Below are 144,179 nucleotides of genomic sequence, written 5' to 3'. Positions count from 1 at the left end.
CCGGGAAAAGAAGTCTGTAACATACAATGGTAAAAATATTAGATTGGCAGCTGACTTATCCACAGAGACCTGGCAGGCCAGAAAGAGCTGGCATGATATTTTTAGAGTACTAAACGAGAAAAACATGCAGCCCAGAATACTATATCCAGCTAGGCTAACATTGAAAATAGAAGGAGAGATTAAAAGCTTCCAGGACAAACAACAACTGAAAGAATTTGCAAATACCAAACCAGCTCTACAAGAAATATTGAAAGGGGTCCTCTAAGCAAAGAGAGAGCATACAAGTGGTAGATAAGAAAGGAACAGAGACCATATACAATAACAGTCACCTTACAGGCAATACAATGGCCCTAAATTCATATCTCTCAATAGTTACCCTGAATGTGAATGGGCTAAATGCCCCTGTCAAAAGACACAGGATATCAGAATGGATAAAAAAACAAAACCCATCTATATGTTGCCTCCAAGAAACTCATTTTAAGCCCGAAGACACCTCCAGACTTAAAGTGAGGGGGTGGAAAAGAATTTACCATGCTAATGGACATCAGAAGAAAGCAGGAGTGGCAATCCTTATATCAGATCAATTAGATTTTAAGCCAAAGACTATAATAAGAGATGAGGAAGGACACTATATCATACTCAAAGGGTCTGTCCAACAAGAAGATTTAACAATTTTAAATATCTATGCCCCCAACGTGGGAGCAGCCAACTTTATAAACCAATTAATAACAAAATCAAAGAAACACATCAACAACAATACAATAATAGTAGGGGACTTTAACACTCCCCTCACTGAAATGGACAGGTCATCCAAGCAAAAGATCAGCAAGGAAATAAAGGCCTTAAACGACACACTGGACCAGATGGACATCACAGATATATTCAGAACATTTCATCCCAAAGCAACAGAATACACATTCTTCTCTAGTGCACATGGAACATTCTCCAGAATAGATCACATCCTCGGTCCTAAATCAGGACTCAACCTGTATCAAAAGATTGGGATCATTCCCTGCATATTTTCAGACCACAATGCTCTAAAGCTAGAACTCAACCACAAAAGGAAGTTTGGAAAGAACCCAAATACATGGAGACTAAACAGTATCCTTCTAAAGAATGAATGGGTCAACCGGGAAATTAAAGAAGAATTGAAAAAAATCATGGAAACAAATGATAATGAAAATACAATGGTTCAAAATCTGTGGGACACAATAAAGGCAGTCCTGAGAGGAAAATATATAGCGGTACAAGCCTTTCTCAAGAAACAAGAAAGGTCCCAGGTACACAACCTAACCCTACACCTAAAGGAGCTGGAGAAAGAACAAGAAAGAAACCCTAAGCCCAGCAGGAGAAGAGAAATCATAAAGATCAGAGCAGAAATTAATGAAATAGAAACCAAAAAAACAATAGAACAAATCAACGAAACTAGGAGCTGGTTCTTTGAAAGAATTAATAAAATTGATAAACCCCTGGCCCGACTTATCAAAAAGAAAAGAGAAAGGACCCAAATAAATAAAATCATGAATGAAAGAGGAGAGATCACAACTAACACCAAAGAAATACAAACTATTATAAGAACATACTATGAGCAACTCTACGGCAATAAATTTGACAATCTGGAAGAAATGGATGCATTCCTAGAAACATATAAACTACCACAACTGAACCAGGAAGAAATAGAAAGCCTGAACAGACCCATAACCAGTAAGGAGATTGAAACAGTCATTAAAAATCTCCAAACAAACAAAAGCCCAGGGCCAGACGGCTTCCCGGGGGAATTCTACCAAACATTTAAAGAAGAACTAATTCCTATTCTCCTGAAACTGTTCCAAAAAATAGAAATGGAAGGAAAACTTCCAAACTCATTTTATGAGGCCAGCATCACCTTGATCCCAAAACCAGACAAGGATCCCACCAAAAAAGAGAGCTATAGACCGATATCCTTGATGAACACAGATGCGAAAATACTCAACAAAATACTAGCCAATAGGATTCAACAGTACATTAAAAAGATTATTCACCACGACCAAGTGGGATTTATTCCAGGGCTGCAAGGTTGGTTCAACATCCGCAAATCAGTCAATGTGATACAACACATCAGTAAAAGAAAGAACAAGAACCATATGATACTTTCAATAGATGCTGAAAAAGCATTTGACAAAGTACAGCATCCCTTCCTGATCAAAACTCTTCAAAGTGTAGGGATAGAGGGCACATACCTCAATATCATCAAAGCCATCTATGAAAAACCCACCGCAAATATCATTCTCAATGGAGAAAAACTGAAAGCTTTTCCACTAAGGTCAGGAACACGGCAGGGATGTCCATTATCACCACTGCTATTCAACATAGTACTAGAGGTCCTAGCCTCAGCAATCAGACAACAAAAGGAAATTAAAGGCATCCAAATCGGCAAAGAAGAAGTCAAATTATCACTCTTCGCAGATGATATGATACTATATGAGGAAAACCCAAAAGACTCCACTCCAAAACTGCTAGAACTTATACAGGAATTCAGTAAAGTGTCAGGATATAAAATCAATGCACAGAAATCAGTTGCATTTCTCTACACCAACAGCAAGACAGAAGAAAGAGATATTAAGGAGTCAATCCCATTTACAATTGCATCCAAAACCATAAGATACCTAGGAATAAACCTAACCAAAGAGACACAGAATCTATACTCAGAAAACTATAAAGTACTCATGAAAGAAATTGAGGAAGACACAAAGAAATGGAAAAATGTTCCATGCTCCTGGATTGGAAGAATAAATATTGTGAAAATGTCTATGCTACCTAAAGCAATCTACACATTTAATGCAATTCCTATCAAAGTACCATCCATCTTTTTCAAAGAAATGGAACAAATAATGCTAAAATTTATATGGAACCAGAAAAGACCTCGAATAGCCAAAGGGATATTGAAAAAGAAAGCCAACGTTGGTGGCATCGCAATTCCGGACTTCAAGCTCTATTACAAAGCTGTCATCATCAAGACAGCATGGTACTGGCACAAAAACAGACACATAGATCAATGGAACAGAATAGAGAGCCCAGAAATAGACCCTCAAATCTATGGTCAACTCATCTTCGACAAAGCAGGAAAGAATGTCCAATGGAAAAAAGACAGCCTCTTCAATAAATGGTGCTGGGAAAATTGGACAGCCACATGCAGAAAAATGAAATTGGACCATTTCCTTACACCACACACAAAAATAGACTCAAAATGGATGAAGGACCTCAATGTGCGAAAGGAATCCATCAAAATCCTTGAGAACACAGGCAGCAACCTCTTCGACCTCTGCCGCAGCAACATCTTCCTAGGAACAACGCAAAAGGCAAGGGAAGCAAGGGAAAAAATGAACTACTGGGATTTCATCAAGATCAAAAGCTTTTGCACAGCAAAGGAAACAGTTAACAAAATCAAAAGACAACTGACAGAATGGGAGAAGATATTTGCAAACGACATATCAGATAAAGGACTAGTGTCCAGAATCTATAAAGAACTTAGCAAACTCAACACCCAAAGAACAAATAATCCAATCAAGAAATGGGCAGAGGACATGAACAGACATTTCTGCAAAGAAGACATCCAGATGGCCAACAGACACATGAAAAAGTGCTCCACATCACTCGGCATCAGGGAAATACAAATCAAAACCACAATGAGATATCACCTCACGCCAGTCAGAATGGCTAAAATCAACAAGTCAGGAAATGACAGATGCTGGTGAGGATGTGGAGAAAGGGGAACCCTCCTACACTGTTGGTGGGAATGCAAGCTGGTGCAGCCACTCTGGAAAACAGCGTGGAGGTTCCTCAGAATGTTGAAAATAGAACTGCCCTATGACCCAGCAATTGCACTATTGGGTATTTACCCTAAAGATACAAATGTAGTGATCCAAAGGGCCACATGCACCCGAATGTTTATAGCAGCAATGTCCACAATAGCCAAACTATGGAAAGAACCTAGATGTCCATCAACAGATGAATGGATCAAGAAGATGTGGTATATATACACAATGGAATACTATGCAGCCATCAAAAGAAATGAAATCTTGCCATTTGCAACAACATGGATGGAACTAGAGCGTATCATGCTTAGCGAAATAAGTCAAGCAGAGAAAGACAACTATCATATGATCTCCCTGATATGAGGAAGTGGTGATGCAACATGGAGGCTTAAGTGGGTAGGAGAAGAATAAATGAAACAAGATGGGATTGGGAGGGAGACTAACCATAAGTGACTCTTAATCTCACAAAACAAACTGAGGGTTGCTGGGGGGAGGGGGTTTGGGAGAAGGGGGTGGGATTATGGACATTGGGGAGGGTATGTGCTTTGGTGAGTGCTGTGAAGTGTGTAAACCTGGTGATTCACAGACCTGTACCCCTGGGGATAAAAATATATGTTTATAAAAAATAAAAAGTTTAAAAAAAAAAATAAAAAAAAAAGAAAACAGAGGAGATATTGGGAAATCTGAGATTGGTTCAAAGATTTGTAGACTTTCTGATCATTTGATAGAGTTCATGTTTTTAAGTGTGGTGATATATGGATACATTTTTTAAAAGAATGCTTTACATTCTAAATACATAAACTGATATAAGTATGTGATTTGCTTTCAATAATTGGGAGCAAGAAACAGGAGTAAAGATGGAGCTCTCTGGCCTTGAGTTAGTTATAATTAAGTTATATATGGGGCATATGAAAGTTTCTTATATGCTTTAATTTCTGCTTTTGTAGGAGTTTATCATTTTTCATTAAAAAACACAAAGAGGGGAAAAAAATAAATAAATAAAATATTTTTTAAAAAATGAAAAAACTTACAAATAAAATGCACACAATTTTAATGTATTTTCACATTTTATAATGTTCTATATATGGACTGGTAATATCTAGCTAGCTTATGACAATTGATAACTCACAACTCTAATTAAAGTGTCAAGACATTCAAAGATACAAATGAGAAAAGAAGTCATCCATGACTTTATTGCTGACTATAGCCTCCTTTCCTTAGATTGTGTCTACTTTATGATCATGTCAAAATTGAAAAAGCAAACAAGGAATTATAAACTTTTCATTAAACACAAGGAAGAAGAACCAGTGCTCTGTACATTCAATATTACATCCTGTGAAACCCTGTTCAGCACAGAGATAAACTGTGTCACATTAAATTTGCTGTGAGCTTGACCCTCCCAGTCTCTGACAATCCTCATTTTACCAACAAAGACAAATGAAGGAACACAAATTGTAACATAACTTTGATCGTTCTATCACTGTCAACTGCAAACAAAATCATTTACTCTGAATAGTTTTTTTTCAAAAAATATCATTTATTATACTTTTTATCTTACCTATTAATACCCAGCTACAATAATGTTTTCTGATATTAGAACTATGTATCAGGTGGAAAAGTACATTTGTATTTTAATTAGATTTTAAATATTCTTGAAGCCTTTTTCCTGCAGAATAAAATAAAATTAATCTTGTGAATATTATTAGTATCTACTTTTTATTTGACTTGTTACTTGTAGTTCTTGCTTTATCTAATGATATAAAAGGACCTTACCATGCTATAGTTGATAAGACATTTATAAAAGTAGTTATGGCTAAGAAACTAAAGGGGATAAAATTTCTACATAAAATGTCCTTGTAGCTAAACATTAACTTCATTTTCCAACTCTTATTTAAAATCAATACAATAAAAAGAAACTTCAGTCACTAAAATTTTACTGTAATGATTTTGAATAAAGTCATAAAAGATAGTTCTATAAACTTACTTAAGCATTTAAAAAGAAGGTTTTCTTTCATGTGTTAATATCAAAAAATCCTTCTGCTGTTTAAAAGGTTTTTAATTCATTTTTTGTACCATATACAAGCTAAAAAAATTGGGGGAATCAATCTAGATATATAAATAAAGCAGATAGAAATATATCTAATTTATCTTTTGAGAGCTGTGAACAAAACCTTTCATAATTGGATTTTCTAAAACTATAGAGATCCTTGTTTATGCCAGTGGAATTTTGATAAATGTGGACTCTCTATATTCAATATCTCTGTCCCTCGGTTCTCTTTTTATTTCTTTTTTAACAGATATTTAATAAAAAATTTATATCTATTGTGTATTTTTTTATGTGGTAAGAACTTTTAATTTCTTTTTTTCTTTTTATTTGACAGAGATCATAAGTAGGCTGTGGGTGAGAAGGAAGTAGGCTCCTGGCTGAGCAGACAGCCTGACGTGGGGCTCGATCCCAGGACCCTGAGCTGAGATCATGACCAGAGCCAAAGGCAGAGGCCTAACCCATTGAACCACCCAGGTACCCCTAGTGGTAATCGATTCTCAATAACTTTTTGAGTATACAACACATTATTATTAACTAGAGGCACAATGTTGAACATCTTGTATAACTGAAAATCTAAACTTAATATAAAGCACCTTACTGTGGCATATATAAACAAATATATTTAATATTATAAACACATGTTATATAGAGTTAACCTGTTTTGCGACATAGCCACTGTTGGATTATAGAGTAGTTCTATTTTCTGAAATTTTTTTTTTTACTTTTTTTTTTTAAGATTTTAATTATTTATTTGACAGAGAGAAATCACAAGTAGATGGAGAGGCAGGCAGAGAGAGAGGGAAGCAGGCTCCCAGCTGAGCAGAGAGCCCGATGCGGGACTCGATCCCAGGACCCTGAGATCATGACCTGAGCCGAAGGCAGCGGCTTAACCCACTAAGCCACCCAGGCGCCCCTGTTTTCTGAAATTTTTGAGGAACTTCCATACTCTTTTCCATAAATGCTATAGTAATTTAAATTGTCACCATGGAATACCGGGGTCCACTTTTCTCTACATCCTCACCAACACATGTTATATTTTTTTGTTTAATAATTACCATCCTAATGGGTGTGAGTTGATATTTCAATGTGGTTTTTCTTTTTTTTTTTTTCTTTCTTTCTTTTTTTTTTTTTTTTTTTTAGATAATATTTATTTTAGAGAGAGAATATGAGTGGGAGGGAGGGGCAGATGGAGAGGGAGAGAGAGAATCCTAAGCAGAATCTGAGTGCAGAGCCCAACATAGGGCTGGATCCCAGGATCCTGAGATCATGAACTGACCCAAAATCAAGAGCTACGTGTTCAACAGACTGGGCCACCTAAGTGCGTCTCATTGTGGTTCCGATTTGCATTTCTCTGATGATGAGTATGTTGAGCACCTTTTCATGTATCTTTTGACCACCAAATATCCTTTGGAAAAATGCTTATTTAGGTCCTTTTTCCATTTTTAAATTTTTTTCTTTTCTTTTCTTTCCTTCTTTTTTTTTTTTTTTTTGCTATTGAGTTGTAGACTATTTTGGCTATTAGTCCCTTATCAGATGTGTGGTTTGTTATTATTTTGACCCATTATATAGCTTGTTTTTTCATTTAATGATAATTTCTTTGCTTTTCAGAAGTCTTTTTTTTTTTTTTTTAATGTGCTTTGGGGTTAACCTCAAAAATCACTCTCTAGACCAATGTCAAGACCAATGTCTTCTACAAGTTTTATGGGTTTAGGTCATCTATTTCAGTTTAATCTACACTGAGTTAACTTTTGTGCATGGCATAAGATAGGAGTCCAATTTCAATATTTTGAATGTGACTATCCAGATTTTCCAGTACTACTTAATTTTGTCCTATTGTCTAGTTTTGGAGGCCTTGTCAAACGCCAGTGGACTGTATATGGATGAACTCATTTCTGGGCTCTTGATTCTGTTCTGTTGGTCTTTGTTTTTATTCTAGTACCATACTCTTTTGATTATAATAGCTTTGTAACATAGTTTAAAATTAGGAAATGTGATGCCTCCAGCTTTGTTTATTCTCAAGAATACATTGGCTATACGGGGTCTTTTGTGGTTCCATACAAATTTAGGTATCTTTTCTATTTCTGTAAAAATGTCATTGGAATTTTTATATGAATGGGATTTATTAACATATTTTGAGTATCTCAGATATTATTTTCATATTTAAAAGAAGTCTGTCAAAGAAGGCAGACCTGCACAGCCTGCTGACTGTCGCAGGTTGCCTAAGAGCTGGCCTGGGGTTGGAAAGTTTCCTTACATGAAGACAAGGAGCCCTCATATAGACTGTGTTGGACACAACGACTTGTTTGAGAGTATCTTTTCCTGTTCTAAGCTTTATGTACACTTTTGTTTTGCTAAAAGCAAGTGCATTACGTGGCATCTGACCAACAGTCCCACTGTTGTGTCTGTTCCCAGAGGGAAGGCAATGAAGTTTTATGCCTGCAGCATAAAAAGAATATATAGAGACTATCTCCCAACATCAGTTGTTGTGTAAGACCCACTGACCCCTGACGGCAGATACTCACTATTGAAACTGATATTTCTCTGTCTCTTCTTTATTGAATAATGTGTCATTCCATCCAGTGTCTGTGTGAGTTGTAATTTTCTTGGCGACCCTGACACCTGCAACCCATGCAGTGGGTTGATATCCTGGGATTGCTGCTCCTGGATGCAAGCACTATAATGCTCTTTGCTGCCCTCCATACAGTGGGATCCTCCTTCTGGAGATGGGAACACATGCATTTTGCTAGACAACACCTATACGATATATTATTAGAACTGTATTACAGATGAAGAAAGAATTTGTTACCCTTTTTAAAAGATTTTATTTATTTTTTTGACAGAGAGAGACAGTGAGAGAGGGAACAAAAACAGTGGGAGTGGAAGAGGGAGAAGCAGACTTTCTGCTCAGCAGGGAGCCCAGTGCGGGGCTCTGTCACAGGACCCTGGTATAATGACCTGAGCTGAAGGCAGATGCTTAATCACTGAGCCACTCAGGCACCCCAAATTGTTTGCTTTAAAAACTGTTTTAATAATTGTCCAATATCCTAAAGCTATCAAGAAGTGATTTTGGCTTCAGTTCCATTGGTTTTTAACTCCAAATTTTATTTGTATAGTCACAAAATTTTCCTTTTTACTTCTATAGTCACTGTAAACATTCTATTTATTTTATCTTTCTACAGTGTTTTGTGATGGGGGGCCTGGGTAGCTCAGTGGGTTAAAGCCTCTGCCTTCATCTCAGGTCATGACCCCAGAGTCCTCGGATCAAGCCCTGCATTGGGCTCTCTGCTCAGCAGAGATCCTGATTTCCCCCTCTCTCTGTCTGCCTCTCTACCAACTTGTGATCTCTGTCTGTCAAATAAATTAATAAAATCTTTAAAAAAGTATATAATGTTTTGTGACTACTGTATGTATAGAATCTATATCTTTTTAATGAAAAACATGTCAGTTTACAAGGTATCAGTAGGTAGAGATATCAAGGATAATAGATGCACATACTGCTAGGAGAAGCTAAAAAACAAAATTAATATTTCTATTTTTAAAGCAATTATTAAGCATTGGAATTTTGATACTTAGTAGATAGAAGAGTCACTGGGTCACACTTGAAATGAGATCACTTAAATTAGTTCAGACAGATTTCTAAGACAACTGCTTTTTTTTAACCTTGCAAAAATAAGATTGGATTGCCCATCAAATTGCTCCCATCTTATAAAAAGTTATTAATATCCAATCTAAAGGGAATGATTTATGTAAGTAAAGCAGTTTAAAAGAGAATAAAATATGAACAGGGAGACAAAATACAAGTCTAGAATTGTGCACAATTTTGCAGAAAGATAAAGGTCAAAAGGATCATACTTAGAAAGGACATGAAAATCACCACAGTAATGTTCTATAATCCATAAACTATAATTTCACAACAATGGCATAATAGAATATAATAGATCTGCCAATCAGAGAATTTTTGTAATTAATCATTTATAAATTCAGAAAGTTTATCAAATGGGATTTCAAGTGGACTATTATTTCTTTTTTTTTCAAATGGACTATTATTTCTAATTCATTTATCAGTACATTCAAAGGATGAGGTTAACCATTCTCTGATTAGAATTAGATTACTCAAATATACAAGTAATAATAATACAAATAACATCATTTCAAGGGTAAATGACACACATATCTGAGAAAGAACCTATAAGGTATTTGCATGCCATGTCATAAAACAGCTTCTTCATGATCAAGAAACAGTTATTTGTTATTGTCACAATTCATCTCAAATATATATTGGTGAATAATCAATATTTTGTTTTAAACAAAGTCTTGATTTCTAATAACTATTGAGCTAAACAAGTGCCATTGCAAACCTTTAGTTGATTCTTTTGTTTGTGTACTTCATTTATAATGTACTTACTTAACAGCAGAAAATAATTTTTTTTAGTATATACGAGTCGCCAAAGTGAAATTGAGTGAAAAGGTAACTAACACTCTATTCAGAGTTGAGCATCTACCTTGTGTCAGTTAGCATTTTACAACATCAATTTAATTCAGCAAAATATTGACACTGAAGAAAAATCAAAGACAATATATTATGAAGACAAAGACCAAGTCTTCACTGTCAGACAGGCGTGGATTTTGTAACTAACTACCTGTATGTACAATTTTTTTCAAGTTGAACTTCTCTAAGCTCCTATATCTTCATCCTTAAGATAGTAATAGTAATAATAATAACAGCAACAACAACAATATGTATTCAAGGGACTGAATAAAACCAGTAAATGGTGCATTGAATGTAAAGTTTAGCAGATTGTAATATTCATTAACTGTAAGTTGTTAATTTAGAACTCAGGGGCATTAAGTAAACACATCCTCAATTATTAACACTATCAAATCATCTATAAATAAGATGCTACAAGATACATACAAGAACTAAAGAATTCTGATGATCCTTCTTGGTGCATATTAAATAGGTATTATATTTGTTGAAGACCTTTATTCAAAAATCTCAGTACAAACCTCTGAGACTAGACTCAAATAATAAAATTCATGGTTTTCAAAAAATATCACTTAGGATTCTTTGGCTAGTCTGATTTTTATCCTGGGCTAACTTTTAAATAGAAAAATTACTAAGTGAAATATGTCATCAGAAAAAGACAAATACCATATGATTTCACTCGTATGAGGAATCTAAGAAACAAAACAGATGAAGCTAGGGGAAGGGTTAAAAAAGAGAGGGAAGCAAATCACAAGAAACTCTGAACAAGAACAAGGATGGTTGCTGGAGGGGAGGTGGGTAGGGGATATGCTAAATGGGTGATGAGTATTAAGGAGGGCACTTTTGATGAGCACTGGATGTTGTATGTAAGTGATGAATTACTAAATTCTAATCCTGAAGCTAATATTACACTATATGTTAACTAACTACAATTTAAATAAAAATTGAAAAAAAACTAAACCTTTCAGAGCAAATATAAAAATAAATAAATAAATAAATAGAATCCAAGTAGTTTGGGTGGAAATACTAGGTTGCAAATTGAAGGGGAAAATCTTATAGAATTATTTCAGCAAAGGACACACTGTTCCCCTATATCCCTGTGCATTAGAATGCAAACTTGGTTAATGCCAGGGATAGGTGAAGCAGATAATCACAGTTGGGTAACCTGAAGATAAAGCGAAAGCTATCTAAGACTTTTTACTGGGATCAGGCTGGGAATAAGTGTCAAAATTCCTAATTGTGAAATTTCACTGCCATTTTCCTCTTCATCTGTGTTTTTTTTTTAGATCACAAAGTCAAAAACAGAAAATTTATGTAATTGACTCTTCGCACATTAAAATTTGGTTGCGAAACAATTGGGTAGAAACTTATGTATGATTATGTGAAGAGCAGCATTTCTTAAAAAAACAAAAACAGAACTAAGAAACAAAACCCCTTAAAATCTTTTTGTGTTATGTATCAAAACAAAAAATCCCTTTGTATTATGGATCAAAAAATGTTATGTGAATTTAGAGAAAATTCACATCTTGAGTAGTGTAGAGTGTAGTTTATTCAGAATTTTATTCAGGATATTGGATAAAAAAGGTTAAATAACTTCTTGGCATTTATAACACATTTTGTGGTCATTTCTCTTTATTTTACATGTATAAAGCAAATAATAAAGTTTGGGAAAAGTATCCATATGCATATTGGCAACAATGAACCTTTAAACAAACTTGCCTTCATAGGGAAAAAATACATTTCAGGCTTTATGTTATCTATAGCCTTGTGCTATCCTAATTTAATTCACCCACCAATATATCGATTTCATACTTCAGTTTACTTACATAGTCATATTCTAAATTACAGAACTTTTTTTTTGCTCGATAATTAATTACCTGATTTTTTGCCTTTAATTTATTATACTATGGTTTATTTCAAATTGAAATGGATAACTATTGCCTTTTACCTAATGATCCAATAAATTAATGCTTTTTTGATGGGTGTGTACACTGCTTTTCCAAACTCAATAGGAAGTTGTGAGTGCTTTTATGGAGAGGCAATATTTCCTCTTGTTCTGAATTTCTCAAAGGATCAGCAGTTAATGTGGTATTTTCTGTAACAATTAAATTAAAGTGCTAGAGATTTGTTTCTCCATATGTTCAATTTTTTTGATTAAGTAATGCCTTAAAGGACAATTTTAATATGGTAAGTGCACTACCTGCATGAGCCAGACTTCATTTCTTAAATAATGAGTGGCTTCTTGCCATTACATTTTCATGCAAAATGATGGTTATATAAACCTTACGAAGTAGAGAAAATATATTCATCTGTGAAGGCCAATACTGAAAAACAAATACCAAAAGAATATTGCATATGGGAAAAATAAATAAATAAAAATTATAGACAACAAAGTGTGGTATCAACCTATAGAAAATAAAGTGGCATCATTTATGAAAGTAAAGATTAAGCAAAATGCATTTAATGCATCCTAAATAAAAGTTTACATAATGTGACATTCATTTGTCATTTCATATTTTATCTGAATTTGAGGAGATTCCTTAAACTGTAGTATGGGTAGTAGCCACTTCTTTACAAGATGTGAGACTAACTTTGAAATCAAGATAGACCTGCAAGGTTAAGCAAATACTTTCTGAACACTTAGATATTCTACTGAGAAAATTCTAAAAGAGGAGGTCAAATTCTTATGCATAGCAATATTTAAAAGTCTTCTACTTGTGGATGTGATGGAGTGACTGGCACCATATCTGTGTCCTATGAACAACTTAAAATCTGGAAAAATGCATTTTTAAAAATCCAATTTAGTTCAGTCTTCAAACGATAGGCAATACATAACTATAATTCCTCAGAAGAATGAATCCACTTAAGAGCCCTGATAAGCCCTACAATTTTCTTCTGCCAGGAAGTAGTTCCTAGGTAACCGTATAGGATAGCAGCCTCCTTACACTGGGGAGACAATCAAAGGTTGAGAAAGCAGATGCACCTGTAGTTTGCTAGTAGAGTGCCAGAGAGGAGGAAGGTATATGGAAAAACATAAACAAAACCAGAAACTAAAATAACCTCTAAAACTGGATACGGTTCCCCTTAAATCTGTTGTACAATAACAAGCCACAGATGAGTAGGATAAAGTCCTATTTCAATAGGCAAAGGAGGACTTTAGAGACAAAAGTTGATTAATTCTCAGAGCTCATTCTGGGTTGGGAGATATTCTAGTGCTGACTGGTCAAGGTGGAGAATCCTCATTAAAAACCTGGTGCATTAGTGGACACACAGTAAGAATCATGCCTTCATGTAAGCCTGAATTATTCCTAGAGACAAGTATGCTCTTAACTCGTACTAATGAGTCTCCAAAGGATCCAGATAATTGGCAAGTATTACAACTGCTTAAAAAACAAACAAAAAAAAACCACCAAAAAACTTGTTCTCTTTAAAGAACACAATTCTCAGAACTCAATAATGTACAATTTATAATGTTTTAGCTCTAGTCAATAGTTACCAGTCATGTACAGTTCTGCTTTAGCTTAGAATGTAGAAAGCTGCAAGACAAGGTTATTCTCATCTTAACAGTGAGAGAAAATCTGGACAATCTACAAAATCATATGTTGTAACCCCAAGAGAGACACTTGGGTTTCAAGACAACAGGCAGACTGAATTCTGAAGAGTGGTAAGCTACTCTGAGGACAGTGGGAAGATTTTAGCAGATCATAGATGGAGCTGGCAGTCATAAAAATTACATAAGAAAAAAACACCTGAAAATTCAGTGAGTTCTTAAAGGCCAAGTGTGGCCTGGCATGGGAGTTTAAACTGATGGAAGCCCTGTATACAATAGGGGTTTTCAATCAAGCCCTAGCCCTTTTCAGCCCATAAGAAATGTTCGGAGCAGGAGAGTCAGTCTAAGAGAGACCCTTTGCTGGTCCAGGCATTTGGGGCTAGAGTACTAAGACTGGAACAGAAGTATCAAGCAGAACTCATTTGTGCTCCTGACCCTAACACTATCACAGAGTAGTGAGCATCTGAGAATAGGTACAAAATGTGTCAGCCCCATGAACCTTCAGTGGGAGGGGAATTGCCTGTTGCTGCGGGCTGAGCACTACTGATCAGAGTCTCCTCTGACCTGAGGGAGAACAAGTGTGCTAGAGTGAGTTGTTCTGTGGAACAGTAGATTGGCTAGAACTGTTGAAGACAAAATGTGGAATAAGAATGCTGAGAAACACCACCCGGCACTTTAGGCCTCACGTTAAAAACCAGTTAATGGCTGGGAAGTGCTGCAGGGATTTGAAGCCTGTGGCACGTTGAAGGTAGATGCAACAATAAACTCAAACCAAAGTCAATCACCTTCCAGACTGAACCAACACCTCCTCCCAGAGACCTAAAAGAGGAGGCATGTGAGAAATAATACAGATTATTTAACTCAGTGTCTACAGTTCTTTTGCACATGTATCATCAAAAAACTATGAAACAGAATAAGCAATAATAATAAAAATATAATAAATTATAAAAAAAAACCCAATAATGTACTATCCATTATGAAGAGATAAAATAATCAACATCACCAGAAATGGATACGCCCGAATGCTGGAACTATCAAACATGGTCTTTGAAGTAACTCTCATAAATATGTTAAAGGAAATAGTGAAAAAACTGGATGATGTGGATGGACATATCTCATCAGAGTAACATAAACCATTAAAAATTCAAATTAAAGTGCTAAAAATTGAAAATATGATAGCAGAAATGAAGAATTCCTTTAGTAGAGTTTTCAGAAAACTGGAGGCACCAAAGCAAAGAAAGTAAACTTGAGGATAAGTCAGTAGAAATTATACAAACTGAACCACAATGAGAAAATCAGAGAGAAAACAAACAAACAAACAAACAAACATGGATTGGAGAAATTAAGAGTATAATATGAAGTATGTAATAGGTATGTAATTTTTGTATCAGAAGGATAATAAAGAGAAAATGAAGTAGAAGAGATTGATGAAAGATAATGGGTAAAATTCTTCCATTTATGAAATTCATAGAAATTCGTGGAAGTCATGAAAAACAAAAAGTCTCAGATCCAAAAAGCTCAGAGAAGCCCAAGGACGGTAATTATAAAGAGAAATGCATTGAGACACATCAGAGTTAGACTACTGAAAACCAAAATAAAGATTTTTTTTGGGGGGGGGTCAACAAGAGTCAGTACATACAGAAGAAAAATGAAAATAATAGTCTCCTATTGCTGGTGAAGACATAGAGATAGTGACCAGATTTACCCCATTATGTGAAACAACTATTAAAGAGAGATTAACTATATGGAACAAAGATAGTCAACACATGAGACTTGGAACAAAGAATGTTAATCCTTGGAAGACAGGTAAACCTTGCAAAAGCCTCAGTTTACTACCTGGAAAAATTCTTCAATACATATGCAAATAATACTTTTTTTGTAGTCAGCTTTGACAATCTTTGAAATGTAGGAAGTAAAATTGCTGAATCACGTTATATATATATTTTCATGACTTTTGAAATAATTTAATACTTTCCTCTTCACATCTGTCAGACCAAGGCGTATACACATCACGAGTATCTGAATGGATTTTTTTCAAATTTTTATAATTGCCTTGTTTTCGTTTGCTTCTACCATTTCTTGCCAGGGAGAAGTCCATCTTATTTTTATGTCAAAGCCTAGCTCAATCCCTAAAATATGCAGGAGCTGGAATTTAATAAGACTGTATATACTCAGTACATGTATGACAGGCATTATTTACAAGTACAAATTTATACCACATAACCTCTGAACAAAGCATCTCTGAGCTCAGAAGGAAGAGAGATGTATTCGTTATCAGCTAAGTAAAAAGTATCTAAAGAGATGGCATAAAATCCAGGTGCTTTAGGAGGGAGGACAAAATAGTAATCAATGGCTCATCAATTAATAAAGGAAGGTGTCTTTATTACAGTAAAGTTGTTAACACTTGAGCTTGCCCTTGAATGAACATGAAATTTCAGTGTGGGCAATGAAGCTTCCATAGCCTCCAAAGTATAATATTTCTTTGAGAATTATTAAATGGCTAGAATTTGGGGGAGTGACTGTGAAGCTAACTTAAAAGTAGATTAGCGAAAGAATTTATAGGTGTGAAGCCAAACCAAGGAGTTGGGACTAGTTTTTGTTTTGTTTTGTTTTGTTTTGTTTGTTGGTTGATGTTGATGGTGATGTCTTTGCTTAAGTAGTAAGGAGAATAAATTTGTTTTTGTTTATTTTATTGACTTTTGATTAATTTGTTAACACTATGAAGAATATATTGACTATGAATGGGATGAGAAAAGATGGATATTAGGAGGCTAGTAAAATGATGTAAATAAAATGTTATAGAAGCCTGCACTAAGCTGTACCATAACTTATAGCACAAACAGACTGGTAGAGAATTGAAAGTCAGGCATCCAAACAGATTCCTCTAGTTTTTCTTTTAACAATAATAATAGATGTTTCCTGATCTTAAAAAAAATTATTTATTTATCTATTTGAGAGAGAGAGAGAGAGAGAGAGCACACATGAGCGGGTGAAGGGGAAGAGGAAGAAGAAGCAGAATCTTTGGCTAAGCAGGAAAACTTAGGTGGGGCTCAATCCCAGGACATGGAAATTACGACCTGAGCTGAAGGCAGGAGCTTAACTGACTGAACCACCCAGGTGCTCTTTGGCTCTTCTAGTTCTTAAAGGTTGGTCTCAAATGTTTAAATTTCCTGAGCCATGGTAAATATCATTTATTATTTATGAGATTTGACTCAGCATATAGACTAAGAGTTTTCTTAGTGCTGTAGACTAAGAATTTTCTATAGCTGGTTTGAGTTGCCTGGCAAATAAGTAATGCTGTAGTAGGACAATGTCATCAACAGAAAAAGATCAGTGGTGCATGTAATTGAAGAAAAGAAATAAGAAAGCAATCTTGATTGTGTTTTTATAATCCAAGACAGTAAAGTTGATCATTGCTGCAATTATCTGGGTTCTTAGTCAAATAAGTAATTGAGCTATTAACAGGAAGATTATGAGGGAAATACACAGACCCTTAGCCACTGAGTCAGAAGTAATGGGAAAACAGTGCTCTTGATGCTTTACTCGTCGTAGAGAAATAATTTAGAGGATGTGGGGAATAGAGAGAAAATTAGTAAATCAAAATTATATTGAAATCATATGTGGCATGAAAGAAGGAAACATGTCTATTTTTTTCCCAGCTTATTTTTTTTTATTCTTTTAAGTTTTAATTTAAATTCCAGTTAGTTAACACACATTGTAATTTCAGTCTCAGGTGTATATTTTAGTGATAAAACACTCCATCCAATACCCAGTGCTCTCCTTCATATTGGTTACCAGAGGTTACCAATGGTTCACTCTCTATAGTTATGACTCTGTTTGAATCCCTCTTTTTCTCTTCCTTTACGTTTGTTTGTTTTGTTTCTTAAATTCCACACATGAGTGAAATCCTATGGTATTTGTCTCTCTCTGACTGACTTTAGTATGCAAATGGGAAGATTTGAATGAAACGTGTCTTTATATTAATAACAAAGTTTTATTTTTTCCCTTACGTATCCCTTTATTATACTTACTTGGAAGTATATCAATATTGTTCAATATTATTCAAAATTAGTAAAATACTATATTGGTAATAAATTAAGAAATATGTTTCATGGAAGAATTGGATAATTTACAATCTCTCATTGCACATTACCAAGCAAGGTACATATGAAAACAACATTTTTTTCATTCTAAACAAAGCACAGAAAAAAAGGTTTAGAAGTTTGGCTTCATAGGAATTAAAATCCTATTTTTGTTAAAGTAGCTAGCTAGCTTGCTTTTTATTGTGCCTGTGTGTGTATAATGCTTGACGAGTGATAGTCATTAATGTGAATCCTATGTTTAATTTAACCTCAGAAAAAAACTGAGAAGTGAGAAGATAATTAAGAAGTTATGGTTTCCAAATATAAAGAATTTTTTTTTAAGATTTTTATTTTTATTTATTTGACAGACAGAGATCACAAGTAAGGCAGAGAGAGGAGGAAGCAGGCTCCCTGCTGAGCAGAGAGCCTGATGTGGGCCTTGATCCCAGGACCCTGAGATCATGACCTGAGTTGAAGGCAGAGGCCTTAACCCACTGAGCCACCCAGGCACCCTCCAAATACAAAGAATTTAAGTACACTTTTCAAGGAGGCTATCAAGTTTACAATTCTGTGTCAAAGAGATTATCAAATTTAAAGATTTCAGTTTCTTTTGGATTTAAATTTTTACATAAAGAAATTTTAATGTAGTTTTAATTTAATTACAATAATTTTTATTCTTTTTTAAGGATTTTATTTTTTTTTAAGATTTTATTTATTTGACAGAGAGAGATCACAAGTAGACAGAGAGGAAGGCAGAGAGAGAGAGAGAGAGGGAAGCAGGCTCCTTGCTGAGCAGAGAGCCCCATGCGGGACTCAATCCCAGGACCCCAAGATCATGACCTGAGCCGAAGGCAGCAGCTTAACCCACTGAGCACCCAGATGCCCCTGGGATTTTATTTCTTTATTTTTGAGAGAGAGAGAGAGAGAGAGTGGGGGAGAGTACGAGGGGGTAAGCAGCAGAGGGAGAAGCGGACTCCCTGCTGAGCAGGGAGCCCGATGATGATGCCCGGTTTGATCCTGGGACTCCAGGATTATGACCTGAGCTGAAGGCAGAGGCTACCCATGCGCCCCAGTAAATTTTATTCTTACATGCTTAAGGTTCACAATATAACGTTAAGTGAGAACAATACATACAACTTTATGTACTATAATTCCCAAATTAAAAAATATTTATTTATCATTTATGTAACCAGACTATGAAAATTTCCATTCCTTTTCCTCCATTTTCCCTCTCCTCACCCTCATAACTATTATTTTCCTCCTCATAATTCCTCCTCATAATTATTATTTCTAGGAGGTAAAACCAAGCATTTATTCAATCATTTATTAATTCATTTATACATTTTTAACTTAACAGTGAATTGTGTAAAAGATACAAACACAACATTGAAAAATACACTTAACAATTAATTTCACTTTTCAGTCAAACATAGGAAATAAGCAAATTTTTAATTGCATCAACTTTAAAAATGTATCATAATAGCATTAGATAGTGGGGACAGCACTCACATATCCTGAAACCTTTACAAAACCAATTTTGATGTAAATATAACCTATAACTAGTACCTTAATAAAACTTCCCTGTGAAATAATAATTTGTACATAGATAGTATTAGGTCTTCATTAATAGCAGATTATCTTTTCTTCTACCTAAATCAAATTAAAAGGACATCCATTAGTAAAATTCTGGACTAGCCCAAGAATGTTAGAATGGTATAAAAAATAAAGTCCCTGAAGGGGAAGGACTCTAGAACCCTTCAAGTGTGAGTATTGTCTGAATTCTTCCAAATAATTTTCTCAGGATTGAAACAGTCCCTGGTCATTTGAGGGTGATATTTTTGCAGCATTATGACAAAGTGAAGTATGTATAAGACTCTTATATTGGCTTTGGTTTGGAAAACTCCAGGGAATTACCTTAGCAGGTCTGATTAGGGTAATGTATGCATTATCAATGAATCAATCACTTTGACCAGAAGAGTGAAGGTGGTGGTGACAGATCTCATATAAGGAGGCTGTCACTCTCTTTTAGAAAGAATCCATTCTCCAAATGAAAGTCTACTTCAGGAGGAGAGAGTGTGCGAGTTCAGAAATCAATGGCCACTTACAGGTTTGAACAAAATTTCACATGTATGCTAACTATGGTTGTGAACTATATTACTATTACTTTTTGATAAGTGAAGAATTGATTGAGAAGATTTCTTAAGAAGTCACATGGATTTTTATGTAACAATGAGATGAAACAAATACATACAAGTTCTAATGAAACAAAAATGTGCTTCAGATTAATAAAAAATGTCAAATATTTGACTTGAATTCTACAATCCAAGAACAAAAAGTATACCCTGGGATAAAACATTGAAAGTTTTGTTTGCATTTTTATATACATTTCAAATAAATGATATTTACAATATGTATATATTATGACTTAGCACGAGGGCAGTTATCCAACACTTATAAAATGCAGGGCTTCATCTTACTGTTTACAGACCATTTCATATGTGGAAGCAATAAAAATATTGAAACCATGTATTAATTTTGGAGACTTGTCTTATTTCCAAAATAAAATATTGAATTATGACTTTGTTTATATGACTTTGTTTCTATTCATGATTATGTTATTATTACATATTTCTAGGATTAACATTGCTTTGTTGTTCAGTGTGTTGCTTTTTGAAACGTTTGAAAGACTTCTGCAAATCACCCTCTAGATAATGTTAAAATCATTGATGTTTCTGCCAACGCATGAGTTGCCAAATGTGGCTGGAGTACATGAAACAGGAAAGGCTGGTCCTCTACAAATTCAAAACCATCAGCTTCAAATCACCCCTTGATCCCACATTCTCTGACATGCAGGGACTTCTGAGTTATCATGCGGGTTATCATGAGGGTCTGACTCATTCACTAGCCTCCCCCCATGCATATCTTCTCAAATCTCTAAATTTCCTTTTTCTCTAATTGTCCAACTGACAAACTTAGCTATTTCCAAAATAATGTCTATGTGTGGTGACTGCATTACTTGACAGCTTTAGCTGGCAATCATTTCAGGTTAGCTTTGGATTGTCTCATTTCATAGAAGCAGCTTTAGCAGAAGTCACTATTGATCTTGCTACTAAATCCAAGTCATTGCTCACATTTGAGCACTGCCAACCATGTCCCCTCCCCCCACCACCATTTTTTTTTAAACTTTTTCCTTAGCGTCCATTGTATCATGCTCTCCTGGTCTCCCTCTTGAATCTCTGGCCACCACACAGCCTCCTTTGTGCCTCTCTATAACGAAGTAATTAAATGGTGAGATTACTGAAAGCTCACTTCCGTGTGCATGTTACATATTTTATTTTATTACATATTTTACGTATATTTTATTCTTTCTCTTTAGTTGATCTCCTTCTCTCTTCATACTTCAGCTACTGTCTACAAACTGAAGATGTACACAGTATGTAATGTTGTAATCTCCTAGTGCCATAGGGTTCTTTTTCAGAATAGGTATTGGAGGCAGAACTGATTTTTTGGTATTGTTGTTATTATTGGTTTTCTCCCCTTTCACAATATTTTAAGTTTCCTGAAAGCAAGACCATATTTTTATTTATCTTTATTTTCCTCTATATTTTAGCATCATGCTTGGGACATATCAGGCAGTCAATAAATATATGATGAATAAATAAATGAATAGATCAATATTTCAATAACTTTCCATTGTACCTAGGAGAAAAATAAAATCTCTTAACATGGAATGTAGAGCTTAAATACCTTGCAATGCTATTAATTTTCGGGACTTCCTCCTCAATCTTTCCTCCTCCTGTCAACATTTCAGGCATGCAGCATGCTTTCAATTTCTTAAATGTGTTATGCTTCCTTCTGCATAGAAAATCTTTGTGCATAATGATTCCTCTGCCTTCAGAAATTACAATTCTTGTTATAGTCAGACTTAGATCACTATTTCATCCTTCATATCTAAGTAAGAGTATAAGCCGCAATGAGTGATCAGTAAATACATGCTGGTTGAAAGGAAAAAAAGTATAAACCAAATAAGAATAAGATACATGGTTGAATGTGAGCATGGTTTCCTGTGTCATCAAGCTTGGAAGAAATGGTGCTTGATAGAATAGGGGAAAACTGAAGGCTTCCAAATACTAAAATATAAGTAAAAAACCCAGTAAAATATAAAATATCCTAGGTACAATGATAATTTAATATACTAGGAAAAGTACTTTACAAATGATTAGGAAAGTAGGACTATAGTGGGGCTTTGCTACTGATTAACTTCATGTAATAGTGTCTTGGACTTTATAGTACTGTATGTAATACAATTCAGAAGACATTTAGGCTGTAGTTAAAATGTGCCACCAAAGGGTAACTGTCAGGTCTTTTTGGAGATACAATACCAAAAAATAGCACAACAAGGGAAGAGTAGGTATTTTTGGTATTGTATCTCCAAAAAGCTAGAAATAGCCTCTTCTACAGTTCAACAATGGTTTTAGATTTCTTCTATCCAGTTGTCTCCAGTGTTAATGGTTCTTTGTGTCCAAGGATAAGTTTGAGTTTGGGGGGAAAGCAGGAATAGGAAATCTCTCATAATTTCTGTAACTCACTTCTTCACTCAACCCAACTCTATTTCAGATTTCTCTGATGCTTTGGCTTATCTTCTATTCCTCTTTCAAATCACTGAGGACACAGTCTAGGTGGGATATATTCTGCCTCCACTTCCATTGTTTGTTCCTTCTCAACACTGTTCAGTCTTTGACTGAAATGAAAGATCATTATCACCATCATCTTCATCATCATCATCCTCATCCTCCTTATCATCATCTATTTATTGTTATTATTTATAGCTATGGATATTGGCAGATAAAGATAAAAGTAATGGTGGGAGGATATAAGGCAATGTCAAAGCCTCATCTCGAGCAGCAAATTCGGTTATGACATAATTTCACAAAACGCTGTGAAGATCAATCCCTATGATCTTATCCTCTATCTCTCATTCAAAGATATTACTCTGGCATGTCTCCAATTTCTTTCTTACATTATTAATTTCTCCTTTTACTGCATATTATTCAAATGCTTACAAGCATACCCCATTTTGCCATACCCGTATTATTTATACAGAGAAACTATCTTGACTTTAAATACCTCTATACCGATTGCCATCTTTTTTTTTTTTCTTTCTTCATAAGAAAGCTCTTCAGAACAGTTGTCAATACTCTATTTTCAATTCCACTTTTCTAATTGTTTCTTGAACTCATTACATCAACCCATTATTCCTACTACTCCACTAGAACAGCTCTAGTAAAGGCCAAAAAAATCTCCAGATCGTTAAATCCAACAATCAATCTTCAGGCTTCATAATATTGAATTATCAAAGCATTTGACACAGGTGATCACTCATATCTTTTTCACTTGGTTTTCAGGATGACATGTTCTTCTCTATGAATGCTCCTTCACAGTTGGTATTGCTAAATGTTCTGTATCCCTCAGTCTCCGAGTTGGGCACACCCCAGAAACAATTCTTGGTCCTCTTTTTTCATTGTCTACAGTTTCTTCGTTTCTAATGACTTCATTCAATCTCATGGTTATAAAAATTCTCTGATAATTGTCAGGCTATGTGATACTCCCCTTGGAGACCTCTTGTTTGAAATCCAGACTTGGATATCTAGCAGTTTTGATAAAACCTATAATAGCTTTCGTCCCTGTTTCTATCATTTTTCTCCTATAATTACTTCTCAAAACAGCTGCTAAAATTAGCCTTTTGAACATTAAGTTGAATTATTTCCTCTGCTTTAAAAAAAAAAAAAAAATCTCATCCAGGATTAAAAAAAAAAAAAAAAAAAACAGGGCAGTTTAGATGGCACTGGTATTGTTGACTTCATCTCCTATGTATCCCTCCTGGATCACGCAGCTGGTACTGCCCTCTGTGTAGTGTTATTCTCTGTAGATGCCATACAACTCTCCTCTAGGACATTGAATTCCCTCTGCTTGGAAGTATCACACATGGTTTGCTTCCTCACTTGTTATTGATAATTACTTATCACCTCTTCAGAAGAACTTACCTCATTTATTTTATTATTTTTTTTAAAGATTTTATTTACTTATTTGACAGACAGAGATCATAAGTAGGCAGAGAGGCAAGCAGAGAGAGAAGGGAAACAGGCTCCCCGCCGAGCAAAGAGCCCGATATGGGGCTCGATCCTAGGACTCTGGGATCATGACCTGAGCTGAAGGCAGAGGCTTTAACCCACTGAGCCACCCAGGTGCCCCAGAACTTACCTCATTTAAAGCAAAACTTGTGTTCCAGAAAAGTCCTATCACCATTTTCTGTTTATTTTTTCCTCCCATAGGACTTCCTACCTTCTCACATTCTATCTATTGATTGACCTTCTTTATTTTTGCTTATCTTTGTTCTCCCAACTAGATGGTATTATTTGGTTTTTTAACATTAATGGAGCTGGTAATTGCCTTTCTCTCTCCTTCTATCTAAAAAGAGGGTTAAACTAAACAATATTTATATTCATGTCTTCAATATTCCATGATTGAGATTTCCAGTAGGTATATTATTTTGGTAGCTTACTCTTTCCATTGATACTTTGTATTAATTTCATTACCAAAACACAGAAAATTTACTTTTTTAGAATTACAACACTTACTTATGTGAAAATGAACACAAGATATCAAAATGCCATCTACAAGAAATCACTCTAAAGTAATTTCACTAAATCATATCTAGATCATCACACAATGGGTTCTTATGAGTCTCATTACCATTATGTGAATTGCAACTTACTGCTCTATTTCAAAAATGCTAATTTTATAAACCTCACTTTGGGTATCGTTTTTTTTTCTTTTAAATTTTTTTTTATAAACATATATTTTTATCCTCAGGGGTACAGGTCTGTGAATCGCCAGGTTTGCACACTTCACAGCACTCACCAAAGCACATACCCTCCCCAATGTCCATAACCCACCCCCTTCTCCCAACCCCCCTCCCCCCAGCAGGGTATCATTTTTTGTATGTTTACCAAACCAAACTAAAATAAATTCTCTCTGAATTTCTGCGTTTTTTCAAGTCTCTGAGCTTGTTACTTTTGATTTAAAAAAAAATAGCTGCAAAATGGAAATAACATTCACCACTTAACCAACATATAAACATAATGCAAATGTATCTGTATATACAATGCTTCTGGACATTTGTGTTTAACAAGATAGAATTATGAAAATGAACATGGAGCTATTGGATTCTTGATAGTATGAATCAATTGTCCTTGTGAAAAATAGGTTGCAGGAAAATTATAAAATATTTACTCTGTAAAAATAACATCCTGGGTGCATCAAGTTCGGTAAAGAGCCGCATAACCTTACCTGTTAACATGCACACTTTATTAGATGCTAAATAATTTAATGCATATAAACAATTCAAAGAATGTTAAATCACTCTAGTGTTTCTCCACTCATTCCAATTTTGTTGATTCTGCTACTACTTAAGCAAAGCTTAGTTAAAGAATGATAAAGTGTTGTTTATTGCCCATATTGCTTAACATAGTTTTTTCATATAATCACAGATACACTGAATGAGAATATACAAGGAAGAAGAAAATACATATCATTCAGCCCATTCTTAATTTACTTTACAATTTTCAAAATAATTTAAGACCCCATGATATTCCAATCTGACTGAATCTGAAAAAAAAACCAGACCATTGTATTGTATGAATAAATATAGTTCACTCTTGTAGTGTACCTTCAAATTTTGTAAATTATCTCATTTATATTTTAAACATTGTCATTTTCTTTGTCACATGTCAGAATATTTTATTATATTTTTATTTTGGCCTTATTTTTCTGTGTTTTATCATCAGTAGAATTAATTCTTCTCCTTCATGTCTCTTGCTTTCTTTCCCTTAGGACCTCCATTAGCCTTTGTCAAATCCTTGTTACCTCACCTATAAAGAAAATATTCTTCAAATTATTTTCCTTTCCTTAGTTTCTATTTTCCATATCTTTTTGATTTTTAAAAAAGATTTATTTATTTATTTGAGAGAGAGAGAGAGACAGTAAGTGCTCATGTCAGGGGAGGGGGTAGCAAGGAGAGGGAAACAATCTGGCTTCCCATGGAGTGGGGTGCTGAAGACAGGACTTGATTCCAAGAACCCAAGAACATAACCTGAGCCAAAATTAAGAACTGGGTGCTCAACTAATTGAGCCACCAGGTGCCTCTCCATATTTTATTTTAATACTCCTTCATTAGTGCAATATCCCCATTCAAAACACATTATAGACACTTAAAAATCTGACCTGAGCCCCTTTGCTGTCTTTTAATAATCTCTTTAAGAAAAATCACTTGTTTTAATGATAATGATAAATAGTCATCTGTCTATTAAAAATAAATACTTAATAATAAAAAAGTAAATATCTGTTTTCTGCATTTTAAGAAAGGTTCCTCTAAACTTCAGTTTATGGCATATCTTCCTCTCTCTCTTCCTCATATGATTCTAATAGTTCAAGTCCATTCAGGATCTCTTCATAAGCCATAATAAAAAAAAATGGAAAGTATTCCTAGCAATAGGAAGCAAATAAAAATTAAATATTTAGAAGTGGAGAAGTGATTATATAAAACATTACAGTTACTTCCCTGACTTCATTTAGAATATAAATTTAGAAATTAAGTAGATCATACACTTGAAAACCTCACACAACTATTCTTATTTCCTCTTTTATTTCTTTTTTAAATGCCAAAAAGTGATTTTTATTCTTTACTGCAGAATTTAGTTTGACTTATCTGTGTTATTTGAAGAAAAATGTTCATAATAATATCTTATCATTTTCTAATAATATTCCCAGTTCATATATTCCTTTTTATAGTCTCAAAAAATTCTATCAAGCCCAATTTGTAATTTCATATTTCAACTTTTTTGCTAATTCAGTTTTCTCCTTCGGTAGCACATTTTTCTAATCTCAATCGGTAGATTAAGAGCAAGGTTACAGCCTGTGGATATCAGAGTTGAAATACAGTAAATCAGGTGTTTGTTGATTTTGTTAACTTACTGAAATAACCAACATGGGATTTAAAAAAAAAATTTTAATGGTTCAACTAGGGGATTCTGTCAATAATGAAGTTAGTAGTGTAGAAAGGGGCAGTATTATAAATTTTTTAGTAAATCAATTGGGATTGAAGGTTTGAGAGTTTTCTTCAACATGGAAGGCTAGAGAGTAGTTGCATGATGGAAAAATGCAAAGGTTTCTTTAGGTAGACAAAGGGAACAACAGTCTTGAAGTAATAAACTGAATGAATTACCACTGTGTTGTAAAGACGCATTGGAGAAAAGTGGTCTACACTCCAGGACTCCAGAGGAAATAAGTATTGTATTAGAACAGAATTTTGCTGGAGGACACATTATGAGGTTTGGAGAACACAGTGTAAGATGTAATGGGAGTCAAAGAGCGATGGAATTTTTAATACAATGGGAAGTATAAAAAACCCAAGAGATAAAATTCTGGGTGATGATGCATGACTGGAGAGGTTTAGATTTAAGATACTGACCTAAAGAAGTATGGAAAGCTGGTGGAACTATTTCTTATGATCTCTTAGCAGAAGGGGATCCCCCTGTTTGGGGGATCCATATTTTAAATCTTCTGAAGTTGGACCAATTGTGACCTGGGTGAGAGAAGTTCACATACACGAGAACTTAAGATCTGTGGGCATCCCTTATAATTAGCTGTAAAAGGTCTTTTCTTTTTTTAAGATTTTTTTAAAAATTTATTTATTTGACAGACAGAGATCACAAGTAGGCAGAGAAGCAGAGAGAGAGAGAAGGAAGCAGGCTCCCCGTGGAGCAGAGAGCCTGATGTGGGGCTCGATCCCAGGGTCCTGGGATCATGACCTGAGCTGAAGGCAGAGGTTTTAACCCACTGAGCCACCCAGGTGCCCCTAGCTGTAAAAGGTCTTAGCCAGGGAAGAAATTTTCTAACTACTAACATCTGGAGCTCTGAAAATCTAGCTTAAAATCAAGTATATATGGAATTTTTTAGACTCCTTTATGGACACTAGGACTAATGATGTTAAATGCTGATAATTTGTCAACTAAGTAAAAAAATATACTATTTCAAATGCTTCTGACAATGGTGAAAGAGAAGAATGGGAAGTCATTATATGTCTCTGTATAATTCTTTCATGGAGTTAATGTCAAGGAGAGACAATAAATAAATTAATCTATGTTGTACCCAGGCAAAACAAAAATTTTTAGGTTAGTACTTTCCCCTTTACATTAACTTAATTAAAAGGACCTATATAATTGATCCACTGTCTCTAAATGAAGACTTTAATAGGATTCTGTCTCACAAGTGTTCTTCTTTTTCTTTTTTTCTTTGCCTTAATAGTAGAATTTGACTTGTATTGATTATCTTTTCAGATGGGGTTTTTAGGAGAGTAGGTTTTTGGGGCTCATCTGCAGTCAGTTTGACCTTTTAAAGATGTTGAAACTATTATGCCATCTCTTTGATTAAAAATCTTCAATCTCTTCCCATTACTCCTGGGGAAGTGGGAGGGGGGCAAACAATATACCAAAGTCCTTATAATGTGTTATGTTGTGCTACATGGAGTGAGATTGGTCTATTTGTCCAGCCACATGCCTCCTATCTTCATTTGATGTGTTCTAACTACTTATTTTTGTTTTGTTGTTGTTGTTGTTGCTGTTTTCTGTTTCTCTATGGGGCCATTTTTCATCTAGGCTCTTGCATTTGCTCATGCTCTTCTCTCCAAAGGCACAGCGTTTTTCATCATTTCACATTTTCATTTCATCACCAAACTCCCATTCAACTTGAGGTCTGAAAATGCAGATGGTGTTTTTTCAAGCAGGTTCCCTAAGAAAGTTAAGCTGTTTTGACACATGATCGCATAGTGCTCTGAGTGCTTATCAGTCTGTGATTAAGCACTACTTACTTAATATCTGTCTACTTCACACACTGTAAATTCGATAAGTTGAAGTATTGTTTGTGTGCATGTAACTTAGTTACTTTTAATTCTTAGCACTTAGCAAAATATTTGACCAAAATATCAGATGATTATTGCATATGGGTGTGTCAGCTAATATCAACCAATAGCTTTCAACGGTGTACATATTCCAGCAATTCCACTTTATAAAGTCATTTTGAAGAAACTGCTAAAGATGTATCAAATATTCAGTGAAGGATGATTTTATAGCATTTTTACAAAAGGAAAAATTTCAAAAACAAGTTCAAGTTCAGCAATAGGGGATTGGATAAAAAAAATTGGTCTAGCTATACAGTAAAACTTCAGATAACTCAGAAATATGCTAAAGGTTAGTTATTTCAAAACATATCCATCTGTCCATCCATCCATCCATCCATCCACCCATCCAACCATTTTCTCCTGTGATAGATACAAACAGAATGTAAGCATGGAATTATCTTTGTACTTTTTATATTTTCTAATATTTCAATGATATTAAAATAAAAAAATATGTAATACATATTAAAATAGTAAGATATAGATCACACAAACCACTTTTTATTATATTTTTCAACTATTCCTTGTATTAATCTTCTATCCTTAAAGTTCGCATGTTTGGGTAAGTAAGAATTATGTTTTTTTTTTCTCTGAAATTTCAACTGTGATTATTATACATTTGACCTAAATAAATACTGCTTGAATATGTACATATCAACAAATTTGGGTATATATATTACTGGAAAGCAAGATTTTCCAAAAAAGTGTTAATATATATAGAATAAGGGAGTTTTATTTTATTGAATTTGGCAATAGAGATAAAATTTCAGTGTCTACTCTTTATTATAATTAATGTATTCTGAGTGACTATAATCTAAACATATGTGTAATGGATAGCTAAGACTTTCAATACTGAATCAACCCATGAAAAGAAATGCTCTAAACCTCATGGTTGAGAACTGGGATGATATTGGGTTTGCACTCTTCCCCTAAGAAAGCCCAATCCTATTACTTTTTGTACTTTGTATTTTGCATAAATACAGAGATAGATTATCTAATGCTTTTCTGGACGAAGTGTGAAGTTTAAATATCTGTTGATTAACCATCCGACTCTTGATTTTGGCGCGGGTCATGAACTTTGAGTCATAAGGTTGAGCCCCAGACTGATTTCTGTACTGGGCTTGGAGCTTGCTTAAAACTCTCTCTCTCTCCCTTTCCCCCTCCCCACATCATTCTTTCTCTAAAAAGAAAATAAAAAGCAGGGAAATAAGTTTTTAGTAATTCTGTTCTTAAATAGTCTAAAACCATAAATAAATAATAAATAAATATGAGTATGCTGCATTTATGGGACAGTACATACAGTTTTATGGTTTTTAACATAATATTATTTGATCCATTCCTAATCTTAGAGAAAAATATTGCAATTCAACCTCCTGATGAATATCCAAACTTAGTTACAGAATGGATTCAAGGTGATAAGCCCTTGAAAGCATTATAATGTGATTATTCTGCAAAGATAAAGTTAAACAAATATGATTATCTATAACAAGTTTAACAAATGATGAGTATGTGCTCACAAAGAATGTCCTACATAACTTCAAGCTAAAATGAAAGTAAATACAAATAAGTGATTTAAGATGGTAGTCATATCATAAATTCAGTTAGTAAAAAAGTTATACTTGTTTTATAAAATCTGCTTTATTTTTCATGTTTTAAAGTGGTAAACTTTTCTATCTTATTTAGTTAATTTTTAAAATAAAATTTAAAAGGGAATGACTATTAAACTATGACATTGAAGATACATAGATTATCTTACAAAGATTATTAGACATTATCTTACTTAGCTATAAATTAGTTCTCTATAAATATATGTGTGTCTAGGTAAGATAATATGTTTAAGATATAACATTTTTTTATAGATTTATAAATACAGCAATTTCTCTATCTAATCTTTGTTTCTGGCAGAGAGCTCCTAAAACCCTTGAATTCCTAAGGGATGAATGCTATAGAGGTGCTTTTTGTTATGTTAATGAGGTTACTTTCTGAAAAGCACCTAAGGATGGGGGATAGTTGCTCTTGAAATCAACATTGTGATTAGAGGGTTGGAACTCTTGGTCCAACCCCCAACTGCTATCTGGGGAGTGTAGAGGTGCTGAAGGTTGACACCAGCAATAATAGTCAATGAATTAATCAATCATGCCTATGTAATGAAGCCTCCATAAAAACCCAGAAGGGCTGGGGAACAGTCAAGGAAAGTGCTGTGCCTGAAAAGAACACCATTCTAGTAAATTAGTCCAACCTGAGGAGGGGTTCCTGGGAACTTCTAGTTTACAAATAGTCAGAAGTACAAAGTACAAAGTAAAAATCTGACCTTTCTACTTCATCCTTGCGCAGGGGCCATGCTAATCTTCTCTGTATCATTCCAATTTTAGTATATGTGCTGCCGAAGCGAGCACATGACCTTTCTACTTCAACCTGAAGTCCAAAGAGGTGGTCATGGAAACCTCCAACCTGGAGCCAGTTGTTTAGAAGCACAGGTGAGAACCTGGACTTGCGACTGGAATCTAAAGTGTGGGTGGGGAACAGCTTTACAGGATTGAACCCCTGACCTGTAGAATATGATGCTATCTCTGGGCAAATAGTGTCAGAATTGAGTTGAATTGTAGGACACCCAGCTGGTCCTGAGAATTGCCCATTGGTGTGATGAAGCCCGGCCCCACCTCTATTCACTGGAATTGAGTCCAGGGACCCCAAAAGACGTTAAGATTCTTGGGGCTTTGGGGATAATTACAGATAGATAGTTACAGATGGACATTACATTGACATTTTCCATTGGCACTGACAACAACTAAATGTGAGTCAGAAACACCAAATCTCAGGCTCCACCCTAGATTGAGGGAAGCAAATCACTGATTTTAACAAGTTATGCAGGTGATTGTTATAAATGTTAAAGTTTGGGATGCATAGGATATGCAATATTTTCTTTGATTTAATGGAGGGTCAAGTCCATTAGGGTAACATGCCTAACATATTCACTTTTTTTTTTAAATAATTTTTTATTTTTTATAAACATATTTTTATCCCCAGGGGTACAGGTCTGTGAATCATGCTTAGCGAAATAAGTCAAGCAGAGAAAGACAACTATTCACTTTTATATTTATATATTAATTAGCTAATTCACTCAACAAATCATCTGAAATTAGTACTAGACCTAAGAGTTGTAAAGGGATATTTGGCAGAGTATGAGAAAGGGAAATTAGGAGGCACGGGAGATTTCTTAACAATAAAAAATGCATTAAATATTGAGAGGATGAAATTTTGGATAATAACAAGTTGCCTTGGCTTAGAGTCGAAGGTGAGAAATTGATTCTTTTTGATGGCCACAAATTATTTCCTCAGTTAGATGACTTTATTTAATATTGGAGACTTGGGCCATTTTTTACATCAGGCATCTAGCTGTCTGGCAAAATTCCCATATTACAGAAAGTGCTAAGTATATATTTGCTGTATGAAGGAATAACAAGTTTTTATACTTTTAATCATTTGAGGTTCATTGTTGTATGAACTCACTATAATGTTAATGGTATATTATAAATTAAATTAATAACAAAGTTTGCACTGATTAGGATGACTAGTAATTGGGAATTTTTAATCCCATATAAACTCCCTTAGATAGGGATAAGTTTCACTGATTTTTTTTTTTGTTGTTGTTGTTGTTTGTTTTTGAGAGAGAGAGAGAAAACATGCACATGCATGAAAGTGAGCAGGATGGGAGGGACAGAGGGAGAGGAAGAGAGAAAATTTTAAACAGACTCCATGCCCAGCAAGAAGCCTAAGGCTGAGCTCAATCCCACAACCCTGCAATCATGACCTGAGCCAAAATCAAAAGTTGGAAGCTTAACCAGCTGAGCTACCCAGGCATCCAGATATTTTCATCTAGTAAGCTAAAAAATAAAGATATTTCTTCAGGATCTGTGTAGTTAACATCTGTAAGGTAAGATAAACATTTCTCATATATATTCATTTACTATTATTATTATGAAAACCATACTTCTTCTTAATGCTTACGGCATGGTGACTATTATTTTCTGAGCACTAACATCCATAATTAATATAATTGTTTAAAAAATCCTTTATTTATCCTATTTTAATTTTGATTGCCTTAAGAATTAGGTTATATGGGGTAATACACATCATGATTCTCATCTTGTAATTTTGCATCTTCTATCTTAATTATTTTGTAAGCAGAGTAAATATTTCTTTACATAAGACAATATACTTAGCCCCTGCAAGCAAAAACCTTATCGCAATTCCAGACACGTGACAAGTTGTTCAAGTTGTTCAAGTGTTTGCTAAATGAGTAAATAAATGCATTAAGTGTAAATTAGAAAATGTATAACCCATGAAAATAAGTTAATGCATTATAAGCAAAAGTTCTGTATATAAGTTCACAAGATTTCATATGAATCATTTATATGATGGTATATATCATAGTGATGATTTCTTACTGCCATTTATTTGCTATAGTTGTTAATAAGTGTGTTAGATACAATCACAAAATGTGTTCTGTCTACCAATTTACAAAGCTAAATTTTAAATAATTTCATTCTAAATTTTTGAGAAATTATCAGCATAGGGCTTTTTTGGTTTGTTTTTACTGAACTGTCCCTTACACAATATGCTGCAATTTTTTCAACTACCACTAAGATACTTGCATGGCTTGCAGACATCAAATTAATATATCAGTAAATTCTCTCCTAGACTTTATTCTGAGTATGTGGCAGGTAACACATAATCCATAATCAGAATACAGAAAAAACAATTGCAGTATGTCTTTCTCAAATATTCTTGCATTTTCTGAAATGCCCTAAAACCAAGTTATGATGTCTGCTGCAAACTCAGATAGACATTAAAAACTTAATATTTCATTGCATATATGTATTTCTTTGTTCATATATTATACATACAGAGATCATGAGAAAATTAACTTACTACTTGAGGAGACTTAAAGAAAAAAAAAAGACATATTCCAGTGAGGGGTGAAAAATGCATTTTATTGAGTGTTTTGTCCATAGAGGTTTCCATCTAGATCAATAAAGCCTCTTTCAAATTCATCTCCTGTTTCTGGCAAAATTATAAAGATTTATTTATTTATTTATTTATTTTTCTATAAGACAACCACCACTTATCCTTGATTGACTCAGTAAAATGCTACCACCTATTATCACTACAGTTTTCTTTGGATTCACTGTGTTCATGGTTTCAGTTATGCTATTTTTTCAATCATCTTGGGTTTTTCACTCCCAATGCACTTTATTTTACAGTCAGTATAGCAAATGGTCAAATTCACTGAGAATTAACTAGTACAAAACTAATCCCTAAGATAGCCAAGACTGAAAATAATATGTTCAATACACTAAACAAATGATGGCCACTTGAGCTGCCTGTGATATTGTGATATAATAAGAAATATATATTTGAACTTTATTATGTCTCTGGATCCTAGCTAAAGGCTCTTAAAATCTTTGTAATTTCCTGAGTGTTGGAATGAGGGGAGCATCTTTTGTCACTCATAATAAACCCCTTTCACCTTACCTGCGTTTATGCTAATGAAGTGACTCTTTATGGGCTTCTCAGTAGCCTTGGGATGGGAGATGTTTGCCACAAGAACCAACACAGGATTAGAACATTGTAACTTTCTTCCCCACTCCCTGATCTCCAAGGTAAAGGGAGGGCTGGAGCCTGAATTAATAACTGATCATTCCTACATAATAGAAGCTACATAGACAGCTAAACAGTAGAGTGCAAGCAGCTTCTAAGAAAGTATATATCACCAGGTCAGGAGCAAGGTAGACTCCACTGGGATAGAAGTTGCCGTCTCAGTATCCTCTGGACCTCTCCCTGTGTACCCCTTAATCTGGCAGTTTATTCTTATGCTTTATAATAACCTTTATAGCAAACCAGTAGTAGTAAGTAAACTGTTTTCCCTGAGTTCTGTGAGTCATTCTAGCAAATTATCAAACCTTGAGGGAACCGCTGAATTATATAGTCAGTGAGCCAGAAGAATGAGAGGCCTTGGACTTGGGATTTTTATCTGAAGTAGGGATGGTCTTGCAGAACTAAAGCCCTTAACATGGCTGTGTCTGCACTGGTCCTAGGTAGTCAGTGTAGGACTTGTAGGTCAACCAGTTGATGTATGGAGCGAACTGGAGAATTTCTTGGTGTGGAAAACCCACATATTTGGTGTCAAAACTGTTAAAGGTACAAACAGATCTTACTGCCCCAAAATATATTGACTCTAAATCATGATTACTTAAATGTCGTAAACAAGTTTAGGTCTGCAGCAGGACTAGCTGAGACTTATCATTCCAATAAGCAAAGCAGATGGAGTGTTGAGATAAGAATTATTGAGCATTACTAAATGCTCAGCACTCTAGTATGTGTTTACCATATATTATCTATTTCGTCCTTGAAACAACTATATGAGAGATATTTTATGCATGAAAAATCTTTAGTGAGTAACTCATGCAAGCCACTAGCAATTTGAAAATAGGGGAAGACAAAACCAATGATGAGGCCCTGCAGAAAAAGTTTTAAAGGATAGGAGTGTTGGGCTGAATGTAAATATCATTTATAAGAAATCTAAACTAGAATAAATCAAGAAATAAATAAACTGGACATATAGTTAGATAAGCATATTATTTTGCAAGCACCTGTGGAAAGCTTACATAGCGCCAGGAACTGTTGAAGCACTTAAAACTATTAACTCATTGAATCATTATAACAACCCAGACAGGTTAGGCATGTTTATTAACATCATGTTGTTTCATACGAGGAAATGTAGACACACAAAGAGAATGATTGCACAAATAACCCAAGGTCCAGTGCGTAGCAAGTGGTTCAAATTTTGTCAGTCTTGTTGCAGAATGTCAAGCCTCAAGGTCACAAGCAGCAGAGTTTTGAGTTCCATTGGAGATTTTAGGATAAATGGCAGGATAGAGTGGGCATATTTTTAAATCCCAGTGTTTGCACAGCTCAAGATTTAGGGGCAGGACATTCATTCTATGGGAGAATTAAGTACTGAAAGATTTGAGTGTAAATGGAAAGGGAAAAAGTCACAGGTTTTAGGGTAGGAAAAAAAAAAAAAAAAAAGCATGAACTTCATTATGAAAACCTGATATCCTGAGATGCCAAGATAAAAATTAGCAATAACTCTGGTTAGATATGAGCCATTAATCTATTAATTAATCTATTAATCTATTGAGATATATATAAATATATACATGAAATGTGTCCAGGAGAAGAATCAATGAAACAAGATGGGATTGGGAGGGAGACAAACCATAAGTGACTCTTAATCTCACAAAACAAACTGAGGGTTGCTGGGGAGGGGGTTTGGGAGAAGGGGGTGGGATTATGGACATTGTGCTTTGGTGAGTGCTGTGAAGTGTGTAAACCTGGTGATTCACAGACCTGTACCCCTGGGGATAAAAATATATGTTTATAAAAAATAAAAAATTAAAAAAAAATGTGTCCAGAAAGCACTGAAGTCTTCTGCTACTGTAAGGAGCACGGAGTCCAAGAGGAGCATGACAAAAAGCTAATGACCTAAACAGACCATCATAAATGAAACCTAGTGGACTTTCCATTTTTCTCTAATACAATAATCTTAAACATTTGTTACACATTTGACCTTTTTTTTTTTTTGTTTTTGTTTTTAATTTTTTATTTTTTATAAACATTTATTTTTATCCCCAGGGGTACAGGTCTGTGAATCACCAGGTTTACACACTTGACCATTTTAAAAAATTCAATTGAGTATTACATAATTTTGTATTTATGGGAAAATTCCCTGAACAGAAAGAATAGATATTTTCATTCCAAACCTGTACAGGACTTGTGGTAGCTGTGTTACTAAAAGGATAAACCCCCTAAAAAAAATTCCTCACAGAATTTTAATGAACATGTTCCACGTAAAACTACTCAAACGATTTTGATCCTAGATAAGATGAAGACTCAGAGGCTGCAGCACAAATTGGATACCATTAGAGTATCAAAATGGTTTTCTTATTTTTCAGCATGTATGTGACTTCTTCTATATATTACCAAGATTATGAATCAAAATGTCAGTGAAGTGCAGGTGTAGCCAAACAAACAAGTTGTAGATTCAGTTCATACATCATTGATCAATGAATGTTATCAATTTTCACACAGCCCAGGACCCTGATAACTTTCCTGTTGAGTGCATAGCATAAATTTTAAATGACCTAGGGCTCAGCATGAGGAGAATTGCTAAAAAGCACTCTCAATGCTCTAATAATATGCTGAATTACTACTTCACATAATAGAAGAAACTTTTAATGTAATCCTTAAGAGTTACCAAAAATAAATAGAAATGTACTTCTTTACATTTAAATCTTCTAAAGATCAGCTTCCAAATAAATGTTATATGAATATAGGTAAAAAAATTTTTTTCATAGTGGATTACTTCAGCTGCTCAAAAACCTATTAAATACAGATTGAATTAAAATAAGAATAACTGAAAATAGTTACCACAAGTGATATTTTTATATTCTTATTATGAATTTAGAAGATAGAAGTAGTCCTTAAAAAAGTACTGGACTGTCCCCTTGCATCAATGCAAGAACATCTGGATTGCAGTCATGGTGTCTACTATATCAAAATTGGCTGTCCCCTTGCAGATTATTGACATGATGCTATTGGGGATCTGTCTTCCTGTGCTCTCCCCACCTCCTCCTCATCGCCACAGCATGAAGGATCACACGATGATTGTTTGCTTCTTATCACAGATCACTGCAGCATTAATTGTAGCATCCAGGACCCAAGGAAGTAAATGAAACAGGAGGCCCACACTACAACTATAGGGATTCTTTTATAAAGTAGAAGAATCTATATCCTTCTGGAATTAGTGGGGGTGACATTTTCCATGTCTTTTCTACCCTGTTTTGTTTTTTTTCTTGTCCCTGACAAAAGTAGAAATTTCTTTCCTGTATCTGTCCAAAGTAGATGTGTGTGTGTCTTTCCAACCTTTTGCTGGTTGTTTGAAAGAACAACCTTTGTTCTTCCTCTTTTCTAAAATCCTTTTCTCTTTTAGTTCCAAACATTGGAACTCCTATTCTATGGTCAGCAACCTCCTTTATAGGCTTAAAATCTTCTTCTGGAGGACTTCTTTATTCTCTTGTCCTATACATATCAGGGTCTTAGCTCCTAACCATTGAACTTTTAAAAAAATCCAATGGTTTTAAGATTCATAAAACTTGAATACATGACTTGCTCCTGTCTTATAAGATGGCTTGCTTCTTCTTACAGTATACCAAGCTTCCAGTAGTCGCTCTCATTTATTTAAGATCTTGGTACCTGACTCAGTCTTAATTTTTATGGTCGCACTTTCCATGCATCAGTATGATTTCTCATCCTCACAGCTAACTCATTTAATATCCTGATCTCTCAGTCTCTGGAAGACTCTTTGACTGTTTCCTCTGTCATTTTTCTTGTAAAAATTCATATATTTATACATTGGAACTTACTAGCAGCCGAGGTGCATTCATCTCTGAAATTAATAATTCAAATGTTATTTAGCAGAACAAGATACAACCTACCCTCAACACAATTTTACTCTGACTTTATTAAGAGTAATAGCTTGGGGCACCTGGGTGGCTCAGTGGGTTAAAGTTCTGCCTTCGGCTCGGGTCATGATCCCAGGGTCTCTGCTCAGCAGGGAGCCTGCTTCCTCCCTCTCTCTCTGCCTCCCTCTGTGCCTACTTATAATCTCTCTCTCTCTCAAAAAAAATAAACAAAATCTTTAAAAAATAATAATAGCTTGATTTCCTTTCTTAATTTGTTATTTATGTGTATTTCCTCACCCGTTACCATTTTTTCCCCTCTCTCAAACTACTATTATCACTGTAATGTATCTATGATCCTTTAGTTCTGTTATTCTCTTTGTAATAACTCATTATTTTCTCCTAATCTCTGTATCAGCAAGAAACATTAGCATCTACTTGGTTATTTACATCAGTTGGTTATGAGTGATCCTGGACATTACATTCTCTTTGCCCTCATATCCTGTGAATCATCAAGTTGCATAGATTTTTTTCTTCATTTTTTAGAAGATTTATTTATTTGTGGGCACGTGCACGCGAGAGAGCATGGTGGGGAAAGGCAGAGGAAGAGGAAGAGAGAGTCTCAAGCAGACTCCATGCTGAGTGAGGGGCATGAAATGGGGCTCCATCTCACAACCCTGAGATCACAACCTGGGCTGAAACCAAGAGTTTCAAAGTTGGTCGCTCAACCAATTGTACAACCCAGGCACCCCTGGATTTTGTCTCTAAATATACTATGACTTGTTTTATTTTTTCCCTCATCACCCCTCACCTAAACAACATAAACCACACTGAAAGTATAGTGTGAAAAAATGAATGAAATATAGTTCGATATTTGTGAATATCGAATAGTGAAACTCTATTCAACTGTTCCTTTTGATTCTTAAGTTTATTTTGTATTTTTATTTTTATACTAATGTAAGAATCAAGGGAACACTTCTTGTGCATTATTGATGATGCATACAGATAATGGCCTTATTTTAGCATTGTACTGATTTGACATTGGGAAATAATTACAAGGTAAAATTAATTTCATCCCTGCATCATTTTTTGAATTCTAGAAATTTTTGTCACTCTGCAGCAAGAGCGATCTTTTTCTTCTTAATTATTTGACTTTATATTTTTAGAGCAGTTTTTTACTTACAGGAAAATTGAGCCAAAAATATAGTCCTCATATAAGCCTTCTCAAGCCATCATGCACATATTAATACTTTGCATTAGTGTGATATATTTATTACAATTGATGAACTAATACTGAGGCATTATTATTAAAGTCCATAGTTTACATTAGAGTTCACTCTGTGTTAATAGTACATTCTGTTGGTCTTGAAAAATGTAAAATGACATGATTCCACGATTACATTTGTAGTACAGGAAAGTTTCACCACCTTAAAATCTCCCGTGCGATTTATTTATTCTTCCAATCTCCCCCTGGACCCTTGGCAACTTAGTTTTATCTTTCCCAAAACATCATAAAGTTGGAATCATACCGTATGTAGCCTTCTCAGACAGGTTTCTTTTACTTAACAATATGCACTTAAGGACCCTCCAGGTCGTTTCATAGAGTAGTCTTCTAAAAATAAAAATCACACCATGTCACTATCCTGCTTATAATGCCTTGATGCCTTACCATTGTTCTAAAATAGAGTCTGAAATCTTTAACAAAGTCTAAAACTAACTCTGTTACTCAAAGTGTAGTTTGAAGGGAAGAAAACACATTTTTGCCTAGGAGGAGTTTGTTCTAAATATAGATTCTCAGGTGCCACAGTGGTATGACTGAGTGATCATAGATATACTAGCAAGTTCACAAGGTTATTCAGATGCTCACTGAAAGTTGAAAACGCTATTGTTAATGGATCTCAGTGCTCTCTTTGCTGTGCACTCTCTGGCTAGCCCTGGTGTGGACCATTTTCCCATACCAAAGCCACCTAATAACAAAGAATTGCAATGTGCTAAAAACAAAAACCTTTAGTTATCTCCAGAAGAACATAATGTCCTAGAGGATTTTTATTTAAAATAATATAAAGATAATAAATAGTAGTAATAAACAAAAATTCTACATTTTTAGTCAGAAATATTCTCAGAAGCAAATTACATTGAGTTTTATCTTTTAAAGCACATAAATGTCTTAACCATTTGCATTCTATACTAAAAATCTATGTAAGAAATATGAATGTATGTTGAAGATTTTTACCTTTATTCCTTTTTTTTTTCTTTAAGGCAATCTAAAAATATTTGAATCTCTATAGACATTTAACCTTAGGTTAACATTTATTTTTCTTTATATTTATGCCATATTCCCTTGATAAATAGTTGAGCTAATCCAGCTAGAAAAATAGAAAGTAATACATATTTTAATAAGAAACAAAAGGCATAATAGCTTAGTCATCTCAAAAACTTACCTAGCTAACTTTATCCACCTATCACATAATAGCTTAAAGATAATTTCCTCAGGGAAGCCTACTTTGAACTCATCAGCCAAGGCTAGATCCTTCTATTATATCCTTCACTGCACCATAGTATCCTTTGTAATGTAATACTTGATTTTTTGGTGTGTCAGTATCCCCACTAGATTGTAAATCCCATTAGCAATTTAGAATAGAGAGCATGTCTGTCTGATTTTCTGCAGCAACCTCAAGATCCAGGACGCTACTTAAATCACAGATGATGTATTCAATAAATATCTTTTCAGTTAATGTAAATGCAACTGCTGTGTGATGTCAGTGAATATTCTTACTTAGTCCCTACCACTTTAACATGTATGTCTACTGTCTTGTGCAAGGAAAATTGATTTCCAGAGGCAAATACTTTCAATTCCTTTTAAAGAAAGAGTAAAAAATGTGTTTCTTCCCAAAAGCAGCATAAAATATATCCATAGTTGCTTTCTTCTTTATGTCTGGCCTCAAATTTAAATGATCCTTTTTGTCAAAGTTGAATGTAATCTACAAATTAATTTCCAAATTAATCACAAAGTTGGTATATTATTAGCAAGCATAGTGATCATTTTTATTCCTTCTCTTTGGATAGAATATCTTTTGGGACAAGTACTGAGGGTTGTTTTTTTTTGTTGTTATTTTTTGCTTTGTTTGGTCATTTGCTATTTGAGAGTAAGCACACAGCAGTTGCTCAATAAAAATTAATTTCATTTCCCCTCTATATCTGAAAGCCTCTTTTAGAATTTATCTTATAAGGTTTTTAATAGTTCTTGCTTCTAGAGAAACTACTGTCTTTCTTGTGTATGAGTCCGCTGGAATGAAATGGCAGGTTCAATATCACCCAATAAAAAACAAAGATGAAATAAAATGTAGGTCTCCTTAATCCCGGCTCACTACTCCCATCACAGCACCAGATTTCTTTGTGGAATAATAATGGGAAACTGCATTCTAACTTGCAAGCCAACAATAACCAAGATCATAATAGGGTGCATAGCTCCAAAGAAAAATGCCTAGCGTTTCAGCAATAAAGACAGGATAGATCCCTGAAATACTGCTTTCCTTGGGATTCAGAATTTATATTCAAAACATGGCAGTTGCTGTGAGACACAATAACACTTCCACAGCCCACTTTCAAAGGTCTAATAAATTAGATTCTTCCTTGGCTCAGTCAAAAATACTGTGTTCAGCAGTTTCAACAATGGAAGCTTCATCTAATTAAATTAAGTGCTGGAGAGACTCATGCCAGCAATCCTACCTCGAGCTGATAGACTCAGGTTCGCATTATTGCTAATCTGGCATGCAGCCGCCACCAGCACGATCACAGACACTGAGCCAACAATTTGATCGCAAGTAACTGAAAGCCAAAAAAAAAGAGGCAATTTTCCTTTTAATGGGAAGCAGTCCTAACACAAAAATTTATATCTCATCCCTACCATGTATCTAGAACATTCTTTGGAAGGCCCGCTTGTTACTAAATTAGACATTGAATTCTAAAAAAGAACGTGAGCTCATTACTATTTTAATATGATAGCTAATTTTCTTCCAAACCTATTTATATTGAAAATGGCAAATTTTGCTTGAAAAGTTTTTTCATACGGACATTTCTTGTAGTATATGGAATATCTAGTCCTCTTCTCTTTGTGGGTTTGCTTTTCTTCTTTTTATTTTTTACTTGTTTGTGTATTTTCTTTAAGATAGTTGAAAAATGAAATTCAAAGAAAAACTTGCCACTAAGACAATTTCGAGTTAGAAATTTAACTTACTACATTTCTTTAATCTGGACGAACATTATATTTTTAGAATTTTAGGGCACTGATTTTTTTTTCTCCAGTGAACTTACATATTTATATAATTTTATTTTCTAAAACTCATAATATAAAGTTGCCATAATTTTATTATCAGATTATTGATTTGATTCATAACTGAATTAAGACTGCTCATATAGTACTTGTGCAATCATTAGTAAATACATTATTATAATCACTCTTTTGAGTCAGGGCCTCACCAAACTGCCAGGGTGTATAAATGAAAGAAAACAAAAGGCTTAATGTGTATTAACATACCTGGGCATATGATCACTTTTGGTCTTTCCTGTTAGATATAATCTGTTTTTAGGAAACCTTTTTAAGAATTTCACTCCTTTAAGAAACAGTGAATAATATTAAACTGTAAATATACGAATGCAGGAAAGAGGAGTAACATCTAATTATCACTCAGAAGAATTAATATGATATTTTTCTGTGACTTTTGAAACACACTAAAGATTGTAAGTTTTGTGATGGGGTCAGGAGAGACCACACAATTTGGGAATTGTGGGAATGAAAAGGTCTGTCAAAGGTATGGATTTTAAATGTCAGGGGGAAAGACTAAGGCTGTAAACGCAGCTCTCATTCAGACTCTGAGATTCCAGGGACTATATAAAGATGGTATTTTGATTTGCTAAACATAACGACTCTAAGGAAAATATAGAATGATAATAAGTGGCTTATAAGGATACTGGGCTGAAATGTCAAATGTCAATTTAAGAGAAAAGAGTATGCAATCTTAAAAAACGTTAATACAAGATGCATCTTAACAAGGTCTACAGGTGATTGGTATGAAAGCTAAAGTTTGGGAAACATGGGATTATGTGATATTTCCTTGGAGTTAGTAGGCCATGAAGTCCATTAGGATGATATTCCTAATATGCTGACTTTTATATTCATATGTTAATTAATTTATTCTCTCAACAAATACCCTGAAGTTAGTATTACATCTATTGGGTGTTCCAAGGAGATGCAGGACAAAATTTGATAGGAAAAATTATATATAAAGATATGGGAAATTAACAGTAATGGATACACTGACATTCTTTCTCTAATCACAGCTTAAGACTTCATTATCCCATTTTATTGAGGCAGGTTATATAATTATATAATTTATGTGCTGCACTCTATTGAGCTGAGTCATTAGGATGGTTTTCAGTTTAATATGTCCTCCTCTTTTAATAGCAGAACTTTTAATGAGTCTTCAGATATTTACTTAGGATGATAATGGAAAATTCCAATCTGTGCAGTTTGATGGTCATCAGTTACTATTAATGGCTGCTAGAATGCCATATTATCCAACTCCTACTAAATATTTTACCAGGGTTTTTCTGTTGAAACCTAGGTCCAAAGCCAAGACTACCACTTAGCTACCCCAGATATTTAAGGAAATATTTACTCACCAATATTTTTCTCAATGTAAAATGTCAGAATTATTACAGACATTTAATAAATGTATAGGCATAAAAATCTTTTTCTTTTCAGGTCTTCTACACATTGTCAAGTATGAAGAGGGGTCCTTCAGATAATCAGGATCAAACACTGATAAACATTAAAATCTGTATTTATAGTAGGAAACTATCAGACACATACAATACAGCTTACAAAAGCCTCTTGGCCCAACTCTCGTATCAGCCCCTGTTGCAAGCCAAGCTATGCTCCCTAGGCTTAGACCAGCTTAGCATGCAGCTCTCACTTAATGCAAAGTAAATCTTTGTTCCAGCTCAGAGGTTCCTATGACTCTATGCTCTGGGGCCCCAAGGGAATCAGCTCAGCACTCATTATATAACCCAAATGCCTGGGATTTAAGTCCAAGGGGCCACTTTCATTCAATGGGAGAATGAAGCCGAGGGATAAGTGCTTTCGATTTTTGCCTTCTAGGCCGACTGTCCTGAACGACATCTTACAGTCTTCTCTGACATTCTCAACATTTCAAACACCAGTCACCAGTAGCAGCTGCAAAATGGGTAACATATCCTCCTGACTTGCCTTCCTCTACTCCCTGATTACTTCCCTATGTTGGTCACTTGTGTTCCTTTGGATCAGTTCCTAAGTAAACCATTAGTATACGACCTTGTGTCCTGAGTCAGCTTTTAGTGAAAAAGAAAATGAAAATATATATATATATATATGCACATGAAAAATTTGTGTTCAACTATATTCTTACAAGCACTTTCTCTCTTATACATTTGCTTGTATATGAAAGAAATGAAATATCCTACCAGTCAAGAAGGCTTTCAGTTTCCCAGTAAGGATTACACAATTACTAGCCATGTACCTCTAGAGTCTCCAGGCTGTACTGTGGATTTTTTGTTGTTGTTCTTATTTTATTTTTATTTTTTTGGTCAGGTGCTGAGTTTTCCTGGGTGTGACTGTCCTTTGACAGCTCATCAGATAAACTGTCCAAGAAATCTTGTGGCTGTCATGAAAAAGCCTTTTTTTCATTACCAAATTTAAACCTTCTCACTTTCAGACCTATTTATAAATAGTGGAGAGCAGTGAGTGTAATCAATAAACCCCTCAATCAAGGTATGAAAGAACACCATATCATCAGACAGTTGTAATGGGGTTGGGAAGGGTCAGCAAAGGGCAGCGAGGATGATGAAGGGGATGAAGTGGCTTTCCTGTGAGTTTAAACTAAATCATCTGGTCATAATGTGACTTAGATTTAACTTTTGCTAGAGTTGAAAGTCACAGAGTGTTTACAGAAGAGGATAATACGTTCTCCAACTTTCACAGTGTTGGAACTATGATGCATGCTTCACCTACTAAATGGTGCCTTTTGAAGACACATTATTAAAAGTGCCCCCTTAAACCTATGGTTTGCGGAGTTATTATTACCCCATGAGGTGCTATCCATAGAAATTATTGACAGGATCGCAAAAAACTATGGATGATAAATATTCCTACGTGTTTGCCCTAACAATCTGGCACAAGAAAGAGCGAATCTTTGACCTGAAAAGGTGGTTTTCATGGTAGACAGAACCCCTGCATGTGTGTTCCTGGCAGAAATGAGTTTGAGAATATCGTGTTGAATTGGTAGACCATGCGCTGACAGAAAAATACATATGAAATGTCTAGCTTATATCATTATTGACACAGAGTCAAAATCATGAAGTTGGGCACCTGGGTAGCTCAGTGGGCTAAGCCTCTGCCTTCCCCTCAGGTCATGATCTCAGGGTCCTGGGTCCAAGTCCTGCATCAGGGTTTCTGCTCAGCGGGGAGTCTGCTTCCTCCTCTCTCTCTCTCTGCCTGCCTCTCTGCCTACTTGTGACCTCTCTCTCTGTCAAATGGATAAATAAAGTTTTAAAAAATCATGAAATTATTTATAAAATTCTCTCTTTATATTTCATTTACCCATTTCTACCTCCAGAATCAGGACTTCCACTGATCTTTACCTGGAGAAAGTCAGAGTGGTCAAAAAAAGGTGATTCCCTTTTGTGTTTTAAATCCCATGGACCTTTAAGCTTTTACCTTCAAGCATAATTGTTGAAACATGAAGAGCTATGAGGAAGAAAATTAGTTTAATTTTTATATAAAATTAGTTTAATTTTTATATAACATTTCTACCTACTGGATCTTGAGTGTTTGGTAAATCTAATTATCACTTGCTGAGATCAGCTATATGTCCTTTTAAGATGAATCAGATAATGTTTATACCTGTATTTCACTAATATTTTCAAGACCATTTTAAGAAGGATAAATAGACACAATAAGGCACTCTAGGCAATTGAAAATGATTTCTTAAATGGAAAGTGCACATCTATGGAGAATGCTTTATTTTTTGTCATCAGCTATAACCTTTTGTAAATTTAATTCTTACTTGTGGCTTGTACATATAATACATTCACTTGTTCCTGTCTCTGGAAACAACGAAACGTTTTTTTGTATATCTTCTAGATATATTCTATGCACACACAACAAATTACGTTTGCTTTTTCTGTGAGTGTTTCCTGTGATAATTTAAAGATATAATTTTGGTCCAATGACAACTTTCAAAATTTAAGTGTGCAAGAGTTTTCTTAAAAAAAAAACAACAACAAAGTTTATTTATTTTAGGACAGGCAGAGGGAGAGGAACTCTTCTAAGCAGGTTCCACCCTGAGCACGGAGGCCAATGTGGGGCTGGACCCTGCAATCCTGAGATCACCACCTGAGCTGAAACCAAGAGTGGGATGCTTAACCCACTGCACCACCCAAGTGCTCCAAGAGATTTCTATCTTTAATATAGTTTATTCATTACCTGAGCCACAAGAAACTGCAGTATGTATAATTTCCCCCTCTTTCTTTTTACCACCAAATTTATTGATCTATTTTTTGTTCATAATGTTGACATTGGTAATAGCATAATTCAAAAAGTTTAAGCTGCATAATGCAACACAGGTTCATTTCTCACACACACATAGAGATTTATAGGAGTTAGGAAGCCTCCTTCCATCTGGTAGTGACACCATCTGGATCATGTGGCCTCCAAGGACACCATGGCAACACAATAGAAAGATGGAGGAAGACAGTAGCTCCTAAGAGCCTCTGCCTAGAAGTGACACCTGCTTCTTCTGCTCACTGTCTTTTCTGTTCCTAAGTCTCAAAATAAAGTGAAAGGCAGGCTGGGAAAAATAGAGGAGAACAGGGAGTATTTAGTGAATGCAAACTATCTCTGCAACATGTTCACTATGCTAAATACACTTAACACTTTATTGTTTAATGTAGCAACTTTAAACAGCATCGTTTGATCAGAAGGTAAAATGCACAGAACACAAATGCATCTTGAATGATCACCAACCATCAATTCCACATGGAACCCCCACAGATCTGGAAATTGGGCATTATTAGCTCTCCAGAGGTCACTGGTGCTCTTTACTAATCACTACTCCCTTTCCTCCTAAAGGGACCAATATCCTAATGCCGAATGTTCTATTTTAGCTTTGCTTATTTGGGAACTTCTGTAAACTGACCACCCAGTTTGTATACTTTTGTGAGTGACTTTTATGGGGAGGGGGGAGGTTCAACATTACGTATGTGAGATTTATCCAAGTTGTTAGATCAAGCGACTGAATCATAGATACCGAACACTTGTCATGTGCAGTACAGGTAAAACATAGGATTTAATTGGGAAATCTTACAGTTAGAAAAGCGGTACAGCACATGCAGTCTTGCGAGCTCTTTTTTGGCAGTGCATGTATGTTCTGTGTGCACTGCAGCCACGTTATGGGCAGATCGGGCCCAAGGTCAGCCAGCAGGTTGGGCATGGCCAACACACTGTAAAAATGAGTGAGAAATGTACCCTCATACCACTCTGTATTTTTATAGATTAGCCTAAAATTCAGTGGGGAACATCAAGCTTCTCTAAATAACATAAAATTTATAGAGGGGTCCTCAGGCCCAGGACCTGTGCTAGGCACTATATGTATGGAGAGGCAAGGTCTGCATACCAAGGGGCCATTGGAGGGAACAGTCTCCAATGTCAGTAATGTTGAAATCCACCTTAATTTCCCTCAACTTAGTCCAGCTGAGCCAACTCTGCTAAGCTACCAAAAGGGAGAGTGAAATGATTCTTTAAGGCCATCTCATCATACTGCATGCAAACGAGTTCATTTATTTTAATTATTATATAGTATTCAGTGATTTTAGTATTCTATGCTTTATTTGTTTATTTTACACTTAATGGGCACTTAAGTAGTTTCCAGAAATGGGCTATTGGGAATGAAGCCGAGGGGTGCCTGGGTGACTCAGTAGAGAGTCAGACTTTAGATTTTGTCTCAGGTTATGATCTCAGGGTCATGAGATCAAGTCCCAAGTAGGGCTCCACGCTCAGCATAGGGTCTGCTTGAGATTCTCTGCCTCTCATCCTACCCCTGCTGTTGTGAGCCATGAGGCCTGGTCCCGGGTATTGCCCCACAAGGTTAAGGTTTGAACAAATGCAGGCCTAATCCTGCTGAGGGCTGCATAGTCCCGTTGATCAGCATGGTCTGATAATCTCTTGCCTTTTCCTCTGATGCCTGTATCTCTCTCAAAGAGCCCCTTGCTTATCTGCTGCAAACATCTCTCAGGCTTGTGGACCAGAGCAACTTCAAGGAGAACTTCAATGGAGAACTTTAGATGTGTTTCCTACCTAAGTTGATGTTTGTCCAAGGCTTTCACAAACCGAGCCATTAAAATACACCCTGCCTCCTACAAACGTAATGCCTTCTCATTCTTGATTTTCTCCTATATACTTAGTTTCTTCAGATAGCTCCTCATTTTCCATTAACCTATATCTTGTTTTCCTACAGTTCTTTACTGTCTAATTCATCCTATAGCTTCTCATTTTCCATTAACCTATATCCTGTTTTCCTAGAGACCAGAATAAGTTACCAAAAAGCACATATTTGTGCTACCTCCCATGGCTTTCTGAGAGATATGATTACTCAAGAAGCAAGACCCTGTCCCCCATCCCTGGTGCCAGTCTGTTCCCATTATAGCTTAACTAGAATAACATGCGCTGAACAAAGAAAAATTGTCTGATTAAGTGCTTAAACCTTTTCCCCAAATGTAACCTCCCTACCCCATGTAAACTGCCTATATAAGAAGCTCTAAAATCAGAATAAAGATGGAGATGCCTGACTACTGACCAGAGCTCGCTGCGTGGCTCTCCCATTCCTCTCACCGATACCGCCCCTCCTTTGGGGACACCTGGACCTTCCAAGGCTGGACCTGGCACTCTCTCTCTCAAATCAAAATAAATAAATATACAAATAAACAAATAAATAAAATATTTTTTAAAAGGAATGAAGCTGATCTAAGTTCCTTGCACATGTCTCTTGGTGTATATATGCACATATGTCTTGGTCTAAACCTATTAGGGGGATTTCTGGGTTCTAAGACATGTATTTGCACACTTTTAGTAGAGAATGCATATAGTCTGTGGTAAAAGGAATGGGAAAAGAGATGTCTATTAATTTCCTTGTATATCCTAACTTCATATGACTGAGGGCAATGAATCAAAATAGGGAAATTTAATTATATTTTAAATGTTGTTGCTGCATAAAAAAATGTTTTTAGCTTTTATACTTACATTTGCAGAGTTTCAATGTTCCTCTTCCATATACTATCACCAAAAGTGGGTATTTTAAGATTTCTTCATTAACTATTCTAGTACAGGCATGAAAGTGTTTATTGTGGTTTTAGGTTCTATTTTCTTGATCAGTAAAAAGGTTGAGTATATTTTCATATGTATTGCATTTTATAGATATTTATAGCTGACATTATTCTTACATATTTATAGGAGTTTCTTATATATTTGGGATAATAGTCTTTTCTGAACATACCTGTTATTGTCCTTTCACTCTTTAGTGGGATGCGAGGTTAGTAGTTACAAACTGATTTTTAATTGTTATGGCTTCCTGTTGAGCTGAACCTTTCATTATTACGAAAGTATTGTTTGACTTTGGAGCATTTCAACTCCATTTATCTTTCTCCTGATTCATGATCATCGCCATGATGCATTTTGATAAACTATAAACCAATGAATAAGATGTTAACATTATTTATGAGAAGCAACATAATTAATATTTCCTTATGTATTTAGAATTTTCATTGTTTTTCCTTCATTGATGCATCACTGAAATCGCTGCTGGAATTAGTTTTATTCTGCCTGAATAAGAAATTTTAGTATTTTCATTGGAACAAGATCACTGGTGACAAATTCTGTTTTTGTTATTGTCTGAAAATGTCATTTTGCATTATTCTTGGTAATATTTTCACTGGTTATAGAATTCTAGATTGCCACTTATTAATTTTCTACTCATGTAAGATATTCTGCTAGTATTTTCTGGATTCCATTGTTTTTATTGTAGTTGAGAAGTTTGCCATCATTCTATTATTCCCTTGAGTATTGTCTATCCTTTTATCCATAATCTTAACATTTTTTCTTTATTTCTCTTTTTCAATTATTTAAATTATCTATTTATAGAGTTATTTAGCTAACTCTTTCAAATATATCTAGGTGTTTTGTTTTACCTATCCTGATTATAGTTGGAAGGCTTCTTGAATATGTGGCTTAAAATCTTCTAAGAGTTTTGCAATTTTCTCAGTCATTGTATTTTTAAATACAGTTTCTCATGTGCTCTCTCTTCTGGGACTTTCTCGCTCCACATCCCATATATCTACCCCTTACTCAACCACTCATCCTTTTTTTCTCTGTATGTAGTTCTGGATATTTTGTTCTGACATACCTTCTAGATCACTAATTCTGTTCTCAACAGTTTCTTATCTCTGTTACACAAATCTACCTTAGTTCTTGCTTTGTTTATTTCTTTTCAAAACTAGAATTTGTTTCTAATGTCTATTTATCCATCTATTTACCAAATATCTCTGTCTTTTGCCAAAGACCTAAGTCTTTATTCTATTTGGAATTGTCACTTTAAAAATCCGTGTGGTATCTCTGTTATCTGTTTTACCTATGTTGGTTTCTAGTTGTTTGTTTTTCTCCTAGTTTCCTGTTCAGTCTTGTCTCTTTGTGTGCCCGTTATTTTTAAATTGTATATCAAATGTTGTTATAAAAGTTATGGCTTAGGAAGATTTTCTCTTACTTCAGAGTGAGTTTGTTTAGTGATAATTCTAGTTCAATTTCTGGTCTATTTCTGTTTTACTCTTTGTTTAGGAGTATAGTCCTTTGGGTTCATAGCTCCAAGCTTGAGGAACTCATCAAGGATCCTAATTTTTGACAACCTATTCGAAAGTACTAGTAGTGAACCAACAGAATAAAGAGCCCTAAATCTTGGATAGATCTCTTAGTTCTTTTTGTTTTCTTTTCTCTGTTGTTGGTCCCAGACTTATTTCTCATTGCCTTAATATATCTAAGATATATAAATATTCATACACATTACATATTCTAAGTTTATATATGTGTGTCATATATACATACATATATGTCATACATGTACACATATGCATAAAATATTTATAATATATACAGATGTATATATAATATGTTCCAAGTTGTCTAGTGTTTTCAGAAGATTTGGTTTCAATTTCCTAGTCTGTAATTATTCCAAAAGGAATAAATCCTTTCTCTTACTTTATGACTTCTTTCTTACTTTTTGTGGAAACTTAGATGAGCAGAACTTACAATTTAATAAATCCTTTTGTAATTACTTTTTTATTTTCATATAGCCCTTTATCATCACTCAATTTATGAGTATTTATGAAATAATTTCCTGTCCACTTGACTAGGCAAATATTTTGCTAATTATATTCTATAATTTTTATCACTTTTATGTTCAGTTACAACTGTAATCCACTTGAAACAGATTTTTGTGTGTGTAGACATTTTTTTTCTATGTTGTTATTCAGATTGTTCAGTATTTGATCCACTCGTCAACAATGTCATTTTTCAAAAAGCAAGTGTATGTTTGCATGCATGTATATATAACTGTGTGCATTTTTTGTAAAGATACCATGTAGATATAAATTTAAATATATATAAACTATATTAAAATATATATTATATGTACTATGTAATATATATTATATGTATAGTGTTATGTATACATATTTTCTACATTTTATATATATTGTGTCTAATTTTGGGAGATCTTGACATTTGTTAGATTAATTCATATTTATTTGATATTTTTGATGTTATGGTAAAAGATACCTTTAAATTTTCTGTTTATTGGTGGCATATAGTAACACAACTGATTTCCATCTATGTCTTTGTCATTAAACTTGCTAAATGAAATGAATAATTCTAATAATTTATCTGCATGTTCTTCAGATTACAGGCCTATACAGTCATATATTTGTAATCATGTCACTTTATTATTTTTTTTATTTCTTCCTTGTCAATCTTTTTTTTTTAAACTTTTGTTTCTTTTCTTCCATGGTTATACTGGCTAGCATATTTAGTAAAATTCTTATATAATTCTACTGCAAAGAGAAAAAATCCAATATTTCTCTGATCATAGCAAGAAACAGATTAAATATTCAAAGCTCATTTTTAAGTATATTTAATACCTTGCAAAACTGTTGTAGAATATAAACAATCAAAAATAGCAGAGCCATATTCCAAGGCTGGTGACAGTGAAGAACTTGAGCCATACTTAGGTCTGCTGGGGCAATGAGAGAACTCATACCTGAATTCAGAGATTGTATCTCTAAGAGGAAAACTCTCTAATGGAAGCAGTAGTCTTTGAGATGACACCACATTGTGCTATACATTGGGAGAGGGAAAAGGCATTGAAGCGTAGATTAGGTACCATGAGTATTTTAAATAACTTTTTGTTCAATTTACTGGTGCCTTCTGGGCAAGCACTGGTCGTGTCTCATGTATATCATTTCAATTCTACAATGGATGATGGTGTTTGTGTCAATTTTATGTTTTGGTGGATTAATAATTTTCACTTAGGATTCCCACTTGGGGTACCTCAATCAGATATTTTGTCATTTCCAGAGCCTAGTAGTAAATTGGAAGCTGGTTTTCCAATAGAAACATTTGTTAAGTAAGCATGACAGGAAAGCAGAATTCTAGATGTGTTCTGTGGTTTCTTATTTGGGGGGCTTGACAGAGACCACACAGAACATCTTTGTCAGCAAGAAAGCATGTTTGAAAATATTGGGTCTATTATATGGCATAGAACATGCGGTAGTATAGCACTGAAGCTGAAAAAGATGAAAACTTTTTCTTTTTCTTTTTACTTTTACTTTTACTTTTTAAGGCTGACAGCTTTACAGGTTATTCCAAATGTGATATATATTGCCATCAGAATCCAAAAAGGGACTCTTTTTCATGGTGGGCAGTGCAAGATTCATCACCTTGTCTCTCACTTTAGAGGTAATCTTGCAACATACTACAAACCCCTGGAACCTTGGCAACTTAATGTGTCAAACAGCTGTGCTTCCCTGGGGATTATCTTTGATCCTCTGTCAGGCATGTATTTTAGAAGGGCAGTTAAAATGTTTTCTACTTCCTCTTCACTAGGAATTAGCATAATCTCATCAATGAAATAGACGCATCATTTTTTGTGGCATATCATGATAATCGAGATCCATTTGGACTTACTTTCACAGGAAATAGAATTGACATACCTTTGAGTCAAATATTTAGAGGCATATTATTTTCCTTACTATATGGAAACAAAGTACGTTTGATTTCCTTTGCTAATAGTGATTTAAAAAAAATAGACTGATTACTGCATTCCAAATGCCAAAGTGCGCTTTGATTTGCTCTAGTAAATATGCCACCCACGTAACTGCAGGTTAAAATGGTAACACCAAATAGAGTTGTCTTGATGATTATCAAGTAGAATGTCAATAAATAGACTTCCTCCACAATGTACCTGTTTTTGCTTTAACAAAACAGTTATATTAAATAGATACTTAGTGGTATTGACCAAACCTGCAATGTTCAAGAATTTCATGATAGCACTAAACTGGACAACTACCTCCTTGGCTGCAGAATTGCTTTTTATTTTATTTTTTTTTCTATTTTTGTTGACAGGAACATTTCTTTGGACCATTCCTTCCTGCCATTCCTGGGGTTGGGGAATTGATCTAGGTATTCTGGTATCCTGGTATTTCCTTTACTCTGTGAATGGAAAATTACCATCAGATAAATCTGTGGTCACAGAATGAAGGAGGAGACACCTTTAGGTCTACAGACCTTTAAAACCTGAATTCAATAAATTCTCTCTTAGTAGACCATAGTGATTTTTAGGGCATCAAGAATTGGAGTCAGAGTCAGGCAAAGCAGTAACTGAAAAACTCTTGAAAATTTTAGGTGTACCATGTTTCTGTGCAAATTACTCTGGTAACTAGATCACAGTTCCTCTGGAGTAATCCTAGAACAATAGTCATTGCATATTAATACAGCAGGCATGTAGAATCCTTCTGTAAAGGAACTGTGAATGGTCTGTGGATTGTCATAGTTCTGGAAACTGGGCGAAAGGTTACAAGTACTTTTCTGCCCAACTAATCAACTTTTTTTTTGCCTGAAATTACATATTAGTGTTCTGCCAAACAATTTCATTTCCCAGGACTTTTTGATCAATGGTGTATATGCCAAATACATACCCCTATTTTTCTTCAACTAACTTTTTTAAAATTTTGAGATAATTATAGATTTACATAAATTTACATGGATCTAAAATAATACAGAGACCCTGTACTCTTTCAAACATACCAAGTGCTAACATCTAATAATACTACACTACAATATTACAATTTGAGTATTGACATTGATCAAGTAAGGATTTCATCAGTATGAAGATTCCTGATGTTGCCGTTTCATAGCTTTACCCACACCTCTTCTATCTGGCCCACCATTTAATTCTGTTATTTCAAGAATGTTATATAAATGGTACCAAACAGTATGACTCTTGTAGGGATTGGCTTTTCTTTTACTCAACATAATTCTCTGGGGATTCCTTCAGTTTGGTGGTTAAGTCAATAGTTCTTTTTTTATTTTTGACTAGTCTTCTGAGGTATGGATGTCCCACAGGTTTTTGGGTTTTGTTTTTGTTTTTAACATTTCATCTGATGAAGGATATTAGTTTGTTTTCCATTTTTTACTATTATGGATGAAGTGGTTACAAACATCTGTGAACAAATTTCTATGTGAACATATGTCTTTCTTGATTACTTCCTACATGATTAGTCTTGGAATCAGTGTAGACTTATTCCTCTTTATTTTTCTCTTTGGAAATTGTAGCTGTTTTAGTTCTTTTGGTTTTCCATATAAATTTTAGAAGAAAAATATTATCAATCTCTTCAAAAATCTTACTGTGATAGGAATTATGGTTAATCTGTATGCCAGTTTGGGGAGAATTGGCACCTTTCTTATTGAGTCTTATAATGAACACAGTATATTGCTCCATTTATTTAGGTCTTCTTTGACTTTTTTCATCAGAATTGTGTAGGTTTCAATATAAAATTTCTACACCTGTTTTATTAGGTTTACACCAAAGTATTTCATTTTTGAATGGTTATAATAGATGTATTAAATGTCTATATTTATGTGCTTATTAATACTACATGAAAATACAATTGATTTTTAAAAGCATTTATCTTATATCTTTTTTTTTAAAGGTTTTATTTATTTATTTATTTGACAGAAAGGGAGAGATATCACAAGTAGGCAGAAAGGCAGGCAGGGGGTGGGGAAGCAGGCTCCCCGCTGAGCAGAGAGCCTGATGAGGGGCTTGATCCCAGGACCCTGAGATCATGACCTGGGCTGAAGGCAGAGGCTTAACCCACTGAGCCACCCAGGCACCCCTTATTTATATCTTGAAATGTTGCTGAACTCCGCTGTTATTTCCAAGACTTTCTTGTAGATTTCTTGGGATTTTCTACATATTTCATGATGTCATCTACAAATAGAGGCGTTTTATTTCTTGCTTTTTGAACTGCATGTTTATTACTTCCTTTTCTTGCCTTATTTCACTGGCTAGAACTTAGAGCACCCTGTCAAATAAATGTTGTGATAGCAGAAAATCTTGACTTCTTTTTTTGGATTTTTAAGGGAAATCATTAAGTCTTCGATTTGCAGGTTGTTTAGAGACATTCTATCAAGCTGAGGAAGTTCACCTTTATTCTTATTTTCCTGAGTTTTTTATTATGAATCGGCATTGAATTTCAACATCTCTTTTCTGAATCAATTGATATAATCATGTGATTTTTCTCTTTTAACCGATGAATATGGTGAGTTACAGTGATTATTTTTCAAATAATCAAAAATGTTTACATCTCTGGAGTAAGCCCGAGATAGTCATTTCCTAATATTTTGTTAAGGATTTTTTGTGTCTATGTTGGTATGAGGGTAATACTAGCTTTTAAAAAGTGAGGGCACCTAACTCTTATTTTCTGTAAGAGATCACATGGAACATTCCCCAGAGAAACCATATAGGCCCTGTGATTTCCTCTTGAGAGTTTTAAAATTAAGAATTCTATTTCCTTAATGGTTATAGGTCTATTCAGTTTACCTATTTGGAAATACGCAAAGTTGGATGAAACAAAAATAAACCCTTTTGCCAGTCCTTAAGGGAGCCTCCAGACAGGTACCACAGGACCACAGTTCTTTGCGAATACTGCCTGTGCTGTTCCCTCTGGCACTCTCAAACTGCACCAGGAGTTTAGACTGCTGTTTCCATGGCTGCAGTCCATCTGGGAGAGGGAAAAGTCAGGCAGGTATTTTTAAATGCCACAGAGCTCTTACCCGAAAACGTAGCAAGTTCTTTTTTTCTGAAGTTTTCCCCTTGGCTGTTGTAATTCCTGATTATAATACAGCATCTGCAAAAGTTGATCCTGAGAATTTTTGCCAGCTTTTTTGGTTGTTTCTGTGAGGAAACAGAGCTTTAGATTTCCTGACTCTATCGTTTTCAGTGATGTCAATCCAGTACTCACTTTTATAGTCTGATTTCCGCAATCAGAGGGACTGTTTTGATTCTCACAAACATTTATTTTGTTTTTAACATATTATAATATTAACACTTCTTCATTCTATTTTTCAATTATGATTCATGCATTTACTATCTACTTTAGGAAGTAAAATAGCCATTACAATGGGAAATCATATTTTTGCCTCAGCCAATAAAAAATAATGGTAATAGGCATTCCATAAACAGAATCTATAATTCAAAATCAGATAAAATGAAACTAAAATGCTCTTGTTGGCTCCATCAGCAAAACATAATTCAAAGTTTGTATTGTACAGTGCATTTAACCTATAAAGACTTAGGCAGACATTCCCTGTACTTGTTCTTGAATATTTTGTCAACTGACAGAAAATTTCCCTGAGGTAACTTTTTATTAGAAAATGTATTAAAAATTAGTGCTTATTTTTCTGTGGAGTATTATGTTTCTGCATACAGAAATTATATGACCTATAAAACCTGTTTCACTTGTAATATTGATATCAATGTGGAATTAAAAAGTTTGATATGGAAGGAAGCTTATTTAAGATTTATTTACCCTTTTAAAAATCCTTAGTATTAATTGCTCTTGTAACATTAGCTCTTCTAGAAGTGTTAAATATTCATAAATTCAGTGAAAACAAAAGTTTTATTTTGAAATTCAAACACTTTTTATAAAATATAAACCTATGCAGTAACTTACCAATTAGAAGTCAAAACCACAATTTATGTTATTACTGCTGTTTTGTTTTTCGAGGAAAGGGGTGTGTTATGGGGTATGAATGTTTTTAGTAAGTTAAATCTCTTGATATTGAAATACAAAGCTAGTTATAGGGACACATTGTCTTGATAACTTCAATTAAGCATTAAAGCGTACTTTCTTATTTCTTCAATATATGTGAGAAGAAAATAATTATAGCAAATTCACAAATAATATTCTAAAGTATGTTACAGTTCTACTACATGACATTTTTGATGATAGTTTTTTAATAGTTTTTTCTTTCTAAATAAAGAAAAATAAAGTGAATTGAACAGCAGATAAAATCTGATTAAATTTTCTGTTAGTGGCTTTAAAAAGATCATCACCTCATACTTTGATTATCAAGACATGCTGATTCAACACATGAAAACTCTCTCTAAGGTGTTGTATTTATTTCTTTCTATATTACCAAGTTAATTCTCAAATATTTCAGCATAACAAAAGAGCAGCAAGGGTCTATTTCCTCCCTCCTTCCTTCCATATTGTTTCATTTATCTTTTTTCCTCCCCTTTCTTTCCGCTATATCTCAGTCTCTGCTTCTATTTCTTTCTTTCTGTCTTTCTCTCTATTTATTACTGCTTTCTTGCATTTGATGTTAGAGTTTTTAGGGACAGAATTTTGATAACCACTCTTGCTATGTTGACACTCTGTTTAGTAATAATTTATTTTTTGGTATTATTTTCACATGTTCTTTAAAAATCTACAACTGATTACAAATGGTGAGACTGCATTATGTTGATATTTCTTTATTTTGATATTATGTGTGTATTTGTCCTTAAGTTCCATTCAGGGATCTTGTCACATATCTTCTGTTTAAAAGATAACTGAATCATTTTCAAACTGAAGACAAAAATTAAGGTAGGGGGGCTCCTGTGTGGCTCAGCCTTTAAGGGGCTGCCTTTTGCTCAGGTCCTGATCCCAGGATCACCATCTTAGGATGGAAAAAGACATCCTCTCCTTGCTCAGCAGGAAGCCTGCTTCTCCCTCTCCCACTCCCTCTGCTTGTGTTCCTTCTCTTGCTGTGTCTCTCTCTGTCAAATAAATAAATAAAATCTTCAAAATAAAACTAAGTAGGGATAAGGGGAAAAGAGTTATTAGCAAAGATCAAATATTTTAGTCAAAACAAGAGGGGAAAAAACTGCAGACCATTTGGGGCCAGTAAATTGGGGTTTATAGATCAAGTGAGCTGATTAGTTGTTGACTACAAAGAGCCTTCAAATGAAAACAATCTTTTCCTGTATGACTAGACATAGAGCACTTCTGATACCAGATATGTGGGCTTTTTCCCCATGTCAACCAATTGACCAACTTTCTGGAAGCTAACTGCATTTCCTATAATTCAGTTCAGTCCTGACACTAGTGGAAGTTAGCTCACAGCCCACAGCTTACACGTTGAGTCCCATTAGACTGTCCCCTACCTCAGATGCCAATTGAAAACTCAGGTTGTCATCTGTGATGTGCTGATTGGTTATAAATTCTCATTAGAATGGTTTACAGAAATCAAGAAAACAGTTTATTTACTAGATTACTGATTTATTATAAAAGGCTACAACTCAAAAGCAACAAGATGGAAGAAGGCAAGGTATGGGAAAGGGACATAGAGCTTCATGCCTTCTTCAGGTGTGCTACCTTCCCAGCACATCCACTTGTTCACCAGCCTGGAAGCTCTCCAAACCCAGGCCTTAGGGACTTTGGTGGAGACTTCATGATACAGTCATGATTGATTCAATCATTGGCCATTGGTAATTGAACACAATTTCTAGTTCCTCCCCAAGGTCAGGGGGTGGGATTGAAAATTCCAAATCTTGCGGCACCTGGGTGGGTTTTAACAAATCCAGCTTTTCTAAAAAGTAATTTAAATACTCATAAGTAAAGATGAGATCATGCTGCAAATAATAACACATTTAGAACAACAGTGAAAATGCTATATGGTTCATTAATGGGTTATAGACCAATAGGCACTTATGGGGAAAGGTAAAACCTCAAATGTTAATCTAGGAAAAGACATTTTTACTTAAAAAAAAAAGGCTTTAAAAGTCTACATCACTAGTACAATAATACAGAGGAAAGAAATTTAATAAAAGGACACAGATTAATGAAATAAAAAGAATAAAACAAATAAGTCAGCAGTTCAATGCTAGATATTTGATGAATACTAAAACTGAATCTGAATGGATTTATCATAATAGAGAAGGAAAAAGTAACCAAGACTGTATTCAGAACAAAAAAAAAATGAGTATAATTAGAGACATAGCAGAGACTTTTTTTAAAAAAATGAAAATAATGGAAATATTTTTGCCAATAGTTTGGCAAATTGGAATAAAATGGAACTTTTTATGAAAATACAACCAGGAAACATAAATATGTCCTAATTTTTAAAATTATCTGGTTCAGTAATTTTTAGAAAATTTACTCATACATACATCACCAAACTCAGGTAATTTTATTAAAAAGTTCTGCCAATGTAATAGGAAACATGAAATATAATGACAATTGAAATGGTATGGAAATCTGTGAAAATTTTAACATGACGCATGTTGGAAAAGTTAGTCCCTTGCATGTGGTCTCTTGCCTCTACTTTGCTGCATAACAATGGGTCTTGAACTAGGAACACCCCCTTATCAAAAGATACAGAACCTACACAGCCTGTGCTGTGCAATTCATCTTCTGTGGGAATATCTTCCCCCTGTTTGGGGTTCATGGATGCTCTTTTGTCTCTGATTGAAGTGATTATGCCACATGGGTCTTGGCCAACCCCACTGTTACAACCCTGCTCTCTGCAAGGAAGGGACAGGCTTCTTCCATGGTCACATGAGAAGGGTGTTTGTAGTGGGACCAACTGTCATGGGCACCCCATGCACACTGCTGAAGTTGATTTTGCTCGGTCTTTCATCTGTGCAAGTAAAACATTATTCCATTCACTGCTTGACTGTGTTGTGGTTGCCTTGGTGACTGCCATTACCAATAAGCCGTGGGCCAAGGTCTTTAGAGTCCTGCCTTGAGATTGGTTAACTGCAGCTCACTACTCTGCTTGACAAAATAGAACTCTATAAATCAAATTTAAGGACATTTTTATTATTATTATGGCTGCTGTTCTTCCCTCTTAACTGGTCTTACTTTAAAAAATCCAAAAAATGAACATATTTTCACTCTTAAGTAGTTCTTTTAAAATATATAGGTATCCTAATCACTTGTAAACTAATTACTTTCAGGTTGCAGAATATTATGATCTAAATCTTTTTACTTATAGATATTGTTATTACTCTAGACTTCAGTTTTACTTTTTATGATTTACACATTGTATTCTATAGAATAGCTAAACATATTTTTTAAAGTAAAACTTTCTGCCAATTTCACCCAAGTCCAAGTTATAGGCAATCTAATATTCCTTTTACACAACATCTCTAGGAAATGGAAAACCAGTTGCCAAAGGGAAGAGATCTAAATCTTTTTTTAGCATGGTTATTATGTACTGTTGGCCTGACCCTCTTCCCAAATGGAAAAAAGAAAAGAAAAAGAAAAAGAGCCTTGTATATGTATTTATATTTTTGATGAAAATGGGGCTTTGGATATTTATAAATTCAACATGGCTGCTCAATATTATAACACTGTTTTAACTTTGTTTTTGTTTTATTCAAGAGCTACATGAAATGGTTTTACTTTTTTAATTTTGATTTTTTTTTAATAAGAGAAGGAAACATGCCACCTTCCTAATATTTTCATGGGCATGAAGGAAAATGTATCTTTATGATACTCTCCTACATGGGCAGTATATCGAATAATATATTGTCATACATCAAACTGAATGATGAGCAGAGACCATAAATTTGACAAGGAAAACAGTAAGGAAAATTACCATTGAGAATTTGGGAAGGAAAGTTTGCTAAATACATTTCTCTCTGTCATCTGAATTTAAATGAAATGGTGGCTATTTTTATCACTGCTGATAGGGTGGTCTTTTCTTCTTTGATTGTATCATGATACTGTAATGACCCACCCTTTACAAATAAAATCATTGTCTTAAGAAAGAATTAGCTTAATATAACTGTTTCTAGAATAGATAATTTTCCCTTCATGCAAATAGGGAAATAGAGATGGGGTTCTGTGTTGTTTCTTTCCTAAATCATATTGTTCAGTTAAGCTCATAAAAATCATAAAATCAAATTAAAGGATTTTCTTTTTGACACAGAAGAGTAAACCATTATTTTCAATTTAAACAAAACAGCTCAGTTGATGACTATATCAAGCTTTGGAGACCTGCTAAGTATGTGGGATAGAAGTTAACTTAAGATCAGTCACACCAACTACACACCCCTAGGCAACTTCAGTGACTGAAATGACAAGTTTGCAGATGGCCTTGTGGGGTTTGCTGTATACTGATTTTGGGCATGTGACACCATTGTTACCTCATACGTAAGCCCCAATAAGGAGTGGTTTGAATTTCTCGTGACTTGTTTTCATGTAATTTTTCTATGAGAGAAGATGAGAATACACTCAAAGTATATATTTACATTTCTATTTGTGTGTGTTGTGTATAATACTATATTTATATTTATAAACCCCCAATATGTTACACCAAGAGGAATTAAAGAAGTGAGAATTTTGGGGGCAACTAGGTGGCTCAGTCATTAAGCATCTGCCTTCGGCTCAGATCATGATTCCAAGGTCCTAGGATTGAGCCCCACATTGGGGTCTCTGCTCAGCGGAGAGCCTGCTTCTCCCTCTCCCTCTCCTGCTCCCCCCTGACTGTACTCACTCTCTCATACTCTCTCTCTTCCACTATCTCTATCAAATAAATGAATAACTAAAATCTTTTTTTAAAAAATGAGAATTTTCTTTCTTTCTTCCTTTTCTTTTTTTAATTAACAAGGCAGGAAACAGCAAGTGTTGGCGAGGTTGTGGAGAAAAGGGAACCCTCTTAGACTTGTCGGTGGGAATGCAAGTGGCTGTATCAGCTGCTCTGGAAAATAGTATGGAGGTTCCTCAAAATGTTAAAAACAGAACTACCCTATGATCTAGCAATTGCAATACTAGGTATTTATCCCAAAGAAATGAGAATTTTCAATAGAAAATTATAAACAGAGCTGTTTTTAAGTTGATTGAAGGGAACTATGCAAGTTGTTGAAGATCTTTTTCAGCTATTTAATATTTTCTGGTTTCAAGCTCATTTTCACTGTTTGGTTTATTTACCTGTTATTTGCACTCATATCCTATGCTGTATTCTTTAATTTTAGGTCTCACTTACACAAAGTATTAACATGATCCTTTTAAAAATGTAATTTGTAGGGGTGCCTGGGTGGCTCAAAGGGTTAAGCCTCTGCCTTCTTGGGGTTGTGATCCCAGGGTTGGGATCAAACCCCTCCCCCCATTGGACTCTCTGCTCAGCAGGGAGCCTGCTTTTCCCCCATCTCTCTGCCTGCCTCTCTGCCTACTTGTGATCTCTCTCTCTGTGTCAAATAAATAAATATTTTAAAAATCTGTATGTAGTACTTCCCAGTATGTGTCCATTAGAAATCATTGCAATTAAAAAAAAAAATCAAAGCTCTACCATTTTTAAGTACTAATCATGTAAAAAGTTCTTAATTTCTGTTCAGTTCTTAAATATGATTATATGAGTATTAACATATTATTATGTATATTTGCAAACATTGTATCACACAGAATTCTGATCATTCAGTTTGGAAAAAAAATGAATTTGCCTTTAAATAATTAAGGAAGCAGGGGATTCTCAGATTTGAAAATCTTTTCATGAAGAAAAAGAAAAATTATGATTTATTATTGTTTTCCAATAATGGTACAACATATTCAAAAGATGGATTGGAAGAAATTGTATATTTTATTAGCAAATATCATTCAACGTAAAAGTAACTCTTTTCTACCTGTATTTATTCTACACTTGTCTTTTGTTCAAGTTAAACTCTGAGGTTCCTCACTTGATGGAAACTCTCAACAATGATGTGTACTATATAATTGTGTGATTAAAAGAATATAAAAAATTAAAAATATGAAATTAAGTTGTCCATGTAGACAATGCAGATCAGCTGGAAGTCTCTTGCATTGTTTGTGGAATTGTAAACTAGGCAACTGCTGTGAAAACATAAACTTTCAAAAGCTTTTCTTAAATATAAGTTTACTTAAAAATCCTTGTTTAGAACTCAGATTGCCTCTGTGAAGTCAGAGACTGGAGAGGAAATGGAATGTTCTGAAAACCAAACCAAACAGCAGCACAAGGTTGACATCTGCTACCTGAAGCTAGAATTATGAAGACCCCCGGAGGCAAAATTGTCATTATTGGAATCAGAAGATGAGCTGAAAGAAACAACTGAATGACTTGGAGCTGCATAAACAATGCTCTGTATGTTGCTCTAATGCAACCCTTCTAAGTCTGAATCTGAGCTATGGGATTGGAACTAATGGAGCAACCTCAAAATCTTTAGATGGGGTGGGGGCCTGTGTGGATCCCTCAGTCAGTTAAGCCTTGGACTGTTGATTTCCCTTCAGGTCATGATCTCATTGTCTTGAAGTCCAGCCCTGCATTGGGCTCTACGTTGAGCATGGAACCTGCTTTAAGATTTTTTCTCTCCTTTCTTTTTGCACAGAACAACCCCCACTCACACTTCCTCTCTCTTTCAAAAAAAAAAAAAAAAATCTTAGCTAAGAAGAGCGATGTTGAAGAATACCATTGACATAAACCAGGCTGGATGTGTAATATTCCATTGTGTTTCATTTACCTTTTCTCTTATATCTATTTACCCCCAGGCACAGTTCTGCCAACACAAATCAAACAATTGCTACATCTGTCATCTATACACTTACTATGGCAAGATACTGTTATAGGTCCTTTATGAATATTAACTCATTCAATCTTTCAATAAATCCTCTGTGGTAGTTGTTGCAAATGTGGATGTGAGTGGGCTGAATTTCTTATCTCTTAGACCACCACAATTCACTTAATTTTTTTTTTTTTTACTGACTCCGTGTAAAAATAATTTTAAAATGATTCAAAATAAAAGCAGTATTTGTAAATTATGATTCATTTTTCCCTTTTGGTGCCCATATACAACATGCAGGAAAAAACAATGTGTTTAGTTTATCCAAGATCTAGCTCTTTGCTGAATTGGTAAGAGGCAAATTTTTCAGTAATGATTCACATCTATTGGAGGCAACAAAGAAGACTTTGTTTGCGTTGGGAAAAAAAAGAGAAAAATCTAAAAAAATGTGTTTAGTTTAAGTTTTCTCAATCTATTTGATTATTGCGTGTGTGTGTGTGTGTACAGAAGTCTTGAAAAGAAAGGCAAGAAAATGAAGGGCATAATATTTCTGCCAATCTTTGATCTGAGCCTTTTATTTTTTATTTATTTATTTTTTTGCCACATTGAGTAAACTTGTGAATCTAAGATAAGTACGTTTGAAACCAAAGGCACCAGATTTGAGTGCTGGGGACAAGAGCTGGGAATGAGCCCATTCCTTCCCCTTGCCTCACTCTGGCCCACTGCAGGCCTGGGTCATGCTAGGAAGAGGTACAGTTTCTGGTAGGTAGAAGTGAGTAATTACCGCCTTCAGAGACTGACACAGTTTTACAAGAGCATTAGAAGCTGTGGAAGCAATGCCGATCACTCAGGAGGGAATCAAATCTCCAATGAGAAGATTGAGACTAAGTATCATCTCCACTTACACACAAAAATAATTGGAGATAGTTTAGAAAGAAAGTTGTTGAGATCCAGGATGTGGCAAGAGCAAGGTGGGAACAGAAGTTGTTTGTAACAATTAATATTGTCTCTTACCCAGTAAATATAAGAAAGGGTCTGTGGACATTTGGATTCTAGGTCTAAGAATTTTTACTTGCAAGAGGAAGCAGTCATCCATAGGACACCATATATACTCCTAAGGTATGTCACATTACATCATGATTCATAACAGTTTTGAAGCTGAATTAGAATTAACAGGAAAAATTAATGTAACTGTACAATTTGCCCTTGAACAACTAGGGGTTAGGGGTGCCAACCCCTGCACAGTTGAAAATTTCCCCATAACTTTTGACCCCCCAACAACTTAACTAATAGCCTGCTGTTACCCAGAAGCCTTACCAATAACATAATCAATGATATTTATGTTTTAAACATATTATTATTATCAAAACACATATTTTATATGTTACATGTGTTATATACTGTATTCTTAAAATAAAGTAAGCTAGAGAAAAGAAAATTTTATTAAGAGAACCTTAAGGAAAATACATTTACAGTACCGTGCACATGAAATATCCACCTGTATGTGAGCCAGGCCTGGCTGGGAAAGAAGTTCTGGTGGCTGCAAGCCTCGACGGGGATGGCCAAATTCTGCACCGTGTGACCTGGGTTCAGCTGAAGCCGCCCCCAGATAGGCCTATGAATAGTGACAGTAACCTAGAGGCTCAGTACAGCTGCCCCATCCCCCAGGGGGTGCATGGCCAGCCCTTGGCCAGTAGCAGCTGTGCCCACATATGAGCACACTGGCTTCTGGGAGACCACAGGGTCAGCCACTGCTAGGAAGGAGGATCTGCATTTGGCTCCAAAGCCTGGAGCTGGGCTCATGGAAGACTTGGAGGCCAGGGGCATCAGTGGTATCGGGGAGACCACAGGGTCAGCCACTGCTAGGAAGGAGGATCTGCATTTGGCTCCAAAGCCTGGAGCTGGGCTCATGGAAGACTTGGAGGCCAGGGGCATCAGTGGTATCGGGCTCTCGGTACATTGCCACCTCTGCCCTCTGGACATGTTCCTCCACCTTTGTGCAACTCTGTCTCTGCCTGTCCCCATCCGCTCAACCTGGCACTGTGTCCCTTGGGAGCTGCGGGGAGCCTCTGAGGGCCTCACTGGGTACTCAGGGGCAAGAAGTGAGACCTCTCTTCCAGTTGACATCTATTGGGTCCCAGGAGACTAGGGTGGGCAGTTGTAAATACACACCTTGTGGCTTTTGCTGTGGACTTTTAAAAACGTGCAGAAAGTGGACATGTGTCTTCAAACCCATGTTGTTCAAGGGTCAACTGTATTAAGAAATCCAACACCAGCCTGCTAAATATCTGAATGTCCTTCCCTGTCACAACTAAATGATTTTCTAACATCCTTCGCATAGATTGCAAACAATGTGTAGGTCTTCTCCAATTTTCAGAAGGAACTCCATGCACTACAGCTCATACCTTAAATTGCATTTTTCACTTTGCACTCAATTTCGTAAGGGTCTGCACATTGATACCTTCGTCAGAGTAATTCCAGTAAAATTAAAGATGTTCTTTTATGTGTTTTTTTTTTTTTGAGGGGGAGAGAGTGTATTTTAATATAATTTATTTTATTACTCTTCTTTAGACTTTATCAATGCAGGGACGAGTGGGTGGCTCAGTCAGTTAAGTGTTTGACTCCTTCTTTTTTTTTTTTTTTAAGATTTATTTATTTATTTGACAGAGAGAGAGAGAGAGCACACATAGGTAGACAGAGAGGCAGGCAGAAAGAGAGGGGGAAGCCTCTTCGCCAAGCAGAGAGCCTGATGTGGGGCTTGATCCCAGGACCCTGAGACCATGATCTGAGTTGAACGTAGAGGCTTAAGCCACTAAGCCACCCAGGCACCCCAAGTGTTTGACTCTTGATTTCCGCTTGGGTCATCGTGTTATAATGGATTGTGAGATTGAGCCCTGTGTCAGTCTCCACACTCAGCAGAGACTCTGTTTGAGGACTTTCTCTCCCTTTTGCTCTGCGCCTCCCACCCCGGGTGAGTGTGGTTGGGTTCTCTGCCCCTCCCCCCCATATATAAATGTTTAAAAATAATTTATTAATGTACCACTTGATGAAGTTGACCATAACTAACCCATCAATTCTGTAATACTTTAAATCATTATAGATATTGGAAAGGAAAGCAATAAATATGTATATTTAGGTAGACTATATTAATACTCACTTTACTTTCCTATTGTTTTATAATGTTAATAAAAATGCAAGCAGATTAATATAGAGGCAGCAGGGAATTCATAGTATTTAACAATTTCAACAGATTTATATATTTTTATTCTCTTGGTTTATGAGAAATGTGTTCTGGAACATATTTTCTTTAGGCATATGTACATAGGTATATATATTCTTAGGGTTTTGTTTCTTTGTTTTTGTACTTCAGTAAGTTTGTATTTTTTTTTTTTTTTAGTAAGATACGATATAAAACAGAGTGAATTTTACTGCAGTTTTTCTCAGGAATACAACAGCAATGAAAGAAGACCCTTAAGGGATATTGGCAAAACCATTGCATATTTTTAAATTCTTTTCCTTCATTCATTCATCAAATGTTTATTGAGTACCTCTGAATGCAAAGTACTGTGCTAAGCACATAGGGGTTACAGAGATAAATTAACCATTACCCCAAACCTCAAAGACTTCAGTTTAATAGGCAGAGTTAGACATGAAATCACTATAATAAAATGGGATATGCAAAATACTGTGAGAACACATAGGAAAGCGTAATTTATTGTGTTATGAATAAGGCAGAAAGAGCTTACAGGAGAGCAGCACTGAAGGATGAGTAGGAGGTAACTAGGCAGAGGTGAATGGAGAGGCCATTCCTGCCATAGAGAACTGAAGGAGAAAGACACAAGAGTCTGTAGGCGAGCCGCTGTGTTTGGGAGATAAATGCACCTGAAGTCGGCAAGAAATATTTGTTCAGATTGTCTAAGCTCTTCCATGCTGGAGTATATCTCAGCAAATTTTAGCTTCCAAAACAAATTTATTCATGTTGGTCTCTCTTTTTTTTTTTTTTTTTTAAGATTTTATTTACTTATTTGACAGAGAGAGATCACAAGTAGGCAGAGGCAGGCACAGAGAGAGAGAGGAGGAAGCAAGCTCCCCGCTGAGCAGAGACCCCGATGCGGGGCTCGATCCCAGGCTCCGAGATCATGACCTGAGCTGAAGGCAGAGGCCCAACCCACTGAGCCACCCAGGTGCCCCCATGTTGGTCTCTCTTATCATTGCATTTTTTTTTCTCTTAAAACTATTTAGTTTCAGACTCCTCAAACTTTCTATACTCCTTGAAATTTGATCTCCAAAAATAGAGAAAATAATTACCTCCATTATATCAACTGTCAGACCTAATTTACATCTTAAGATTCTCAGAACATAGGCCCCCTCATTTTTAGAACCCTCATAATATGTAATCCCATTATTCTGCAATGCTATATAGATTGAGAAAAAATAGCCAGTACATTGAGCCTAATAAGCCCTCAATAAATATCTTGTAAAGTGAAGTGATTTTCATTAATTCAGATGTCACGGTCACTCAAGGAATTTTGCAGAGGTTGAAGATTGAAATGCCGAAGCCGGGATACCCCTGCTCAGACTCTGCTCCTCAGAGCCACTGGCTCAATGTTTGACCCAGGCTCAAAGCTGCCTTTTTTATGCCCGGCCTGGCTTCCTTCTGCTGTCTTTTTCTCCGTGACATATCCATTCCTTTTTGCTTTTAATGTGGTTATTTCCAACTGCTACTCAGAGATACATTTACTTGGGAGCTGATGAGGCTAAGCCCCACTTAAGCCAGCTCCTTCGTAGGCTCTGAGAGGAGTTCCAGCAGTGAGCATACTTTCGTGGTCATATGTATTTGTAAAATTGCGCAAAAGTGTGATGATATTTGCAATCCATTAAAACTTCTTCTCCATACTTTGATTTCCCCTCCGACACACTTTCTCTAATTCCATGTGGTATCAGAAAGACTACTGTTGAAGTTGAGGATTCTTTCATTTGAGTTTTTTGTCACAGCTTCATGTGGTTCACGTCTCTCCGATTTTAGGTTTGCTGATGGTAAACATAGACAAGTGAGAGTAGACTCCAGAAATACCAGGAATCACTGTTCCAGTCCTCTCGATGTACAGAGAAGGTACAGGATAGGAAATCATACAGGACTACGAACATGACCTTCAGAACCCAGCCCCAGAACTAGGTAGTTAGTGAGTATTGTCTGCTCAGGTCATGATCTCACAGTCTTTGATTATCAAGCTCTGTATTGGGCTCTGCTCAGCAGGAAGTCTGTCTTCCTTTCCTCCTGTCCTTTTGCCCTCCCACTGCTCAGACTCTCTCCTTCTCTCTCTCTCTCAAAGAAATAAATAGAATATATATTTTAAAGATTTTATTTATTTATTTATTTCACACAGAGAGAGATCATAAGCAGGCAGAGAGGCAAGCAGAGAGAGGGAGGAAGCAGGCTCCATGCTGGGCAGAGAGCCAGATGCAGGGCTTGATCCCAGGACCCCGAGATCATGACCTGAGCCGAAGGCAGAGGCTTAGCCCGCTGAGCCACTCAGGTACCCCAATAAAATCTTTTTTATTTTTTATTTTTTTTATTTTTAAATTTTTTATTTTTTATAAACACATAATATATTTTTATCCCCAGGGGTACAGGTCTGTGAATCACTAGGTTTACACACTTCACAGCACTCACCACAGCACATACCCTCCCCAATGTCCATAAACCGACCCCCCCTCTCCCAAACCCCCTCCCCCCAGCAACCCTCAGTTTGTTTTGTGAGATTAAGAGTCACTTATGGTTTGTCTCCCTCCCAATCCCATCTTGTTTCATTCATTCTTCTCCTACCCCCTTAACCCCCTATGCTGGATCACCACTTCCTCATATTAGGGAGATCATATGAAAGTTGTCTTTCTCCGTTTGACTTATTTCGCTAAGCATGATACCCTCTAGTTCCATCCATGTCATCACAAATGGCAAGTTTTAGTTTCTTTTGATGGCTGCATAGTATTCCATTGTGTATTTATACCACAACTTCTTTTTTTTTTAATTTTTTATTTTTTATAAACATATATTTTTATCCCCAGGGGTACAGGTCTGTGAATCACCAGGTTTACACACTTCACAGCACTCACCAAAGCACATACCCTCCCCAGTATCCATAATCCCACCCCCTTCTCCCAACCCCCCTCCCACAGCAACCCTCAGTTTGTTTTGTGAGATTAAGAGTCACTTATGGTTTGTCTCCCTCCCAATTCCATCTTGTTTCATTGATTCTTCTTCTATCCACTTAAGCCCCCATGTTGCATCACCACTTCCTCATATCAGGGAGATCATATGATAGTTGTCTTTCTCTGCTTGACTTATTTCGCTAAGCATGATACGCTCTAGTTCCATCCATGTTGTCACAAATGGCAAGATTTCATTTTTTTGATGGCTGCATAGTATTCCATTCTGTATATATACCACATCTTCTTGATCCATTCATCTGTTGATGGACATCTAGGTTCTTTCCATAGTTTGGCTATTGTGGACATTGCTGCTATAAACATTCGGGTGCACATGCCCCTTTGGATCACTACGTTTGTATCTTTAGGGTAAATACCCAGTAGTGCAATTGCTGGGTCATAGGGCAGTTCTATTTTCAACATTTTGAGGAACCTCCATGCTGTTTTCCAGAGTGGTTGCACCAGCTTGCATTCCCACCAACAGTGTAGGAGGGTTCCCCTTTCTCCACATCCTCGCCAGCATCTGTTATTTCCTGACTTGTTGATTTTAGCCATTCTGACTGGTGTGAGATGATATCTCACTGTGGTTTTGATTTGTATTTCCCTGATGCTGAGTGATACGGAGCACTTTTTCATGTGTCTGTTGGCCATCTGGATGTCTTCTTTGCAGAAATGTCTGTTCATGTCCTCTGCCCATTTCTTGATTGGATTATTTGTTCTTTAGGTGTTGAGTTTCCTGAGTTCTTTATAGATTCTGGACTCTAGTCCTTTATATCATATGTCGTTTGCAAATATCTTCTCCCATTCTGTCAGTTGTCTTTTGATTTTGTTAATTGTTTCCTTTGCTGTTCAAAAGCTTTTGATCTTGATGAAATCCCAATAGTTCATTTTTGCCCTTGCTTCCCTTGCCTTTGGCGTTGTTCCTAGGAAGATGTTGCTGTGGCTGAGGTCGAAGAGGTTGCTGCCTATGTTCTCCTCAAGGATTTTGATGGATTCCTTTCGCACATTGAGGTCCTTCATCCATTTTGAGTCTATTTTCATGTGTGGTGTAAGGAAGTGGTCCAATTTCATTTTTCTGCATGTGGCTCTCCAATTTTCCCAGCACCATTTATTGAAGAGGCTGCCTTTTTTCCATTGGACAGTCTTTCCTACTTTGTTGAAGATTAGTTGAGTGTAGAGTAGAGGGTCTATTTCTGGGCTCTCTATTCTGATCCATTGATCTATGTGTCTGTTTTTGTGCCAGTACCATGTTGTCTTGATGATGACAGCTTTGTAATAGAGCTTGAAATCCGGAATTGTGATACCACCAACTTTGGCTTTCTTTTTCAATATCCCTTTGGCTATTTGAGGTCTCTTCTGGTTCCATATAAATTTTAGCATTATTTGTTCCATTTCTTTGAAAAAGATGGATGGTACTTTGATAGGAATTGCATTAAATGTGTAGATTGCTTTAGGTAGCATAGACATTTTCACAATATTTATTCTTCCAATCCAGGAGCATGGAACATTTTTCCATTTCTCTGTGTCTTCCTCAATTTCTTTCATGAGTACTTTATAGTTTTCTGAGTATAGATTCTGTGCCTCTTTGGTTAGGTTTATTCCTAGGTATCTTATGGTTTTGGGTGCAATTGTAAATGGGATTGACTCCTTAATTTCTCTTTCTTCTGTCTTGCTGTTGGTGTAGAGAAATGCAACTGATTTCTGTGCATTGATTTTATATCCTGACACTTTACTGAATTCCTGTACAAGTTCTAGCAGTTTTGGAGTGGAGTCTTTTGGGTTTTCCACATATAGTATCATATCATCTGCGAAGAGTGATAATTTGACTTCTTCTTTGCCGATTTGGATGCCTTTAATTTCCTTTTGTTGTCTGATTGCTGAGGCTAGGACCTCTAGTACTATGTTGAATAGCAGTGACGATAATGGACATCCCTGCCGTGTTCCTGACCTTAGCGGAAAAGCTTTCAGTTTTTCTCCATTGAGAATGATATTTGCGGTGGGTTTTTCATAGATGGCTTTGATGATATTGAGGTATGTGCCCTCTATCCCTACACTTTGAAGAGTTTTGATCAGGAAGGGATGCTGTACTTTGTCAAATGCTTTTTCAGCATCTATTGAGAGTATGATATGGTTCTTGTTCTTTCTTTTATTGATGTGTTGTATCACATTGACTGATTTGCAGATGTTGAACCAAGCTTGCAGCCCTGGAATAAATCCCTCTTGGTCGTGGTGAATAATCCTTTTAATGTACTGTTGAATCCTATTGGCTAGTATTTTGTTGAGTATTTTAGCATCTGTGTTCATCAAGGATATTGGTCTATAGCTCTCTTTTTTGATGGGATCCTTGTCTGGTTTTGGGATCAAGATGATGCTGGCCTATTAAAATGAGTTTGGAAGTTTTCCTTCCATTTCTATTTTATGGAACAGTTTTAGGAGAGTAGGAATTAGTTCTTCTTTAAATGTTTGGTAGAATTCCCCCGGGAAGCCATCTGGCCCTGGGCTTTTGTTGGTTTGGAGATTTTTAATGACTGTTTCATTCTCCTTACTGGTTATGGGTCTGTTCAGACTTTCTATTTCTTCCTGGTTCAGTTGTGGTAGTTTATATGTTTCCCGGAATGCATCCATTTCTTCCAGATTGTCAAATTTGTTGGCGTAGAGTTGCTCATAGTATGTTCTTATAATAGTTTGTATTTCTTTGGTGTTAGTTGTGATCTCTCCTCTTTCATTCATGATTTTATTTATTTGGGTCCTTTCTCTTTTCTTTTTGATAAGTTGGGCCAGGGGTTTATCAATCTTATTAATTCTATCAAAGAACCAGCTCCTAGTTTCGTTGATTTGTTCTATTGTTTTTTTTTTTTTTTGGTTTTTATTTCATTGATTTCTGCTCTGATCTTTATGATTTCTCTTCTCCTGCTGGGCTTAGGGTTTCTTTCTTGTTCTTTCTCCAGCTCCTTTAGGTGTAGGGTTAGGTTGTGTACCTGAGACCTTTCTTGTTTCTTGAGAAAGGCTTGTACCGCTATATATTTTCCTCTCAGGACTTCCTTTGTTGTGTCCCACAGATTTTGAACCGTTGTATTTTCATTATCATTTGTTTCCATGATTTTTTTCAATTCTTCTTTAATTTCCCGGTTGACCCATTCATTCTTTAGAAGGATGCTGTTTAGTCTCCATGTATTTGGGTTCTTTCCAAACTTCCTTTTGTGGTTGAGTTCTAGCTTTAGAGCATTGTGGTCTGAAAATATGCAGGGAATGATACCAATCTTTTGATACCAATTGAGTCCTGGTTTAGGACCGAGGATATGATCTATTCTGGAGAATGTTCCATGTGCACCAGAGAAGAATGTGTATTCTGTTGCTTTGGGATGAAAAGTTCTGAATATATCTGTGATGTCCATCTGGTCCAGTGTGTCGTTTAAGGCCTTTATTTCCTTGCTGATCTTTTGCTTGGATGATCTGTCCATTTCAGTGAGGGGAGTGTTAAAGTCCCCTACTATTATTGTATTATTGTTGATGTGTTTCTTTGATTTTGTTATTAATTGGTTTATATAGTTGGCTGCTCCCATGTTGGGGGCATAGATATTTAAAATTGTTAGATCTTCTTGTTGGGAAGACCCTTTGAGTATGATATAGTGTCCTTCCTCATCTCTTATTATAGTCTTTGGCTTAAAATCTAATTGATCTGATATAAGGATTGCCACTCCTGCTTTCTTCTGATGTCCATTAGCATGGTAAATTCTTTTCCACCCCCTCACTTTAAATCTGGAGGTGTCTTCGGGCTTAAAATGAGTTTCTTGGAGGCAACATATAGATGGGTTTTGTTGTTTTATCCATTCTGATACCCTGTGTCTTTTGACAGGGGCATTTAGCCCATTCACATTCAGGGTAACTATTGAGAGATATGAATTTAGTGTCATTGTATTGCCTGTAAGGTGACTGTTACTGTATATGGTCTCTGTTCCTTTCTGATCGACCAGTTGTAGGCTCTCTCTTTGCTTAGAGGACCCCTTTCAAGATTTCCTGTAGAGCTGGTTTGGTGTTTGCAAATTCTTTCAGTTTTTGTTTGTCCTGGAAGCTTTTAATCTCTCCTTCTATTTTCAATGATAGCCTAGCTGGATATAGTATTCTGGGCTCCATGTTTTTCTCATTTAGTGCTCTGAAAATATCATGCCAGCTATTTCTGGCCTGCCATGTCTCTTTGGATAAGTCAGCTGACAATTTAATATTTTTACCATTGTATGTAACAGACTTCTTTTCCCTGGCTGCTTTCAGGATTTTCTGTTTTTCACTGAGACTTGTAAATTTTACTATTAGGTGACGGGGTGTGGGCCTATTCTTATTGATTTTGTGGGGCGTTCTCTGAACCTCCTGAATTTTGATGCTCGTTCCCTTTGCCATATTGGGGTAATTCTCCCCAATAATTCTCTCCAGTATACCTTCTGCTCCCCTCTCTCTTTCTTCTTCTTCTGGAATCCTAATTATTCTAATGTTGTTTCGTCTTATGGTGTCACTTATCTCTCGAATTCTCCCCTCGTGGTCCAGTAGCTGTTTGTCCCTCTTTTGCTCAGCTTCTTTATTCTCTGTCATTTGGTCTTCTATATCACTAATTCTTTCTTCTGCCTCATTTATCCTAGCAGTGAGAGCCTCCATCTTTGATTGCACCTCATTAATAGCTTTTTTGATTTCAACTTGGTTAGATTTTAGTTCTTTTATTTCTCCAGAAAGGGATTTTATATCTCCCAAGAGGGTTTCTCTAATATCTTCCATGTCTTTTTCTAGCCCAGCTAGAACGTTGAGAATTGTCATTCTGAACTTTAGATCTGACATATTACCAATGTCTGTGTTGATTAGGTCCCTAGCCTTCGGTACTGCCTCTTGTTCTTTTTTTTGTGGTGAATTTTTCCGTCTTGTCATTTTATCCAGATAAGAGTATATGAAGGAGTAAGTAAAATACTAAGAGGTGGCAACAACCCCAGGAAAATGTGCTTCAACCAAATCAGAAGAGATCCCAAATCGTGAAGGGGGAGAAAGTGAATAAAAAGAGGTTCAAAAAGGGAGAAAGAAAAAAAAAGAAAAAGAGAAAAAAAAAAGAAAAGAAAAGAATTTTTTAAAAATGAAAACGAATAAAGAAAAATATAAAAAAGAAAAAAATATATATATATTAGATAAACTAGTTAAAAAACGTTAAAAAAGAAAAGGGTAAAATTAAAAAAAAAGTTTTACCAGAAGGCGAGAAAAAAAACAAAAAATGAGAAAAAAAATTAAATTAACTGCAAGACTAAAAAAAATCACAGGGAAAAAGCCATGAGTTCCGTGCTTTGCTTTCTCCTCCTCTGGAATTCTGCTGCTCTCCTTGGTATTGAAACCGCACTCCTTGGTAGGTGAACTTGGTCTGGGCTGGATTTCTTGTTGATCTTCTGGGGGAGGGGCCTGGTGTAGTGATTCTCAATTATCTTCGCCCCAGGTGGAATTGCACCACCCTTACCAGGGACCGGGGTGAGTAATCCACTCAGGTTTGCTTTCAGGAGCTTTTGTTCCCTGAGCGCTTTCCATAGAGTTCTGGAGGATGGGAATACAAATGGCGGCCTCCTGGTCTCCGGCCCAGAAGAGCTGAGAACCTGGGGCTCCACTCCTCAGTGCGCCATCAGAGAACAGCACCCAGTAACTCCCATCTGCCTGACCTCCGTCCGCGCTCCGAGCTCACCGAGCCTGCGACCGGGTCAAGATAACACCGAGCTGTGAGCTTACTGTTGGCTCTGTCTCTGTAGCCGGCTTTCCTGTTCCAATACCCGCAAGCTCTCTGACACTCAGACACCCTCAATTCTTCTGTGACCTTGCAGGACCTGAGGCCATGCTGACCCCGCGTGAGCTTCGCCCCAGTTTAGCCTCTGGAGCGATGTCCCTCAGCGGAACAGACTTTTAAAAGTCCTGATTTTGTGCTCCATTGCTCCGCCGCTTGCCGGAAGCTGGCCCCTCCCCCCGGGGTCTATCTTCCCATCGCTTTGGATTCACATCTCTGCCAATCCTACCTTTCAGAAAGTGGTTGTTTTTCTGTTTCCAGAATTGCTGTTCTTCTTCTCTTCAATCTGCCAATGGATTTGCAGGTGTTTGCAATTTTTAGATAATCTATCTAGCTGATCTCCTGGTAGCTGAAGTAGTCTCAGCCTGCTACTTCTCTGCCATCTTGACCCCCTTCCCTTCTATACCATATCTTCTTTATCCATTCATCTGTTGATGGACATCTAGGTTCTTCCCATAGTCTGGCTATTGCAGACGGAGCAACCACTCTGGAAAACAGCTTGGACGTTCCTCAAAATGTTGAAAATAGAACTACCTTGTGACCCAGCAATTGCACTACTGGGTATTTACCCTAAAGATGCAAACGTAGTGATCCGAAGGGGCACGTGCACTGGAATGTTTATAGCAGCAATGATTTATTTATTTATTTTTAAAGATTTTATTTATTTATTTGACAGAGAGAGAGATCACAAGTAGGCAGAGAGGCAGGCAGAGGGAGAGGGGGAAGCAGACTCCCCACTGAGCAAAGAGCCTAACATGGGGCTCTTCCCAGGACCCTAAGACTATTACCCGAGCCAAGACAGAGTCTTAACCCACTGAGCCACTCAGGTGCCCCCCCAATAAAATCTTTTTTAAAAATGCAGTATGAGAGGTACTAACAAAAACAGAAACAAAAAATCTACAAAAACAAATACAGCATATTTCTATCAAATAAACTGGGACTATACCAATAAAATAAAAATTAAGTAAGATGTATGCTAAAGGCAAAGGCAACTTTCTTTGAAAACACACAAAAGACGTTTCAAACAATATGGATCTTTTAAAACAGAATTGTAAGGAATTCTTGCTGATGAATATTTTAGCAATAAATGTGTTCAGGAAATCGGTTCAGGATATTCCAAACAATGTATTCTGAAGGGATCATGAAGTAGAAAATATAGAATTAAATACAAAACTAAAAAAGACATTTTATGTTAGGGTCATACCATAAAGGTTTCTAAGTACCTTTCTAAAGTATTTATTAAATGTTTCGTTTTGACATTATATATTTGTGTGTGTGTGTGTGTGTGTGTTTGGGATTCATGGAAATTGCATTTATTCACTGTACATAACAATGATGTTTCTATACCATTTAGCAATGGAAGCGTCTTACTTCTATGCCAAATGAAATTTAAATAATATTTCTTCATGCAGAATTATTGTTCTAATATCTGGAAAACTGGGAATTTTATAGTGTTGAGTTGCTTCTCATCGTGAGGTTAATCAGTTCACCCATGACTTTACCTCCCCTGCCTATGTGTAGCCTCCTTCCCCTCCATTACCCCCTGAATTTGCCCATCCGGTTCTGTATGACAGTCAGGATCCACACATTTCAGTATATTGTCATTTGTTTTTTCTTTTTTAGCGTATTGTTATTTTTAAAATAAAATCACGGGTTTTATTCTAATTTTTAGCAATTACTCAGAAAAATAAAATGGTACACAGAAGAGAAAGATGGGTGACTTGTTCATTTACGCGGTATACCTGCATGCAGGTTAATATTTCAAAAGGATAAAATCTTAAAATTAAAGCCAAGTTATTTTCTGCAGTCTTTCTTAAGAATTTGTTCCTGAATGAAAAAAATAAATATATTTGTATTGCTACATTTGAGTATAATTACACTTACTATAAGGTGAGAAAACAGCAAATAAAATTAACTTTGAGTCTGTTGACGGAATTAATGAGGGTTAGAGATGATCCCGGTTTCTCCATGCAATCACATGATGGACAGAAAAGGGGAATTGAAACCCTATATTTAATTCAACAAAACCAAAAAGTAATTTAGGATGATGTAAGGAGCTTTGAGAAATCCCCTGAGAGAAAAATGAGCAGTTAATTGTGCACCCAGTGCCTTAGGTTGTATTCACTTGATTAAAAAAATGCAGAATTATAAAGAAGTTATAATTAACATTTTAGAATGCTTCAGTTAATTAAGAAAATTAGTGGCTTACAACCATTCTTTCTTTATATTTTAAGAAGAGCAGTTTATTTCTGAAATTATTATTATGATTTTTATGTATCAAAATTACTATTCCAGTAAAGGTACACTAAACAATGCAAAAGCTAAAATCACTTAATTTCTTTTTTCCATTTTTCTATGGAAATACAATAAAAGATTTTTATTGTTTTCAATATCCACTCAATATTCGAGATTCATCTGGTAATTCAAAGACAACTGTCGGATAAATCAGAAAAACATTATGCTAATTTTTAAGAATTAAAAAAATACATTGACTACTTTTTAAAAAGCCCACATTCAAATAATGCAGTCTGACTTTTAAACATATAATCATACTACCTTGTGATCTATGCTGTAATATAAGACATAAAAGGTTATTTTGTTCATATGAAATCAGAACGTATCAATGTATAACATGCAAAGAGCAGGATTGAAGAATAAAAGTAATTCACCAGACAAATGAAAGTGGGGTATGGAATTTGGGGCCAAAATACTAATATCAACAATATGTTGAGATAGGAAACTAGCCCTCAAGTGAAATTGTCTTCAATATATGGAATTACAAATTACTAATTTACAAGTATAAACAGAACATGTGGAGTCATTTTATATTCAGCAGATTACCTGGCACATCTAAATTTATTAAAAAGTGGTGCTAATAGAATTGTTCATGGTAGGCTTATGCTCTTTTAGGCTCAAGTCCTCTGCCATCAGTAACTTCTCTGAAAAAGCAGTGAGATCCGAATTTCCAAAGTTCTGGTTGTCAGTTGGGAAAAAAAAAAAAGCAAAGAAAAAGCAAAGCCAATCTCAAAGTAGGTTAGTAAATGCTTTATTCATGGTCTTACTGAGGACTATAGCCTGGGGACAGTATTTCTGATTGCAGTGAAAGAAGTTGAAACCTGTCAGTTTATGGGGGATTTTATTCAAAAAGGAGAAGGCATATATTGCTTCCCAGTGCAACCGTGCACCCTAAGGTATCATTTGTTTGTAAAAATTAAGGTTTACTGATTTCCACATAGACACATGGGAGACCCTTAGGTTATCATTAATAGATGCTGTTTCTATCACATCTGATTGTTCAAACATATTGTCTGCATGGCTCCACTTACGCGCTTTCCCAGTTCTTTTCTTCATTTATCCCTGAGGTCACTGGAGACAGTTACAGGAGGCTGACCCTCAGCCACCGCAGTGGTAGGGCACATGGTACCCCTGCACAAGCTGGTACAATTTTCACCTGACATTTTACTTCTGCCTCCTAGAGGTTTCAGCCTAAGAAGCAACAATTGCAGCTTTACTGTCTTGAAATGGCCTGTTGACAATCTCCTTCTGGCTCATTCTCCCCTTTCTTCTGCTGATTGGCATTGCAATAGTGAAGTAGGGGGAGGGGAGTATATACCTAAGTGAATAAGAATGGCCAGATTAGATAAAATTGTCTTCAACCAAACCATCATAAATACTGCTTTACTACTATTTGAGCACTGAATGATCAAATAAAGAGTTTTTGCACACTTTTGACTCTAAAACACCCAGATAGGGCAAAATGTAAATTTTGGTAAGTTAAAAGCAAAACAAAACAGAACAAAACAAAACCAGGTAATATCCCTCCTCCACAAAAGCTAACTTTTGTAACTTGTCTTACTTCTTTAGTAGTCTAATTACTTAAAAAAAAAAGTTATATTGAAATCATGTCTTTTTATAAGTAGAAATAAGAACTATTAAATAAAGCCAATATCGGACCAAATTAGTAGCAAAAATTGACCATGGATATGTAAAACTGCTACATTTAGTTTTCCAGATGAATAACCTGGGACAGAGCTATATTACTTACAAGAAAATGCTGAGAATATTTGTCAATAACATCATACTTAATAATAAATCTTTTTCATGTTGTTAGTCAAATAGCCATACCACTGGATTAAATTCATGTTAATAAAGCAAACTCCAATATGAATAATTATCACTATTTAGTAGCATGAATTAGAAAAGTGTTTCTACTAAGATGTTAGTTAATGTTTTCACCATGAGAGATTCCAGTGACTAGCAGCAGAAACATGTGGAGAAGTGGAATCATATTGAGGACCTATTTAGCCAGAGCATTGCCAACCAGTTAAACAACCAATTTGTTGTTTATGCAGTAAACTTAAAATGACCCTGCACCCCCCCCCGCCCCCATCCCCCACCGTGGACTTATCTACAAGCAAGTCCAGGAAACCAGTCCCAGGTAACAAACCCCAAATACAAGGGTGGGTCAGGCCAGGTGGAGACATCCAATCAGTGCGGTCTCCCTACCTACCAAGAAGTGTGGGCCCCACCTTTTGGGCACCAATTCTGACCAAGGTGATAGGCTAGTTCAAATATCTATTATAGAATAAATTGTGATTCAGTTGGTCACTTGTGTGTGACCTAGCATGACAATGCAGCTTTTTGGGTGTGTTGCAATCTCATTGGCCACCTGTGTGTGGCCAGGCTCAACCACATGGCCCTTGCCCTTTAAAAGTTAGTCGGTAAGGCAGGGAGGGGTCGCCCTCTCTGTAAGAGGCGGCCCTGACCCATCGGTTTGATTCTCGATGCTTGGCATGAAATAAAGCTTTGCTTGACCTTTGCTTTGTATCAGTCTTGCTCCTTTGATTACAGACCTATCAATATTATAATTGAAGTGTATGAAGAGGGAGGAAGGGAAACTTAAGTCCCACAATGCCCTTGAGCACTTTATCAGTCAAAACATTTATTTATTTATTTATTTACTTATTTATTACATAAGCTCCACACCCAATGTGGGGCTTGAACTTGGGACCCTGGGGTCAAGAGTTGCATGCTCTACTGACTGAGCCAGCTAGGTGCCCCTTAAGTTAAGCCTTTTATCAGCATACGCTATGCAAAGAAATGTCCTGAGTCATACATTGTCGGCTCTCAGCCTGAACAGATGCTAGTAATCTCTGATTATGTTGATTTTAAATGGTGCCTGTTATTTTGTTATATAATTTCATTATGTAGAGAGAATATTAGGATTCATTAAAAAGAAAATATTAAATGGATATGGAAATAAAATCTAGTCATGTATTGTTGTATATTTGGCCTAAATGATATGGTGAACAAATAAATTTGAGAATTTTTTTTTTTAATTTACCAGTCTCAAAAAAAAAAACAAAAACATCCCCTTGGGATAGCACTAAAGATTTTTATAATTCTAACTGAAACTCAGGAACATCCATATTCATGTTCACCGATTTGACAAATTAAAAAATGATTATACATAGCAGTACATTTTCCCCTGCAATCTATAATATTTTCTAAGGAAAAAAGAAAGAGTTCTTTTTAATAATATTATTATAGTAGTTTGAATTCTGTGTTTTGTTTTTGGTTTTGGTTTTGGTTTAAAACACCAAGAAAATTTAAGAATAAATGTACAAAAATAAGAAGTGTTTTAAAGGTTTTATAATGGTACAGTTTGGTTTAAAAATGGTGATTCTCATTTTTATGGTCAAAAGTGAAATAAGTTGTAAAAATTTAATCCGTGCTACTTTGAGACATTAAAGAATCAAAGATAAGAGTGGCATAGCCTTTACAAAAAAAGTTCAAGAAATATTTTTACATGTTGCACTTAGCATTTTCAAGTAAAGAAAAATGAAACAAAAACAAAAATCCCTCATCTCAGCCTCAGAACAGTTTATATTCACCCTTGTGCTAGCTGCTTGCCTTTACAGTGCTTTAGGTCATGTTTTAGCAAGTTAGTATCCTTGTAAAAATAAATTCAAAATTTATTCAAAAATAAATTCAAAAATAAATTCATTGATACCATTCATTGTAAAACTCATGTTTCTAGAATGTCAATTGGAAAGAAACTTTTAATTTTTTAAAAATTTTTTTAGGGTTTATTTATTTTAAAATTTATTTATTTATTTGAGAAAAGCATGAGCAGGAGGAACAGGAGAGGTGTGGGAGAATCCAAGCTAACTCTGCTCTGAACACAGAGTCTGATGTGGGGCTCAATCTCACAAGGACAGTGAAATCGTGACCTGAGCCAAAACTAAGAGCCAGATGCTTAATGGACTGTGCCACCTAGGTGCCTTGTAAAGAAGCTTTTTTAAATCAAGTTTCAAAAATAGGAATTTATTTTAAAGACATAAGAGGAACATGTTACATGAAGTTCCTCTTAGATGTTAGTCCTCTTTGTCATCCACACTTTATACTGCATGTTTCCTTTCTGGAAGCCATTTGATGATTTTATTTAGATTCTTGGTTTTGTTTATGTGTCTGCTCCTCAAAGTTTACCTCCGAGCTGATGAACTGATGTGCCCTCTGTTTTCTGTTTTGTTTTTTTTTTTTTAAGATTTTTTAAAAAATTTATTTATTTGACAGAGAGAGATCACAAGTAGGCAGAGAGGCAGGCAGAGAGAGAGAGAGGAGGAAGCAGGTTCCCTGCTGAGCAAAGAGCCCGATGCGGGACTCGATCCCAGGACTAAGATCATGATCTGAGCCGAAGGCAGCGGCTTAACCCACTGAGCCACCCAGGCGCCCTCTGTTTTCTGTTTTAACAAATGGATTGCTGAGAATGCAAATGATCTGGAGTAGACTACGGCTAATACATTGTCATTGTGGAGGTAATGTAGCTAGCTACAGGGTTATCTTTCATAAGTTGTGGAAGAGGCTTTTGGTTGATAGCTGAACCAACACAGAGAAAATGAACAAGAATGTACCTGCTGTGGTGACCAACTGTAGCTGTTATGATGATTGATTCTGTCATGTTGCTATTTTGGTTAAATTGTGCTCAGAAATGTTTCTACTCTGAACACAGAGTCATAGAAGCTTAGACTTGAGCCTCCAAAGCCGCTACCAGGCATTGTGTCTGGAGGGAGGGGAAGAGTTAAGAGAAACCTGAGAGGGATAAAACCTTGTTTGTTTGTGGTCTTCTCTCAGGAGAGTGAAGGAATCTTCTGTCAGAGTTGGCTTTCCACTAGTGGTCAGCAGGCTTCCTAGAAACCCAAAGAATGGATAGGTGAAAAAAAAGAGTGCCCTTGAGGGGAAGTTAGTAAAGTGGTTACAAAGACAGAGAGTGAATTGACTTTCAGTTTCTGGGTCAGTGTTTTCCTTTGAATGGCAAGTAGTGGAGAAACTGAGGTGAGGATTGAGAAACCCATAGGTGGTAAGAAAAGAGAGTCAGCCAGTGCCTTGAGAATTCAGCTTTGAGAAATTGAGAGATCTGAAGAAGGTAGAATGTCTAGAAAGGGAGATGTGAGTGGGCATGTGTTGTGAGTGTGCACAGGTGTGTGTTTTTATACAGATGTGAAGCCCCTAGGGAAAAGCTAGAGCTCATATATGGAGCTGTTTGACAACAGCCAGGGAAAGGAAGAGAAGAAAAGGAAAATAAGAAGAGAAGAGAAGGAAAAATAAGCAGCGCATGTAATAAAGGGAATAAGAGAATGGGCTGAGTGCAAAGAAAACTGAATGGGAAAGGAAAACCAAAATGGATACTTTAATGAGCGAAGGAATATTTGAGTCCATCCCTAGAAACAAAAAGGCTAAGGCAGTTCAAACACTACAGAGCTCAACTGAACATCCTTAAACAAAGCTCTCATCTTCGACCTGTTTTTACAGAAATTTTATAAGTGTCTTTACCTTATGAAGGAAAAAATGAAAATAAATTGTCTTGAGAAGTTTAGCTCTGTATGATTGATGGGTATAAGGAAGAAGACATGTTTACAGACAGCAGAATGTAGGGAAGGAGAGATGTGGAGAATGAAGGATATAGTCCCACAGACTCTCCCAGTAGAAGGATGATTCCCCCCATTGCAAGTTGTGTGTGATGTGTGGGGCATGTAGTATAATAATTGACATGATAAAATTTCTCAGGTGGAGTCTACAGAACATGAGCCAATTACAAAAAAATATCTTAAATCTTTTCAGTGAAAAGAGAGGAGAACCATTTGGTGATGGCTTGACTGCCTATTGCTCTGGAACATGAGCCCATAGGGCACAGGCCCGAGGGCCCCAGTTTCTTTCCACATTGTTTCTGTTTATTTCTTCCAAGTTAGGCCTAGCCTTGTATTATTGAGTATTACATTTTCCTCTCAGCAGGTTTCTGCACTGTAGTAAATTGTGAATTTTTAAGTTATCTCTGGGGTGATCCTTATTTATCCCAAAATTTAAAAAGAAATAACAGTATGAATGATTCATTATCTAGAGACTTATGTCAAGTTTTAAAATGTTTGCAGAAACAGCAGTTTGACATCTTTTAGGGCATTAGGGAAACAGTTGTGCCTATCTCTGAAAATTCAGTGTTTTCTATTTACCATTTAAAGTGATAAATGAAATATGAATATTTATACTAGTTTCAAATAAAGCTTTATCTCTGGCTCTAAACAGTAAGTTGAAAACTTTTATATAAATGTAAATTATAAAAAGGCTATTGTAATAAGGATTCCATTTTTCAAAACACGCATTTCCAAGAGTGTAGTTCCAAACTTTGAGTTACACTGTAAATTACTGATTTTTTTTTTTTTTTTGCAGTGCGTTATAAAATTAGAAAAAAAGAAAAAAAGACTTGGAAGTAGTTTTTCTTCCCATCTATTTCTCCATTATCAAACTGATCTAAACTATGTCTGTCCTGATCTTTAAGATTAGCAATAACAGGGGGTCTGAAATCTCCTTTAAAATCTTAATCCAAATTCCATTTGCTTCTACCCGAAACATTTCTATTTCTTATAATCTTGGTGAAGATGGTAAATAGTAGGGGCACCTGGGTGGCTCAGTGGGTTAAGCCTCTGCCTTCGGCTCAGGTCATGATCCCGGGATCCTGGGATCGAGCCCCTCTTTGGACTCTCTGCTCAGCAGGGAGCCTGCTTCCCTTCCTCTCTCTGCCTGCCTCTCTGCCTATTTGTAATCTCCGTCTGTCAAATACATAAATAAAATCTTAAAAAAAAAAAAAAGAAAAAATGGATTAACAGCTTCAGTATAAATGAGGACTAAACATGTTCTCTCCTCTTTTCATCCTTCTGTGTCCCGCCTGTTCCTGAAGACCGCACCAAATGCTTTGGTATTCCTAAGCACGCTGTGACCTTTCTCTTTCCTTCTCTCTTTCTAGAGAGTGCTTTCTCTCTCTTGCCCCTAGCAATAGTCTTGCTCAACATTAATGACCGAAAGTAAAGGTCATGTCTGTGAAAATATTTCTATCTTCTATTGAGAATCTTTCCCTTGTTCTTGCTCATACAGCAGGAGTACCATGCCGAACTGGAACTGTTTATCTAGATGTCAATATTCCCCACTGGGCCATAGCAATGGCAAGATCATATTTCTCTACCTAGAGTCTAGCACCAAGCCCTGCACATTTATGAGTGCTAAATAAATAAATAAACAAACAAATAAGTAAATACATTTTTCCCAAACAATGGCTTGCCAGCTTCTGTTACATCTGTAACTTTTTTCCTACATAGCGTAAGGGCTGTAAGATATAAAATCAAAGTATTTTACACTTTCAGTTGAAGTATAACAAATAAAAGAAGGGAATCCTGTGACTTTTAAAATATTGTATCTTCGTTAGTTGAAGAAGCATTATTAACAATATGCACTTAGGTGGTCTCTAGGTGGCCAGGAATGAATAAAACCAAACCCTGAATTTTGAACACTAGAAGGTTCAATTCTAGTGGAGGAGGCATATCAGAGAGAAGTGAGCAGTAATTATAAACTATGAAGCACAATAAAGGAATGAAACAATGAAGTGAAATAAAGAATCATGGAATGAGACCTATTTCGATTCAGTGTTTGGGCAAGATCTCCCTGATGAGATTGCTTTTTAGCTGAGATCCCTCATGGCTCTGCACCAATTTCCTGTTTTAAATTTTAAAATCACTTTACATGCTCACCACACACACACACACACACACATTACAGTTTAACTATTGCACATTTGCTAATATGCCCCCTAGGAATTATTCCCTTGTTGGCCTTGTGCGGTGTGAATTTATTTCCCTTGGTGAAATATCAATTTTTTTTTTTTTTTTGCTTTTTTAAAATTCTCCCCAGACATCTGGAAACAGGCATTGAGTCACTTAAATAAATTTTAAGTGATTGTTTTAAAAATGAATAAAAATGATATGAGAAGGAATTTGCACCTGAGAATATGGCCAAATTAAGAAAATACACATAGACATCAAAACATTCTCAGGGTGTGTGTATGTGTGTGTTTGTGTGTGTTGGGTGGGGAGATACCTTAGGTTCAGATAAATCCGTGAAAGGAAAGATTAATTAGCTAAACAAAATGAAGCTGAGTATAACCAGGTGGGAAACTGCCCATGAGTCCTGGCAGCAGTACACACACCTTACTGCTACTCTGAGATTCACTAGAAGTGCCCCTGTGCTTTAGAATAAATAGTAACAACAATCATTCTACTGAAATGTCACTGTTCAGTCTGTTGTGCGGAGGTCATAAATCTCATTCTCTCTGCTCAGAGAGGGAATCTTAAATAAAGCATTCCTTAGATACTTGGGTCCTGTGGACTCTACATTTGTAGGTTTGCCTGCTGGGAACACACCTAGAGCTTCTCAAAAGCCTAGTGGGACAAGAATTGTACCAAATTGCACACTTCCAAATTCCCATGTTACTATAACTTGGGGATGTGTTTCTAGAAAATGAATTAGACTCTGAATGAACTGTCTCCATGGCATACAGCCTTAGAGTGGAATAACAGTCTCGTATTTCTTGGTCATGGTAGCATGTTTATGAAGACTAAAGCGGTTTATTTTTCTCTGACATGGTGTCACCCATGGCTATTATTAATGCTGATTGCATAATTGTAAATGAGTGAAGAAATGATTTCAGAATGTCTCATAAGTGTCACTTGATGACATTAATTCTCCTGTCTAATCAGGCATATAAATAAATGTTTCTCTATATACTTAAAAAGGCATCCATCCACATAAATCAATAATACCAACTGTGACAGAGATCCTAGCATTTAGGTCAAAATACAAGCCAGATAGGCCTGTCCTGCTTTATTCCTCGCAAGATATATCATCCTGCAATTATTTCTCCATATGTGTAACTGAAGCTTTATGAACCCTCACTTTAATAGCAATGTTTGTTCACATTAAAAAAAAAGTGTCAATCTTTGTGACATTATTTATTCTACAAATGGCTCAGAAATAATATTTAATGATTTGTTGATAGCTTAACAGATATATTTTATGAGATTTTGGAGAGAGAGCATGAATATCCATCAAGTGCTCCTCATCATGGTGGAGTGAGGGGAATGGACCAGTAACATACTCATTCTTTCTGCCTTTCCTACTTCCACGGATGCTGATCCCATCTTTGCATTCGCTTTGTAAAGCTGCTTACACAAAGTAAGTGAGTTGTAAGTTGAACTGTCTTAAGGGAATTTACAAGCAAAGAAAAGAGGTCACTTACTCAACTTGGGTACCTTGACTGATTAAATATATAAATGATATTATGGAGAGTGTCTCTTTTTGCCTAATTCACACAATGTATTTATTTTCTCATGTTTGGCAGGCCCTACTGGGTCTATCAGGGAGTAAATATAAAGAAATCACTTTTGATTATGACCTGTAGCTACTTTTATTTATCAAGCACAAATTTCATCTCTTACTAATTCTTCAACAAATATTTACTAAGCACCTACTATATATTCTATGCATGAGGACAACTCTGGGAACACAGTTTCAACAGAAAGATGATTTTTTCTTTTTGTGGAGCTTATACATACCTTAAATCTCTCATTTCATTTTTATAAAGCTCTTCTGAATACACAGGTCATTATTTTTATCCTGTCTACATTCAGAGTTCCGCAAGGGTATGCTTAGGTCATATAAAGTAGAAAGTGATGAGTTTCAGTTGAATTTTTAACTTGGTTGCTCCATCAATGTTTTGGTCTGAATGTGTACACCAAAATTAATATATTGAAGTCCTAACCCCAAGTATATCAGAAGGTGACTATATTAGGAGATAGAGTCCTTAAGGTGAAATGAGATCATATGAATGGATGCTGATCTAATATGACTGGTGTCTTTATAAGAGGAAATTTAGACACAGACAGGCACAGAGGGAAAGATCATGTAAAGACATGTGGAAAATCTGGCCATCTATAAGCCAAGGAGAGAAGCCTCTGAAGAAACTAATCCTTCTTACACCTTGATCTCTAATTTTTGTCAACAGAACTGTGAGGACATAATTTTTTGTTGCTTCAGCTACCCAGTCTGCAGGGCTTTGTTATGACAGCCATGGCAAACGATTATATTTGCCCTTAAGGAGGTATTTCAACATCCTACTCTCCAGAATCTGCATGTGATTTTACTTGGAATAGCATCTTTGCAGATAAAATTTAATTAGGATCTTAACATGAGAACAACCTGAATTATCCACATTATTCCTAAATGCAATAAGTGTCTTTAAAAGAGAAGAGACACCCATGGAAAGGGAGGAGAAAGCCCTGTGAAGGCAGAGATGGGGTTTGGAGTTATGCTGCCACAAACCAAGGAATGCTTGGAGCTACTGGCAGCTGGAAGAGGTAAGGATGGATTCTCTCCTAGCAACTTTTGAGGGAGTTTGGCCCTGAAGATAACTTGATGTGGGACTTTTGGACTCCAGAACCATGAAAGAACAATTTTCTGTTGTGGTAAGCCACCCAGTGTATGGTAATTTGTTACAACAGCCCTAGGATACAGATGCTTGGATTCTTTATCTCAAGAATGCTTCTTCTGTATTCCCAAGTCCTAACTTCACTATACTGTGCTGCCTTTCACTCCACTGTATCATGATCATGGAGATTTCTGAAGAGACCAGAAGTGAAATGTTAAACTACCAAATGTGATTGTTAATTTTATATGTGTCTTTAGCCTTTGCCAACAAAATATCCTTCTTTTGTGGTTGTTAATTTTATATGTGTCTTTAGCCTTTGCCAACAAAATATCCTTCTTTTGTGATTGTTAATTTTATATGTGTCTTTAGCCTTGGCCAACAAAATATCCTTCTTTTAAAAATAATTTGGGACATTTCATTTCCTAATCTATTTTTTAATGAGATCTGTGTACTGTCATCTGACTCACCACTAAACATCTCTAATTTAGTCTGGACACAAGATAAGTCTATTTTAAGTATATTAGATAAAAGTGAGTTAAAACCATTTCTGATTGTGGATACAGGTTTTTTGTTTTTTTTTTTTCAGTATTCCTAATGTCTTCCACAACTTTGCCATGCCAACTCAAATTTTACTTTATAACCTGACATTAATTCTAGTCAATCATAAAACGAAATATTTCTAGTAGATCCTAAATCTAGAGAGGCAATACTAGGAGCACAGACATAGGATATGAGAGAAATGTGAGGAGACACCCACATGAACTCTTTGATAACTTTTTATGGTTCTCTGAAGAGAAATATGACAGAAACTCAGAAGAAAAATCAATCATGCCAATAACCTGGCTCTTTCTCTGTATCATGAAGATGAGAACTATGATGCCCATGGAAAGTAAATGATTAGACCCTGATTGCAAAGCTCTAGGTGAAAGAGTAGCCTCTAGAAATCAATCCTTCCTTGGAAGAAAAGCAGGACCTCAAAACTTAGAGGGCAGCAAACAAGTAGGAGAGTTCTCATACAACAGTTCGGTTGTATTTTGTGGAATGGCTTCATGTGATTTAGGGAGGGCAATCAGCATTCAGTGCTTGCTTACAACACTTCTCCCTCACAGGTCTGCCTTCAGAAGGACTACTTTTGTCAGGATCTTGTTTTATTGAAATGAATAAGGTAAAGAAAGAAAACAAGTTATAGGCTTTAGGTAATAATAAAAATCACCCACTAATTCAAGACCCAGGGTGAGTTAGCTATTTATTTGTTTTTAAGCAAATAGAAAGTCGATGGTAGAAAACAACACAAATTTTATAGACAAGAAGATATAGGTTGTAATGTCAGCTTTCCAAATAACTAGCTTTTTAACTATGGTCTATTTTTCTGAGTCTCAAATGACTCAATAATACCTACTTTGAGAGATTTATAGAAAAATTAGAGATATTCTGAAATTCAAATAGAATGTTTATACATATGTGATATTATATCATTTATGAAAAATTACATAATCTAATTAAGGATTTGCCTAGTGAATAAGCCACTGTCATAGCCTTAAACTCATGAAGAAGCTAATAGGTGGCAGTTGAACTTGCATTTGCCACTCCAAGTTTTTAAAGAGGTAAAATATAGACGGTGATAAAAGGTCTAATTCCAACTAATCTTCTCATAATGACATCTTATACTTTATGAGATTTTCTTGAGTAAGGTAAAGCACACATAATGAGGATCAAACTGGGCATGCCATAGTTTTGATTAACTAGTTACCAAATGCAATTTCAATGAATAGAAAAGTCAATAGGAGTACATGCAATCTGAGTTTCCCACCTTAATTACATGAAGAGTCTTTTTACATTAGAACTTGATAAATAATATTTCTGAAATCTGACAGCACTGAGACAAGAACCTGGCCCTAGCAAGGTTCCTGGAGTATTTTAGGATAAGAGAATAGATCTAACAGAAAACAGGTCATGTAGCTGTCCCTTGAACTCATAATCTTAAACTGGTACATCACCTAGGATTATTGCAGAATTGTCAGTCACCATCAATTTGGGCATAGGTCAGTGAAGTATGTTCTCATCCTTGTTGACCAGTTTTCAAAAACCTTGAGAAACTTTGATATACTGGGATTCTGATTTCTCTATGATTTAGTAGACCAATGTAACTCTATATTATCTGTGGCCTCGTGTTGAACACATATGATAGGACATGGTCAAGAAAGAGCATCTGGAGGAAAATAAATAAGTTTAATATTGACATGATGTAAAACCCAACTTACTTTTGCTACTGATAAAACAAGATTTAGAAAGCTAAAATGGCCCAGCTCTGACAGGAACATGGTGACTCTGACTGAGGATCGATGTCTGTTGTGCCAGCCAACACTTGACTCATGACCAAATTTATTCCACTGAAGCACTCAACTACCTATAGAGAATGTTATTTCTTATTCTGATAGGAGTCATGTCTTAAGGCATTACTTATGCTCATTCTTACAAAACCTGGAAAATTTTCAGAAATTAACATTTAAAATAAAAAATGTAAGACAATAATCTTTTGTAGTCCTATCAACTAAAATAACTATGACAATTTGAAAAAATGCATTCTAATTTGTATTTTTATGCTGCTTTGTATTAGTTGTTTGTGCGTGTTCTGTTTTTTAAATTTTATCTTATTTAGAGAGAGAGGGAGAGCATGTGAGCAAGGGGAGGGGCAGAGAGAAAGAGGATAGAATCTTAAGCAGACTCCCTGGCTGAGTGCAGAAACTGACAGGGCTAAATCTTGTCACCCTGAGATCATGATCTCAGTCAAATCAAGAGTTGGAACGCTTAGCTGATTGAGCCACCCTGTGTCCCTATGTTAGTTTTTTTTAATGACTGAAATATAAACTACAATCATATAATGCTATGTTTAGAATCTTGTTAATGTAAATATATCTTTTTGTAAGAAAATTAGTAAAATCATTTAGAGAGGCAAACATGAAAATCAAGTTAATCTTACTAAATTTTCACAGCTTGAATAGGGCAGATATCCTGTTTTTGTGTTGTCTGGGTACAATTTACCAACAGTGAATGGAAAACAAAAAAAAACAAAAACAAAAACATTTCAGGAGAATTAAAAGAGTTTTAAGGTTAAGTTAAAATTTTAAAATTAAAATTTTATTAAAATTTTATATTAAATTAAAAGCAGTGTTAAGGTTAGGAAACAAATATTTACACAAAATTTCACATTTATCTTTGGTAAAAAGTAGCAGTGATTGTATTGCTGAAACTCATGCCAAAATTTCAACAGCCATTTATGCTAAAATGGAAAATATAAATAAGTAAGACTGCCACATGAATATGAATGACATTTTTTATAAACAATTTGTCAAAAAAGAGAAACTGTGAACTCTGGAAATTTAAATTTATATCATAAATTGTCTATAAAATTCATATAATGATTTTTAAATATAAATGAATTTAAAAGCTGAACATTATTCTCCTGTAACTACTTTGCTTCAAATAGTATTCATACAGTGAGCCAGTAGACTAGAATCACAGGGAGAGTTGAAAATGATCATGACAAGAAGAAAATACTACTCTTACAGTTTCTGCTTACAGACCTAGGAATAAATCTCAGTAGAATGTCAAGAGATAAAAGAAAGAAGTCTCAATGGGAAAATAAAGTATATCTTTTCTGTTGAAAATAAATTTGCAAGACAAGGAATATTTGAGTAAGGACAGCAAAAAAGCATAAATGAAAATCTGTGCTTTTTCTTATTTTTACATCTTCAGTGTTCCAGAGTTCCCTGGTTTCTGTAATTTTTATTGCTGTTGTTTTTGCCACAAGGTGTTTTGGCCTCATTTAAGTGATTTCCTGATTGACAGACTTATCTGTGATTTGGAGAACACTGCACAGCACAGAGCATTAGGGGATTTCAGTGAGCAGGTGTTAAACCTCTTGCAGAGAGTATTTCTCTTTATCAACCTCTAATCTTCTGACTTCAGAATTTTTAAACAGATGTTTCAGACAGATTTTCTCTACTTTTTGTGTTTCCATGGGGTTGTCTTTCACCTGCTTAATGGCTTCTTTGCCAAATAACATAACACGAAAGCAACTTGAAGTGCACATTTTCACTTCCCCTGTGTGAAGAGAGTTTCCTATTTGTGTTTCTATACTTTTGTTAATTTTCCTCTGAAAGGTAGAGAGTTAGTAATAGAACTCAAATTAATTTCTCTATTGGATTTTAAGACGCGAGTATATTGACTATCTTGTTCACTATCCCAAATCTTGGAATTTTCTGTTTACAGAGTTTCCTGAATACCACAGGTCTTCAGTCAATGTCTTTCCTTTGTGCAGACTGATGACTGTAAGGTTTCTTTCTGATCCAAGTTTGACAAGAGATTGGAAACAAGAGGAGTTAGTATAAATATAGGGCTGCTGAAAACCTGGATTTAAGAAGTTGATAGCAACAAAGGAATGGAATGCTTATTTAGGACAAAAGGGACTATATAACATGTGTATTTGGGTTCTTGGTATGATATCATAGAGAAATTACATATGAATGTCTAGCACACTGATGGGATAAACTTGCCAGAATTTTATGTATATTCATTAACTGTGATATGCTTCCTGGGACAATTATTTAATTTTAAAAAATATTTTATTTATTCATTGGACAGAGAGAGAGAGAGAGAGAAAGAAAGCATAAGCAGGTGCAGAGGCAGGCTGGAGAGGGAGAAGCAGGCTCCTGCCAAGCAGGGAGCCTGACACAGGGCTCTATCCCAGGACCCCCAGATCATGACCTGAGCTGAAGGCAGATGCTCACCCAACTGAGCCGCCCAGGTGCTCCTGTGCTTTCTTCTTATAAGGGCACTCATTCCATCATGAGGGCTCCATCTTCATGACCTCATTACTGCCTAAAACCATCACATTGGAGTTTAGGGCTTCAGCATATGAACTTTGGGGGTCACAAACATTCAGTCTATACAATAACCATTTTGTAAATATGCTTCCCAATCACCACCCTCTGTTTGCCCCAGGTAACCACTATCCTAACCTCTAACTTCCTAGAATATTTTTTTTTTTAATCTTATTTATTTATTTGAGAGAGAAAGAGCACATATGAGCAGGGGATGGAGCAAAAGGAGAAGGAGAGAGCAAGTCTCAAGCAGACACCATGCAGAGTGTGGAACCCAATGTGAGGACTGATTTCACTATCCTGAGATCATGACCTGAGCTGAAACCAAGAGTTCTACCCTTGACTGACAGAGCCACCCAGGTATGGGAAAATTATTTTAAGTCAAGAAGTAGCCAAGTTTATAATGAGCTTGTGTGCACAAGAAAGCCTTACACACAGAAGTGGAGTGGTAAAACTGAATGTACCATGGTATCATCATCAACCTACATTTCTTGGCCAACCACAAGGAAACATGTTCTTTATTGTCTATCAGGTGGAAACTAAGAAAGAACGTTTATGAAAAATAATCTGTTCAGATACCAAATACTAACAATTATATTCTCTGAGACTTTATTACTGTAAAGTTTGTTACCATAAAGGCTTTTATGCATAAGTATCACCAGCAAGTGGGAAAGAAGCAGTACCAGAAGGAAGAATTTAGACTATCTGGGTGAAATTAGACCTGCCAGATTGAGCACTTATAGAAATACTTTCTGGGGATGTTGATGGTTAATTTTATGTGTCAACTTGTCTGGACTAAGGGATGCCCAGATAACCATAAAGTATATCTGAAGGTTGTCTCTGGAATGAATTAACATTTGCATCAGTAGACTGAATAAAGAAGAGGGCATCACAAATGTGGGTGGGCATTATCTAATGCATGGAGATCCTAAATAGAACAAAACAATGGGAGAAGGGCAAATTTGCTCTTTACTTGAGCTGAGACATTCACTTTCTTCTGTCCTTGGACATCAGTGTTCTTGGTGCTTGGGCTTTCAGACCCATACTGAGACTTACACTGTATCCCCCATCCCTGCTTCCAGGCTTTTGAATGCAGACTGAATAACCTTACTAGCTTTCCTGCTTCTTCAGCTGCAAATGAGATTGTGGACCTTCTTGTCCTCCACAACTGTGTGCCCTACCTCCCATAATAAATCTCTTCCTATATATCCTATTGGTTCTGTTTTCCTGGGGAATTCTGATGAGTACAGGGATCTTGTAGAAAGTTAGAGATTCTAAACCAGCAATTGAGGGTGAGGGTTATTGAAATTTACATTGTATTGTAGACTTGTCCAATATCAATGTCACCCTCCTTCTACTATGTCTTCTCTGAGCAGTCTGGAATACTAATACTAACTTTCTTGGATCTTTGTGTCCCTGAAGTTATAAATGTAATTTTGATTCCACAGTCAAGTACAGTGAAATGAGAAATGGAATGCAGAGCAGGACTGACCTGCTTATAAAACCAATGCCAGAGCTCTTCTTTTCCTGGATGAGCTGAGGATTTGTGATTGTTACAGAAAAAGCAATACCATTTCTGTCCAATTTTGTAAAGTGGCCTTGGTCGCATGCCTGTTGTGGGCTCATCCTCGAATTCATGTCTTTGCCTTTCTCATTATTCTATAATCCAATTAATACCCTGAAAATCACTTTTCAGTTAAACCATTTATAGAGGTAACAATTCTTTGAAACTGAATTATGACCAATATAATCAATAGATGTCACTCCATCACTTCCTACAAGTTGCCAAGGGATGAGGAAAATTAGATTACATATGGCAGAGGGATACCAAAGTGGATTGACTTATCACAGTGAGGTAGGTATAAAGAAGTCAAGTTGAGCATAGGCGTAGGTCACAAAGGGAACTTACACATACACTAAATATCTTATCTGTTTTCTGGATGGAATGAAGTCTGTGGCTATTTGAAGCCTTCTAATATTTCTCCTCACTGGAGGGCATTGACATCACCAGCATCCATCCTTGGTAATGTCCACAAACACACTTAGCCTCCCTGATATCCATCCATAGTTCCTCATTTCTAACTTTAGAGATCCCCCTTCTCTTTTTGTGCAATGACTCACCTTATCACTTGAGAGTCATCACATCACAATGACCCACTCATCAAACGCTTCAGTTTAAAATGCATTGTCTCCTTCCCTCTTTTTTCTCATAATAATCCCTTATAAATATTAAGCCTTATCTTTGACAACAATGCTGTTTTTGTTTTACTTTCCCCTCTCCCAAGCTCACAGTCTGCAATTTCTTGCTGACCTGACTTGTCTTACTTTTCAGCATACACCAGATAATCAGTTATCCTAACTGTGCCCTTTCCAAAAGAGGTTATAACATAATTTAGGTCATGAAACTAAGGTTATATTATGGAATTTTAATTAAAGGAGTGATAAGGGCATTTTCAATTTGTTGAGGACAAATTGGCCTATCAAATGTTGAATGAACCCTCATTATTAATCTATATTGACTTCACTTATATTTGATATACACTTCAATGCTCCATTTTATTTTTTGCAAGTCCAAGAAAATCCATTACTATTCTCTTCACTCCTGAGAGATCCTATGTCTGTCTACCTCTTCAAGATCAGAATATTTGATGTAAGCTTCTTCCCTTTCTTTCTATGATAATGTCTTTATCACAATTCTCTACTGCCTAAAGTGAATTTCATGATTATTTATCCTTCCTTTTTTTTTTCTGGAAATCTTCTCTTTATCATCTCTTTCATTTGTATTTTTAACTGCTCTAATTATATTGGTTTTCTCCCTTTGTAGCTATAAATATGCCATGTCCAAACCTTCATTTTCTTAAAAAAACAAACGAAAAAAGAAAGAAAACAGAAGGATGCCTGCCACTCTCAATTTTATAATAGGAGTGTGACAATCCTGAAAGTTTACTCCGTTAGCAGCAAGTACAGGAGGAGAAAGAGGGATGTCAATGGCACCTGAAAGGTATTTAGGGCTCCAGTAAAAAGCATTTGGAATAATGGCAGGGGCTGGAGTGCACAGGCAGATGTGAATGAGAACATAAAGAGAAAATGAAAGAATGCTCAATTTAGAAATAACCGGATAGTAGAGCTAGAGTGTGGAGAGGGGGTGGATTTGATGATGTGTGGTGCAAAACTTTAGAGGGAGAGAAAGGAAAAGAGGTCATTGAAGAAAGTTTGCTATTATTTTTGTGAGATAATTTCTTTCTAACTAAGTCTTTATGTAAAGCCACAGTAAATATGTCTCTATTTTTTCCTACTAGATATGGCATATATTGTAGACTGGTACCAAGTTCTACTATATTTGCATTTCAAATACTTTGTATTTAACTTTAACACAGGGATTTTTATATAACAATGATTTCGGGAGACTGGATTGATAATGTCTCAGAAATTAGCCTAATTCTAACATAATTAAAAACAATATTTTCAGATTCAATAATATATTTATGTAAAAATAATCAATGTAGGCATTTAGTAAACAGAAGTATCTTAATTTAGGGGAGGATAGATGCCTCTTGTCTGTCCTACTCGGCTATAAAACAGCATGTTTTTATATTTCCATAGGATCATTTATACAAAGCTGCTGCATCAAAATGGCTGCTTTGTGTCCCAATTCATCAGTTATATGATTTAGGAAGAAATAAATCCATGAAACTCTAGTACCAGAAGCATGACCGAGGCTTAATAAAATTTAATGACTCAAACAAAAAAATAGCATAATGTAGGTCATGAAACTGAGGCTCTATTATGCAATCTTAATTAAAGGAATGATTTGCATAGGCAAATAGTAATCATACAAGTTGAAATTCAGTCAAACTATTAAGGTCACCTGAAAGTGCTGACCTTAATATATATTTACAAACTTAAATGACAAGTGACTTTTTTTTTTCCACAGAATCCAAAATAGCATATATAAATTCACATTTGATGTGAATAATATGTAAAGGAATCAAAATCAGATTAGTGCTATTTCTCAGAAAATCATCCAATTTAAATGTTATATAACATTTCCTTGAGAATAGTACATTAACTAAAACAAATCAATAAGGAAATATTAATAAAAGGGTTGTTACTAAGTCACTTCGATGATAGGAGACATGAAAGACAAGAGATAGGTAGTGAAATATATAGAATTTGCTGTTGTTGTGCCTAGTAATTAAAAGCATTTCTCCCTTGCAAGAAGGCATGTTAAAATGTTTTTACCATGTCATATCTCAAAAGCTTTTAAAACTGTTTTGCTTACATATTTTGCTTTGTATAGAATTGCTATCAATGAGTTTAAAATTATTTTCTATGTCAGTATTGGGTAATCTTAGGAATGGGTTAATGGAGGTTAGAATGCAAAACTCAGATCTAATTTCATGTAAGTAAATGAAGATTTTCTTTATCTAAAGCCTTTTTAACCCAGAATAATGAGCACAGCAGTCGAGATGGGTTATGAATGAAAATGTAATCAGCTGGCAGCTGAGTTCAAGATATAATTATGTTACTTGTATAAACATGTTATGGTGCCCCAATGTAAACCAGGCTCTACAAGATAGGTAGTTTATCCAGAAGGGAATCCGAGATTAAAATGCCATAGCAGTTGTAAGAATCATTGTAGGGAACTGTCACTTTTCTTAATTGCAAAGGAAAAATTTCCTAGAATATTATTTGAACTTAGAATTGATTTGTCTGTAGGGCATTGTTAGGTTACTGACATTGGACAATGCATATATAATCTAAATGGGCTGGCTGCACCAGTGTGAATGGTACAATAGAGTCACTGCAATATTAACAAATTGAAACTCTCTGGCTTGCTTTTGTAACCAGGAACATTTGCTTCAAGGCCAGAGACGGAGGTTGACATCTTCTCTGTAACATTTTAAAAATATACATGGAAGAAAGAAATTTCTAGAAACAGCAAAGTTGAAAAATGTTTATCAATTATCATTTAAGAATAGGCCCACTGTTCTATAAATGATTAAATGTCTTTAAGTCATCAAATAACCTAATAGAAAGTAGATTGTCTCCTGTGGCAATTTTTGGTCTTAGTTCACTTTTGCTGTTGAATCACCCTGCTCCTAGTCTATTGGAAAATCTGCCTCTACAGGGTGTTACTTTTTAAGGCCATAAAGTGATGTTATCTGGGGCTGTCTTTATTTCGGAGATTTTAATCTTGTAAACTTTTAATTTTTTTTTAATTATTGCCTATTCCTACTGAGTATTTGGTTGAAAAGCTATCTAATAACCCGTGATGTGCCATACCTCAAGTTATCCTTTTGCTCTGTTCACTGTTCTTTGTCTGAGATCAGTTTCCCTGTCCCCTTCTTCTCCCTTACCCAGGTGTCTAGAAATTTAAAGAACATCTTGTATATTTTAATATTTTAGGGAGAATTAGTCCTACATTCTTCTACCACATTGATGCATTCAACCATTTTCTTACTCAAAAACGAATCCTCCTTCATTTTCTGAAACTGACCCCACCACACACTAATTCTTTAGACTCTAGATCGTCCTATTTGAATTTGATATCTAATAGAAAAACAGCTACAGCCCAAACTGCAAATGAACATCTAAAATAGAGTGAAATGTTTCCACTCATTATTTTGGTCTTTTCCACATTTGTTAATGGTGGAATTTTCTGTCTCTTTAAATAGTAAAACTTCTTATTTCTTTTAGTCAGAATATATTTATCACTTCTTGACAACTGATACATAATGATCATATTTCATTTTAACTTGAAGATGAAAAATATCAAAGTAATTCTTGAGAATTTTCCTAAAATTGGTTATCTTATTATTATTACATTTTTTTAAAAAGTCTGTGAATCTAGACTTTTCACAAATGAACACATTTCTAACACTAAAGACAAACAATGTCACACATACCTGATTAACTACATGTGCAATATTATATATCAAATTACACTGTTTCATAAGCCAGAAGAATCAGGTTCTAGTCATTTCAGTTCTCTGGGTCTCATGAACTCATTGTGACTGTTTCTCATAGTAATAGTCTATTTTTAGTGTTTCTTTAGTTTCGTTAGCAAAGGCTATCATGAAACATCTGGATTAGTCTATAGCTACTTGTGAGGTAAGAAACTAAATATCAAAAGGCAACAAATGTGAAAAATGGGCAATAAAAAACTTAGTTTATTAATATTTGTATTCTTTTTCTAGGGCTGCTATAACAAAGTACCGCAGACTTGGTGGCTTAAACAACAGAGATTTCTTTTCTTGTGATTCTGGAAATTGTAAGCCTGAAATCCAGGTGCCAGCAGGGTTGTTTTCTTCTGAGGCCTCTCTCCTTGGCTTCTAGATAACTTTCGTTTCCTCTTTATCTTCATCTGATCTTCCCCTTATATCTATTCCAGTTCTAACCCCTCCTCTTACAAAGATGTCAGTTATATGGGTGAAGGTCCACTCTAATGACCTCATTTTAACTTTATTACCTTTTTAAGACTTTGTCTCCAAATTCAGTCACATTCTGAAGTACTGAGAATTAGAACTTCCGCATATAAATTTGGGTCACAATTCAGTCCATTACAATATTAAATTAAATAAGACATTAAAATAAATGTATAAAAATACAGGAATTATAGCAAATATATGTTTGAGAAATGATTTGCAAAGTGCGAAGCCAGATGACTGGGCTGAAATATGTATTTACTTTGCTTCTGCTGCTGAGCTTATCTATGGCCTAAAATGGTCAATTTCAGCCATCCATGCACCTCTCTCCAAAGCCCAGAACACAACTCTCAGGTCTGTGCCGCAGACCATAATGTCATCAAAAGACAGATGCGCAATTCGTATCAGCAGCATCTGTTTCAAGGACAGAGATGAAAAGGTTGATATCTTTGCTGTGACATTTTCAGCATACAAGGAAGAAAGAAATTTCTAGAAGTAGCAATGTTGAAAAGTGATTAGCAATTAGGAATATTTCTACCCTTCCATAAACTATTGAACAAAATCTTTATTTTTTGAACAACATCCTTAAATCATTCTGTGAGCTAATAGAAAGAAAAATGTCTGTAGGTGGAAGTTTTAAAATGTAATCTCAATGAAGAAATACAGTATCCTTTAGATGATAAATTGCAAATGAAAAATATGCCCTCAGTGTCTCTAATGGTAATGTGACTATTTTCAAGTATCCTTTATTTTGATTACCTACATGCTGCTAGGTTTTTGATACAATTTTATTCTATGCTTTGTTTGATCATCATATATATATATATATATATATATATTTATGTATTTCTCTATTCTTTAGTTGATTCATTTGGGAAATTTAGACTCATTTAATTGTGTTAAAGTAATAGCTTAGTTGCATAAGCTTTATGACTTACAATATGTTTTATAAATTTAACATTTCATTAAATAATCAAAACAACTTAAAATAGTACATTTATTATAATTTAGATAGGAGTTATTAAGGTCTGGAAAAAACAGCATTAACTATCAATGAGGGGCAGGCTTTCTCAGTTATAAAACAGATTTTTTTTTTAAAGATTTATTATGTATTTGTCAGAAAGAGAGTGAGCACAATCAAGCAGAGCAGCAGGCAGAGGCAGAGAGAGAAGCAGGCTCCGTTCTGAGCAAGAAGCCCAATGTAGGCCTCTATCCCAGGACCCTCGGATCGTGACCTGAGCTGATGACAGTGGCTTAACAGATTGAGCCACTCAGGAGTCCCATAAAACAGATTTTTGAGTCTAGATTGGAAAAAAATATATATATATATTCTCACTCTACTTTCAAAATAAAAAATAATCTTATCTGTCCAAGGATAAGAAACAGTTTAATTACAGAGGAAGAAACCAATGATTTTGGGTTAATAAGGGCACAGACCCAGGGTATTGCTTGCTTGTTTCTGATGGGGTGAAGTCCAACTAAAATGGTTATATGTTGAAAAAAATATTTGAGGGCATTTTTCTTCTTGTGATAGAAGAATTGAATATCAGAAAAAAGAAAGTTCTATTTTAAGTGAAGAGATGAGTGGGATCAAAGTTCATAAAGTCCCATCAACAAGTTACAAATACAAAAGCATTTTGTATATTGACAAATTACCTTCAAATCTAACACTAACTCTGTAAGGTCTAATAGGAATCGAAAGAAAAGAGATTTCCTTGTTACTGAGGTGATTTATTTCTCCTTTCTTTATAAATCATTTCCCATTAAATTTTCTTTAATTTACTTCTCAAGTATAATCTTACCCAAAAGCACCTTTTTTTCATCCACAGAATTAAATAAATCTAGTATATCACAAAAAAAGTACAGTTTTCCAGGAATTATGAGAGAATAAAAAGCTTCCATGAATAGTGATATCAATGTTTCAGTTCTCTTTTCTACAATATTTCAAAAATATCCCTCCATTATTAATATATAAGGATTTAACATCAATACAAAGAGACCAGACTTCATATAAAACCCGAAGTCAATTTCTACCACCTAAGCCTTCTTTTGTATAAATGCAAAAAGAGCCAAATATTCAGCAGAAGAATAAAATCATTCATATTTTGGATCAAATTATGATGGGGTTAAGTAAAATTAAAATGCATATCCTTGATAAACATATTAATTCAAATCTAGCCATGTAATTAGAATGCTGAATTATTAGATGGAGATTAGATGAGTTTTTCTTGGGTGAATGAATATTCACTATATATCCCAAGGCACATTCCAATTTCATCAACATTCTAAATGTGCACTTCTGTTATCACTGTGCTCTCCTGATTTATAGTATTTTTCTTACCCACACTTCCTATATTTAAAGAAAAAAAAACTTCATATCTATCATTAGTATATTGAAAGTGATGCACTAAGTTCAATGTTTTTAATAGATAATTTTAGTCTATATAACATCCCTTGCTTCAATAACTGGCAAGGGAGTTGTTATCCAAATGTTTTAAATATGAGTATGTTAGAATATTCAACTAAAATCAACTATGCAGTTCCTTCTTTTCAAAATGATTCAGAAGACTTCTAAAAAAACTGTTTACAATATTTAAATAGGATAATAGAATGATTTAAATTAAAATCAGCTAAACAATGCTTTTAAACGTGAAGAGAATTCTGCACATATGACAAATTTATAAACATATTCAGACGTACAATTAACAACTGTTTAAAATCAAACAGTCCATGCAATTTGCTAATTTTAGAGTAAATAGTTATATTTAATATTTTAGTATATGAATGCCAAATACCTCATGCAACTTAGAAAATAATATATTAGGAGAAAAGTAATATCTAAGGTGATCAGAATGAAAAGCAATGTTTCAGTTTTACTTTCAAGTCAGCAAGGTGATATCAATCTACTTTAAATGCCTTACATTCCTCTGGTGGGAATATAGACTAAATATTCTCTCTGTTGTATTTATGTATTAGTGATTTTTTATAGAATAGATTTTGATAGAATAGAGTCTATAGAATAAAAACAATAGAATAGAATAATAGAATGAAATTATCAGAATAAATAACTTAGGAAAAGTCATCATAGTGGTCAGACTCTGGGGTCAGGAAGTCTGGATTCAAATAAACCCTCTCATGCTTCATTGTGCAAGGACTTGAATCATGTTACTTGAGGATTCTGAGCCTCCGTTTCCTCAAAGGTAAAACAAAGTTAACATTAATGAAGGGTTGAAGAACTCTTGTGGAGATCACACAAGTCATAGTGAATAAAGCACTTGTCAAAACCCCTTACACATTGACTGTCACCTTCGCGACGTGGGGATTCTGGTGATCAGAGCTGAAAGGATGGGCGGGACTACCGAGGGATATTAGTAGATAACATTACTTCTTACAATCACTTCTTTTATACTTTACACAAGATCCGGTTACAAACAGGATATAGATTTACATGCAGGACTGAACTGCGGGTGAGATGTGAGATGTGCAGGATGTGGGCTACCTGTAGGCAATCAAGTGGGACAAGTGAACTACAATGATTATCTCTTAGCTTTAAATGACAAGAGCAAGTTAAGGATTCTCTACACTTAGCAGATCCCTCCAAAGGAGGATACGAAAGCTCTCCAGGGATTCTCCCATGTTTATTCCAGGCAATCAAGTGGGACAAGTGAACTACAATGATTATCTCTTAGCTTTAAATGACAAGAGCAAGTTAAGGATTCTCTACACTTAGCAGATCCCTCCAAAGGAGGATACGAAAGCTCTCCAGGGATTCTCCCATGTTTATTCCAGGCATCGACCCAGGAAGACTCTTGCCTTCCATCTCCTGGAGTTTTCTCACAGGATCCAACATGACCCCAGTCACGGTGGTGAGGATCCAGGTTGTATTCCAACAATTGACACTTTTATTTTATTTTATATTTTTATTTTATTTTATTTTTTAAGGATTTTGTTTATTTATCTGAGAGAGAGAGAGAGCACAAGTGTGGGGAGGTGCTGGGCAGAGGGAGAAGCAGACTCCCCACTGAGCAGAGAGCTCCAACCCAGGGCTCCAACCTAGGACCCAAGATTGTGACCTAATCGATTGAACCACCCAGGTGCTCTTCACTTTAACACCCTTTAAGTGGAAGATATTATTACACATTTTTCAATTTTCTAATCATCCACTTAAAATTGTTGCAGTATATATTCCTGCAGAAGGAAATTTTTCTCATTGCCTTTATATGGAGAAAGAACAAATGTTGAAATCAAGTCCAGAATAAAAAATTATTTTGATCACAGAAATTAGTGGTATGTTCAAAAGGGGAACTTTATTTATTTATTTTTTTTTTTTTAAAGAATTTATTTATTTATTTGCCAGAGACAGAGGGAGAGAGAGCGAGCGAGCACAGGCAGACAGAGGCAGGCAGAGGCAGAGGGAGAAGCAGGCTCCCTGCCGAGCAAGGAGCCCGATGTGGGACTCGATCCCAGGACGCTGGGATCATGACCTGAGCCGAAGGCAGCTGCTCAACCAACTGAGCCACCCAGGCGTCCCCAAAAGGGGAACTTTAGTGTAAAAGAAAGTTACTTTTGAGATACATGTTCAAATAACTGTTATGTTACAGTGTTACATAAACAAATCAATTAAAATGCAAGATTTTAATATTTAAGACAAAATATTATATATAACTAAAAATAAAGAAATAAATGTGTTTATCTCTGTTAGAATCAGTATTTTTTCTCCTTAGTGTATTGAAATATGTTGGTTGGGGTAAAAAGTAAGTATTTTTTTTTTCCTTGACCAATTGAGTATTTTATGGGTTATGCTTTATCATTAGGTTTCGACCACCTTTTTTTTTTTTCCATATAAATTAGGACTAGATACCACTTCCTTGGCAAATGGGTGATCTTGGAGAAGTGGTCAAACTCCTATATTTTTAAAAACAATGTAAACAAGTATTTTTTTCAGGAGAAAAATTTGGCATAATGTATGCTCTTGGGAACCTGTCCCAAAGGTTTACTTCACAGAACACACATACAGAAAGAATATGCAAAAACCTTAATACAGTCAAACCTCACTTTTCATGGTCCTCACACATGTGGATTTCCATTACCATGATTTAGTGGTTTAATTAAATAACATCAGTCCCCAAGAAAAATTTTTAAATTTCTGTTATCACAGTATGTTTACTGTGAGTAATTCCATGAAGTACACAGTGTACTGAGAGATATTCAGTCAAAAAGTCATTGTGTCAAAAACAGATACACATCATAATGACAAATGTGTCATTTTTCTCAGTCTGCACATCCGTTTAGTCCATGCACAAAACTAAAGCATAAAGTTGTATTGCTTCCTTTTGTCAGTAATAAACTCACATGATATGGTACAAAAAATGATTAATCAAGGGAGGAAATTGGCTGAAAAGTGAAAGTGAACAAAGAAACAAGAGCAAAATAATATTATCGCTCTGGTTGTAAAACATGAATTGAATGTAAATTGAGTTATGGTAAAAATAGCTGACAACTGGGATTTGACACTGCTGTCATTCTTGGGACTGTAAACATGGATACAGACAAACTCCATGAAGACAAACTTATAGACCTAAATGAGGAAAGTAGTTGTAAGGAAAAGGATAAAGACATACCAGTGGAAGTGATACCAGTAAAAACTCACATTAAAGACAATCTAGGAAATATTATACAACATTGAAACACACACAAAAAATCATTGTTGGAAGCTGATCCAAATTTAGAAAAAGTATGATAATTGATCGAGGCAGAGCAAAATTCCTCACTTTGTATCCATACTATATCAAACAGTAAAGACAAATACCAGTCCAATTATTCTTGATAAGTGTTTTTGCAGAGAAATAAAATACTTCTCAAGGTGTCTAATATTTTATTTAAATAACAGAAAATTAAGTATTAACTTTACTACTTTTAATCATATATATATTTATAACAAACACTAATAGAATTTTAATAATCTGGTTAAGGTTTTTAAAGATCATGAAATAGTTATAATTTTTTCAATTAAGATCACTTTTTATGCTTTAGCCTGCGTGGTCGTTCAGACAGTCTTGCAACACGATGAGAAGTAAGTACTTCCTATCTGAGTATTTGTTATTCATGAGTAAAGAACTGACATGTGACTCTCATTTATTACAATGAATATCAATTAGTAAGCAAATGTATATTAATGAACTCATACAGCATATATATACATATATATATATATACATACATACATTATAAATATACTTGATTGTTTTAAAAGTTAAGCAAGTTAGAAACTGTTTTCTTGTTTCTGGTGATACTGATGATAAAAGTATTAAACTAATTTGGACTATTATCACTATCACCAAGCAAACAAATGAGCCCACCAAAATATCAAAAGCAATGATCATATTTTGAAGTTAAATTCATATCCAGAAAAAAGTGCAACTACACCAGAGGGTCCCATGAAAGTCATATCCAAATACATCACAGTGATTATATGACACATGTCGTACTAAATCAGAGGTAAAATATATATAAATTTACAAAATAATTTTCATATGACATGGTTTCTTGTGAATCATTAAGACAAATGATAAAGAAAATGTTATAAATCATATTCCTATTAAAAGAACAGTCCCGGGATGCCTGGGTGGCTCAGTTGGTTAAGCAGCTGCCTTCAGCTCAGGTCATGATCCCAGCGTCCTGGGATCGAGTCCCACATCGGGCTCCTTGCTCAGCAGGGAGCCTGCTTCTCCCTCTGCCTCTGCCTGCCATTCTGCCTGCCTGTGCTCGCTCTTTCCCCATCTCTCTCTCTGATAAATAAATAAAATCTTAAAAAAAAAAAAAAGAACAGTCCCCACCACCCCCCAAAAAACCTTCTGTAAAATCTAGTAGGGGAGAGTACACTTTAATACCACATGCCCTAAACAATAGAAAACTTTTTTTAAAATATTCATAATAATATGTCTAAAATGTTTAGAAGCCACACAAATGACTAAGAAAGAAGAATGTGTGATAAAAACAAAAGCAGCAGAGGCTACCCATTATTAAAAAAAAAAATTTGAGAGATCCTACCTGTGCTGAACTAGGCAAAATCTATATGCTTACTTTTAAAAAATTCCTCAAATTTCTCAACTACAAAATGACTATAAGAGAACACCAAAACAGGGTGCCTGGGTGACTCAGTTGGTCAAGCGTCTGCCTTTGGCTTGGGTCATGATCCCAGGGTCCTGGAATGGAGCCCCATGTCAGGCTCCTTGCTTGGTGGAGAGCCTGCTACTCCCTCTAGCTCTGCCTTCAGCTCCCCCAGCTTGTGTTCTCTCTTGCTCCCTCTCTCTCTGTCAAATGAATGAATAAAATCTTAAAAAGAGAGAGAGAGAGAGAGAATACCAAACCTACAGAGAGCACATCAGATGTTCATCATATGGTATAAATAAAACATGATCTGTGAAATAACTTGCAACCTTCCAAGTGTTATGCAAAAATATGTTATAACTTGTTCCCTTAGTTTAGCCAAGTCTGATATTGGCGACTGTCTTTTTTAATAATATTAAGTATAAGATACATTGTATAGATACTATTCAGAGAATTGTTTTAAATATATGTTTTAAAGAAGTAAAAGACATCAGCATTTCTTTATAATTTCATTTTTCAACATTAATTTGGATCACAATGAATCGCAGAATATGTAGACTCAACAAGAGGCAATTTTAATATGGGTCAAATATATTAACCTTGTTCTTGGTGTTATTGAGATGTCTTGTAGGTAATCTTGTCTAGTCAGGAGGGCCATAAAAAAAAGTTTCAGCTGTAACTTACTACACACTAAAGTGATCTGACTCCAACTCATTTGTGATTAATAAGTGATGACAAAGGGTTATTCGTGACTATGTACATGCTGCAGAAGCATTTCAAAACCCATGCCATTCTGGAAGCAGTGCTTGTTTTATAATTTATGAAGCATTACATCTCATTATTTTCTAGCAAGGTGTGTGAAGGAACCAAATCCTCAAAATCCACTCTGTTGTTAGAACATAAGTTTGATTTCCTAGTGGATATCCTGACTTGTTAATTGCTTCAAAATCTGGATTCACATTTATTTTCGAAGGTTATGCACATGCTATGATCCTTTTTCTTTCCAATGTCTTCTATTATATTAAATAAAAGATCCTCTCAAGATAAAGTTTTGATAAGACATTATTCAAAGGAACTCTTCTCTATACATTTATTCATTGTATATTTGAGGAGATATAGGTAAAAGAATAAGAGGAAAGGAAGAAAAAACTTACATGCATAATCCAAACATTAAGGGTATTTAATAGTTAATCACCAATGTGGAATTGTATTGCTTGTATTTGAGAATAAACGCTTCCAGGATAACACAGTGATTAAGTACACAAACACTTGGACCTCAACTAACTATGTAAACTTGACCTAGATATTGACTGAACTCTCTATTCTCTGTTTTCTAATCTATAAAATGGTGATGAAAATGGTAAATAACTTGGGGCACCTGGGTGGCTCAGTTTGTTAAGCATTTGAGTTCAGCTTAGGTCATGATCTCAGGGTCCTAGGATCAAACTTTGTACTGGGCTCCTTACTCAGAGGGGAGTCTGCCTATCACTTGCCCTCTGTCCCTCCCCCCACTTGTGCACTCTCTCTCTCTCAAATAAAAAAATAAAATCTTTTAAAAAATCTTAAAAAAAAAGTATGTAACTCAACAAGGAGAAAGAAATGTACTAAGAAGGGCACGATACATAGGATTTTGAAATTATTATTATTTATTTATTATATATATATAATTATATGTATTTATATAGAAATTACATATTTATATATAATATAAAAATACATATATAATATAGTATAATAATTAGAATTATTATTATAAATTATTATTAAAGAACACAAAGTAGGTTGGAAAGAAGTGACTTAAGACTCATGGCAAAGGAAGTCCTCAAGAGACTAAAAATTGGTGACAACTCTCCTCCTGGCAGGTAGAAATGTGAACAGATGTGGATATTAGATTAATCAGTATTTCATCTATTTGAGCTGTTTTAATAAAATAGTATAGACTGGGTGGCTGATAAACAACAAAATTCATTTTCTACAGTTCTAGAGGCTGAGAATTACAAGATCAAGGAGATGGCAGATTCTGTGTCTGGTGAGTGTTCACTTCCTGGTTCACAGATTCTGTCTTCTTTCTGTGTCTGCACATGTGGATGGGGTAAGGAATTTCTGTGGACTCTTCTTTATAAGGATGCTAAGCCCATTCAAGAGGGCTCCATGAATGGGCTTAGCATTTGGAAGGTGACCTAATCACCTCACAAAGACCCCACCTTCTAATAAGAACACCTCGGGGGTTATGATTACCACATATGAATTTTAGGTGGATACAAACATTCAGATCCTAATGAGGGGATATCCAGATTTGGGAGCACAAGGATTATAGTTTCGTGGTCCTTCCCATAAGAACATGAACATGACATTTAAAATACAAACTTAATTGCAGTGGGACATGATTAAGTTATAATGAGAAACAATTCACCAGAAATTACATTTGAAAAATGTAACAGAACCCATACATACTGTAAATCTAGAAAAATAACTTGCTATTTTCTTGATCCCCGACACTATTATAATTTTCAGCAGGTTATATTATATATTATATATATAATATATATTTTAATTTTCCAGCAGGTTTCAGCTGGATTCTGACGATTCAAGTTGTATATGTAAAAAATATATATGTACTTACAAATTTTCATATATGTAAAAATATATATGTACTTACACATTTTAATGTCAGTTGCCACTGAACACTTTGCTGTGACGATTTGAATTCTGGCTGGCACTTTCATCTCAAAACACTAGGTAAGTGGGCCCATAGTCAGGTATGAATAGTTCTAGAAGACAAACCTTTTTGTCTTCCTGAAGGGAAAAAAGCTAACAATTCATGGAATTGGTTTCAAGACCCCTAAGTAAATCCACCAAAGGCAAACGTGAATCATCTTCTTGCTTGGCCAGATCCTTAAAAGGCCAGTCATTCAAATATTACCTTATTTGAGGGCAAGTGTCTTCTAGACTCTTCTTCCAGAGTTACTATGTTCATGTGTGAAGGGCTAGCAAGTCCATATTGGTGAGAATGTGAGTGCAAAAGATGAAAAAAAGGCACACAAATGTAAAATATATTTTACTTTGATAGGAATTGCATTAAATGTGTAGATTGCTTTAGGTAGCATAGACATTTTCACAATATTTATTCTTCCAATCCAGGAGCATGGAACATTTTTCCATTTCTTTGTGTCTTCCTCAATTTCTTTCATGAGTACTTTATAGTTTTCTGAGTATAGATTCTGTGTCTCTTTGGTTAGGTTTATTCCTAGGTATCTTATGGTTTTGGATGCAATTGTAAATGGGATTGACTCCTTAATATCTCTTTCTTCTGTCTTGCTGTTGGTGTAGAGAAATGCAACTGATTTCTGTGCATTGATTTTATATCCTGACACTTTACTGAATTCCTGTATAAGTTCTAGCAGTTTTGGAGTGGAGTCTATTGGGTTTTCCACATATAGTATCATATCATCTGCGAAGAGTGATAATTTGACTTCTTCTTTGCCGATTTGGATGCCTTTAATTTCCTTTTGTTGTCTGATTGCTGAGGCTAGGACCTCTAGTACTATGTTGAATAGCAGTGGTGATAATGGACATCCCTGCCGTGTTCCTGACCTTAGCGGAAAAGCTTTCAGTTTTTCTCCATTGAGAATGATATTTGCGGTGGGTTTTTCATAGATGGCTTTGATGATATTGAGGTATGTGCCCTCTATCCCTACACTTTGAAGAGTTTTGATCAGGAAGGGATGCTGTACTTTGTCAAATGCTTTTTCAGCATCTATTGAGAGTATCATATGGTTCTTGTTCTTTCTTTTATTGATGTGTTGTATCACATTGACTGATTTGCGGATGTTGAACCAACCTTGCAGCCCTGGAATAAATCCCACTTGGTCGTGGTGAATAAGTACCATCCATCTTTTTCAAAGAAATGGAACAAATAATGCTAAAATTTATATGGAACCAGAAAAGACCTCGAATAGCCAAAGGGATATTGAAAAAGAAAGCCAACGTTGGTGGCATCACAATTCCGGACTTCAAGCTCTATTACAAAGCTGTCATCATCAAGACAGCATGGTACTGGCACAAAAACAGACCCATAGATCAATGGAACAGAATAGAGAGCCCAGAAATAGACCCTCAACTCTATGGTCAACTAATCTTTGACAAAGCAGGAAAGAATGTCCAATGGAAAAAAGACTGCCTCTTCAATAAATGGTGCTGGGAAAATTGGACAGCCACATGCAGAAAAATGAAATTGGACCATTTCCTTACACCACACACAAAAATAGACTCAAAATGGATGAAGGACCTCAATGTGCGAAAGGAATCCATCAAAATCCTTGAGGAGAACACGGGCAGCAACCTCTTCAACCTCTGCCGCAGCAACATCTTCCTAGGAACAATGCAAAAGGCAAGGGAAGCAAGGGAAAAAATGAACTATTGGGATTTCATCAAGATCAAAAGCTTTTGCACAGCAAAGGAAACAGTTAACAAAATCAAAAGACAACTGACAGAATGGGAGAAGATATTTGCAAATGACATATCAGATAAAGGACTAGAGTCCAGAATCTATAAAGAACTTAGCAAACTCAACACCCAAAGAACAAATAATCCAATCAAGAAATGGGCAGAGGACATGAACAGACATTTCTGCAAAGAAGACATCCAGATGGCCAACAGACACATGAAAAAGTGCTCCATATCACTTGGCATCAGGGAAATACAAATCAAAACCACAGTGAGATATCATCTCACACCAGTCAGAATGGCTAAAATCAACAAGTCAGGAAATGACAGATGCTGGGGAGGATGCGGAGAAAGGGGAACCCTCCTACACTGTTGGTGGGAATGCAAGCTGGTGCAGCCACTCTGGAAAACAGCATGGAGGTTCCTCAAAATGTTGAAAATAGAACTGCCCTATGACCCAGCAATTGCACTATTGGGTATTTACCCTAAAGATACAAATGTAGTGTTCCAAAGGGGCACATGCACCCGAATGTTTATAGCAGCAATGTCCACAATAGCCAAACTATGGAAAGAACCTAGATGTCCATCAACAGATGAATGGATCAAGAAGATGTGGTATATATACACAATGGAATACTATGCAGCCATCAAAAGAAATGAAATCTTGCCATTTGCAACAACATGGATGGAACTAGAGCGTATCATGCTTAGCGAAATAAGTCAAGCAGAGAAAGACAACTATCGTATGATCTCCCTGATATGAGGAAATGGTGATGCAACATGGAGGCTTAAGTGGGTAGGAGAAGAATAAATGAAACAAGATGGGATTGGGAGGGAGACAAACCATAAGTGACTCTTAATCTCACAAAACAAACTGAGGGTTGCTGGGGGGAGGGGGTTTGGGAGAAGGGGGTGGGATTATGGACATTGGGGAGGGTATGTGCTTTGGTGAGTGCTGTGAAGTGTGTAAACCTGGTGATTCACAGACCTGTACCCCTGGGGATAAAAATATATGTTTATAAAAAATTAAAAATTAAAAAAAATATATATGTTACTTATCCCCTTTATCTCCACAAAGGTCATGGTTATGGTAGATTTCAGAAGGATTTGAAGAAATGCAATGTAACTGGAGACATGATGGGGAAGGTACGTGAACCGTGGGTATCAAGACTGTTGAAAGGTGATATCCTTTTAAAAAGAAAACCCCCAAAAGCAAAACAAGAGCATACAAAGCCATATTCTAGTGCATGGGTTGAGAACATGAGAAGCAAAGAGAAAAATAAATGATATTTGTGGAAAATAAATTGGTGAGACTTTGATGAGCCAGAATTTGGTATTCGTTATCAGATCTTAAAATGTAGAGAGTTTCTTTTGACCTTAGTAATTTTAGTCATATAACAATAGCTCCCTTGTGAAGTCCCACCTGAAAATCGGTGAGACCTTGAATTGCCCATGCAAGGGGTGATGAAATGCTTCTCTACCTTGCTGGTGATAATGGTTACATGTCTGTATAAGTTTATCATAATCTACATAATTTTACACTAAAAAGAGTTAACTCCATGTCAATGATATCTTAATAAATATATTTTAAAAACTCCTTTTAGCGGTAGTAATAATAATAACAATACAAAGGAATTGAAAAACAGGAAAAAGGTATTTTCAATTTAAATCACACAGGGCTAAGAGTTACAACTAAAGTGTTTAAAATACTAAAATATGAAAAGATAAAATCTGGTAATAATTGAACAAAATTTAGAAATAGATATATCATGAAAATAGAAACACAAAAGGCCCCTCAATATGTAAAAAGATGTTAACTTTACTCATAAAAGGAATAAAACTTTAAGCTGATTGTGTCTAATGAATTATTTTAAAACTTCTGTTTGTGGTGACATACTCTACTGGCAATACTCTAGGAAAACAAGCTCACTCATAAATTGCCGATGCATATAAAAAATTCTAAAATACCTAGGAAGAAACTGTGGCACAGGACTAGAAGTGTTTGTACACAAGCTATGATGGCCATAGTCACCAGGCTGCATTCTTCACAAAAGCGACATTAAAATGCAAACATCGAAGAGCTCAAAAAGAACATATGAAGATTTTCAATGCATAGAATGAGTGGCTGGAGCTTCCAGCATTTCAAATTTCTAAATTTTGAAGAAAGCAATAGAATACCAAATACCATTTTCTTAGGGAAAAAATGTTAGCATAGACAGATACCCTTTCCTTCCACTCCACTCCCTTCCTCAAGTTTTGGAAAAGGCACAATGTCAAAATTTTCTGAGAGATTTCTCCTAATTAAGTTTAAGTAGACAGGTTAGGTCATGCGTTCTAGACAAATAAAAACCATCCTGGTGAAACAACAATTAAGGGTAGAACTGGATTGTGAGAAAAATAATTTCCCCCGAGATATCTGCCCTAGAACCTGGAGATTGATTTGTTTCCTAAATGTGAGTGTGGAGATCTAGGTATTAATAATTCCATGTGTTTATGTAACTCATTACAGTCCTTAAATGGGAGACTGATCAGGCATTTTGTATTGGGATAGCACTTTTTCTGAGATCCTGAGAAATGACTGCTATTCTTATAAGAGAGTTCTCTATCCGTAACTGCCAAGACACCCTACTCTGCTCTGGCATCAACAACTCCTCGGACTTAGATTCAAAAGAAGCGAATAGGTAAGGATGAATTTTATAATGTAATTTATTTAGAATATAACTGAAAAGGTTAAATACTTTTATTTTTGGACTTTAATTCCTTTGAAAGTTGACATCATTGGATTTGAATTTGCAATGGCATTTGATAGGGGACATTTAATTTCTCCCTAAAAATTTGATGAAGAGGAAATGGCTTGTATTGCATAATGAACAAATGAGTGAATTTGCAGTCCTAGGCACATGGAGGCCCTTCATGTAGTTCAGTTAACGCACTGTTGACTTTATAAAGGTGAAAGCAAAATTGTCCTATAGATGGCATTGGTTCATTCTTACTTGACAATAGGTACCTTCAAAGGGAAATAACTGAGTAATGTAAGGGGAACTGGTTTCTTGATTCCTGTTTTTTTCATTCCATACAAAGGGAGATCAAATAGTTGGAGATGACTGCCCTTTCTGTCCCTTCTGTCCAGAGTATTTTGAGTGTCATATGATTCCCTATTCAAGGAGGTAAATTGAACTTTCTTTGCTCAGTTTCTTCATTTTCACTATTGGGAGTAACTAACTGCTAGGAGTAGGGGTTCTTTTCTGATATTCAGACCATAAATCTTGATGAAATTCCTGCATGAGCTATGAGTGTATGTTTGTGTGTTTGTGCTTGTCCTGAGTACATAATATAAGTAAACATGCACAATTCTGGCAATTTGGGTGTATAAAACAAATCTTTGCTCCCACAGAAGTTAATTCTTCAAATATAGTCTTTACCATAAGCTGATAATTTGGCCTCCACTTGTTACAAATTAGTCTTATTTCTTAATTTAATCAAAACAGTTAATTTAGAACAGTGCTACTTATTGAGACTTCACAAAGACCCTTTTAACAACTTTTGATCATCCTAAGATATAGAGCTCAGATTTAGCACAGAATTCAGCAAGGGAAGTATACTATGTCTCCTCCATCTTAATCCAACATAAGTGAATTAAAGGCTTTTAAAATATTGTTTGGTAGCATGTTATTTGTTGATTTTTCTTATATTATTTGTGTATTATATTATTATTATATAATATACATATCACATATGCTATGTGACATATCATGTATATAATATATTATCATATTTAGTGTCTTCAAATTAAATTTTTTTTGTAACTCTGTTATAATAGTTGTTAGACATCATGCCTATTCTATATTTCTAATACTCACTGGAGTTGAGCAATAGAATATGTAAGTGGAGGCTCTATTCCATGGAAATAAGTTGCAAGGAATCTGCTGAAATAAAGACACTTATATATATTCAAAACAAGCTAAAATTTTGCTTAAATATCTATGATGTTCCCTAAATATTCCAGGACATGGGAGTATAGTCGTGAACCAGATACATAAAGCTTCTCATTTTATAAAGCTTGTATTATACTGAGGGATCTCAGTCAATAAACAGAGTAAAGTAAATGTATACATAAATACATTAATAAACTTGACATTTAAAGATAGTAATTGTTTTCATGAAAAAAAAATTTAAAAACTACATACTGTATATCAGTTCTGTATTATTATACATCAAAACAAATTAAATCTTAGTGTTTTAAATTTGCTCTTATTACTTGCTCATGATTTGCTAGATTGATAATTTAGGCTGGGTTGTTGTTCATTTTGTCTCACCTGTGGTCACTTATGCAACCATACTCAGGTAGCAGCTTGACTAAGGCTGAAAGTTCAAGATGGCTTCATTACATGCCTTGAAGTTACTGATGGATTTTGAAAGGGCCTCCCCAATAAGTTTGTCACTTCTTCTTTGGATGGTGGTCACAATACAAAAAGAGGACAAATCCCAGTTCACAGGGCTTATTAAATGTCTCCTTGTGTCAGGTTTGCTTATGTCCCATTGACTTATGCAAGTCATCTGATGAAGATCAGAGGCAATATGGGAGGGAGCTACACAAGGGCATGGTTATTGGGTGTTGTGTTAATCTAGGGCCATTAATGTAACTAGCTCCACAGAGAGTTACTAGGATGCATATGTGTATGTTGTGTTTATGTGGAAGAGTTGGGAACTTCCAGCAACTTCAGTAACCATGGAAGCCTTCAAATAGGAAGTAATATTTAAGGTCAGATCTGAATGTTGAGAAACATTCAGCCTTGCGTTATAGTCTACTGATGAATGGATGAAGTTTTCTACATATTATAATGTCTCTTTTCATTTAACCGGGATATATACTGAAAATTATACTGAAATTAAAGAGAAAAAAATAACAAAATAATAACAATAACACTGCTGATACCAATAACTTGACTCTAAATATAATCATAAAATCCTTTGTTAAATTATGTCTAAACTTTTATTTTATGCTAGTGTAAATTATTTCAATTAATAGATTTATCTTTTAAAGTATTTTAAAGTATTTGAAATGTAATTGATTTTAATATGTTGACTGGTTCTCCTGCAATCTCAGTCTATTGACTTATTAGATCTAATTGCTGTTTTGTAGGTTACTTAAGATTTTCTAAGTACATAGTCATGTTTTCTATAAATAGTTTGTTTAATTTTTCTTTTCATACCATATTGCAGTGATTACTTGAAATGGTGGACATTCTTGCTTTGTTTTGAATCTCACTTCTTTTTAGGAATTTAGTGTAACAATGAGGGTGAAAGGCTTCATTGGAATATGATTCTAAAGGAGATAGATAGAGATAGAGATAGATAGATAGATAGATAGATAGATAGATTCCCTTACTCAGTGTCAAGGAGAGAGGAGCATATTGTCTTTGTGTTTTCTTCTAATGTGCCCGGATTAATTTCTCATTCATTCTTACCTTAAACGTGTATCCCCTGGAATCTCAGTTTTATGCACTATTGTCCTAATAGATTCCTCAGCTTTTATATCCCTAGATTTTTTTTTTAAGATTTTATTTATTTATTTATTTGACAGAGAGAAATCACAAGTAGATGGAGAGGCAGGCAGAAAGAGACAGAGGGAAGCAGGCTCCCCGCTGAGCAAAGAGCCCAATGTGGACTCGATCCCAGCACCCTGAGATCATGACCTGAGCCGAAGGCAGCGGCTTAACCCACTGAGCCACCCAGGCACCCCTATATCCCTAGATTTTATTCTCCATTTCCAATTCAGTCAATCAACAGAAGCCTAATATATCTAAGTTTCAGTGAAAATCCTCAGGCTGAGAATAATGTGTTTGTCTTCTAGTATTGCCAGTTTGATTTTATTTGGGGGCATGGTCTATCCTTACTTTCAGGCCATCTCAATGATATATTTAAAAAGATGTTATGTGCTTTGGTGAGTGCTGTGAAGTGTGTAAACCTGGTGATTCACAGACCTGTACCCCTGGGGATAAAAATATATGTTTATAAAAAATAAAAAATTAAAAAGATGTTTTAAAAATTATACTAATTGGGGTGCCTGGGTGGCTCAGTGGGTTAATCCTCTGCATTCAGCTCAGGTCATGATCTTGGTTTCCTGGGATCAAGCCCCACATCAGGCTTTCTGCTCAGCAGGGAGTGTCCTTCCCCCTCTCTCTCTCTCTGCCTGCCTCTCTGCCTACTTGTGATTTCTGTCTGTCAAATAAATAAGTAAATCTTAAAAAAAATTATACTAATCATTACTCCATTCAGTCAGAATGTTTAATCAGTGCATTGGAGGGAAAAAAGGCTATTGAAAACTGAAATTCAAACTTAGTCTTCAGAGGAACTGAGATTCCTTTGCTGATCTCACAGGATTTGGGGTATAATTAAGTATGTCAATATATGTAAAATAATTAGAACAGTATCTTGCACTTAGAAAGTGCTGTGTAGCTATTGGTTGTTTTGTTATTTGGGGAATTTAGCCATACCATGGCTTTAAAGACAATTTTATGCTAGCAGGTAGCAAGAACTCCAATACACTAACATAAAAGATCAAAATATTAAGTCATTATTAAGTAAACTCATGTTTGTGAATAAATGTTTTTAGACTAAATTTGCTTTGTAACACCAGATGGAAAGATGGGATTTGGAGAATTTGAATTCTCCTGTGAGATAAATATGAGAGAATATGGAAGAAGTGGACACTGCCTGGGAAAGGAGACCTGAACAGCCAAGCCAAAGGTTGCAGTAAGATATGGAGATATGGAGATAGGATGATGAAGATGGAACCTAAACTTGCTGAGTGCTTGGTGTGTGCCAGGGACAACATTATGTTTTCCAAATAAAATAACTTCATGTAATCTGAAAGCTGTAGCTCCAAATTATCAGTATCGATGTAAATACTTACAGCATTAGATGAAGAAATTGAAATCAGAATGATTCCATGACCAAACTAAAACAACTTACAGGTGGTTGAAGCTTTATTTTGAAACATAATCATTATTTTAAATTAACAATACAGTGTTTAGAACCAGTTGGGTTTAATGATACATCTGTATTATTAATATTTCACCATGCATATGATAAAACTGAAGGGTTTATTATTGTATCAAAGCATTTTCACTTGCTTGTATCCTTACCTGGGAATAGCCAGTTGATTGCATAGTTAAAGGAAGTTGTCACACATTGGTAACTAATTTCAATAATAGTGACCATTCTTCATATATCTTCTTCAATTTACTAGTAATCCTCACCAAATCTATGGTTGAAGAAATCACACTGAAGCGTTGAAGTGGATGAATTTGAGGCACTACAAAGTTAAGGGAAAGATTTACACTTACACCCATATAAACTTGGCTATAAAGTCTTTCTACATAAATGATAACACACAGTTCAAGTAAAGAGATAAAATCAATATACAATTTTAAATTTTATAATGAAAGCGTATATTAAATATATGAAAGTTTGCATATACTAGAATAGAAGCATATCTTGGTCTTTAAGAAAATGATGATTATCATAGAAATATATAGGTATGAATAGATACCCCAATAGAGCCAAAGTGAGAAAATTGGCTTCTGTGTTTTATTTTTACTTGAGTTTGTCTCAGCAATATTCATGAGTTCATGTAGAGAAATAATGAAACACATGTGTTCAGTAGCATCTTTAGTGTCACTATCTACTAAATATGGTGCTGGGCATTTTTTTTTTTTCTTTAGTTCAGGGCAGGCTAACTGGTACAACAAATACCTCAGTGCCTCAACACAATGAAGATTTACGCACTTGTGTTAGGTTTATACCAGTTCATAGGGGGGGCTCTATTTTAGGCAATCATTGAAAACTCTATTCTTGGTTCATCCAGTGGGGCTGCTGTTGCATAGGCTCTTAGAGTCCCTCACTAGCACTCACTCTTGGCAGGGCGATCAACAGTGAGCATGGATGATTGTAGGTCAAATTATATGTGTCGGGTTGGAAAATTGGAAATCATACTTCTGTCCACATTCTTGTGACATGGCCATCCCCAGTTACAAGAGGTATCGTTTAATGGTACTCTAATAGGGGGAATAAGAAGACTACGGTGAATAACTGGTCAGAATAGGGGTGCCTGGGGGGCTCAGTCAGTTGAATATCTGACTCTTGATTTCAGCTTGGGTGATGATCCTGGGTTTGAGCCCTGCGTCAGGCTCCATGCTAAGAAGGGAGTCTGCTTGACTGCTTGAGATTCTTTTTTACTCTCTGCCCCTCCCCTACTCACATGCACTCTCTCTCTAAAATAAATAAATTAAAAAATAAATAAATAACTGGTCAGAATAAGTTACAACTTTTAAAATAGGGTAAAATGGTGTACTCTATTCTCCTCTAACTCTATCTCAGACAGCAGGGCCGACAAGTATAGGATTACTGAAACTAGAATCAGAAACCATGAACTTTAGGTACAGAGTATAGAACGAGGAACACATGGGGAGGAAAAGGGGTTGATATAAAATTTTATGGATTAGATGCATCTTCAAAAGGTGCGTCTTTAAAAGAGGTGGGAAAGGCAATTTGGGAATAAAGAATCTACTTTCTCATACAGTCACTCGTAGTTGTTGAGTGATTTTTTACATGGAAAGAAAATGGTTACACATAAATGTTATGAAGATAATTTTCAGTTTTCAAAACTAGGGAAGTAAATATTCTAGAGTCAAGGAAATAGATGAGAAATGTAACCCCAGAATTTCATGCCAGAGATCTAACAGCCTGAACTTCAATGGTGCTGTGTGGAGGGAGAAAGACAAACAAATTGGAGATATTCTAGAGATAAAATAGAAAAGACGTGAAACTTTATTGACTATAAAAGAGTTATACTCTAGAATGTAAATTTTAAAATTAAATAAGTCTTTAAATAAATACAATCACCCATGCAATGTGTCTGGGTATTACTGGAGTTATTTTCCAAGCATCAGGAAAACAAGTCAAAATAACTATAAAAAGGCAATGTTGCAAGAGCACATGAATAAAAGGAAAGCGTGACATGATTGCTAATGGCTACCATTAAATCTTGACTGTAAGTGTAGTTGATAAAATTGTAGAAAAAAATACGTTTACCCATCCCTGTATTTAATGATATAATGTTTTGCATAGTATCATGCTGTTAAAAAATTAATTATTGAGTATGTGGTTATGGATTAAATGCATCTCTTAAAATATATATCAGTCTAAAATTATGCAGGTAGACTGACATATAACTATAGCATGTTCTATAGCATCATGTAGAATTAAGTAAATGTCATTTAGAGATCCTTGTATGCTTGTGAAACATTTTACCTGGGGGAAAATAATTGTTGGAACTTGATCCATTGGTTTGGTCCATTTGGTTGGAAATGTTGGAAAATACAGGTTTCGTGACATGGCTTTTATTTTTCATGTTTTGCAGTCAGTAGACTGCAGAAAAATAATTAAAATTAGCCACCTAGAATATAGAAAATAGAGCTTCAATGTGCAACTTAGGAGAAAAAGATAATTTTATTTTTGAAAATAGAGTTTATGAAATGCATTTGTGTTCTAAATGGACATTCTAATATTTCTATGATAATCAAAGGATCTATTATCTCTTGAGAAGTGATCTTTATTTCAGAAGACAAGACTTCAAACTACCTTTAAAACATTTCTCTTTCTTTCAAATGCATACTTCTACATAAATAACACTATTTCCTGACAATTCTTACTGGTTAGTTTTGTTGGTTTATTTTTTTGCTGACAATATAACTGCTTACTTTCAATGAATTTATAACTTCTTAGGGCAGACAAGCTCAGTCCTCTGTTGCTGTCTGTAGGCCAATGTCTTTATAGAAGACCTTTTTGGAAAAGCATTGGTCATTCTCACTTGTACTTTATAACAAGTTCACTTGACTTAGCAAACAATAGGCAAGTCATGTTTTTAAAAATATTTTCTATTCGTGCTTTACAATCTCTAAAAAATATTACGGTGTCAAAAGGAACTTTTTGGGGGTCTTCTTGAATTTAATTTTTAAACAATGTTGCTCAGAGAGAAGAAAGTGTTCTGTATCTATCTGGGAAATAGCTTTATTTTTAATTTTTTTTCTTTTCTTTTTTTTCTTTTTTTTAGAAAGAAAGAGCATAAGTGTATATGAGTGTGGGGTCGGAGTGAGGGCTAAGGACAGAGGGAGAGGGAGAGAATAGGCTCCTTGCCCAGCACAGAGCCTGATGCTGGGCTCAATCTCAGGACCCTGAGATCATGACCTGAGCTGCTTAACCAAATGAGCTACCTAAGTGCCGCTGGTTGGCTTTAAACCAATATAGTAAGTTTCAACTCAGGGATGTTTAAAATGTGTTATATGCATTTCACTTATTAGATTTATAATGAAATGGTGATAGCTATTAAAAGCAATTTCAAAATATATTTTTTAAACAGATAAAGCTGTTTTTGCATTTAATAACTTGTAATAACTATGAATATTCGATGTAATAGATTATCAGTTTTTATAGTAGTATTTCTAATATTAAGCAGTTTCCCACCATGTATCATATTTAGTTGTTAAAATCTTAACTATAATGTTTATAAGAATAAAAAAAGAGGAGGTTTAGTTGTTAAAATCTTAACTATAATGTTTATAAGAATAAAAAAAGAGGAGGACATATGTTCAAGTTCTCAGAACATGGCACTGCACCTGATTATCAATTAGAAATAAAATAAATAATTCATTCTTGCTAATTCTACTGCATTTATTTTCTTTGATGTTGAAACAGTATGAAGAAGGAATTCTGAAATAACTTCTCATGCATTCAATTCAAGTAATAAAACTCACTGGGATAGAAACATAGACAAAACTTAAGTGAGACATATGAGCTGATATTTTTTATATGATCTTTAAAATATTTCTAGCTTGAGTTCAAAGAGAAATGAAGTTGTTCCTCTAAAGTGATTGGTTTTCTAAGGAAATAAATATATTTTTCCAGACATCCACAAAGTAAACATTTATATGTATTCAACAATAGTAGCAGGGATACAAACAACTATTCTTCCATTACTCAATGGGACATATGTGCAATTCTTAGAAAATAGGATCAGAGTCTTAAGAGCTACCAGGGCAACTTCTTTCATTTGAAAGGTGAGGAAAATATGGTTCAGAAATGAAGAGTTTTATTCAAAAGGCATCGAACTAGTGTGGTTCTAGTTGGATGTCCCTGAAACTTTATAGCAAAAAATGAAAAAGAAAAAAAAAAAAACATTGAGAACTTATAATGATAATGTGACTTTATTAATTCATGTAAAGTAAGCTCTATTATAATGTTTATAAGCATCATTTCACAGACCATATAGAAAAGCTGAGTACTTTTCATTTCTCTTTTTCCTTTTATTTATTTATTTTTTTAGTATTATTTTGCCTATCAAGGAAAGTTAGATCAACTGCTTGACTAGATTTATTATTGCTAGTCATTTGAGATAGTATCAGTTGGTCCAAGGACCAACCGGACAGGTACATTAACAGATAGACTGAGCTGAAGATTCAAGACAGAGATAGAGACAGAGAGACAGAGACCGAAAAAGATTTATTTTTAAGAATTGGCTTAGGCGGGGTGCCTGGGTGACTCAGTGAGTTAAAGCCTCTGGCTTTGGCTCAGGTCACGATCCCAGGGTCCTGGGATCAAGCCCCACATCAGGTGCTCTGCTCAGCAGGGAGCCTGCTTCCTACTCTCTCTCCCTGCCTGCCTCTCTGACTAGTTGGAATCTCTGTCTATCAAAGAAATAAATAAAATCTTAAAAAAAAAAAATTGGCTCATGCCATCATAAAGGCCAGCAAGTCTGAAATTCACAGAATTGGGTAGCAGGCTGGAATTTCTGACAGGATTTCTATGTTATAGCATTAATGCAGAATTCCTTCTCTACTGGGAAAGTTTAGTTTTAGCTCTTAAGGCTTTAAACTGACTTGAATTAGGTCCATCCGCATCATAGAGAATAATCTGCTTTAATTAAAGTCATCTTATTACAAATGTTAATCACATCTAAAAATACCTTCATAGCAATTTCTAGAATAGTGTTTCACAAAAAAAAAAAAAAAAAGGGTAACATTGCCTAGTCAAGTTGACACATAAAATTAACCATGATGATGATTAAAGGAAAAATAGAAAATATTTATAATGTTAAGCAAAATGGGATGCTCAGGGAAGTTAACTCAGTAAAACTATCCTCTGACTGCTTATTAGGGCTTGTAAGTTTCATCAGTGTTCAGTTTGAGTCAATTTCCATCAATAGGTAAAGCAGAATTATAATGAGAAATCCTATTATTTTCTATGTAAAAGTACCACTAATTTTATTTTTCTATCAAGTAAACAATAATATGATCATGGCTAAGGTAAATAAAATTCCCAGCCAAGCAGTCCAAAAAGCACTACAAATGACTTCCAGTCTAAATGGGTGCATAGTACATGTTGAGAATTAGGCCTTTATTGAAGCTTAGTGAGAGGCTTAAAAACAGGGAATCAGATTAGACTATGTAAGATTAAATCCTCCTCTTATCCTTTATGACTCTTTTACTTGCTGAAAGTAGAAAACTGCTTGAATAACAGTGTTTTTACCTGTAAAATGAGATTTCTAGCTAAAATATTTACAATTAGAATTCAATGAAATAATTCTTACAAAGCCTTTAACCTTATTTTTGACATTTAATGGCTATTAAATAAACTTTAGCTGTAATTAAACTAATACAAGTTATTTATTTCTTTATTTTTAAAAGTGGTAGCATTGGCTTCATTTCACAGATGAAAAGAATGAGACTTATAAAGGATAAGTAACTTGGTGAAAATCACAACATTGAAGACATTTGGGTATTCACATCAGTAAATAGAAGAGGAAACAGTTTACATTCAGATTGGAGAATGTCTAGTATCTGTGAGATGGAAAAATATAATAATGATAGAAAACAATCTGAAATGGAGTCAGTTTTTGGTGACACTGAAGTCATGAGTCTCAATGGCAATAGTCTTAGAATAATATATTGAAGAAGCTTTCATGTATGCAATATGAAAAGGACAAAACTGAGAAAATAAATTTTAAGATTTTTGTCCTGGGATTCAGACCAGCATACATACTTTAAAAATTCTGCCAATAAGATAATAGATTTTCATGTGGGAGAAAATGAAATAATCAGCACCTCATCAATCAGAGATTGCTTTTGTCAACATTTTCTTGCACATTCTTGTATTTTGTTTCTTTGTTTCTTTCTTTCTTTTTTTTTAACCAAGCAATATAAACATTTCTGGCAAATTATTTTCCTGTATTTCTGATCCCATTCTAAGAAGCGTAATAATTAAAAATTATAAGTATTATAAATATCACAGAAATAACAACTACATAACAAAGGAACTAAATTTACCTTATTTTTCCCAATTTGGTAACGTAAACTGGTAGTTCATTGTTATTCAATCTAATTTTGTGCTTCGTAGATTTCGAGGGAGAGTGAATATTTTTCTTATTTCTTGGCCATCTGTATCCCTTATCTTGTGGGTAGGTTGTTCAGATGTTAGATGTTTTAGTCCCAAACTCAAATAATTACAAGTCGCACTTTCACCTTCCAAGGAAATAAATACAAATATAACTGTATATTGGAGTAAACTTAATGTAAATGACCTGCATTTTTCTATTATACATGTAACTCATTTCACTGCAAAAAATTAAAAGAACATAAAACAGTTAAAAAAATGATAAAACACAATTACCATTTATCATTGTAATATCTGATAAACAGAATAATAATGACCAATACACTGTTGTATGCTTACATGGTTAATTATATATCTGTGTATCTCAGAGCAAAAATAAGTAAGTAGATAGATGATAGATAATAGATAACAGAGAGTACAAAAGATCATCTCTTGCAAATACCCCACACAAAAATTCTTCAAAGAAAACTCAGAGTATCTTAAATTTATATGTCTTCTTACTTTTCTATTCAAACTCCAACTTTATCTAAAAGTTGTCATGTATAGGTGCACCTGGGTGATTCAGCCAGTTAAGCACCTAAATTGAGATTTTTGGCTCAGGTCATGATCGCTTGGATCTTGAGATTGAGAACCCATCCAGCTCCAGGCTCAGTGGGGAGAAGATGGAGAGTCTGTCCTTCTCCCTCTACACTTCCCCCTACCTGCATGCATGTGCTTGGGCTTTCTCTCTAAAATAAGCAAATAAACCTTAAAAAAATAATAATAATTGTTATGTATGAGTATACCATATTTTGTTTATCCATCTACCTGTTCATGGAGAGTTGGTCTTACCTTTTGAAATCTGTAATTTCATGTTTTGAAATGTATTTTAAGAAACTCATCAGATAGATATGCAAAATTTCATGAATAAATATGTTGATGTATTTTTACAGGTATTTGTTGTTCACTATGTGCCAAAAACTACATGAGCTAAAGAGATTAAAACAATGAATGACACTGAGAAAACCTCTAACTCCACCTTTATTATACTGCAGTATCATAAGAACATAAAATTTGGGGTGCCTGAGAGGCTCAATTGTTAAGCGTCTGACTGAGGCTTAGGTCCTGATCCCAGGAACTTGGGATCACACTTTGCATCAGGTTCCTCAGCGGGAAGCCTGCTCCTCCCTCTCCCACTCCCTTTGCTTGTATTCTATCACTGTATCTTTCTGTCAAATAAATAAATAAAATCTTAAAACAATAACAAAATATAATTTAATATGATTTAATACATGTAATTTATACACATTATATATAGAATAGTATATATTTATATAGTAAATATCATCTCAAATAGTGTTTTGAGTGTATTTACACATAATATACACAAATATACAAGAAAAATTAATTTATAACACAAATGAATCTCAAAATTATTACCCTAGTGGAAGTAGCCAAGCAAAGAAAATATTTATGGCATCATGTTTATAAAATTATAAAAGTTACAATTTAATCTGTAGAGATAAGAAACAGATCAGGAGTCACCTCTGGCTGGAGAGGAAAAAACAGGTGGAAAAGGAGCAAGAAAATTTTTAGTTTCCTTATTTTGTAGAACACTAATTCAAACCATGTGTCTATTATGTTATATTATTTAAATTTTTCCTTTTTTTTGGTTATTCATAGGAATGAAAATATTTTTTGTTATTTGTAAATAATTCATAAACAATTAACTTTGCCCAGATCTTTTTATTTCAACTGAAGTGTTGATTTTTTTCTTATAGATTGGCAAAGACATCCTCAGATTTGAAAAGCAAATTTCCTTAATATATATTGCAATTATTTTACTAAATTATCTCCTACTTTTTGTTATTTATATTCTCATTGACACAAAGAAGTTTTACATTTATAGATAATACTTCATTTAAATTCAATTGCATTTAAGTCAATTTAATTTTTTCATCCATCCAACAAATATTTACAAAGTATCTGTTGGAAAATGAATGAATATATTATTAACTTTCTTAAAGAATCTCAGTTCTTTTGAAAGATAAACCAAGACACATTAAAAATTTTAAGAGTGTAGCTGAGCAAAAAATCAATGCCAGTAGGGCAGTGCCAAACAAGAAGTTATTTGGAAACACACTCCACCCACAGAGATTAAAGGAAAAATTTTATAAAAAAGACGTGGAAACAAAACAAGAAAATTGTTTGAATGGCTATAGCATACGGGTTGCCTTTTTGGGAAAGCTTAGCTGTGTGTCCTTACATTTTGATTTCCTTATCCTACCGCATTTGCAGACTTATGTTTGGGTTGCTTATGTAGACAACTAAAGGCGTTAGAATAGACCAATGGTCTTTTTGTTTAATTAATTTAACAGTTCCAAATGATGTTACCTTGCCTTCTAAACAAAAGACATAGATTCTAATCATAGATTGTGTTCTATTTTTATGTAGTTTAAAAAAAATCCAAAAAAGATTCTTTGATAATCTATTCCAGGAGGAGTGGGAAAAAAATACATTTCAACTATCAGAATTTATCACAATAGTTGTCAAACCATTATAATTTTTTAAATAAGTATTTTTTTTATTATACCTTTGGTTAAAATAACAGTTTTCACCCTCCTTTTGTTCTGCCTTGGAGTTATATTGATCTTTAAAATCTCACTTAGGCTTTTATAAAAAGTGAAAGGTATATAATTGGATTCTACTTGAAAGTCACTAGCTCCAGAGACAAGCGTTCCATTTTGAATTATTTTAGAAATGTCAGGGTGTACACAGACTTGTGAGTTGTGTTTTGCCTTTGGAATGCTCACTTGCCTAAGAATGAGGAAATTTGGAAGTAAATGAACAATCATCTCTCTGTAAATTACCCTTGTGTTCCACCAGCTGAGTGACCAAGCAGAATCAATTTGTAGCTGAGAGATTGTTCCTGGTTTCCCAGCAAAAACAGATGGCAATGTTTGAACAAATTCACCAAACTATAAAGAGGACTTGTTATAATCTCAGTCTTCACTTGTCAATCAACAACTATATGCTCAAATTTCAAAATTCATCATCTATTTTTATGATGTTAAAATAGAACAAACAAATAAATTATGTGTTTAGGATATAATCATGCAAAGCCAGGAAAAATGAGATCAAACTTGGCTCAGTGTCAAATTTGACACCATTGCAACTGAGTGCTAGATTAAAAAATTCTATGAATATAATAATTAATAATGGTTAAGTTTAAAGTACTGTGATAACTTCTTTATCATTTTTTGGTCAGGTTAAAATATGTGCTCACTTTCCCATGTCCATAAATTAATATAGGATCTGCTACTTAGTTATTCTAGAAATGGATATTCCTTAATTTGGAAAAAAAAAAGATTATCAAACATGAATCTATGTTTTCTTGTTCAATGTGTTAATCTCACAGTTTAATGCCTAGTAATATTTCCATTTATTTTAGCTTTTCCTTTTTGGAGTCCTAGCAAGCACCTTCCACACACATACACTCTCAGAAAATGAATCTATCTATTAAAAAAAAATACAGCGAATTTGTTTGAGGCAAATTGAGTTATATGAGAATCATCAAACTAATTTCATATGTATAATTTATATATAATTTAGTGAAATATTAAGAGCTTTAGTATGAATAAATCAGAGGAGGCAAAATTATTACTATTTAGAAAACATTGGTAGAAATAGTTTACATAAAAGGACATAAAATTGAGAAATTCTTGTTCTATTAAGTGACAGACTCTTTTAAAAAGTCATATATTCATTTATTCCTTCAGAATAATTTTAAAGCATCTTGTTTTCCAGTTTATTGTTCTCAATATCATATGTCTGCACTTTAAATTTTTTTAAAAAACTTTATTTATTTGAGAGAGAGCGAGAATGAGAGAGAGAGAGAGCATGAGAAGAGAGAGATCAGTGGGAGAGGTCAGCTCCCTGCCTACCAGGGAGCCCAATGTGGGACTCGATTCCGGGACTCCAGGATCATGACCCGAACCGAAGGCAGGTGCTCAAACAACTGAGCCACCCAGGCGCCCCCATATGTCTGCTCCTTAAAACTGATACAGTTATTGGAAAGGTTTTAGGTAAATTTAGAACATTTTGAGGACATGAATTTAATTTTTCAAATAAATTTTATAAAATCTAAGTAGGGATTATTTCTCTATGAAAACTTAACAGCTCAATTAAAATGTGCTGAGTGTGAAATACACATTTTTATGGAAATAAAATACTACCTTCCAAAGGTTAAATACAATAATAATATAAAATATCACAATAACGATTTTTGTATTAATTAAATAGTTAAATAATTTGGATTTATAATTTAAATAAAATTTATTCTTAAAACTAATTTTGCCTCTTTTTTAAAACATTTTATTATATCTATCAAATTACAAAAGCCAGAGAATTAAAAGAGTTAATGTTGGTAAAGTACTTAACAGTTCCTATCACATATTTAGTTCTTACTCATATTCATGATTTTTACCAGAATCTATCTTCTATCATAGGCAAAGGAGGGGTTTTCTTACATAATGTGAAAACTACCAGTGAAAAACCTGCTTAACAGTATTACCTTATTCTGGCCTGGTCTGGGACCTAGATTTATTTTTTAGGCTTGCCTTTAATAAAAGTGAGAACCTCCTATCAAAATGCATATCCAGCGTTAATATATTAAATGGTTTCAAACTAGCTAAGAAAGTGTTAATAACACACTTCTGGTAATATCTTACATAACCCTTACCACTCAAAGTAGTAGGTGTCATTAATAACTCCAGTTGCTTTTCAAGAAAAAGAAAGCAATTAAGGTGCCCAACAGATACATATGGAGTCAATCAACAAATGTCTTACTAGTATCACCCTTGTGCATGGGCAACTTAAACTACATGAATATCACCAATGAACAAAAGCAACACAGACCTTTGTCTTTCTGGAGTTTATTTTCTAGGTAAAAAATAGGGATTGAAAGGGATTTTCTACCTTCATTAAGTAATGCTACTAACATTACTTGGGTGACTTTGGACTAGTTATTTAACCTCTGTCTTGATTTCATGTCTAAAAAAGGATTAGTAACAAAAATAATAATAAAACAAATACAAGTATGGAGAATTGGGGGTTAATAATGTATCGTATGTGAACACTAATTGTATCTCCCATACATTTACTTTTTTAGATCTCATATTATTTTAAAACTATTCACTGTATGTCATAGCATATTTTCAATACATTGACTCTCAGATTGTATGAACTTTATATCTTAGTACTAAGCATATCAACTGATATTATAAAATTAGTAGAGTATCCTTGAATTATTTTTTATGTTGTAGTTTTGACATGAAATATTGCTGTTTCTCATTTTCTTCCAGTTGGACCTGCTCAAGACCCAAAATTCATGAAGACTTTTGATTAAAACCAAATAATATTATCCCATATAAATATTAGAATTTTTTCCAAATCCCAGGGATGTCTGAGAGTCGAACCACCAGAGCTTACATACAAATGAGTGCTGCAAAGTAATATTCATTCAATCTGAATCTTGTAAAGTGAAATTCCACAAATTCACTAAAAATGTTTCTGACTTTTTACCAGAAATGTTTAACCACTTATCCTAGTGAATGAGTATAGTTTATCACAGCATTTAATTATTAAATAATTTATATAAATCCCCAGTTTCTGACACCAAAGAATGGGAATTTAGAAAGAAACAATTTTTTTTTTTTTACATATTGAAGGTAATATGGAAAGTGGTGTAAATTTTAATAGCTCAGAGTATTAAAAGTTTCATCAGGAAATTCAGAAATTTTTATTTTCATTTAAAAAGTCAGAAGCACTTTAATTAGTTTGCTCTCACATATCATCTAAGAAAATCCTTTGGATTTCTATTAAATCAGACATTAAACAAAGGTATGCCATATCTTCAAGGGTAATGAACTTTAAAAAAGTCATTTTCCATACCTTCTCCATTTTCTTAATCATACCTTTGTCCTATTTGAATACATAGATATTCAAAGTTCTAAATAATATTTGCTTCTGCAGCCTTTATTTTTAGAAGTAAAAATATTCATGAGAACCTGGGACAGAATATTTTTAGGGCATTCTAAATTAATGGTAGTTAGGGGAGTGCCTGCATGGCTCTGTTGGTTAAGCATTTGACTTGATTTTGGCTTGGGTCATAATCTCAAGGTCATTAGATCAAGCCCCTTGTCAGGGCTCCACACTGGGTATAGAGCCTACTTAAGATTCTCTCTCTCCTTCTCCCTCTGCTTGTCCCCTCCCTCTCTCTTACCCTCTTTAAAAATATAAAATAAGATAAATTAATGGTAGTTAAAATACTTTTCAGTGAAATCACTGTGCTATTTAAGGAACTTCATGGTTTTAATTTAGAAGTTAAAAATAAGTTTAAAATATGTATAAAATGACTGTGAGTTTTGCAGTGAAAATTAATCATGGCCTTTGAAATTCTGAGTATCACATTACCATTTAAATGCCAAGTGCCAAATATTAATCTGCTTGCCAATATAATGTGAACATGGAATGAATGTTTTTATAAAGCAAAAACATTGGGGTTGGGCTAAGTTGTTGAATAAAATATTGAGTGATGGTCAGAATTCAGCTATCCTAACACTTTGAAATACAAGCTTGAGAACAAGTGATTCACAACACCTCCCATAAATGACATTATAGAGGTGATAATTCAAATAAATAAGATGCATTGTTTTATTTATGAATTATATTCCCAGATTGCTTTAGCCCGATCTTATTTGGCTAAAAACAAAACAAAACATATGAGAGATCTGTGGTTAAAATGAAAGTGAGTATGGCTATACAAAACAATCATATTACTTCAGGCATTGACCTGTGGTAATTTGTTAAAGATGAAGAAATAAGTAGAAAAGAGTTGCTTTGAGGGCTTCGATATTTTATTGAAACTGAAGGTTTTTCTTAAAAAACAAATGGCTCAGAGCAATGAGCCATTAAAAATTGCTACCTACTATTCTATAGACATTTATCTCACACACAATTATGCACAGATATCAGAAAAAGTTATTAATATCTCTGGGAATTTTTTTCATCATAACCTCAATAAAAATGATGTGCCCACAAGCTTAATTTTCTATTGAGCACTCTAAGTTATACATTGGATATTAATGCAGTTCATTAGGTATACCAAGCCTTAGCATATCAACTAACATCTGATATGCAAACTATTAAAAAAACAGAACAAAAGAATACAAATACAAAAATACAAAAAAAGGAAGAATAAAAAGGAAACTTACTTTTTTCTACAGAGAACAAATTTCTGCCATTCAAACAAAATCAAAAACCACTATTTGAAAGGAACTTGATGGTGGTATTACAAATGAAAGTTTATTTTGTTAAAAACAAGACTTCTAGGAGGTATTAACATAGTGCCCACTCAACTGCATAGGGAGTGGTGGAAATTAGGCATTTGCTGGTTGGGTGTGCATAGAATTTCCTCAATCACAAAATTAATTTGTAAGAAGTTAACATTGTTTTTTTAAAGTCTGCCCTGATGCCAGATAAAACATAAGGGGGACGTATTCATTTGGCAAGATTGGTATTCATTTAACTAGAAAGAAGGTAGAATTCCCTGAGAAGTGATGTTGAACTGTCTTTTTGTATGTAAAAATGAATATTCAATAAAGCACAATGAATTCAAGAAAGATGTTGCAGGAGTTCTGAATTATTCCTAGTTTCATATATGAAATCATTAAAAAAAACTGAGCTATGAATGAGGCTGATGCTCTAAATTATCTTAAGAATATGTATGAATTAAAGGAAAAGGAAAAATAAAAACCTTTGCATTTCTGAATATTTGAACTAAAGTGGAAGAAAAACAATGACAATAGAAGAAGAAAAAATAGAAAATTGGAAACATCAGAACATAGATTATAACTTTAGAAAGTTTATTAGAAGTCAAAAATCAACACACGTGTAGTTATATTGCTAGAGCTACGTTATCCTGTAAGAAAGTTAAACAGATCACCAATATCGTGATCGTTTCTAGAGAAGCTGGAAGATTAAATGATTTGTCATTGGGAGGGGAGCAAGGATGGAGTACAGGTGTTGTAATCAAAGTCTTTGCTCTTTTCATCACATCATCTCCATTGATAGTTTATTCCTAGAGATGCTCAAGCAATCTCATAAGGATTTTGAACTTCAGTTGCCTGGTGAGATAACATGGAATGTGATTTAGATCACACATCCCCTTTGGAATATTTTGCTTAGCAAACTGGAATACACCATTGCATCTAAATGTTTGCCCCATTTATCTAGCCTTATAACACATTGCATTCATGCTATCTGATGTAAATAAAAAATTAAACAAATAGTTAACAAATTTTTGTTCCTATCTAAACTGAAGAAAATACTGCATTATACTGATTTTTCCCTTATGAATTAAAGAACTTATTTCATGAACATGGGTAGTAAAACACTATTGATCTATATATAGTCCATCTAAAATTTACCTTAGCATCAACAAAGGCAAAACCTAGATATCTTGGGTGAGGTTAAAGTAATACTTATTAAGCCAGATCCCTTTCAAATCTTTGTGATTTAAAAATAAAATAGGGTAGAAGATTATGTCAAAATTATGAACAATCTTTAAAATTTTTATTCAAATTATTAGGTGATAAATAATCTCATCAATTTTTCAAATAAGTGATTTTGTCAGTTTTATTTGTGTTAATAAAAGGAACTTTAAAAAAATTAATTAATTAACTAATTAATTTTATTTATTTGACAGAAAGAAGAAGAGAGAGTGAGAGAAAGCACAAGCAGGAGGAACAGCAAAGAGAGAGGGAGAAGTAGGATCCCCATTGAGCAGAGAGCCCCATTCGGGGCTTGATCCCAGGACCCTGGGATCATGACCATAGCTGAAGGCAGATGCTTAACCAACTAGGCAACCCAGGTGCCCCTTTAATTTAAAAAAGTTTTTAAATGGCCAAAGGAAGAAAGAGACACTGATTTATAATTGCTGTAATATGCAGTGACTGATGCTATGTACACCTCTTATTCAGTAAGTTGTGAAATTCCTGAGGAAGTTGGATATGTGTTTTCATACTTTACCCAAACCATGTCACATAGTACAACTGAAATAGAGTAGATGCTCAGGAAACTTTATTATAGTCAAAGGTATTGGAAGTTGGTTGGAAATTTTGAAGCTAAGATTTGAAAAACACAGAGTTGGAAAGCTTATACAGAAAATGTCTCTCTCTTTTTTTTTTTTAATTTAAAAAAATTCCAGTCAGTTAACATACTGTGTAACATTAGTTTCAGGTGTACAATATAGTGATTCAATAGCCGGTGTTCATCACCTGGTGTACATCACAAGTGCATTCCTTAATCCCCATCACCTATTTCACACCCCCCCCCCGACATCCACTCTGATAACCGTTAGTTTGTTCTCTATGAAGAGTCTTTTTCTTGGTTTGCATCTCTCTCTTTCTTTCCCCTTTGTTCATTTGTTTTGTTTCTTAAATTCCACATATGAGTAAAATCATTGTTTTTCTCTGACTGACTTATTTTGCTTAACATAATACTCCCTAGCTCCATCCATGTTGCAGCAAATAGCAAAATTTTGTTCTTTTTGATGGCTAGATAATATTCCATTGTGTATATATACCACATCTTCTTTATCTATTCTTCAGTCACTGTGGAAAGCAGTATGGAGAGTCTTCAAAAGCTGAAAATAAAATTACCCTATGATCCAGCAATTACACTACTAAGTATTTACCCAAAGAATGCAAAAATCCAAATCAAAGCGGTGCAGGCACCATAGCCAAATTATGGAAACAGCCCAAGTGTCCATCAGCTGTCTTTATAAGAGGTTGAATATCTAGGCTTAAATGTATATTGAAAATAAAGCATTGTTAAAACCCACTTATCAGATCATTCTAATAAACAGTCAAGTAAAAGTTAACTTGATTTTAAAGACTGAATCATAAATATACTTTACCTTTATAGTTCTTAGGACTGCCTCTCAAATTCCAACATTGATATATTTTGTTACAAGCAATATTTTCTTTATTCCTAAGAACTTATAGGAAGGTATCTAAGATGTATGATATCCAGAACCTTGAGCTGTTGAGAATTATGATCTCTATCATGCCATATTTGGCCTGCATGGGACTGCTTTTGTTTGTCATTTATTTTCCCCTTCTTTTTGACATACTTCTGTGCTTACTCTTCAGTTTATGGAATATCTTATTTCTTCCTGAAACTAATATTTTTCTATCCCACTTTTTACTAGAAAAATAGAAATGGTCTTTATGATGATAATATTTAGGAAGTTTGGGATCAAAATATTTACTAAAGAACTAGTATAAGTATATCAAAATATGTGAGCACTTCTTCTAGTGCTAAGAAAAAAGCAACTCATCAATATGAGAAACATTTGGAGATAGAAACATTTGGAGATGCCTTTTAACTGTCCACTTTTTTGACATCTGACTGTAAAGTGTTATTGAATATGGGGTACATGAAATATAGAGTATATTTCTTCTTACTCTTTACAGTTACTATTTCTGACAACAATATCAGTTATCAAATAAAAATCAACATTAGCTAGAAATGCCAAATGCCAGATGGATGGATTTTGACTGCCCATCTCTGGTTCCTGTCTCTTGTGTCATTTCTGAATCAGGATTTACCTGTCAGCATTCAATATGCATTAGAATTCATATTGGCATTTCAGATGCTCTTTGAAGCATTCAGTGTTAACTCCCTGTAATCTTTCTTGGGTTTCCTCCAGAAAGAGTTTTCTTTTTTTTTCAAGATTTTATTTATTTATTTGACAGAGAGAGAGAGAGATCACAAGTAGGCAGAGAGCTAGGCAGAGAGAGAGGGGAAGCAGGCTCCCTGCTGGCAGAGAGCCCGATGCCGGGCTCGATCCCAGGACCCTGAGATCATGACCTGAGCCTAAGGCAGAGGTTTAACCCCACTGAGCCACCCAGGCACCCAAAGAAAGAGTTTTCTGATTTAGGGGTGCCTTCAGTCTAACATACTGTGTTATGAATTTTTCTTTACTGTTATTGAATCAAATTATGTCATGTAATTGGATATTTCAAATACCTTTTCAGAATAAAAATTCTTACTTACACAATGAACAGCAAAGAAAACTTAGGGGAAAATAAGGATAAAATTCCCTATTAAGTCTTAAGTGAATGCCCGTGCATTTATTTCTTTTTTAAAAAATTTATTTGAGTGCCCACTCTATGCCACTAAAAATGGTAATGTTGAAGATACTAACCCTGACCAAAAAAAGAGCTTATTCTGTCATGGAGGCAGACATTAAAAAATTTACCACACAGTATGATAAATTATATTTCATAGTTGCTGTGTGGTAATGGGAAATTCAAAGACCAATACCTAATTTGATCTGAAAAGTTTAGAAAAGAACTTCACAGAGAAGGTAACAGCAGAGTCTTTGAAAAAGGAGTATGAATTTGACCAAAATGCAAGACATTGGAGATTAGAAATTCCAAGATTGAATCGCCGCTATCAGGTTTAGGAGGTATAAAAATACATGGTGTGTTTTTGGAATTATAAGCAACTCCACTCAACTTGATTACCACCTCTTTTATGCAGCCTTCCCTGTTCTGCTCAGCCAGAATAAATCTTTCTTCCAAGTACTCTGTTGTCACCTTTCATGTGGTGCAATTTGATTTCTGCCTTATGATTATCTAGGGAATGTATTTGTTGAAGACATAGATGAAGGTAACTGCCTTTAGAAATTATACATTCATAAAATAGTTATTTAGAGTTGTAAAACAGAAAAAAGGAAAAAAGAATGAATTTCTTTTGGACCAGTGATATCATTGAATAAAATGAAGCTATTATCTGATATTCTTAATGTAAATTAATTACTATAAATTAAGCATATGATATAAGGTAATATTCTGAAGGTAAAAGATGGAGAAACACATTGGGATTTTTTATTGTTACAACCAGACACACAAAATGTATATGCTATTATTTCTTTCTGATTCCTATCATGTATGGAAGGTTCCACTTTTGCATAGATTTTCTATATTTTCAAATATCACCCCTACTTTTCCCTTATAAAATCTTTTGTTGTGAAAGAAGTAGAATACTCGGCCAATCAATGCACTAATATTGAAAAGGTCAAAAATTTTTCCATGAAAACATTCAGTCATTATGTTCTTTGCTCCGCAGATTCTTCTGAGAAACAATTAATTCAATTAAACCAACTCTGAAGCAGTAAATTGTCATAGATCACAACCTTTCAAAATGTCTTTGTGTTCCTTTTTAAATTTACCTTAGTTAGCATATTTTAATGGTATTGCACAAAGGAATATTATTAACAATTCTTGGTGTTAAGAAATGCTATGCTCCTGTCAGTTGCATTATAAGGAGAAATAGAGCGGTGGTATTTCAAGACAAATAGACATCAGCACAATGGATCCCATATAAAAGACCAAGAATGATAGGGATAAATATACAAAGTGACATATCAACCTTAAACATTTATCATGTTGGCATCATAGTTCACCTTTACCTCTCCAGTTATATTTAAAAGGAAAACGAAATACCACTGGGAAACTTTAAAGGCTATTTAATTGTTGCAAACATGAGGGAGAAATATTATCAGGATTTTCACATTCAAAATGTGTAAATTTTCTTAGTGTATTATGTTTCACTAATATATGCCGTTTCTTTTACTCTATTAATGGAACCAGCTTGTTTCATTAAATATGATGCTAGAGTATCCTGAAATGTCTAGAGTTTCAGAGCAAAATTGAAATATTTTGAATACAGTGTTATTTCTCTGTAATCTATAGTACATTATATTGAATATATCATTTATAACAAACTTTTATGCAGAAGTTTCATTTCTTCAGTTTCTTGGTTATAAAATTTTACAGGCTTTTAAAATATATGCCTGAATTTAGTTTTTTCTAATCATCTAAATTATATCCAATGTTACAGAGATTTTGGAAAATTGAGAAAAAATAGATTCTTTTTAAGTAATATCCAAAATTCTAGTTTTTTTATTACTTCCCCAAATTTTACATATGCTTGTATATGTTTTCATATCCAAAATAAACCAAGTAGGTATGTCATATTTCTTTTACTCATACCTTTGTTTTAGATTATTTCAGGTTTTTAAGTTTATTTTCATAATAGACGTATATCTTCTTAAAGTTTTTCTCCCATATTTTGAATTATTTGTTTATTGATTCTCAGAAGTAATATTTAACAGCAACTGCTATATATCACAGAATATTACAACGTTTAAAAAGGGACAATTAGTTTTTTTTTCTTTTTATCTATGTATTGATGTATCTGTGATGACATTTGAATTATTATATGTTTGCTTTTATCCATTTATCTTACTTATCAGACCAGAAGTTACTAAAAAGAATGGCCACCTCACCATTCTTTTTCTTTTTTTTTTTTTAAAGATTTTATTTATTCATCAGAGAGAGAGAGAGCATGAGCAGGGGTGAGTGATAGAGGGAGAAGCAGACTTCCTGCTGAGCAGGGAGCCTGATGTGGGACTCAATCTCAGGACTCTCAGATCATGACCTGAGTTGAAGGCAGATGCTCAATTGACTGAGCCAACCAGGCACCCATCATCATTCCTTTTATTGAACATAATGCTTAATATATATAACATAATCTCAATAACTATTTGAAGAATAAAAGTTATGTTCAACAAAATGGCATAGAAATCAACAAATCTTCATAGCTTGGGGTAATAAATGAGAAATGTTTACTTGTGTTTTTATGAAAGCATTAATACTAATATTAATATTAACATAATATTGTTAAGAAATCCCTTAAGGGAAATACTTATAATTTGATTAAAGTGCATGGGTCAACTTAATATTCAAAAGCACTTTAACTTTAACTGTGTATTTTAATTGTATATTTAGCTGTGTATTTGGAGACTTGGTAAATAGGTAGAGACTGAGCTGTTTCTAACACAGTTAATTGTTATTGCTTAATTCCAAGTAACAGACCACATTCTATTTCTATAAAGAGAAATGGGTTTGTAAGTAGGGTGGATATGGTTTGACTATTTCCCCCAAAAGATATGTTGTCATCTTAACTCTCATTTCATGATGTGTACATATTTGGAATAGGATCATTACCAATGTAATTATTTAAAATAGAGTCATATGAGGTGCGTGGGTGGCTTAGTTGGTTAATCATCTGCCTTCCACTGAGATCATGATCTCAGGGTCCTGAGATCAAGCCCCACATCAGGCTCCCTCCTAAGAAAGGAGTCTTCTTCTCACTCTCCCTCTGTGATTTCTCACTCTCTCTCTCAAGTAAATAAATAAATAAAATCTTTTGTAATGTTTTCATTACTATTTTTAAATTTTATTTTTTTTCAGTATTCTAAAATTCATTGTTTATGTCCTACACCCAGTGCTCCATGCAGTAAGTGCCCTCCATAATACCCACCTACAGGCTCACCTAACCCCCTCCTCCCCTCCCCTTCAAAACCCTCAGTTTGTTTCTTAGAGTCCACAGTCACTCACAGTTTGTCTCCCCCTTCGATTTCCCCCATCTCACTTCTCTCCATCTCCCAATGTCCTCTGTGTTATTCCATATGTTGCACAAGTAAGTGAAACCGTATGATACTTGACTTTCTCTACTTGACTTATTTCACTCAGCATAATCTCTTCCATTCTTGTCCATGTTGATATAAAAGTTGGGTATTCATCCTTCCTGACGGAGGCATAATACTCCATTGTATATATGGACCATATCTTAATCCATTTGTCCATTGAAGGGCATCTTGGTTCTTTCCACAGTTTGGCAACTGTGGCCATTGCTGCTATGAAAATTGGGGTACAGATGGCCCTACCTTTCACTATATCTGTATCTTTGGGGTGAATACCCAGTAGTGCAATTGCAGGGTCATAGGTAGCTCTATTTTTAATTTCTTAAAGAATATCCACACTGTTTTCCAAAGTGGCTACACCAATTGCATTCCCACCAACAGTGTAAGAGGGTTTCCCTTTCTCCACATCCTTTCCAACATTTGTTTACTGTCTTGTTAATTTTGGCCATTCTAACTTGTATAGGGTGGTATCTCAATGTGGTTTTGATTTGAATCTCCCTGATGGCTAATGATGATGAACATTTTTTCATGTGTCTGTTAGCCATTTGTATGTTTCCTTTGGAGAGCTGTCTGTTCATGTCTTCTGCCCATTTTTTGATGTGATTATCTGTTTTGTGTGTGTTGAGTTTGAGGAGTTTTTTAAAGATTTTGGATATCAGCCCTTTTTCTGTAGTGTCATTTGCAAATATCTTCTCCCATTCCATGGGTTGCCTCTCTGTTTTGCTGTTTCCTTTGCTGTTCAGAAGCTTTTGATCTTGATGAAGTCCCAAAAGTTCATTTTTGCTTTTGTTTCCTTTGCCTTTGGAGACATATCTTGAAAGAAGTTGCTGTAGCTGATGTTGAAGTTGTTACTGCCTATGTTCTCCTCTGGGGTGATTGATAGATTCCTCCCTCATGTTGAGGTCTTTTACCCATTTCGAGTTTATTTTTGTGTATGATGTAAGATAATGGTTGAGTTTCATTCTTCTACACATAGCTGTCCAATTTTCCCAACACCATTTATTGAAGATACTGTATTTTTTCCAATGTATATTTTGTTTTGATTTGTGGAAGATTATTTGACCACAGAGTTGAGAGTCCATATCTAGGCTCTCCACTCTGTTCCACTGGTCTATGTGTCTGTTTTTGTGCCAGTACCATGCTGTCTTGGTGATCACAGCTTTGTAGTAAAGCTTGAAATCAGACAATGTGATGCCCCCAGCTTTGTTTTTCTTTTTCAACATTTTCTTAGCAATTCGGAGTCTCTTCTGGTTCCATGCTAATTTTAGGACTGTTTGTTCCAGGTCTTTGGAAAATGTTGGTAGAATTTTGATCAGGATGACATTGAAAGTATAGATTGCTCTAGGCAGTATAGACATTTTAACAATGTTTATTCTTCCAATGCATGAGAATGGAATGTTCTTCCATTTTTTTGTGTCTTCTTCAATTTCTTTCATGAGTGTTGTAGCTCCTGGAGTACAGATCCTTTACTTCTTTGGTTAGGTTTCTTCCCAGATATCTTATGGTTCTTGGTGATATACTAAACAGAATGGATTAATTTCCATTTCTGTATTTTCATTGTTAGTGTATAAGAAAGCAACTGATTTCTGTACATTGACTTTGTATCCTGCCAAATTACTGAATTGAGGTCTAGTAGTTTGGGGGTGGAGTCTTTTGGATTTTCCATATAAGGTATCATGTCATCTGTGAACAGAGAGAGTTTGACTTCTTCATGGCCAATTGGAATACTTTTGCTTCTTTTTGTTGTCTGATTGCTGTTGCTAGGACTTCAAGTATTATGTTGAACAAGAGTGGTGAGAGTGGACATCCTTGTCGTGTTCCTGATCTCAAAAGGAAGGCTGTCAGCTTTTCCCCATTGAGGATGATATTCACTGTGGCTTTTTCATAGATTTTATGAAGTTGAGAAACGTTCCCTCTATCCTTATACATTGAATCATTTTAACGAGGAACGGATGCTATACCTTGTCAAATGCTTTTTCTGCATCGATTGAGAGGATCATGTGGTTCTTCTCTCTTCTCTTATTGATTTGTTCTATCACATTGATTGATTTGCAAATGTTGAACCACCCATGGATAAATCCCACATGGTCATGGTGAATAATCTTTTTAATATACTGTTGGATTCTATTAGCTAGGATCTTTTTGAGAATCTTAGTATCCATATTCATCCGGGATATTGGTCTGAAATTCTCTTTGTTGATAGTGTTTTTGCTTGGTTTGGGGATTAGATTAATGCTGGCTTCATAAAAAGAGTCTGGAAGTTTTCCTTCTGTTTCTATTTTTTGAAACAGCTTTAAAAGAATAGGTACTATTTCTTCTTTGAATGTTTGATAGAATTCTTCATGGAATCTTTCAGGTCCTGGGCCCTTGTTTTTTGGTAGATTTTTTATCACTGCCTCAATTTCATTACTAGATATTTGTCTATTAAGGTTGTCAATTTCTTCCTGATTCAGTTTTGGAAGTTTATAGGTTTCCAGGAATGCAACCATTTCATCTAGGTTGCTTAACTTATTGGCATATAACTGCTGATAATAATTTCTGATTATTGTTTCTATTTCCTTGGTGTTAGCTGTGATCTCTCCCTTTTCATTCATAATTTTATTAATTTGGATTCTCTCTCTTTTCTTTTGGATTAGTTTGGCCAATGGTTTATCAACCTTATTGATTCTTTCAAAAAGCCAGCTTCCAGTTTCATTCATGTGTTCTACTGTAACTCTAGTTTCTATCTCATTGATCTCTGCTCTAATCTTGATTATTACCCTTCTTGTGCATGGGATTTATTAATTTGTTGTTGATTCTCTAGTTCTTTATGGTGTAAGGAGAGCTGGTGTATTCTGGATTTTTCAATTTTTTTGAGGAAGGCTTGGATGGCTATGTATTTCCCTCTTAGCACCGCCTTTGCCATATCCCATAAGTTTTGGACCAAAGTGTCTTCATTCTCATTGGTTTCCATGAAGTGTTTAAGTTCTTCTTTGATTTCTTGGTTGATCTAAACATTCCTCAGCAAGGTGGTCTTTAGCTTCGAAGTGTTTGAATTCCTTCCAAACTTTTTCTTGTGGTTGAGTTTCAATTTCAAAACCCTGTAAGAATATCTGAGAATATGCAGGGAATAATCTCAGTCTTTTGGTATAGGTTGTGCCCTGATTTGTGACCCAGTATGTGGTCTATTCTGGAGAAAGTTTCATGTGCACTTCTCAAAAAAAAAAAAAAAGTAGTCTAAAACTTAAGACTAAAAATAGTATGATAGTGTGCAGATAGTGTGATAAGTGCAGATAATGTGATAAGATTTTCTGAGGAATACCCATGTCTGACCTATCAACAATGTGAGAAATTAAAAATATATTCTAGTCACCTTTCCAAGTTGTCCCAGTAACCCTTTGAAGAATAATTCAGCAATAGCCCAAATTCTTAATTGACATGCTACAAGGAACTTAATCACAGATTTGGAAGTATTTTTGAACCAACGGAACAACACTAGTAAAATAGTAAAGAATATTGTCCTGGAGGAAAATGAATTTAATTTGTAGAGAAAATTCAATAAGTATAAAAAAGAAACAAAGCAGAGTTTATTTATAATATAAGTAATTTGAGAGTGAGAGAACACTGAATCTCTGGCCATATGAACACTTGAAAATGATAGCCTCATATGGTCCTCTCGGTTGAATATAGGGAAAGTAAAGGAAATGGTTTCATGGAACATTCATAGGAGGCATTGCTAACTATCTCCAAATTTCTTCAGGGCTCTTATGTGAGGATG

This window comes from Mustela nivalis (genome assembly GCF_964662115.1).
Source record: "Mustela nivalis genome assembly, chromosome: 1".
Taxonomy (NCBI): Eukaryota; Metazoa; Chordata; class Mammalia; order Carnivora; family Mustelidae; genus Mustela; species Mustela nivalis.
The sequence above is the reverse complement of the archived record's forward strand: the minus strand, read 5'-3'. Positions refer to the sequence as shown.